The sequence below is a fragment of the Panicum virgatum genome, chromosome 1K (genome assembly GCF_016808335.1).
Source record: "Panicum virgatum strain AP13 chromosome 1K, P.virgatum_v5, whole genome shotgun sequence".
In the NCBI taxonomy this organism is placed as follows: domain Eukaryota; kingdom Viridiplantae; phylum Streptophyta; class Magnoliopsida; order Poales; family Poaceae; genus Panicum; species Panicum virgatum.
Window position 1 is genome coordinate 34,856,323 of NC_053136.1, and position 142,022 is coordinate 34,998,344.

Genomic DNA, 142,022 nt, shown 5'->3' on the forward strand with positions numbered 1-142,022 from the left:
GTACACCCTTGTGATGGAGAAGCGTGGCAGCAATTTGATAGAGACTTTCCAGACTTTGGTAATGACCGTAGAAACGTGTGGCTTGCTTTTGCAACCGATGGTTTTACACCATTCAATTTGGCTGCAGCTATTTACTCATGTTGGCCAGTGTTTGTCACTCCTTTGAATCTCCCGCCAGGCACACTTATGAAATCAGAATATATATTCCTTGCCCTTATGGTCCCAGGTCCTGAACATCCTAGAAAGAAATTGGGCATTTTAATGCATCCATTAGTTGATGAATTAATGTGTTTGTGGGGAGGGGTAGAAACTTTTGATGCATCACTGAAGAAAAACTTTAATATGAGAGCAGCTTATATGTGGTCAGTCCACGACTTTCCTGCTTATGGTAACTTTTTTGGATGGAGCACACATGGTAGGTTTGCATGTCCAGTTTGTTTGTGTGATAGTTTAGCATTTACACTTCATTATGGTCGCAAGGCTTGCTGGTTTGATTGCCATAGGCGGTTCTTACCTAGCGACCATGAATTCAGATTTCAAGCTAATGCATTTCGTAAGAACACAGTGGTTCTGGAGGAGGCTCCAAGACATTTAATAGGAGAGGAAATATTTGCTCAAATGAACAGATTTGTAGGTGACACAGAAAACTATGGAATATTGCACAATTGGACCCATATGTCTAGGCTTTGGCAACTTCCATACTATTGTAGACTGCTGCTACCACACAACATTGATATGATGCACAATGAGAAAAATTTAGCTGAAGCTATATGGAACACATGCTTTGATGTAACTGATAAGACTAAGGACAATGCCAAAGCAAGGAAAGATTTGGCTGAAATTTGCCATCGTCCATCACTGCATTTAAAGCTGAAGGCCAATGGCAAATGGGACAAGCCGCGGGCCCCATACTGCATAAACAAAAATGACAAGCCAAAAATTCTAAAATGGTTTCAAACACTTAAATTTCCTGATGGCTATGCAGCCAATATTAGGAGAGGGGTTAACTTATTACAAAAGAAGATCTTTGGTCTAAAGAGTCATGATTACCACATCTTCATGGAACGCTTGCTCCCTGTTGCATTTCATGGCTTCCTTCCAGAAAATGTATGGCTATGTTTGGTAGAGCTAAGCTTTTTCTATCGGCAATTGTGCGCTAAAGAGTTAAGCAAGGACACCATATATTCATTAGAGCAGCAAGTTGTTGTTCTTGTTTGCAAATTGGAGAAGATATTCCCTCCTGGTTTCTTCAATCCTATGATACATTTAATCATTCACCTTCCTCGTGAGGCTCGACTAGGAGGTCCTGTCCAATCCCGTTGGAACTATCCATTTGAGAGGTAAAAACTGAAATAATATAATTAGTTTTCTGCAACAATAATATTCTATTTTCTGAAATCTGTATTTAGTTTCCTGAAATAACTATATTGTTTTCTGAAATCTTTATTCTGTTCATATCTAGGGAAATCCAAAAGCTTAGAAGAAAAGTACGTAATAAGGCTCGTGTTGAGGGCTGCATTGTTGAGGCTGAATTAGTAGAGGAGGCTACGAATAACCTCTCTCTCTTTTTTAGACCTGAAGCTAGATCAGTTAGGAACAAGGTTCCTCGATATGATGATGCTGCCTCTACCTTCAAAAGTTCTTGCAACCTGGAAATCTTTCAATATTCTGGGCGTTGCATGAGCCCTCGTGGTGTTCAAGAGCTCTCAGCGGATAAGTATGAGGCGGCTTTTTTATATGTTTTGACAAACATGCCAGAGATGGATGATTTTTTCAAGTATGCACATATTCAATCTAGAGACCCTAATCTATTTTCCTTCCACTTTGCTGGCACTTGCTAACTCATCTTATCCCCTTAGAAAATTTGACAAGGAACATTGGAAGAGCCGAACTGTAGCAAGGCCTGACCAACTCCGTGATTTAAGGTTGAATGGGTGGAAGAATAGTCGTGGACAATATGGACCTAACTTCTTTGATTGGTTCAAAGAAGAAGTAATGCTACTAAGTACTCCTATTGTCAAATATAATTAGTGAAACAATCTGAATACTTGTAAACTGACATAGGGTTTTATTGTGAACTTGCAGGGTTTTATTGTGAACTTGCAGTGCTTGAAGGTTTCTAGCATTGATAATGCCTTACATCAAATTTCTTTTGGTTTTCGTAAAATGGTGACTAGTTATGGTGCTTATGATGTGAATGGGTATAGATATCGTTCAGAGGAGTATGAGAGAACTAGGTCCGAGTTAACCACAATAAATACTGATGTCTGTGTGTCTTGCATAGATGACGACAACAATGAGCTGGAGTATTATGGTCTTATTAAGGATATCATAAAAATAAAATGGGAAGGAAGATTGCAGCTGGAAATGGTTTTGTTTGATTGTTGCTGGTTTGATCCAACACCAAATGGAACTAGGCATACTGAAAATTTAGGGCTGGTGGAGATTAAGCATTCTGCTAGACTTTCTGTGTTTGAACCATTTGTCATGGCAAGTCAAGTTAAGCAGGTTTATTATTTGCCTTATGCATGCATGGACAAATCAGATCTACCAGATTGGTGGGTTGCATATCATGTCTCTCCCCGGAACTATATCCCTCCAAGTGACATCAACGATGATTCAGATACTCCTGTTGGGCCAGCAGAAATATCATTCTATCAAGAGGATGGGCTGCCGGGATCTTTTGTTATTGACTTAGGGATTGAGCTTGACAATATAAATTTGAATGGCTCTGATGAGATAACAGATCCAGATGATTTGGAATTTCTATCCAAACTGAATGCTGGAATTATAGATGAAGCAATGGATAATCTAGAGGGGGATGAAGAGTATGAAGAGGACCAAGATGATCTGCCTCAATATGCACCCAACGATCCAGATGATTATTAGATTTGTATTTTTTATGATTATTAGATTATGTTCTATTTATGGAATTCTCAGAACAATTGTAGATGGAATTTATATGTTTTCATCTCATTTATTGGAAATATGTGAGCTTATATGTGGAGTAGAATTCTTTGTTACAATATAGTTGAAAGTTCTTTGAAAAATGTGATATTTTCTGAAATGTATAGTGAGCTAACTATTTTTTGATAATGCAGAATATGCATGGTCTTCGACACAAAAGGCTTGCGGGGAGGACACGTGCAACCCCTGGTGGTAGCTCCCAAGAGACCAATGATGCTGCTGCCGACTCCCAGATGAGCATTAATGGTGGTGATGACTCCAATGCTGCTGTTGGTGGCAACATTCTCCGTGGAGAGGAGCCTCCCAAAAAAGGAAGAGGGAGAGGGAAGAGGAATAGGGCAGAAGAGGAATAGGGCACAAATGAGAGTGCCTCCACATGAGAGGAAGGTTATGTTGAGGCCAGTGGGAAACCGGTGAGTATGCAATTCAATATCTGCATAGTAGTAGTGTCTTACTTCTGCATGGCATCCATTTGTATTCTTTTTTGTAAATTTGTGAACTGATATGTCATATCCTTTGTTATAGACAATTCACCTATGTCAATTACAATCGTAAAGGCTACAAGTATGGCTCACAAGTTGGAGTAATTATCAAACGGCTTTATCCTGGTGAGATCAAAATCTGTGATGATGAAGGCAGGGTTGTTGAAACACGGGCGGCATTGTCATGGCATGATTACTTCTACAAAAAGGATGAACTTGGTTTGACATATGCCAGACGAGTAAAGCAGGAATTCTGGGTAATTGAACTAGCAGTATGTACATTATCACTTCTATTTGATAGGAAGCTCCTAACTTTGCCTTTCTTATATTTATGTTTGTAGAGTTTGTTCACAACCACTCGAGCTGATGTAAGAAGAGCCAGCCGTAATTTGGAGACATATCTTGCGAAAAGAGTATCTGATCTGATCTATCAAGCCCGTTTGGATGCTGTAAAGAAGCATGAGGGCTGTGATGATAATCAAGCACGCGATATAGAACTTACAGAAGAACAATACTTAAAGTGCAGACCTGATTGGGGCACCAGGGGAGGTTGGGCAGCCTTATGCAAGTACTGGATCAGTGAGAAGTACAAGGAAAAGAGGAGAGCAGCTCGAGCAGCACGCCTAAAATCTGCTGACGTTGCTTAGAATAGAGGTGGTTCAAGGCCATGGGCAGAAACACAACAATTGCTGGTATGATATTTTCGAGCTTTCGATTGTGTTGTGCTTCTGCCACTAAATGAGACATGATATGAATAATAATGCCATGATTTTACATAGAGTTAATTACCTTAAGTTTCAAACATCATGTAACATTAGTATGATGGTCTTGTAGGAGCATAAATTTGGTCCAGAGAAGGCTAGCACTTTAAACACATATGCAGTGATAAAATCTGGATTCAAAAATGTGGATAGCACTGGAAAAAGTGCTCCAATCCCCAGCCAAAAAGCACAAAAGCGCTTGGTATGTATGCCATGCTTAACATTTTGATATAAACTTTTTCTAGTCATGCTTAGCACACTGGTATTTCATTTTAGGATGAGTACAATGCAAGAGCAATGCTTGCTAAGAATTCAAAGGATTTAGATGCACACACTTTGTATCACATGGAAGGTGGTTTGCCCCATGGTCGTGTACCAATAGCTGATGGTGCAGTGGATAAGGAAGAGGTTAGAGTAGTTGCAAAATCCAATAATCTACGTCCAGTCAATACTGCTTCTTATCGAACTATGGTGGATGAAAATGATGAGCTGAAGGAGATGAATAAGGAGTTGAGGGAGATTAATCGAGATCTAAAGCAAAACAATGTTGAATTGACGGAGAAAAATGAGATACTCACCTAGGAAAATAGTGTCAACCGTGACATGATCATGGTAACATTTGCCCTTGTGTTTATAACAATGTATTGATATTATGCATGTATATTGATCAGCTACCTACCTTATCAATTGCAGAGGTTTTATGTAGATTTTGGCAAGGAGATACCTGATGATTTGGTAACCCGTCTAGCAAATATTGATGCCCGTCGTCAACAGGTAAACACATCAGATGATTGTTGCTGGATCAGATTTTTCCAATGGAAAAAGCTTAACAACATGTGTATGTGTTTTAGGTTACAGCATCATCACATGCCAGGACTAATATGGAAGATATGCAAAGCAACGGCAATGAAATGAATAGCGATGAAGATGAGGACTACATTATGGATCGTGAAGATGGCCGTGATGATGATGATGACTTGGATGACACAGATGAAGATGATGGTGGCAGCGAAGAGGTTGATGGCAGTTGATCGAATGGACAACAATGAAACTAGCGCTTGACTCCTAACTTTTATGCTCTTTTGGCTACGCAAGGTTTCTTTTGGTAACATGTGCCTTTGGCTAGTACTTTGGTTCATACCAAACCTTTTGCTGTTGTGGTATTGATGGCTAAACTATGGGAGCCTTTGCACTGATGCAGTGCCCTTTTGTATGATAGCTAGGCCCTAATGATAGCTAGAACTTGATGTATATGTATGACATTATTGCCTTATGAGGCTAGTTAAATGAGTGGGACTCATTCTTATGTATGTCCATTCATCATTGTTCAATTATCTCTTGATCATGATTATATATGAGCCTGCATCTGTTTGTTGAATATATGAGCTATATTCAGATTTGGAGGATGTGATTATTCAAATTTTCATGACGGTATCAAAGTATTTTCGTGACGGTTTCTCACTGTCACGAAAATAAGATGTTTCATGACGGTGTGACCACATTTTCGTGGCAGTGCTGGGCTCTCACGAAAGTTATATATTTCGTGGTGGTTCATTCATTTTCATGACGGGTTCGTGCTCCCACGAAATTAGATTTCGTGGCGGCTATACACTCTCATGAAAATATATATTCCTATGTGTTTTGGACCGCCACGAATTATTTTCGTGTCGTGTTTCTAAACCTGACGACACCCCATTTTCATGGCGGTGGTTCACCCCCACGAAAACGATACGTGACGGTTCACTCCCACGAAAACTCTATTTTCGTGGCGTTAGATTCGTGAGGGTTATTTCGTGACGGGCGCCCGTCACGAAACATTTTCGTGGCGGGATTCATAGTTTTCGTGACGGTTTCTCACTCTCACGAAATTTCTGTTTTCTGGTAGTGTACGTCCTATCTATCTGTCTCTCCAAACACAATATCTTCAGTACCTATGATGGTGACTACATCTGCTGGCATGTGATGTTTGGACATCGAATCAAGTCCTTGTGAATGGGCAAAGCCAGGTGCTCTTATTTTACAACGGTAGGGACGATTACTCCCATTACCGACAAGAGAGACACCAAATTCACTTTTAGGTGCTTCAACTGCGATATAGGAGAAGGAGCTGGTACGGAAAAACCATCCTCATCCCTCTTTTCAACAAACAACACACAGTGTCATCTGCATGCTGCAGATGACTTACTCCACCTCCATGCACTAGGTGTGGCTCAAGCTCATGAATCATCCCATTTGATTTAGCTGTTTCCAGTATGTAAGCTAAAGCATCCACTGACTGCACCTGTGCACCCGGATCACATCAATCACGTGATAGCGGTACATATTCATACTTGATTTTCTTTTTCTTATTTTTACACCTTCTTTTATTGCTTTACATTGTTACTTACACCGGTCATCCCTAATACCAATATGAGACTGGCACTGGTGCGTACCTTATGTAACAAGTACTGTTGTGAGTGGCTGCCCTAATAGCAATTCTTAAACTTAAATGTCTCACGTCCAGTTTCATTGTTTTACACTTGTGGACTGATGAAATATTTGGGCGTCAGGCCTCTCCTCTCCAGGACTCCAGCTCTAGTACGTTCATTTTTTTTTTGCGGGTATATGTTACGTTAAAATCCTTTTTCTCCCAGTGGTCCGATGGGCTGCAAAAGTAAAACCCTTTGAAGTTTTGATGCCTTGGCTACTTCTAGTGTACTGTAAAATAATAAATAGTAACGTTTCCTCTAAAGTTGCCATTCTAGGTAAATACAAGTTTGATACTATATCCTAAGTGTTACCCGCAAAAAAAAATACTATGTCTTAGTGTTATTTCTTACATATTTACTAGACGTCAATCGATTGAAATTTTGTTGTTGCGTCAATCGACGTTCTTAGTGAGTCCCTCTCTGCGAGTTTGTGTGCGGCATGCCGGTTTACCTATTACCGCAGGCTGTTGTCTCGTGGAAGGAGCAGGGTTAAAAAAACCGTCTGGAACCGGTCCAGTTCCGGTGAAATTTGAATTCCGAAGAATGGAAAAATTCCAAAAAATTTCTAAAAATACTTCAAGTTGCGACGAATCTAATGGTGTCAAATTTTTTCAAATATTCGTTCATTTGGTATACTTTGCGAGCATTTGAATTTAAACAAAAAAAAGCGTACATACAAAAGTATACAAATACAATGTAAACATGTTATACATTATATTAATATAAAAGTAATTCAAAAGAGAGTTGGAGGGTTCATTTAAGCTAAAAACATGTTATACAAAAATTCAAATTTTGAACTAAAGTCGGGTTTTTTATTCAACGGACCGGTTTCCACTCAAACCGGATTGGTTTACCGGTCAAACCGGTCGGCTAACCGGTGGAAACCGATTGAACTGGCGTCTATAGTTTGAAATTTGAATTTGACCGGTTTTTATCGGTTTCCGGTCAAACCAGTTCGGTTTACCGGAACCAGACCCCGGCGGTTTCAGGGGACCGGTCGGTAAAATAATCCCTGGGAAGGAGTCTGCACTCCTGGCAACGGCACGACACTCTGCAAGGATGGAGGGTTTTACATGTATACCATTACAAAAGATGGCCCCGACGTCCATACCACTAAAAAGTTTGGTGACACCTCTATATCATCGCGTTTTTTCGTTTTGACGTCTATACCATTCCATCCACCATCCGTTAGAAGTTAACAGATCTAGGGCTCTGACATGTGGGCCTAACCTAGTAAAATGATCATTTTACCCTTGCATCAAACCCTATCCTCCAAACTCTTCTCACGGGCACCACATCCACACATCCACACATCTCACGCGCACCACCTCCACATCCCAGGCCGCCGCCGCCCCCATCCCACGCCGCCGCCGCCGGCCCCGCCCCTCCCCTCCCCTCCGGATTCGCCTCGCCGCGGGGTGGGCCGCGCGTTGGGGGGCGCGTGCGCGGGGGCCTGCGTGGCCTCCGGATTCACGTCGTCGCGGGCCTGCGCGGCCTCTGCGGCCTCTGTGGGGGCCTGCGTGGGGGCGTTCCCTCGCCGCTCGCGCCTGCAGCTGGAGAGGGGCGTGGGGGCTTGCGCGGGGGCCTACGCGGGGGCTGCGCGGCCGTGGGTGCCCGCACGTGGGGGTCCGCGCGCTCGGGGCGCTGCCCCGCCTGCCCCGTGCGGGTCCGTGCGTGGGGGTACGCGCGCTGGGGGCGCCGCCCTCTGCTCGCTAACCAGGCCGGACGAGGAGACAGGGCACGCGTCCGGGCACTCACAGGCGAGAGGCAGAGGAGTACGCAGCGAGCAGCAGGTACATTACTGAATTTTTGCTCATGATTTTGCTACTAGAATTAGAGAGGAGAGATTTGCTTGTATTTGCTTGCATATGTGATGAGGCTGCATTGTTATTCATCTGTAGGATGGACGACAATAGTCATTTCAAGCTAGAAATTCGAATCGTTGCTCCCAACTGTCGTGGTAGATGGTACAGCTTGGAAAAAATTGTGGATGCTGACTTCACCAACTTCAGAGATTTGGTTGATGAAGTTGTTGACAAGTGTCCTCCCAGTTTCGGCGACGTAGTGAAACTGTTTTACTCATGCATGGATACAAAGGCCAATATCCAAGTCTGTTCTGACCAAGATTTGGTTAAAATATTTGCAAAATATGAAGCTTCAAAGTGATGTTATATGACTTTCTGTTATCATAGCCCTAGTAGTGAGCCTCCTGAGATTCCTGTATGGGATGTTACTACTATTAGCAAGTCAGTTGCAGCCCCATGCACTCCTTCAATGCCATGTCCTAGCATAACAGAACCAAGCTTTGGAACTCATACCCATGAAACTGAACAAATGCCCAACTCAAACCCACGTGATGAGTACCTAGGTGTGGATGGGGAAGGGTTGTATATTGATATTGGTCCCAAAAATCCAGAACCTGTCAATCCTCAAAGCCAACAAAGAGATCCTGAACCATCCCAATCAGACACATGCAATGATTCTGACAGTGATGATGAATCTTCCTCTGATGATGAGATTATCAAAGATAGTGAGCCTCCACAGAAGCCTGAAGCTAGCTATAACAAGATGGACCCTCCTATGGCTGTAGGCACTTTGTATTCACACATGGCTGCTTTTAAATTGGCTTTAGCTACATAGAGAGTAGCATTATTGTGGCCACTCCTGCATCAGGAATGGTCTGGCCACACAATGAGACATGGCCGCTTTTAAATTGGCTTTTAAATTCAGAAGAAAGCAGCTGCTTGTACCATAGAGAGTAACATTATTGTGGCCACTCCTGCATCAGGAATGGTCTGGCCACACAATGAGGCAGTGGCTAACGCTACACACAAGAAAGGGAAGAGAAAATCGTCTTCATCATCATCAGGTGCCAAGAAAAGGAAGAAGACAACAACCAGTACTTCAACAAGTACTGCTAGTAGGTATGGTCTTGTTCTGTTCTCACTTTTCAATACTTTGTGATTTATAGCCCACTGATAGACATTTCTTACTTTCACACAAGATCTGGAACTGGATCTAATGATCCTGTGCCTCTCCAAGTTCTGCCTCCTGTTCTGCCTGCCGCCTCAGCTCATACAGCGCTAACACCAATGAAGAAATGTGGTGTCACGAAGAAGCTAACACCAAAAAGGGCGCCAGTTCAGGTTGACAGCCCGGCCAGCCCAGCTGCAAATACTAGAAGCAAGAAGAAACTGAAGCTTGAATAAAATGTGATTGATGAGTGTTATTTTGTTCTGTAATATTATGCAATGGAGTTGTATTTAAGACACTTTAGTTTCGATGACCAGCCCTGTGGAGATGGAAACCAGTAACTTAGGTGCTTAAATGTTGGTGCAATGAACAAGTATTTTGTGATGTTATTTGTTACTGTGAATTGTTCCTATAAGTAGGCAAATATAATGTTGTGTTGCTGTCCACAAGAATGGTTTTGATGCTGTCCAAATGATGGACAAAAAATATATTTTTATTTGTGTTGTCCAAATATAATTTATTTGTGCAAGAATTAAAAAAATATATCGTATTGCAAACCATATTACATTTCTGCGTGGAGTGCCATGGAGTGGCATGGAAGACAAAAAATTTTTGGTCATGTACTCAAACGTTGGAAGCAAAATAGAATGGCATGGAGGGTAAATCATTTTTTGGGCACCCAAGGGCATCATGGACCTTTTGTAGCTCTGTTAGCATCCGTTACCCTCCAATCCATCCATAATGATACAGACGTCAAAACAAAAAAACGCGATGATATAGAGGTGTCACCAAACTTTTTAGTGGTATGGACATCGGGGCCATCTTTTGTAATGGTATACATGTAAAACCCTCGCAAGGATGGGCTGGACTCCCCGGCGGGTGAGCGCGCGCCCAGCACGAGGCTCCCTTCCTCTTGAGCTCACCCCTCTAGCTCAATGCCAGTGCTCCATTTCTTAGCTTATCTGCACTTGCAGCCACGAAGAAGGGAGAGCTGTGCTTCCATTTTCAGCCATCTATTATTTTATTATTCAGCCAACAAACAGAGCCTTCATGTTGACTTTTAAGGTCTAGAAATTTTCACGTTAATCGACGAAAAATAGAAAAATAAAATTACCCACCACTGCCATTACGATAAAAATTAGTCTAAAATACCCCTGTGTCTAATTAAAAATCACCCACCAATGCCATTATAAAAAATTAAATATAAAATACCATTTAGCTATGTATAAGTTACAAATATATACTATTAATAAAAACTAAAGCTAACAACAATCAATCAAAATAAAATGAATTAAGAATAATTATCTGCATAATATTATTAAAGCTCAAACAAATCAAATTGTTACTATAGATAGATCATAATTGAATTGTTTTAATCAACAATAAGACATAATTTACGATAATGAACAGAATGATGTATGGTAAAAAAAATAGTATAACCTTTAAGTAAGGATATAACGACATGCAAATTTTTGAATTTTCAATACTAGCCACACAAATGCGCGGGCTATACACCTAGTTCCAGTGAAGAGGAAAGCATTTATAGAGTTCGTTTTTTCTTTTCATTCCTCTTCTTTTTCTGATTTTGATGCTTGAGTCTGAATACAAATGTTTTATTTAGAATTACACCCTGTGTAGCAGTGTATTCTTTTTTGTTTTACTGTACTTGTTTGGGCGAGGTAATAGTACTGTAGCTGGTTAAAAAGTCGTCAATTTTTTGTTTGTCCAAAAATTTTACGTGTACTGTAGTTGGCAAAAAAACTTGTCAATTTTTGTTTGTCCAAAACTTTTACCTATACTGGAGTTGGCAAAAAAAAATCGTGTCAATTTTTTGCTTGTCATAAATTTTACCTGTAACTTTTTTTATTTATTGTTATTTTTGTTTGTCCAAAATTTTACCTATAACTTTTTCATTTATTGTTATTTTTGTTTGTACTGTAGTTGGCAAAAGAATTTGCATTTTTTTTGTCCAAAATTTTATCTGTAACTTATTTATTTATTGTTATTTTGTTTGTATTGTAGTTAGCAAAAAAATGTATTTATTTATTATTATTTTATTTGTACTGTATTTCTTTGTTTGTCCAATTTTCACTCTCGAACTATCGCAAAAGTCTGATTTTCAATTTTCAACTATAAAACCGGACAATATAGGCCATCCAACTGTCAAAACCGGACAAATTTGGCCCTTGGGCTGGATTTGAAGGTGGTTTTGTATTTTCTAAAAATATTAAATAAATCTAATTAGATCTAAAAAATTAAATTTAATTCACTTTAATTCAGAAAAATATGAAACTACTACCAAAATTTTTCTAAAAATGTAACCTATCTATTATTGCTCCATTTGATTCTTAGTTATTAAAAATAATAGACATAACTGCAAGCAATCAAATATTATGAATATAAAAAAATTAGATCTGAATAGCTCACAAGTCATGTGACAATAGATATGTTACATTTTTAGAAAACTTTTGATACCCATTTCATAATTTTTTGACTTAAAATGAATTATTTATAAATTTTCTAGTATAAAATTGAATATTTTAATTCTCACAAAATGGAAAACCACATTCAAAACCACTCGAGGGGCCAAATTTGTCCGGTTTTGACAGTTGGATGGCCTATGTTGTCCGGTTTCGTAGTTGAAGGTTGAAAAATCGGACTTTTGCGATAGTTGGAGGGTGTAAATCGGACTTTTCCCAAAACTTTATATGTAACTTTTTATTTGTTGTTATTCTTGGTCATACTGTAGTTGGGAAAAAATGTATATAAAATGATGTATTTCTGTACTGGTGCGTGTAAAATTGGATAGGCAATGAGCATGGGTTGTTATTTTTCAAATTTTGAAAATATGCACTAGTTAACAGACATTTTAGGATTGTTGAGCCCATCATTAGCCGGAAAAGATAACAATTAACTAGTCCGCAATTGATCTTGTATTACTGTCGCCCATGAATTAGCTAGGCAAGCTTTACTACAGAAGAACTCTCTTGTTTGGATTTTGGAGCCCCCTCTTCTATCCTTCATTTGCTTGTAAACGATGTACTGTATTCGTGAATCAGTAAAGTTTGCCTAAGTTTCCAAAAAAAAAGGGTCCGTGATACCACACTCTTAACGGGTCTTTGAACAAACTGTTGATCCGTTATTGTTGCTCAACTACTTATCGGGCGCGCAATAGGTGAAAAGTGGACCCGATAGAATGTTACAGGTGGCAAAATCTATAGCAAGCGGATCCGATGATATGTCCCGCATGCAGCAAACTCAACAGAAGCGGACCCGGCCATTAGATGGCGATCCAATGGTTCAAATAGACGATTGATGGATAACAAAATTTCAATCGATTGATTGATGAGGAGACAAATCCTATTTCTTAGGAGCTGCAAGTCAATTTGTTGCCATATGTATTTTCTTTTTTAGATTACATAATACAACTCAGACACTTATAACGCACACACACTTACCTCAAATTCTACCCTTATGAGCATTTTCGAAAGCTGAGCCGGCAAATTCTCGAGAATGATGAAGTCGCCATAGGCGTCTTGCTGTCGACGGGAACGTCACCTACCACTGAAAGCACAAAGCCATTAAATTTTAGAATATTCGCTCTTATGAGAAGTCAAACCCAGAACCTGAGATGCTACCGAAACTCGTGTAACCAATAGACCACACAATAGATTAAAAGAATTCACGAAATTTTCTAGCATCATCTAGATGCTCAAACTGTATTTTAATTGCTGCTTGTGTTGTAGCTAGGACAATAGATAGCCTAAGCTGACGACGGATCCAAAGCATTTATAATTTTCTAGTCTCGGATATCATGTCCAACTTAGTTACCGCTCCGAATCATCATGTAATTTTTGAATATCAACTATAAGAGAAGAGATCTAGAGAACTTAAACCTATGACAAGCTATATTAATTCTTCGATCCAAAGCATTTATACAGTTTTTCCTGACTGAGGGGTAACGCGGGGGGGGGGGGGGTGGGGTGGGGGGGGGGGGGGGTTATCAAACTCAAGGTGGTGTATGTAAACTCCCGGCCACGGGCGCGCTGCTGGACCTCCTAAGAGGCTGCCGGCGGCGTGTTTTGCACGCGGTGGGTGAACCCGCTGCAGAGACGAAACAACGAGACGGAACGGCGCGGGTGCCGGAGGATAACGGAGGCAGGGGCGGATTGCGAAACGCGCAGGGAACAGTGGGTGAGAGGCGGGCGTGAAAATGAAAAATTTCCTCACCTCTATCCGGTGCCCTCTGATCAAGATCCTGTGGCCTTCATTGCAGTTTCTATAGTTTTCACAGGGGAGGCGGACTCGTCCGCTCGCGTCTGCCCCCGCGCGGGCGACCGAGCGGCTCCCCGAACCCTAGCCGCCACCACCCTCTCCACGGCCTCCTCCCGTCACGCTGCCGCCAGAGCGGGCTGCCGGAAGCCCGCGCGGCCCGCAGGGAAGGCGGCAGCGGACCCTCCCTCTTTTCTCCGGCGGCTAGGGGCGGGCGCGGCCGTCCGGCTCCCTTGGAGCTCCTCTCGTCGGCGCGGGCGTGTTTGCGACGGTGAAGGATGGGCCCCCCTAGATGCGGCATCGCCCCGGCCGGATCTGGTGGCTGCGTGGCGGAGGCGCGCGATTCCGTGGTGGGGCGCCGTCTGGGGTCCGGTAGCGGTGGAGGGTCCTGGAAGACGGAGACGGCGGCGGCCTTGGCCGATGCGAGCGGCGCTGGTGGTGGGTGGCAGCTGTCGTGGCGGTCTGGCGGTGCCTGAGGCCGTAGCGGGACATGGACAACGGTCAGCGCAGGGGCCAGGGCGCACCGGTGCGGCCCTGCGCAGGGATGGCGGTGACGGCGACGGCGGAGCCCTGCGAGGTGCAGGGCGCGGCAGTTCAAGGCCGCGGGAGGCTCTGTGTGGGCGGCGCCTGAGTGGCTAGCTGCTCTTGGACGTGGTGGTCGGGAGGCGGTGCCGGCGAACAACTGTGTGCGGGCAATGGGGACGGAGGTGAGATGGCGGTGCTCCCTATCTCCTCTCCTCGACAGCTGTGCAGATTCGGCGTCACTTTGGTGGTGGAGCCGGGTGGCTTATGCTGGGTGCTCCCAACTCAGGTATGTTCTCGCGGTGCCGTGGCGGCATTGTTGGGATGTTCCGAGCCATCCCTCTAGCAAAGGAGTTGTGGAGGCGGCGGGGAGCTTGTTTGCTGCAGCTTGTCTGAGAGCGTGCGTAAGGTGCGGTGTTGATCCGGGCGAAAGCCTTCACCGGCACTCTTGTGGTGGTGGTGGTGGCGGCGCCCTTGGAGAGTCGTTCTTCCCGTTGGAGGCACCACTATGGGCCACCGTGTCCTGAATCATGGGGTCTAAGGGTGAAAGCCCGGTCCAGCTTGCTGGACGAGCGACGGCGGCGCCATCGGCGTCGTGCCCTCCCTGGAGGTGTCACTTTTGGAGACTCGTCTCGGCTTGTGGCAGTGTGGAAGGTGGCCTAGATGGCCCGTGTGCAACGGCAGTGGAGGTGCGCAAGGTCAATGTGTTGGCGGCAAGGTGCAGATGACTCATTGGGGCTGGGGCCTTGAGTTGGCGCGCATGGTGCAGTGGTGACCTTGGTGACAGCAGGGCGGAAGCGATGCTTTCAAAGCAGTTTCTGTTATCTGAGTCTTCGGTAGAGGAGTGTGAGGCAGTCGAAGAGGTGAGGCCCCCACGCAGAGTGGCCTAGATCAGTGATTTTCAATGGTGCCGCGATGGAAATTTCTGTTGACGCAATGCTGGAGCAGGGGGATCGACGATCGTGGGTGTACGGCTTGAGGGCACATGGTGGAGGAGTCCAGGTAGCTAATCGGGATTGTAGCGGGCTGCGGCTTTTGGCGTGGCACAGCGTTGGTGACAACGGCGCTGCTGGACGGCTTACTTTCAGCTCCTCTCCGGGTGGTGGTGGTGCAGTGATGCGTTGTGTGCGTTTGTTTGTGTGCTGTTGGTGTACGCTTCGACGCGTTATGTACAAATGCTTCCTTTTTTTTATATGATGCGGCAGTGCTCCTGTCTTTTATTTCAAAAAAAATTTCACAAGGAATTTAGTTTTTATAGGATACGGTGCTATGTTAACTCGAGATACTTGCTTATTTATGAATATTCCTTATTTATCCAACGGAAGGAATTAATCCCAGGCTTTTTTTTAGCATACTCCGTATTCTTTAGTCCGTGCGCGTATGGACAAGGAGCGTGACCCCAATTGCAGCCTACGACGTGCCCACAAAATGGGAAAACAAAATAATGGGTGACGGTGCTGAGACACTGTATATTCTACTTTATATATTACTAGTCCATCAACCTGTGCATTCGGACGAGTTAACAAAAATTAATATAAAAATGAAAATTATAGCTAATAGATATATTTATTTATGTCACATCTTTATCATCTATTAAATGTTCTAACATATACAGTAAACTACTCCTTTTGTTTCTAATTATAAGTCGTTTGATTTTTTTATCCCAAATTTAACTACTCGTCTTACTCAAAAAAATGTGCAAAAAGACATTTTTTATTGTGCCGTGCTTTTTTTTGAAAAAAAAACGTGGCTTACTTTATCAATACAAGTTTTTCAAAAATGACTTAAATTTTGCTATGTTTGCACAATCTTTTGAATAAGACGAGTGATCAAACTTAGGGTTAAAAAAATCAAACAACCTATAATTTGGAATGGAGGAAGTACATATTTATCATTATTTAGTTGCAATAGATTTCATTTTGCATCACACCTTCATTTATGTTTGATATATTTGATTGAATCATTTATTTGTGAATTGTATTCTTATCTCTTCCATCGTACATGATAATATGGTCACATATATTATGAGGATACTTTAGTTTATTTTTATAACAGTGTGTAATTTATTAGGAAAGATAACAGATTCAGTGACTATTATAATTAAAGTTGTTGGATTGATGGTCGGATGTTTCTAATTTCTATGAAAATTTCTAATTTTTTTTTTATTTTTTAAGTGTGCACCTAAAATCCTAGCTTTATGTGAAGGCTTGAAAAGAAGTCTCCAATTTTTTTCTTCTAGAGTATGTATCGTAGTAAGATATATATATATATATATATATAATAAAAAGCCTACTTGTAGGCTTAGAAATGTGGCGAGCAGGAAGGCAGGTTGGTAACCATCGCTCTAATGCTAATCCCGTGACGTCATCAGTTGCCGAAAACGACCCACCACATCATATTCCAGCAAAGCAGCAGCAAGGTTCGATGGATCCCATGATAATACAACCACCGTCAACCAACATGTAGGATTTTTTTATGATTATCATAGGAAAGAGAAGAAATACATATGCGCTAACTTCATTTCAAAATGATTTACATCCATTATTATAGGCACAGCACAACGTATAGCTTGGGCTTCAAATCTAGCACTAGAAAAGTGTAAATGCTTCGAATCTATTATTGTAAGCATACCAATTAAGAGACAACTTAGGCCAGATATATGACTGGAAAATGGACCCTATATCATGATTAAAAAAATATTTAAATGTTTTAGCTGTACACAGTATGCAATAAAGAGCCCCAATGATTGTTAGTTGGGCAAGCAGCTCCCTCTGATTAAAGGGCCCCATCTACCGCTTTCTTCGGCACTCATCTCTCTCATTCTGACAGTCGGGCCCGGCGCGAAAGCGCTGCCTACGTTTTCTTGCGTGCGTGCCGCACACACTCCCCCGGCGAGGCCAAATGCCCAAATGCTCCGCACCGAATCATCCCCGGCGCCCAACTTGCCGGCTCTCCTCTCGTTGTTTACTCCCAATTTGCAAGCGATCCTGGAAGCGTCTAGGCTCCAGCGTTTTTTAATCAGCTCAGCGTGTCAATTTTTAAGCGCCTGCCCCTTTCGCCTACCATGCCTCCAACATTAGCTTCTCCTCCCGCCCGACTGTATCTGTATCTCCTCTGCTGCCAGTTGCCACCAACCGAGCCGAGCGGAGGAGGAAGAAATGGGCAAAAGAAATCCCGGAAAGCTGCTGGCTCCTTGCTAGATGCGCCTGAGGCCCCCCTTTCGTTTCCGCCCAGGTTAGCTGCTGCGATTCCTCACCCGATTCGCTCTTCCTCCCCGGCCTCGAGCTTGCATTCTTTTCCACCGCGAGATTGCTGGGAAATCCTTCGCCGCCGCCTCGGTACGGTTCTTCCCCAATCCTAGCTCGTCGCCTCCTTCCTTGGTTTGGTCTCTAGGATTTCTTGTTCGAGGATAGGGATTTCTCGTGTGCCTAGGATTCCCCTTTCTTGCTTGCTTCGGTTCTTGCGTCGCCATAACTGCCGTGCCACATTATTGTAGCGGCAGCAGCCGTCCGCGCCGTGCAGACCCCAGCAGCCGCAAGCTTTGGCTATTTCCGCCTCCCCGCCCCACAAATCCCGCAGCAAGCTCTCCACCGCCCAAGAAAAGGCGGCGGCTTTTGGCCGGCTGGCAGCCATCTGCTCACGAGTTTGGTGAGGCTTTGGAGCCAGCTGAATATCCAAAGGGCAAAGGCCTTCTTGGTCTTTGGTTGGGATTGGGGTGCTCTGTGCTCAAGGCCGGAGGGCGCGGGCGTTCTCTCATCGGAGATGGAGGGGAATCTGCCGCCGCGAGCCCTGATCCCGGGCGGGGCCCCCTTCGATCTGGGGCAGCCGTTCCACTTCGCCGACCAGCCCCAGGTGGTTCAAGTTCACCAGGGCGCGTTCGCTGCCCCCGCCGCCAACCAGATGCAGGGGTTCGGGGGTGCGGTGAAGCCCTCGCTGAGTTCCGAGGAGGACGCCGACGACGGCCACCACCATGGCCGCGGCAAGGCGGCGGCCCCGGCCTCGCAGTGGCACCGGGTCAAGTGGACCAGCGAGATGGTCAAGCTGCTCGTGTCGGCCGTGGCCTACATCGACGAGGACATCGACGCGGACCACGGCAGCAGCAGCGGGAGGAAGAAGCACGCCATGCTCAAGAGGAAGGGCAAGTGGAGGCTCGTTTCCTCGGTCATGACCAAGAGGGACTTCTCCGTGTCACCGCAGCAGTGCGAGGATAAGTTCAACGACCTCAACAAGAGGTACAAGAGGCTCACCGAGATCCTTGGCCGGGGTACGGCCTGTCAGATTGTTGAGAAACCGGCGCTCCTTGAACAGGTGAGCCTATCTGCAAAGCTCAAGGAGGAGGCCAAGAAGCACCTGAGCTCAAAGCACCTGCACTACGAGGAGATGTGCTCCTACCACAACCATAACCGGCACTGCCTGCTTGATGATCCAGCCCTTCAGAGGTCACTGCGTATGGCGCTTAGGAGCCCAGGTGAACAGGGAAAGAAGTGCTCGTTTGGATACGATGATGAGGATGATCAGATGTTTCTTTCTGATGAAGATGACGAGGATGACGGGTTCAATGATGATCTGGAGTTCAGTGCTGAAGATCATCGTCATCACAGAGTTCGTGGCAGCAAGAAGCTGAAGCATGACCATGAGGGGGGACATTGTGGGTCTCATCTGTCAGAAGTTGCTGCCATTGACATGAATCAAATGTTTTCTGAGGGAACTGGTGGTTCTGCTGCAGAGAAGAGTCCTAGTGGTATGACTGCAGTTCAAATTGAGACACAACGCCTGAAGATAAAAGAGGAGATGCTGAAACTCAAGCAGAGCCGTTTGAAGTGGCTGAGGTCCTGCAAGGAGAAGGACAGGGAGCTGGAGAAGATGAAGCTGGAGAATGAAAGAATGGAGCTGGAAAATGAGAGGCTGGAGCTGGAGCTGAAGCTTAAGGAAATTGAGCTGGGCATCAAACCAAAGAGGATTTACTGATTACATGATGGAAATGGTAGAACTAGAAGATCTAGAGTTGCTGGTAATCCTTTTGTTTATCGCAGTAGCTTAGATATTAGGATGTATTACATAAATTTTCATCTTAGCTAACTGCATATCGGTTAAGTTAATGACTCTTCCAGTGTTAGTCTTACAGTAAGTACAGTTTGACATCTGAATGTGGTATTTAGTGTTATCGTTACTTATGTTATCCACCTCTCTGCAATTGGATGTGTTATGTGTTGATTGATCTGTGTATTTTCTGTTCTGTTTGCGGTGTCATTATTATGACATTTCTCCAATTATCCGATTATCTGTCCTGTTCATACTCCTGTGGGATATCCGTATATGATGTTGAGGAAATGAGGGCATTCTCTCAATACACGTTTTTAATGTCATTGTTATACTGATGTCAACCTAGAGTTTGTATCTTCCATGTTTTCCAGGTTGGTAAGGAAGCTCACTGTTAAGTTTCAGAAATCCTGTGGTTTTTCACTGATGTTTTTGCATAGCTCAGCTGGCCTGCTGCATTGTATGTTGTATTGACCATCTCAGGACTAGTAAAGTAATACTAGTGTATTAGCAGCTATTCATCTCTACAAGCTACCATTTAGATGCATGTTCTGCATTTGTTTGGGCAATTGGTGGGCTACAAGCCTACTGCTGTTGAACATTCAAAAGATTTTATACTCATTTTCTTACCTCTGTTTATATCCTGATGCTTCGTTGATGCATGTAGTGTCCACTTTGTATGTCGTTAGGTGACAGTAGTTCCTGATCAGAATGCCCAGTTTTGTTAGGTGACAGTAGTTCCTGATCAGAATGCCCAGTTTTGTCGAAAAGGGATGAAGAGTATATAATTGCTTCCTTTGAGGTCCGACTGCTGCTTTCGGGGCAATTGTATACAGTGGGTACCAGTTTGACGCCTGAATAGGATAATGCTATAGCATTACTTTGTTAACCACCTCAGTTGTGTATTTGTAGGATGCTATGTTGAGTTGTATATTAAGTGTATTTCTTCTTCCGTTTGCTACTGTTATTGTTCTTTGACATCTCTGCAACAGCAAGGTCTGTCCTGGCTAATACTTGTTACATTGATATCACTGGAGTGTTTGATATCATCACCGTGGTTTCCAGGTTGACTTGATCTAAGGTGCTGTTAACTGCACAGTTTGAGAAACCATTTTTCACAGATGTTTAAGGTGGTACCATGCTGATTGTATTACATCACAAGTCTTTCTGGATTAACATACAGGAGTAGCAGTACCAGCTCATTTCCATGAGCTCGTATAATTGAAAAACATGCAGGTTATGCATTTGATTTGGCAGTCGGTGGGCTAGAACTCCATCCATGCATTCTAAACTCCGAGCTATGTTCAATGCTGTGTGTTTGATTTTGTGAGTAATTTGTTGGTTGTGATGCTATTACCTTTTTGCGTGTAATAATCGGATCCTACTACTTCTTGATGTGGCAGACAAGAGGGCCTGGTTTTGCTGAAAAGGGTTAAGGCTCTGCACCTGATGCCTTTGAGGTCCAACTGCCTTTTCTATTCTTTGATAAACAAGGTCCGGCTGCTTTTGAGGCTTTGACCTGAGAAAACTTTTGTGGGGTGTGTTTGGAAGGGTGGCTGTGGCCAGTCCGGCCCGGCGACCAGGCCATTGCCAGCAGTCTGGTGGCAACGGGCCACCCATCCTTGTTTGGCGCAGTGGCCCAACCCGGCCTGGGCGTCCCCAGGTGTTGTTTGGGTAGCACATGAGAGTCGGGCTGCTAAACCCTGAACCCTAAGCAGCCCAACCACCACTAACTGCCAGTTCGGGGTGGTGTTTGGCGCCGAGCCAGACTGGGCAACCATCTTGTTCCTTCTACTGGTATTGGATTGATGGACCACTCATAAAAATTACACCAAGGTATTATTCCTTCACAGTCACAATTCACCATTCACCAGTTTCACAGTCACAATACCAAGGTTCACGGTCACAATACCAAGGTTCACAATCACAATACCAAGGTGAATTCACGGTCACAATACCAAGGTTCACGGTCACAATACCAAGGATCACAATCACAATAGCATGGTTCACAGTCACAATAATTTTTACACAATCACAATTCACAGTCACAATAGGTGCATGTGATTCAAAGAAAGCACCGATTGCAATTGTAATTCAATGATTATTTTTGCATCATAGGCCATTGAAATCCCTCTTGGTCCACCAAGACAATGACAACAATCAAACATGACCAAAATGACAGAAATGTAAACGTGACTAACAGAGGCTACAAATATTCTTACAATACCAAATTGTCCTCAAATACCCCAGCAGCATGCCAACAAAGAAAGGAAGAGGATTGGTGGTCGATTTCACCTTGGGGTGCTCGGAGGAGGCAAAGGAACCCGAAGAGCAGGAAGAAGAGGGAGCAGATCCGGTCCGCACCAAACCCTAGGTGACCACCGGCACCGAGGAAGAAGCGCGTCGCCCGGAGTCCCAGCGAGGAAGGAGGTGCGTCGCCGAGTACAAGCACGACCGCGGCGGGGGAACGGAGAGGAAGCCGCCGAGGGACGAAGCCCTGCTCGCCGCACACCACTGCCAAACCCTAGCTGGTGTCTCACAGTACTGGAGTGAGGGAGAGGGACGGGGGAAATCGCGCGGAGGAGGGATTGTGCGAGAAGTTTCACTGTTCCCGCCCGAGCTCGCGCGAGCCACCCGCCGCCGGCCGAAATTGCCCGCCTTGCGCCGCGCGGAGCCGAGCTCCCCAGCTACGCCGATTTCTCGCGTACGTGAGCAGCCAGGCGGAGGGTTCGGTTTTGGCCCCCGCAGGCCGGGCCGGGGAGACAAAAGTGGAGCCAAACACTGGACTGGGCTCCCGGGAGCGCAGCCGAGCCCACGGGCCACCCTATCAAACACGCCCGTGGTGTCTGTGAAACGGTATGCAGTGGAGATGGTGTGATTACATTGGTTTTCAGTCGTTGCTGTTGCCGGCGAAATGCCTCTGAAATCAGTGTTGCCTAGTGTCTGCTACCACATTGAGGTCGAAGCTATGCATTTTCATGAAAAGAACTTTTTTTTGTTTTCTGATGGAGACACATTACGGAACCACAATCATGGTGGGAAATGGTCGTCGCGCATCCGTCTCAGACGGACTGGATGTTTTCTGATCCAGAATTCCAGATACAGCAACTACCATTGCATCCGGAAATACTAGAACAGCAAGGGAATAGCCACCTGGGCGTGGTGCCGTGGTCATGCCGGAATAGTGCCCCTGGCGCACCGCGCACGAATGCAACGAGAACTGAAGGCACCGTCTTCTGCATATGGGATCCAAGAAATACAGGCAGTCACTTGTGTCTGAAAAATCCACAGAGTGCAAAGGCTGGTCCCAGGTGTGGTGTGGACTGTAGAGTCAGGAAATTCTGCGCGCTGTCGTCCTGAAGATGCCCAGCACGGGCCAGCAGCTGTACTACAGAGCATGCTGCCTGAGAGGGCATCAGAGTCTCCTGCCCCAGTAGCCCTTGTTTGGTTCGCACTAACATTGTAGCGCGTTAGAAATAGTAATAATTTTGACTACTAATTATGATGTCAAATAAAATCAATTTACAAAACTAACTTCAGAACCCCGTGCTAGTGACCCTGAAGAATCTAATGAGGTCTTTGACTGCGCGATTAGAGAATAGTTACTGTAGCATCACTATAGTTAATCATCAATTAATTATCGTCATTAGATTCGTCGCGAAAAGTTACACCCATTCCTAATAAGATTTTTCAAATAGACTTCATTTAGTACTTCATGCATGTGAGATTCTCTTCTCAGTGCGCGCTAATTTTGTTGCCAAACCAAACAAGTCCATTACAACAATCTGCAACATGGCAGTGCTAGAATTTCATATGTGCAATGGGGAAGCACGCTGTGTTGTGCTGTACAGCGATGGAAACGCGAGCTGCCCGGACGGGCGGGTCCTGCGCCCCAGGACGCTTGCCGGAGGGGCCCTGACCCTGCTGAAGTGCTGATGGGGCCTGAGCCTCGCACGCTTTCGCAGTTTCTCGGCGCTGATGATGCCGAGGCCGGCGGCAAGGCCACATCGCCCACTCGCAGCTCCAGCCTCGCTACAATCATATAGGCCGCCGCATTGCGGTTTCTCCTCCCAGTCTCCCTCTTCTGTCTTCTCCCTTGCCCTCCCGTCTCTCCTTGCCTGTTGGGACGAGCCTCCTCTCCGACTCCTCCGGGTTTTGGGCCATGGGAGCGTGCGCGACGAAGCCGGGAGACCTCAAGGTCAAGGGCGAGGCGCCGCTGGTGGCGGAGGACGCCGCGGCGGCGGCGGCGGTGGCGAGCGAGGAGAAGGCGAAGGGCGCCGACGGGGTGGCCCCGGCTGCCGCCGAGGCCGACACGGCTGACGCCAGCCGCCGGAGGTCCCTCAGCGACCTGCTCAAACAGGTGAGTGAGCACTGAGCAGCAGCTTCGTTTCCTTCACTACTACTGCTTCAGTGCCAGATAACTTACTAGAGTCCTACCAAGTTTCAGCTGTCTAGCTATATGCTTCTTGCCTTCTTTCAAATGACACCAAAAAAAAAACTTAGCAAATGATGCTGCAATGGATTAACATGAACGAGTAACCAATCGCTGCACTTGCTGCCTGATTCCTCAGGATGCAGAGACTACTGATAGAGAGGCTGATCAAGAGGCGGCGGAGAAGGTCGTGGCCGTGGAGCCAGCAACAGGTGCCGCCGGCGACGCCGGAGCAGCGATAGGTGATGGAGAGGCTGATCAAGAGGCGGCAGAGAAGGTCGTGGCCGTGGAGCCAGCAACAGGTGCCGCCGCAGGCGCCGCCGGAGCAGCAACGATGGGAGCGCAAGCACCAGTCCAGGCCTCAGCCGCCGCAGCCGAGCAGGACGGCGCGGGCGGCGAGCTGAAGGACGATCCGCATGGCGGCGACGTGCCGGCGGTGGCGGAAGAAGAGAAGCGTGTCGATCCTGACTCGGTCGTCCAAGTTGTTGCTCCAGCTGCTGCTGCTGCTGCTGCGCCGCCGAGTGCCGAGGAAGGCAAGGTTGCTGATGATGCATCTGCCTGAAAACATGGACACTGTCTTGCGATTCTCTCTCTTTTTCTATTGGTGAGGTGCGCTCTAATGGCGTGGTGAGATTGATAGCTTGCGCTGGCAAAGCTGATCTGGAGTGCTGGGACTTGGGAGGGCAGTTGTTGTGGACCAGGTTGTGCATCGCTGGATTATGTTACTGTTTAAACAGATTTTTCTAGGAGTATCAAGCTGTCCTTGCTACTGCAAATGATTCAAACAACTTGCATTGGCAATCAAAGCGAGTGTACACACAAATTGGAGAGCCCACGAATTTTATTTCAAGGATACGCAATAGAGATGCGTATCTTTTTTTCGAGCTATAAAATAGCGGGCTAAGACGTTTAGTGGAAGCCCTTCCAAAAAGCTAAGAGAGCTATAGCGAAAGCTATAGCGGAGCTATCCATTTAGCGGTTTGCAAAAAAAATATGCATAATATGGCCAATAACATCAGTAATGCAACCAATTTCAGCAAACTTTTCACAGTCATACGTCCATAATACATACAAAATTAGAAGCATCATTGGTCTAACATTCTAAAATAGACTCAACACGTCTCTTGACTGCCTAACTGTGCCCGTGATGCTTTGTCTATGGTCCACCCTAGTTATATTGATTCTTTATTTCTTTTGGCTATATCTTTAGCGGAAGTAGCGGACATTTATTATCACTAAATCCTATAAAAAAACCCCTATAGCGGATATAGCGGACAAATATTGTATAGCGTAACGGGAGATCTCTTAAAAAGCTAATAGCGGACAATAGCGGGCTATTAACGGGCTATTTTGTACCTTGCTTTTTTTTAGTTAAGAAGAAGAATGATAGAGTTCATACAGCACAAGCCGTTCAAACGGTTGTAGAGCCTGGTCTCTTCAGTCTTCACCAATGTCTTGGTTCTTGGACCAGCTGTGGAACGGTTGCAGAGCTCACAAAACAGCCTTCTTCCATCATGCCCCAGGACGTCCCTGACGACGTGCTCGCCTGGCTAGCCGGCCAGGTGAGCTCTTCCTGACTGAACCCAGGTACAGCTGCAGGCCGGTGAAGTCCATCCAGAACTGTGGAAGAACCATGGCTAGAGCTTCTTTCTCGGCCACAATTCGAGGGAACAACTTCTTCTCAAATGACGTTGGCTTCAACGGAATACAGTCAAGGACGGAGTGGAGGGCTCCAACAAGCAAATGCCTGCGTTAACGTTGTCACCCACAAACAAATGTCTTTGGCTTCTCCACAAAACGTTGAACCCTTCCTGTTACCTCCTCTGTAATCACAACACCATGCTTGACAGAAAAGTCAGTACCTAGGAAAATGGTTCCGCGACAATGGAGACAGCAAAGGCAGCTATTTACCTTCGTGGCCATAATTCACTCTGTTATGCTCTGCTGACTGTGGCTGGTGGCTGGTGCTGATTTGCTGTGAGAAAAATGTATTGTTGGCTGGCTAGTGGCTGGTGGTTGGTGGCTAGTACTGATTTGGTGGGAGAAAAGAACTGCTGCTATACTGTTGTGAAATCATAATAGCTAGGCAAAAGAGTATTCAAAATGATATTGCAGTTTAGGACGAAAGAAGGTTCAACAGATCCATCCACAAGCTTATCCCTGGCAAGAACAAGAGGGCCAGCATCCCTAGGGCTCTGTCTCTCGTGAGTATGTGATTTTCACGCCAAGATTCTCCACAGAATCCATCAGGAAGTTGTACATATCCTGAAAAAAAAAGAGGGGCAGGTGGTCCCGTTACAGCATGAAAACTGGAATGCAAATAACCAAATTGCCATACTAAAATTATTCAAAAAAAATTTGCCGTACTAATCCTTTATGCTGTTTACATGTGGACAGGACAGTAATTGATGGCTAGAACAATTTCTGTCACCCAACATGCTTCAAAGCTTCAATCTGCTCTACCATCAAAAGAAAAATTGATTCAAAGCATCTTTTTTCACATCGGTTCGAAGAATAAATTGTTTGGAGCACACAATGCATAATTGGATGTGCAAGTCATCTGTGCAATGATTCACATGGTTGGTACAGCTAGAGCATCAACATCATGAGGCTGAACATAAATTAGTAATAAAAAATTGGTTCTGATAGGAGCTTGAGAGGTGGAATAAATGACACGAAAGGATGATATGGAAAAACTTGTGGTTAGCATGGGAGAAGAGTCAACTTTCAATTATACAAGTTTACACAATATTGAGATGCTATGTGAATGGCATCACTGATGCCCTGCATATGAAGAAAATTCTATCTGATTTTACCAAAATGCAAATTTCAGCTCCGTAGTTTTGTCTGTGTGTTTTACATATTACCGATCTTTGATGTTAAGAAGACCGAAAGAAATAAGAAACAATGCCTACAAAATTCTGAACCTAATTACATACATAATCTACTAATATGAAATATGAGTTTATGACTCTCTTATATTGAATTAAAAGAAGCCCACATATCCACATACCTGATGGAAGATGATGTGTTTGTTAGTAGAATCTACTAGCAGCTTCGGGATACAGTATGTCAAAGGCAGAAGTCAGACTTCCATATCCTCCAACAAATATTACGGCCTTCATGTTGAACTATTTGCTTCCCTTTTTGATGATGTTGCAGCACAAATCAAAACCACAAGGACAACAGTGCTCTAATTAGAACATATGGTAAAATCCTAAAATGGCATTATGACAAGACTCACTGTAAGATCAAAAGTCAGAAACAAGCCAAAATCAGACATGAAGAAGTCAACGACAAGGACTTCTGAACATGTTATGGAAGCCAGGAAACCATTATCACATACATTAAAGCTGTTAGACATGAACCACAATAGCTTCAGCTAGACCTGATCGTGGGCTGGGTCGGGTCAAAGAAAAATCCGGTATTTTTTCCTTCTGCCCGAAGCCAGCCCGACCCAACCACCGGGCTGGATTTTAGGCCTAGGTCGGCTCAGGTTTTTCGGGTTTTGGGTAAAAAAATCAGCACGTGCCCGGCCCGATTTTTGTTGCGTGTCCAAAATTTTGTTTTGAGCCCAGCCCGCATATTGACCGGGCCGGGTTCGTCGGGTCACCCAACTCGTCATCAGGTATAGCTTCAGCACAAAGTGGGGATACAAATTCTTTGTGCAGTTGATTACTGCCAGGCCTTAGGGTAGTAATACATTTCCTTTTCTCCCTTTCTGCTGCCATCAGTCCATACTGCACGGCATACCTGTCTCAACTAATGCCATCTTGCTCAAACGCAGGAATGGAGTGAGACCGCAGACAAAATTGGCATGCGGCGTTTCCGTGGATTCCTACTAACACTACCTCTAGACAAGCAATAAGCAACAGCATTATATTGTTACTGAAAATGCCTGAAAGCTCACCCCACATCGTTAAAAGCAAAAGCATATCCAGTTAAAGAATAAAGGCTTCAACCTATAGCTAGAAGAACATCCAATCTGACGCCAAGCTCCGCGGGGCGTAGGCTACAGGATCGGACAGGCCCGACCGGGGCGACCGAACAAGGTTAACTGATCTGACCGACGGCGGCACATGTACTAGAAGCGATCAGAGGTGGACTATCTCGATCGCAACGAGCCACCTATGAATCACCGATACTTCAAAATGGATGCCGTACCCGTATCCGATACGGCCCGATACGGCGATACGGCGATACGCCCCGATACGGCCCGATACGGCCCGATACGCGTATCGGGAAGTATCGAAAAATTATGATTTAAAAATAAAAGATTTAATTCCCGATACTCCGTCCGATACTTCCCGATACTCCGTCCGATACTTTTGGGCCAATAACACCTCATTTGAAAGAGCATCGGGACCCATCAACGTAGGCCCATCCAGGTTGAACTAATCATTTAGCTATATTTGGTTGAACTTGAACATTTACTACGTATGTTGGCTCTTTGGAAATGTAATATTTATTATCTATTTCGTTCTTACGAATTATTTGGCAATTTACATTTTTAAAAAAATATATACTTGTCGTATCGGCGTATCCTTATTTTTTGAAAATCGCCGTATCGCCGTATCGCCGTACCCGTACCCGTATCGGCGTATCGCGTATCGGTGATACTTAGCGAGCCACACTCGGAGCCGAAAGAAGTAAATCTAGATGTTGGAGGCGATCCGTACCATCCGGGGCTGGCCGTATGGTGGAAAGCGGTGTTACCTGAGACGCGAGCTCAAGGTGTGATCCGTAGACCCGGGGGCGGGAGGCAGGGCTGGAAAAAAAACTCGTTAAGCTGGCTCAGTGACTCGTTTCAAAATTGCTCCGATTACGTTCATTTTTTTTTAAATAAAAATTAGTCGATTTGGAACAAAAGTCAATTTTGGCAGGCTCGGCTCGGCTCGGCTCGTTATGCTCGATTTGAAGTTGCATATTAAATAACGCGGGAGACTATAATAAATACGAATATATTAATTTCGAAGAAAGCTCGAAAAAAATCGAGGCTCGGCTCGATTCCACCCCTAGCGGGAGGGGCGTCGCGTTCCCGGCGATGGAGTAACAGGGGACATAGTCGGAGTTCGGAGAGCAGACGCTTCAGAGTTTTTTTTTTTCCCTTGCGAGTGGTGGTGGAGATTCGGGAGAAGGAGGCCGCCGGCACAGCGAACATGGGCCACGGGCCGCTTTGCGGGGGCTTTTTTTTGCCCTCTCGACGATTGTGTTGTCTGCCCCTGGGCTGGGCTGCAAAGGGAGGAAAAAGAACAGTACCCGGCCTTGGTGAGGTCCAATTAAGTTTTCTTTTTCTCCAGCTCCAGTTTAATCCGACGCATTCCATACTTGTTGTAATGATGGATCCGACTTTATATAACACAAACAGTACTTTAAACAACTCTAAAATGCCCAACAGCACTTCAAACACCCTAACCCCATGCCAATAGCATCATTAGTAGCTAATACGTTGCATCCGTTGAGCCATTGGTTCCTACTATTCCTAGGCACACTGCATCCCGTGAAACCCAGCAGTCGTGCCGGATAACTTGCGCCTTGACCTCACCGTGCCCCGGTCGTGAATATCCATCGCTCCAGGCGATGATTTTCCAACCCATCACCTGAAGGTACTGTGATTAATCTGCCAACCCACATGAAGAAATGGAATAACGGGCCATCGGCCCACCATGGTAATCGTTTGCATGTATATTTAATGAGAGAAATCTGCATGCATTCGGAAGAGGACAACCACCATGACATCACCCACATGCATATAGATACGAAATTATAAAAACTATAACTATTAAACCGAGCATCCAAATAAAATTTAAATTACACCATTATATTTCTTATGACAAAATCTTCAAAATAAGACCACACTTGTCTATATTTACACAATATTTTTTAAAATATTTTTTTAGTACTAAATAGTTAATTTCAGATTCTGGGAACAAATAATATAACCGCACGAACAAATAATTATATGTACAAATAAAAAAAATTAGTATAATGAACAAATAATAATGTACAACGAACAAAATATTAAACATAGCGAACATTTGATAGTTCAAAGTAAATACTAGAAAATGAATATTACAAATAAGAGAGTTAACATTGCCCAACAATTCAGTCTACAAACAGAACAAATAATTTAGTATTATAAACAAATTACACAAACTCACAGAACAAATATATATATATTCCCGGAGAAAATTATACAAACTCACGGAACAAAAGATTTTACTCATAGAACAAATTATATGAACTCATCAAACAAAAAATAATATCACTAGAACATATTATATGAACTGAAAGAATAAATATAAATACATTTGAAACAAACACATGACAAATAAATTATTATTAAAGATCGGTTATTAGAAATATGGATAAATTAATCTGATTGTGGAAGACAAATTACAAACAAATAAAATAACACGTCCAATAATAATCAAAAAGTAAAATAAAAGAGAAATAAAAATGGAACATAAAGAAATAGATTATATAGTGGGCGTACAAGATATGTGCACATGACAGACAAGTTAGTATATAAATTTAATAAATTAGTTTACAGCGCGCGCGATATATAGCAACCGCGCCGTGCCCCTGCCTTGATATACCCTCGTGTCAATTAATTGTTCCTCTTATTACCAGGTCCAGTACCCTTAATCCTCTGGCAAGCCCTGCTAGCCTGATCCATCCGTGGAGTCTCTCACGAGGGCTCAATACTGTAGCTGATTAATTTGGCGGTGCGCTCTGTGCACCGTACTTGTCACGAGTACTTAGTGAGGTCGCCGTCGTATAATCCCGGCCCTGCTCCCTCCCATTGACTGACGACACTGATCAGAAGATTTATGGGCCATGGAGTACAGTTACATTTGGTGATTGGTGGGCGATTACTGAGGGATCAAAACAAATTTACCATCCAAACACACGGCACCAAAGAAGATTTATTGCCTTTTGTTTCTTTGGATCACTGACGTGCCTTTTGTGCCACACTGTCACTGCATATACCGCGCAATGCTTTTCGCTTTGGTGCACGTCGGCGAGCAAACATAGAAAGGATGACAAGAAAGGGCGTGGCAGATAAAAAGGAAGACGAGCTTTGTTTACAGAGGAGAGGATTAGCTAGCCGCGCGCAGAAAGCAACAATGAGGCGAGAGAAAGAAGAGAAAGGAAGAAGCTTTATCTCTGCTACAGATACAGTGAGTGCTAGTAGTAGGACTACTTTTAAACCGCACGCATCTCCTACGGATCTACCAGCTTAAAGCCCAAAAGATGCCATCATGACCGTGAGCCCCAGCAGCAGCGGCGGCACCAAGCCGGCTCCAACCGAAGTGGCAGATCCCACTTCCTGCAACCAAGAACATCATCAGTTCATCACCAAGATTAGAACAAGTTGGATAGATGAAGAGAGGATAAAAAATGGAAAAGGAGGAAATGTGCATGAGTTTTTTTTAAAAAAAATACTGTTTGAAAAAAATAAGAGGTGCTCTAAAGCCACCAAAGTGCGCGTGGGGAATGATGGAGCCATGCATGGGCGGGCGTCGCCGTGGGAGCGGCGCTACCGCCGCTACGGCTACGTACCTGCCGCTTTTCGCCGGGCGCCGGCATGGGCAGGATGGTGGCGGTGTCCATGACGCCGCGCGGGACCGGCACAGCGGGGCTGCTCTTGATGGATGCGGAGCCGCCGCCGCTCCCCCGGGCGGCGGAGTCCGGCGCCGGCGCGGGCGCCCCGGGCCCGCCGGGAGCGGGGGCGCGCGTGGGGCCGGGGGCAGCCGACGGCGCGGGCGCCTGGTGGTGGGAGTAGGCGGAAGCCGCGGCCGCTGGGGGGTGCGCGGCGCTACTACGCCTGGCCTCCCCGCTGCCCCGGCGCGAGCGCTCCGTCGGCAGCCTGGGCCGCATGTCATCGCCGCCTCCGCCGAACGCCGGCGGCGGCGCGCGCGGGGCCGGGGAGAAGCCGGACAGCCGCGGCGAGGGGTCCGGGACGATGACGGCCAGCGGGACCTTCTCCGCCTCCACGTAGCCGCCGCCGCGCAGCTGATCATCCAACACATTGCAGAGACACGATAGTTAGCCGGGCGCTTATTCATCACTCCTCTCCTGCATCGCAGCAGCGTCGCTGCTGCTGCTGCGCGCCTGCGCCAACTTGGCTGAAGAGCAATGGTGGTCAGCCGTGTGGTGTGGTGACGTACGTACCTCGAAGGCCTGCGACGTGCGCAGGACCTGGAAGCAGAGCAGCAGGGCGAGGAACAACCGGCAGCAGGAGCGTCGCAGGACGCGGCACGGCGCCGCGGTCTCGGCGGCACCCATTCCCCTTCCGACCCGGCGGCTTAGCTCTTGTTGCAGTGCCGGCGCTGGTGCTAGCTCTTGGGTTGGTGGCCTGCGATGTGCAGCAGTGAGGCACTACTGAAGCGAGTGGGAAAGCCTGGCTTTGAGGGCGTCGTTGAAGAAGGAAGGAAAGGGTGGGTGGGTGGTGGGCAGGGCCACTGGCCAGGCACACGTACGTGGTGGTGGGGAGCAGCAAAGAGCGGCTAGCGCAGTGCACTGGCGATGGTGGCGAGTTGCTTGGTGCTGCGGCGTGCCAGAGGCTAAAAAAGCCAGCAACGCTCAGAGCCCAACGGGACACGCACGCAGAGGCACCGGCTGGTTTACCACCACCACCACCATGCGCTGCGCAAGAGGCCAACCGCTAGGCAGACGGAAAGCAAAGCCTGCCGCAGGAGGGTGACAAGAAAACAAAGCCGGGCGGCAGCACAGCAGAGGCCTTGGGGCGCTTTTCTTTTCGGGCACCATGATGATGGGGCAAATGGTTATGCTAATCGGCGGCCAGATCCTCATGTGGATTTGCAGCTAATCACCCGGGCCTTTTGGTTTGGGGGGCAGTTAATCACGCTCCCAGACGCGGACAAAGAGAAGGCGGTGGAGCTGAGCTGGGCAGACTGCGCGTGGGGTTCCAGTCGCGGCTTTGGTTTCGTTGTCTGAGCTTTCAAGGCCTTTTGCTCCGTGTTTCGGATCCGGGATGGGATTCCGGGCTGTGTTTAGTTCCAAAAAACTTCTCCCCAATTCCAAACTTTCCATCACATCGACATCACATCAAAATATTAAATATAGTAAATGACGCATGCATGGAACATTAAATATAGATAAATAAAAAAAACTAATTGCATAGTTTTGATGTACACGATAAGACGAATCTTTTGAGACTATTTAGGTCATAGTAGGACAACAATTACATAAATAAACGAAAAATTCTACATTATACTACAGTGTCCGATGTGATTTTTCACATCTTTTTCCTCCATCTAAACACAGCCCCGATGGGGATGCGGGAGCCGGGGAGAAGAGCGGTCAGAGCGCGCGTGGGTTCCGGGGGCGCCTTTTGGGGCCCGATAATTGCGACATCAATGACTAGCACGGGCGCTCACGCACTCGCGTCGGTTGGTTAACTTGGTTTGGTTGGTTCCCTTGCCATCGCCGCTCGCCCGCTCCCGCTCCCCTCCTCCCACGGCGGCGGGCCCCCACCGCCACCGACGAGCTTTTCATCAGCTGTTGTCGAGGGAAGGGGAAGGGAATCTCTCTCGGCGTCCGTCAGGGACGGATGCCGTGGCCCTGTTCGAGTTCACGTCGCGCCACACGTCCAAACGCACGCACACCAGCAAACCCAGCGCTCGGAAGGACTCGATCATGGTGTCATCATGCGGATGTTTACACGCTGATGAATGGCGATGCGACCGCTTATAACGGACGGATGATGAGCAATGCTGTACTACTTGGGTGTCGTAGCAGCAGCACAATACATGGCCATGGCGGCGGTCCGTCCCACAGCGTGTCTGGGCACAAGGTTTTAGACGCGCGCGCGCGCATGCTCTGTCGCTTTCTTCGTCGTCCTTCTCTGATTGCCCCTGCCGGAGTCGTCGTCACCGATCCGTCGCTATTTCGCCGATCGGCGCCACGGACTACGTGCCCTGGTGCAGTGCAGCAGCGCGGCGGCGGCAGGCGGCGGCGCCGCCGCCCGTGTTATCCATCCCCGCCGAGTGCCGAGCATGGATTTTTTCCCCGACCGGAACGGTCCGGACTGGTTCCGGTTCCGGCCGATTTCAAACCGACCCAAATTCAAATTTGAATTAAAAAAATAAAAATTCCCGGAAAATTTCTAAAAAAACTTCAAGTTGCGACGAATCTAATGGTGTCAATTTTTTTCAAATATTCGTTTATTTAGTTTACTTTGTGAGCATTTGAAGTTAAACAAAAAAGCGTGCATATAAAAATATACAAATATAATGTAAAACATGTTATACATTGTATTAATATAAAAGTAGTACAAAAGAGGGTTAGAGGGTTCATTTAGGCTAAAAAGAAAAAATTGCGGGCATTTGAATTTAAACCAAAAAAGAAAAAAAATTGAATTTGGCCGGTTACCACTCAAACCGGACCGGTTTAACCAGTCGGCTAACCGGTGAAAACCGGTTGAACTGCCATTTTTTGTTTGAAATTTGAATTTCACCGGTTTACCGACGGTTTCACCAAAACGGTCGGTAAAAAAAAACCTTGATGCCGAGAGGCTGCTGGAGTAATCCCGGGCTCCTCCTCGCTGCTGCAAACGAACATTGGGCCCCCGTTGCACGACCCGGCGAAGCAGGGCAGCCAGGCCACGCCCACTCTCTCTCCGCTACTCCGGCTGCCCGATGTATAGTTGGTCAAATGGATTTGGCCCAACGGGCGGCACTAGGTCCAGTATGAAAAAAAAACAATCCTAACTTCAATCTGAGTGGGAGTTTCATGCACACAGTTACTTAGACTGAGAACTAGATAACTGTATCAGATGGATTTTATGGTGATGAAACTCTCTTCACATCTCATTAAACTCCATCCTTCTCTCCTTGGCATTATCCAGCCTATTTAACAGCCCAACTTGTTCCCTCTTCTCCTCTCAGTCATACAATGATCGAATGAGTATGAAATATTTACTACAACTCAAGCTTATAATGATTAGCCCATCATAAATTTTTTTATCATAATTGGATCATGCAAACTATAGTTATGAATTATAGAAAAATATGTATCTAAAAGTATAACAATTTTTTTTACCAAATTATGTCATATCATATATTTACTGCATAGTCCTACTTAGATGGAGTCCAATAAAATTGAATTTTCTATTTTATAATCTTGATTTCTTTTAAAATTCAGCCAAAATGAGTATAAAAGAAAATGAAACAAACCACCAAAAGAAAACAACCATGGAGCTCATGTGTTCAGTATCTAGTGGCGGAGGCTGGATTGAGTTCAGGAGAGGCTCTCCTGCTCTTCCTCCTCCAACTTGCTGGATCCGCCCCTACTGGTATCGTGAGTTCAACTATTCAAGGAGTCCAGTTTGATAATTTATTATCCAGGAAGAAAATGTGGACTCGACGCAAAGTTCAAGAGGTAAAAATAAATTTTTTTCTTCCCAAAATGGACCTAGTTTTCGGGACGCTCCTCGGCGTAGCGCTCGTGACTGGGCGCAGTCACGTCGCAGAAGTCCCTCCCACTCGAGATTATGTGTTTTGGGCCTAAATCGATATAACAAATAGGTCCACATGTGTAATTTAGTCAAATTTGTCTCGGAATAATTTTTTTTATTCCAAAATAATTTTTATTTGTTGCACGAACAATAACAATTGTTCCACTATTCCAACAACAAAAAATAATTATTAAATATTTTTGTGATGATTTAACTGTCAGTCACACGTGCGACTCCAAACATTTGCGAGTTTTTTCCTCCCGCCGCACCCGCATGTCTGCCCACTATCTCTCCGCGACTCAGCCCGATGAAATCCGTTTTGTTCGACGCCTGCGGAAAAACGATGATCATTTTTTTCTTCCAGCAGTTTGACGAAAACAAAGTAAACGCGTCGTCGGATGATGATCGAATGTAGTGGAGAAACAGATCAAAAATCGATGAGGCACCAAACAAGCAGTAAGAACGATGCGTGTATTAGTGTGGTGGTATTCATATATTACACGAGCATTCGTCGGGAAAAAAAAATACTGTATCGTATTACACAAGCATGGATCGGAGCTAGCTGCTGCGAGGAGCAAGCTGACACGCACGCACAAGCACAATTATTTTACGGATACGCATGGTACATGTACGGATCGATGGAGCAAAAGGCGGGAGGAGAAGAACTACGGCGAAACAACAATAATCTCGCAATCACGAAGCACAAGAGCAGAGGCTCTCGGCCCCATCGTCATCAGTTGTCGCCAGCAGCGTGCTTCTTGGCGTCCTTCTTCTGGTGGTGCTCGTGGAACGCGAACCCGGCCGCGCCCAGCGCCGCCACCGCCGCCACCTCCTCCTTCACCTTGTGCCCGTGCGCGTTCTCGGGGTCCTTCTTCGCCTTGTGCTTCTCGTGCTGCACCGCCATATCATCGAGCGAGTCGCGTTTCAGTTAAAGTTTCAGCACGCGAACACAAACATATACAATAAGCAAGAAGAGCAGCCAGCAGTGACGAGAGATCGAGAGCTATACGTACAATGGCGTATGCGCCGGCGGCGATGGCGCCGAGCCCGCCGAGCTGCTCCAGGTGCTTGTGGTTCTTCTCCTTCTTCTCGTAGTCCACCTCGCCGGCGGCGGCGCCCCCCTCCTCCTCGCCGTCCTTGTGGCGGTGGAACAGGTGGTGGTGGTGCTTCTTCTCCTCAGCCATCGCCGCGGGTCTCCGGGCGTTGATGATCAGCTAGCTGCCTGTTTAATCTCTAGGGGGAAACTGGAAAGCCGCGGTCGATCAAGCTTCGTGTGGTGATGGATATGAACCGGGAAACTACCGGGTATTATTTATAGGACGAAACGAGACGGGAACAAGAACCAACGAATGAACCCTCCGTCAGCTCTTCCAATAGCATCACCACCGTCCAGTCAAATACCGCCATCTCTGCACTTGCGATTGTTAAATGTTCCACTGACCAGGGACAAACCAGGCGTCCTAATCGTGCTGCGCATCGCATCGATCTTTTCAGCGCGCGGTTGCCAGAGCTTTTAAAACTTCTGCAAACCAATATCTGCAGTATCAAAAGTTTGATGCTGAAATGGTCCGTGATTGCGACTTCTTCTTCTTCTTCTTCTTCTTCTTCTTCTTCTTCTTCTTCTTCATATATGTCGATTTAACCAGCAAAATTGATTTAATGTCATAGATATTGGCGTATTTTTTTAAATTTTGTCACAGCTAAATAAGGTTGATTTATAAAAAAATTGACTTCATTTTGATTTTTCTAAATAGTATATTTATGAATTGTAATCGGTGACTTAAACCTGTATAAAGAGCTCCGTAATCCACAGATTCGCGCAGTGTGAAACCCATATATATACATATATCCGTATCAGAAATACAAAAATTAAAATGTATAAATATTCGACATTCGCGTGATAGCCAAACGTGGAAGTACCTTAAGCTGGTGGCTATGAGAGGAGAAGAGGTCCAGAACATTGGCTGCCACTTTCCGTTGGGGGTTTGGAAAACGGGAACGCGTTATCATTTGAGGTCTTAATCCATCATTGTGAACCCACGAGGTGATCTGATGACCTAGTTATTGTCAGTTCAACGCACCACACCGGTTGCATCGGTCCGAATGGAGCCAAAGGGAAATGTCCATCTCGCCAGTTTTCTTCAGAGCTAAGGATGCAGATCACATTATCTGATCCCAATTGCTTTTTTTTTTGGGTGTTGTTAACATTTGTGCCAGAGAATTGGCAACATGAGGTCCCTCAGTTTCAATTCATACTACATAAGGTTCCAGTGGTCTGAACAGGGGAGCCTTGAACACATCGAGGGCTTGGTCTCTACAAAATACTTCCTCAGATCCAACAAGTGGAAATTCTTAAGGAACAAAAACTAGCCAGTGAAAATGTGGAACTGAATCAACTGATGCTGTACAGATACAGGACATTGTATAACCCGGCCTCTAGTGCAATTGGAAGGCACTAAACCAAACATAAATACAGACTATTTCCAAGAAGCAGCACTTTCTTTTTTGTCTTTTGTGTTTCTCGGTTGGAGGGTTGGAGTCTAAGTACTCATGTAAGCTACTTGTTGTATAACTGAATGTGTTTCTTTTATGGTCGTAAACATTCACCTGTGAATGTTCAAGACTGGGTCATTCCCTTAATCTAAAAAAGTAGCAGCACTAGTGGAACAAAATATCACCGATGTGTGCACAAGTTAGGATATGTGGCAGTTATCCTATATTGTCAACTAATAGAATGCTTTTGAAAAGAAGAGTTGCATATGCATATACAGCTCAGATTACACACCAGTATTTCTAATGGCAGTAAGTAGCTGTCTCTGTTGAAAGGAGTTCAGCTATACCATTCAGCTGACAATACGTTTTATGCATGTAGCTGGCTGCCCCTGTCAAAAGAAGTGGTACTCAGATTATTGTAGGTAGAATCCTTCACATTTATTGCCGCCCCTGTCGGCCCCTCGGCTTGGCACCACTATATGCCCTCCCCCGCTGCCCTAAACAGCCTATCACCTTTTTTCAACTGAAAATCCATAACTTTCAACTCACTAAGCTGACTAAATTAAGCTCCTCCTAAAAGGATCGGGGAATACCAGAATTGGCGGGACCTCAAGAAATCATCCATCATTGGTTAATGTGAATGCCAGGAGAACAAACAAGAGGGTAAAAACAATCATAGCTGCGGCGAAGGAGAAGATGATGCACTGTGAAAAGCCCTTCTTTTCTTGACCAGCCAACTCAACTTCACCTAGTAGGCTCCTTACTTCAAGGATGTCTGAATCCTTTGCAGCACGGAATAGTCTGTTCTGAACTTCATCAAGCTTGGCAATCCTTCTGGATCGATTGGTCTCCCTTGCAGACCAGAGGAATCCAGTCATCCTCCACAAGAGCATCCCAACGTAGATTGCTACAATGCAGTCAACGCTGTAATGATGGCGCTCCCGTATCTCCCTTTGAGCACTATGGACGACGAGGAACCATATCACAATAGAGCTCCATCCCCCATATGCTTCCTGTGATGCAACATAGGCGGATAAGGAATTAAGGTGTTAAAATGATATTTATATATAGGGTGGACAAGTCTATCACTTTTTTCCCCTATGCACATATCCCTAAACAGGATGATTCTGACCAGTTAAAAATTGATTTCAGTAGCAGCAGGAGAGGAGGAACCGAGAGGGTTAATTAAACACATGACATTAACAATCTGATCAATTGGGAAGATGAAAATCACATACCGTCCATGCCATAGCAGTTAGGACAGCAACAAGCATATGTCCACTATACAGAAGATCACTGCAACCACCACTTGATTTCTTCAGCAAATGATACCATGAAGGCCCCTCTCCAGTGTTTGGTCTCAAAATGTCTACTAAGAAGCTCATCAATCCCCAATCAGGTTTATACTCATCAGGGTAATCTTGAAGAGTAGCTATAATCAGGAAGGACGAAAAGAAAATGAGCTCATTAGTCTATCAAAGCAGCAATATACAACAGTTAACAGAAAGGGTAAGAATAAGCTGAATGTACTGACCATATGGCATGTCCTGTTTCATGACCCTCCAGATCATCATCCTATCAGAAGCATATGGAGCGTAATATTTCTGTGCCCAAGGATGGGGGTAGTCAGGTATTCGATATCGAGCTTCAGCACACCAAGGTCGTGCAGACGGAAGAATCGTAGCAAGAAATGTTATGGTCCGGAGCAAACGCCCAACCGCCATCGTGAACATATACCTTGAGCCTATACTGAGTCCTGGACCTTTGATGCAGTCAAACAATGCCGAAAAACCCAACATGATAAACAACATCAAGTAATGATGAAGAGTGATGATGCGAGCTCTCAGTAGATCAACCACAGTTTGAGGAAGCTTCTCATTCAAAGCTAGAAGGATCCACTGGCCAGTGTCAGGAAGAGGAGCAGTAGATCTGTTGATAACAGTGGGCCTGTATTAGTGTAGCTCTTTTGATAGTGAAGAGTTCTTATGTTTCAGGAGTACAGAATACTGATTGCACTGAAATAAACCTAACTGAAATATCTAAAGACAAACACTAAGGAAGCTGATAAAAAGACAAAAACTGGTCTGTAAAGGTCTCTACAATATTAGAGGATGTCTAATTCCGGGTTGGGGAGGAAGAATAAATAAAGACACTATTAGCCAAAATTTTAAAATAAAAGAAAATGTGTCTCAGAACAGCTTGCAGATTTAATATACCATTCATGCAAACTAAAGAAAACATTCAACTTTTAACCAAAATAAACAATCTATGCAGAATCACTAGATGATGGAAACACAATTTCTTTAGTTCCTATCTACAATTGGTTGATGTACAACAAAGTCCTGACCATGGACAGATGCATTCGTATACCCAAAAAGGCTTATGCAGTAATGCCACCATGGATGTAATTAACTAATAATCACACATTTATGCAAGAAAAATCCTAAATTGTTCAGTTAGTCGGTTTTGCAATGCCTCAATCACAAGAAGGAAGTAATCCGATGAGCATTGGTAGCAGCAGTGATGTTATGGCAACGGGCTGGGCCTGTATGGGCTGAGTAGAGCCCAAAAGGGAGGCCTGCGGTACTGTTCACGCGACTACAGTATGCGTGAACAGTACCCCATGGGCGATTAGGGTTTAGTCAGGGCGCCTAGTCTATAAAGGTGGCCTGAGTCCTAGGGTTAGAGTTATCGAAGAAGAATAGAACCAGCCTTAGGCGGCCTATTCTTCGACGATCTGGCCGGGTTTCCTGCCCGGCCAGGCGTTCCAGTCTTCCTGGTCTAGTTAATCCATAACAAATTGGTATCAGAGATCCAGCGCAAGGGCATCGCCATCCACCATGACCGGCCCTAGCATCGATCCTACGACCCTCTCCACCATATCCGCCAAGATCGACTACACCCTCACGCAACTCTCCATCATCAATGAGCAGCTGGATTCCCACGAGGAGCGCCTTGCACGCCTGGAGAAATTCCAGCAAGCAAAGAAAGTGGGGTCGCTGCTCAGGAGGACGACGGTGGCTGGCGGCTACATCATCGACGGCGCCCCATCTGCTGCACCGCTGTCCTCAACAACGTCGCCAGCAGCCGTAGCGGTGCCAACGCAGTTCCACACTGCTGCACAATTTGCTGCACCGGCGGACATCGGCGGCAGCGCGCTGTCTGTCGGCGTGACCGCTAGTACCTTGCTCGTGGCTACCCCTACGGTCATCTCTGCACTTGCGGCGGGGGGCGCAACAGGCCCGCCTCTGCTCGACGACTCTGATGATGCACAAATCAAAGCTGTGACTTCGGGCCTCACGGATCTTACTTGTGTCCAGTCGGGACAGATTGGCGTGCCATCAGCCCCCTGCTCAGAGTCGTCGCCGGCTGGACCGTGGCTCTTTCTAGGGCTGCCGCGCACACCCATTGGATGCGGGAGGCTGCAGTGCTATCAGCCAATGACTCGCCTCCTTGCGCCGCTGTGGAGCCTATCGTCAATCCGCGTCGCGGCGCCGCTATTTGACTTCGATTCGTCGGTGCCCTTCTCTGTCCTCTTCTCAGCCACCGATGGACGACAAGGACTGGGGGCCGTCCTTGCTCCGGACGTACAAGCTCGCGGCGGCGGTGGCTATCTCACGAGCTACCAAGAGGAGCAGGTTAGAGGAGTAGGCCTGTGGTGGGCTGCTTTGTGCGTGTTGGACATGCCTTATGGGCCGGTGGACTGGTTGCTCCCCACAACGCCAGCGCATAGGATGCCAGCAGCTGGGCGTTTTTTGCTGTATGGGCTGTTGCGCTGCTGCTGCTTCGTGACAACTTCAGCCCGTGTGCAGTCCATTGCAGAGCTGCTATTCCCGTGGGATCCAGGAAGCCTTGGATTTCTGTTCTTCGCATGGAGAGAGGAAGGATGCGATGATCACGTGGAAGCAGATTAGTATTTTTTTCCATCACAAATAAAATCAAGCCGAGATGTAAAAGGCTTGTTTCTAGGTGTTAGCTTCGTGTCGAGTCAAGTTAGCATACAGCTCGTGGGCGAGCTGTTTCGAAAGGAGGGGAGTAGTGTTATGGCGGCGGGCTAGGCCTGTATGGGCTGAGCAGAGCCCAAAAGGGAGCCCGCGGTACTGTTCACGTGGCTACAGTACGCGTGAACAGTACCCCATGGGCGATTAGGGTTTAGCCAGGGCGCCAGTCTATAAAGGTGGCCTGAGTCCTAGGGTTTATCGAAGAAGAATAGAACCAGCCTTAGGCGGCCTGTTCTTCGACGATCTGGCTGGGTTTCTTGCCCGGCCAGGTGTTCCAGTCTTCCTGATCTAGTCAATCCATAACAAGTGACTTCCCCGATGGCCCGATTCCGAAATGCCAGAGTAGAAGAAAGGAGCTGGCCACATGACCAAATCAGGCGTTTGTGTGAAAAATCACAACTTATCCAGGTATAACACAGTGAATTTCAATGTCATAACAATCAACATTCAAAATGCCCAATTTCCAATTTCCAATTGCTATTTCGGTATTTCCTAAGGCATGCTTCTTCTGGGGTACCCCTTCTTCTGAATTTTCAGTTTACCATAATTCAATATACAGGTGATTGCTACAGATTGCAGTTAAACGATAATCTAAACGGCACCGTGGATGTAATAATCACACATTTGTGCAGGAAAATCCTAAAGTTTTCAAAATTGGTCGGTTTTGCAATGCCTCAATCACAAGAATGAACTAACCGGTGCCATTGGAGGCCGAGCACGGTGTTGATGAAGCGCACGGAGATGGCCTCGCAGAGTAATGCCGCGAGCATGAACACCAAAGCGGCGAGGAACCGCGGGGCGGCGCGGAGCTCCGCGTCCCATCGGCGGTAGAACGGCGCGCGCGCGGTGGTGGCGAGCGCCAGCGCCGCCCAGAGCGCCGGCCGCAGCCGCCCATGCCATGCGGGGGACAGGTGCCGCAGGTAGTCCACGCCCACGTACGCCGCGGCGGCCAGCCCAAGGCCGCCGCCCACCGCGACGGGTCGCCAGCGAGCACCTGCCCACCGCCGCGGCAGCGGCGGCACGGGTCTCTTCGCCTTCCCCTTTGGCTTCGGCATGGCCGGGAATTTTGGGGGACAGTTTCTCCTGGGCTTGCCATGCTCATCGGAAAATTCAGAATCGTTCGCTGTAAATAGCCGTTGTCTAAATATAGCGATGACTATTGAACATACTAGTTGTGTAGGTAGGCTGAAAAGAATAATTGGGATGAGCCCATTTCTGTCAGTGCTTTTGTAGGCTCATGAGTGCAGCAGCCCGGCGAAGGTCTGACCGAAGAAAGTGTGTACACCAATTCACGTTTTGTTTTCTTCTTTGCGGATAGGAGCATCGAGTTTTTCTTTTTAATTCCTTAAGAGAATCCGTTCGTCAAACTTTTGAAATTTGACCTTTTATATCTTTACAACTAAAGATTGGTTGTATGGCCAATTTTGCTGTGAGAGTAATTTCATCAAAAGGTAATTGAGTATTATTTTTTTGTGAAACACATGTATACGCTCGCGAGCCCAAAACTCCAGCCCGGCCCACACACCCTCAGCCTGGGCGCCTGGCCCCTTCACGTACGTACTTGCCGCGGCGCCCCCATCTTCTCTGGCCAACCCACCGGACACCAAAACCTCGCCGCCGTCTCGAAACCCTCGGCAATCAAAGCATCACCAGCCAGCACGAGAATATCCAGCCCCCACGGCGGCGCCGCCGCCGTCGAAGATGAGCGACGACGTGGTGTGGCACTGCATCCGCCACGGCCACTGCAGCTTCATGGCCAAGTACGACGGCGATCGCCGTATCTTGTGTTCGTTTAGAAATTTGTTGTTCCACCCTTTTTCTGTTGATGAAGCGGCTGCGGCGGTTCTCGCAGGATCGAGACGGGCATCTTCTGCAGAAACCCTTACAACGTGACGGGCATCTGCAACCGGAGCTCCTGCCCCCTCGCCAACAGCCGCTACGCCACCATCCGCGATCACGATGGTGAGTCTGAATTTTGTTGCCTTGTCTCGCCTCCTACCGGTATGAAGAAGTTACATACCTGAATTCTTTGCGAGTCTGGTGATTCATCAATTGATTCTAGTATACTATTTTTCATCGTCATGCCTGATAGTGTGACGAGTGAAATTTTGTTCTTAGGATGTCATGATAATTTAACCGAGGTTACTTATGGTGCCCAGCCCAGGGGCACCTTGTTCAACAATTGACTCAGGGCTGCCACACACCAGAGTCTCCACTGTCTAGAGCCACTCAATTGAGAGCAACTCCTCTACTGTCCGGTGAGGGAAGGTGGCAGAGGCGAAAGCCCAGGTCTGCTTGCGGACCAATGACGGCGACGCCTTCGGGCGCCGTTTATTTTTTTTTTGAAGGCGTCATTCTTTGCCCCTCTTCCCTCCTCTCCGGCGAGCTTTCCGGGTGAAAACCTTGACCTTTTTGGTCGGACGACGGCGGCGCCGGTGGCGTCGCTCCCTTGTTGGAGGCGTCGTCTTGGAAGCTCTTCTGGTGGTGGTCGTCTGCTCTCTTCGGAAAGTTTCCGCTTCTGCGCCTGCCTTTGCTTGTTTCGACTGCATCGTCCGGGTTGTCTTGGTCGTCAGTTTATGTTCGCTGGCGGGTGCGTTGCCGCCGTTCTGCTCTGGCGGATGCTTTGCCGCCGTCGTCGTGCTGTTGATCGCTTTGGGTGGATGCTTTGCCGCCTTGTTGGGTCGGGTGGATGCTTTGCCACCTTTGTCATGTTGTCGACCTTTACGACCTTGGCTTTATAGTATCTTTTAGCAGGTTCAGTTGTGGTCGTGTCTAGGTTTGTGGGTCGTCTGTGTCTCCCCCGTTTTTTTTTGCTTTACTTGTTTGTTGTACGGGTTGCCCGCCTTAATAGCCTCTGCCTATTAAAATTTGTATTGGTCGTATTGCTTTCTTCTTAATGAAATATGTGCTCAGGCACGTTCGCGAAAAAAAAGTTACAACATACAGATTGTTAATGAACCAAGTTAGAATCCTATATATATACAACAAACGTTAATTCGATTCAGATGTTTTGGTTGCAGCCAATCCTAACACCCACTAAATGATCGACAACTAATGGACAAAAGTTGCTCCAACAGATTCATGCTTGAGTGTATTAGTATTTAGTAGCATCAATGTCTTCAAATTATAAAACTGAGCCTTGTCGGATAGCTATTCCTGACTATGAATCTAGTTTACCCATGTTCAGGGAATTAACATTTCGCAAAACACGTGCTAGTGTATATACTTCATTAACAACTGAGCTCTGAGCTGCTGTGTGTTGCTGTGTGTCTTAGTATATATACTTGGTGAAACACGAGGTGTTCTGGGCTAGGTCTCGTGTACTACTGGGCTCAAGCCCAATTTACCAACTCCAGTAACTAGTCAGCTAATGTGACCAGGAAACGATTTATTGATTAATCGAGTGCCTTGAAAAATACCGAGTAGCACCATGTAATGATAATTAGTATACTGTTTATGTTATTTATGAAAAAAATTGTATAACCTACAATATAAATGAACGATCACTGTTAACAAAAGATTAAAAGTTACCAAGCAGTTCTACTGATTTGTCTTTATACCATGTACGAATTGATTAGTTTGGTTCCGAGGATTACCTGAACAGTCCTGGTTGTACTTCTCTTATATTGATGATGTCGGCGATATTGAGGCTTATTTACCAGTCATAGGATAAAAGAGGATGGCAGAGTGTTGTATCATTTTTAGCCCTTTAACTGTAAGTTGTGTTTCTTTATGGGGTCAAATTGGCCGATGAGTATGAATTGACAATAAAAACTTTGGAGTTGAAGCATCTTTGTGTTTGTATTTTTATCCAAGGGTGTCCAGTGGAAAACTCGTCTATCAGTTCTAGTTACGGTCTTGATTTTTCCCCAATTGTAAGCTAGTTATTATCCGAATATTTTGGTGATATTGTTATTCTGTTCTCCTTTTACTGGCCATGCAGGAATCTTTTACTTGTACATGAAAACTGCTGAAAGATCTCATGTGCCAAATAAATTGTGGGAACGGGTTAAATTGCCAAAGAACTACAGAAAGCAATAGAAGTTATCAACAAGCATCTCGTGTGTATCTCTTTCTGTTGGTTACTTTGTAAAATTTCAAGTGTAAATTCTGAAGCCCTGACAGCATGCATTAAATATTCCTTCCTTTAGGAATTTTGGCCACAGTTACTTGTGCATAAAATCAAGCAACGCTTGACAAAAATGACTCAGTATCGAATAAGAATGAGGAAACTTCAACTGAAAGTGAGGTGAGCACTTCTGCTACAGATTTCCATACTATATCAGGGTCTATTTTCTTTTGTTTCTGAATGTGATATTATAATAGGCAAGGGGCTATGAATTATACAGCCGTACATTGTTGTAGAAAAACTTATTGGTTGGTTGTTTCATTCTCTGGCACATGGAAATACTGCTAACCGTATTCACCCACTCTTTTAGGGAGAAGTTAATGACGGTACTCAGATCGGTGACATCAAAGCGAGGAAAGCTGAACTGGCTGCAAAAATAGATAATGTCATTTTCCTTATATTCTTTATTGTCAGGTGTTGATTATCCAGTGATACATTCTAACGCATGCACCTGCTAGCATGCAGTGTATTCAAAGTGAATTACTCGAACGTCTGAATAAAGGATGTTACGATAATGGAATTATCAACTACCCCGTCAATGATTTCATTGACATTGTTAAACTTGACTCAGAAGACGATGTAAGTATTACGTGAGTTCAGATGCCTTTTTGTTTTCTCATTGTTCAGATGCCTTCTGATATACGTGAGTTCACTTCTCAACGCAGGGATATGATATCCAATATGTTGAACTTGATGAGAATGAAATGGAAAGGGATGACATGGAAGACTTTGAAGGCATTCCTAATGGTGAATGTGGTAATAAGAAGCTCCATCTTTCTACTGATTTAAAATTTAACCGGGAGGCTGGGAGCTGTCCCAAGCAAATATTCTTCTCCTATGTTCCTGGTCCCGTAGTTTCCTGAAGGAACTGCATGGCACTGGAATGCTTGATTCCAAAAATTGCGTAGGCCTGCTTAAATTTGTTGCTAGATGTGGGCTTACTTGGCACAGGAAGGCAAATATGCCACTTTAATATGATTTAAATGCTTTTGAAAATAATTGCAGGTTATACAAATGCAGATGATTTTTTAGATGAGCAAGTTGCAAAGAAACAAAAGAGATCAAAGATAGGGAAAAGGTCAAGGAAGGTTACGAGTGAGGTAAGAACATATAACGCCAATCTGAAAATTCTGACTCTTTGCCATGGCACTCTCAGTTTCCAAAATAATTACCTTCCATTTCTCGAAGACCGAAATGAAACCAAAAGCACACAACTATTTCGTTACACCTCCTTGTTACACCGCGTGCGCGCGCACACACAAAAAGTTACTTGAATGATTCCATTACTGAAGCTCGTGTAGAAGAATGCAGCAGTTCAGTACTAAGCTGCTGAGGAAATTCGCAAGTTGCGTTATACTATTTTCCATCATTCGCGGTTTGCTAACTCATTCTGTTTTCCTGTCTGGAACAGGTGGAAAAAGATGAAGACACGGATGGCAGACAAATGACGCTCGAGTGAATTCAACAACCACGATCTCTCGTCTGGATTATCTGCTTTGGTGCTGATCGGTAATACGTAGTCAGATGATCTGCTTACCTTTGCCTGACTGTGCTGAAAATTGACATGGAGCTCTTGCGGCGACTCTCGAATCAGCAGGATTTTTTTGCTTAGAAGTTGGAACACTTTACACAAAGCAGAGTCATGCCTTCTTAATAACTCTGCACTGTGCTGCAGTGAATTGGTGATCCTGTAATGTAATGTGTGGGAAGATCTCTTCAGTGCAGGCCAGCTAGAAAAAGGCGCTTTGTTCTACAATACGGGAGATCCTTTATAGTGGAATACGGGAGAGGTTGATGGCCTGTGCTGATCACACGTCAAGAACAGTTCTAAAAAATCCACACGAGAGGATAGCTTAATGGAAGGTGAAACGGACCACGTCGCCGCTTTGGGGCTACAACCCATTAGCCACTCCAATACACATCAGTGTGGCTATATCTAGAGCATGAAAAGTTGCATATATATACATGGTGTAGGGAGATACTGGTCGGTTCTCGATCTGTTTATTTACTGGTCGGTTAGGTTGTTTTATAGGCTTGGGAGGAATCAGCGATCACGTTAATGCTGCTTCGTAGCCTCTCACCAGTGCAGCAATGGAGGGCCGTGCCCGACGAGCGACACTACCGGAAAACCGTATTTTGCCGTGTGCCAGAATCTTCGCCGTGTGTATTATTTCGGGCACACGACGAAGACCTCCTTTGCCGTGGGTCGCCAGAAGAACACACGGCAAACAAAAAACACACGGGAAAACTTACTATTCGCCGTGTGCCAAGGGCCAGCACACGGCAAACCTTGATCTTCGCCGTGTGTCAGCCAGTAGGCACACGGCGAACATGGATCACGTGCGGGGCACACCCTTCTGCCGTTAGGGGGCCTCACGGCCGTTATTGTTTGCCGTGTGCCAGGGCTAGGCGCACGGCGAACTCCCATCTTCGCCGTGTGCCAGTCGGTTGACACACGGCGAACTACCCGGCTGCCGTGTGCCTTAGTTGAGCACACGGCGAACACGAAAAAAAATTCATGTTTTTGCTTCCAAATTTTTTCTACACTCTTCATAATTTGTTTGGTACTCTATGTTTGAATATGAGATTTTTATAGATATATTAGTTGTATTAAACTAATTTATATCAATTTATTGTTTTATTTTGTGTAAATCTAATTTAATTCCAAAGGGTATTAAATAATAGGAAATTTTTTTGAAAAAATGATATTCATAATATTGACTGTAGTGTTAGAGTTTATGTAGTAGTTGAAACAAAATTTCAAAGATTGTGGTAATGAAACATTACGACGATCGTGGTGGCAAATAGTTTTTGAATTATGTAAAATTTGAACGATGTCAGAAAATTATGATATTTGCCCGAACTTCATGCTATCATACGTCGAATGTATGGTAAAAATTTGAGCACGATACGAACATTTTGTCATGATGATGCTTACAAACTGAGAGTTTCCCGAAGAAGTTTCCGAGAGAAGAAGAAGAGAAGGTTAAGTTTGTACATGTTATGATAGAAAAATTTCAGTTTGACGTTCTAAATTTTTATATAGACAATATGCGATAATGATTTAGTCACGTTGAAATTTCAAATTTTTTCGGCTCCATTTGGTATTTTTAATATTTTAATTGCAAATAAACTAATATAATTGGCATAAGTAAAATGTGATTAATTATGACATGAAACAATAGAATGGAATTAGTTAAAAAACTCATCAAATTTATTGAGGCCATATAAAAAATTTGAGTGTTTAGATTTAGTTGTTTTTTGAAAAGTTCAATATCAAATTTTGAACATTAAATTATTCACTGCAAAAAAATTTCGCCGTGTGGCTAAACTGAAACACACGGCGAAGTAAGGCTTCGCCGTGTGTCCCGGATCTTGGCACACGGCGAAAACGGCGTTCAGGACTTAGCCGCGCCACCCCCGTCCGCGCGCCCCCAACCCGTCACACACACACTGCCGCCTAGCTAGGTCTTCTCACGCAGCCCCCGTCCGCCGCCCCCGTCCACCGCCGCCCGCGCCGCCCCCACCGCCGGCTTCCCGCTCCGCTGCGCTCCCTCCCCCTCGGCGCGCCACCCGCGGTCCACCGCCCCGTCCTCCTCCTTGGAGCGCCGAGGCCGGCCGGCGCCCCCGCCACGCCCGGCCTGGTCCGGGGCAACCACGCCCCGAGGCCGCTCCGACGCCGGCCCCGCCTGCCTCCAGATCAGCGCCGTCCTTCCCTCCCCTGACGTCGCCTCTCTCCGGATCCGCGCCGTCCTGCCCCCTGCCTCCGGAGCCGCGCCGTTGCCCCTGCAGTGCACCTGACGCCGGCTGGCTCTCCTGCCTCCCCTTTCGGCAGCTGTAACTCCGCGCTGGGGACTCGCTGCTCGTGCTCGGCGCGCTCTACTCCACCCATCCGAGTAAGGATGCCCACCCCCCTTAATGCCCTTGCTTTTACTGTACTTGACATAGACCAATCTAGTCTTATTTAACATACATGTAATTTACAAAGTATAAACGCCATAGTGATAGTTAATTCTCCTTATCCAAGTGTTCCTTCGCCCTTTTGGAATTTGCCTGTTCTGCATTGAGAAAAAAAAATGTCCTCGAAAAGTTACAGTGGAGGTAGATAGGAGAAGGGATCTCGGCATTTGTAAAATGAGACTGCAAGCGTGCATGTTTTGCTACTCGGCATTTGTAAAATCGAGTTGCAGGTTATTTATGTCTGAAGCCCGAAATCCCAAATCCCTGTTTGATTGTACCCTTGGAAGGAGCATTTTGGTTTATGCCAGATAAGGCTTAGCATTTCAGGTAGTAAATATTTTGTTCAGTAGCATTTTTCTCTCTCTTTTTCTCCTTTTGTTCTCTCAGTCCACCTTGAGCACTGCGATACATCATACATAGCATGGCTGTTTCAGTGTGTGCCAGATTAAGATTGGTATTGCATCATCTGTCTGCTCATTTCGGTGTTTATTTAAATATTAAGAAGTTAAATGTGGATTGTGTATATATGGCAGTCATCTCTCAAGGTTTCCCCCTCCATCTTTCAAGGTTTCTATCCATGGCACTTGATAACATATCTACATGTTGTAGCTCGTCAGTATTCATTCCTGAGATGAGTTTGCTTAATTAATGTCCCTTTAACCAGCATTCAGTATTCATTCTGTCCCGATCTTGAGCTACAGATATTTTTCTATTTAATTCTTGCCATGTAGAACAAGATGGCCTAGAGACAAGCATCACTTGATAACTATATTGATGACTTGAGAAAAGATGATAGCTTTAAAGACCTAAATAATCTTGTTGACCTCTTGATTAAGCTTGTAGAAAATTGTGTTGCCCGATGAAGATGATTATTTCTAATACATGTATGATCCGTACTAATTGATTTATTTTCTTTAATTATGTTACTTTTTAATTATGTCACATTTATTTCTAATACATGGTAAATACTATTTTTAATTGCAGGTGATTGAAGAAAGATGCCGGGCGGCGGACTTCAACGATCGGTCGCCTCACTGTACAGAAGAATGATGCCACACTCGGATGCTGGTGAGGGCTCCGATAGGGGTTCCGAGTTGGGGCGAGGCAAGGGTCGAGGGAAGGGTGGACCCAAGAGGGGGGGGGAGGGAAGGGTGGAGGCAGGAGGCGTCGAGAGCCTTCGCCTGTACCGCCGTCTGAGGAGGAGGAGGAGGAGGAGGAGGAGGAGGAGGAGCCTGCCCAGGAGCGGGAGGAGGAGTGGCAGGCGGACGCGCAGGAGGAGGAGGGGGAGTCGTCTGAGGAGGAGGACACGGCCGAGGATACCTCTACGCCGGTTGTCTGGTTGCGAGGTCCCTCGCGACTCCCAGATAGGCCGATACCTGTTGCCTTGCGCCCGCTGATTCAACCGTGCGGGGATATGTAAGTAATTTGACATGTTATTACTACCTTTTCATTTTCTAACTCGAAAATCACGGTACAAACTAATATTTTCTCTTAATCACTTTTGCAGGAGTTGGACTGTCCTCAGTGGCGGTGCTCACAAACGCAAGGTCAACGGCATCCTGGGTCTTTTGTGCAGGGAGCACTTCCCAGGCCTGGTCCACTATCAAGGACGGTACGAGCCGGCCTGGACGTGGGACCACTACATCGCCGCCAACAACGATCAGTTGGATCGGAGCGGCAGAGCCTTTGAGAACAAGGCGGAGCGGGTAAAGGGCGAGCTCTGGGTAAGTTTTTCCCGGCAAAAAATGGTGAATACATCACATTTATTGAACATTTGGTTAATGATGTCATGATCCATCGTCTTTATATGCAGGATTTTTACAGGTGTGATGAGGGATACGAGGAGCGGGCGGCGATTGTGGCTCACAATCGATGCGTTAAACTCGTGAAGGACATGCATTATGAGGCGCAAGTCCAGTGCGTCATCAACTATTGTGCACTTTTCCTAAAGCAGAAGATCGGGAAGTCTGAGGCGAGGGATTTGAAGCTGACTCGAGAGCAATATTTACAGGTAAGTTCAAATTTATTATAAGATGAAAAACATCATTAAATGTCTCTTTTCTTACATGTCATGCATTTGATCACGTGTAGGTTCCTGCGTGGTGGTGTCGTAATGACACCGTGTGCTGGGAGCGCATAGTGGACAAGTGGTTCGACCCCGAGTGGCAGGCTTTGCACGACGCTGGCCGGCAGCGGCGATTGCTGATGCCAGGTCCAGCGCACCATCAAGGCAGCCTCAACAACGACGAGTACAGAGCTAGATGGGTACACACTACACAGACTCATTTCTCTAATCTAACGTTCAATTCAGCATAATTTGTAATCAACTTCTTTCTTTTTCGCAGTCGTCCTCACATGAAGGCCAGGAGTGCCCCCCGTTCCTGGGATGGGCTCTGGCCCGCAAGGGCAAGGCGACATCCAACGTCACCTACAACCCTGACGACCCGCCCTCGGCGTACAGCAACCCGTCCGTCCACAGTCGTATCCAGGCGTACACAGAGATGGGAAGACAGGTCCATGGGGCAGACTGGGATCCGAGGACCCAGCCCCTTGATGGAGAAGTCATTATGAGGGTGGGAGGAGGCAAAAAACATGGGCGCTACTACATTGGCGACGGCCTTTTAGACACGGCCAGCACTCCCACCCTCTCCCAGATTCGAGCGAGGAGCACGGCCAATAGCCCGGCCATACGGCCACGGCTGTCCGCGTCGCAGCTCCAAGTGCAGGAACTTCAGGTTATTTCTTATTTATTCATAGTTCATTCGTTTTGTACGTATATTTGCTTTGCATTGTAACATTATCATGAACTATTGTAGCACCAAATGCAAGCGCAACAGGCGGCGTACGAGGCGGCACTGGCAGAAGAGAGGAGGATACGACAAGAGAACGAGCAGAAGCAGGCGGCCGAGATGGCCCAGATGTACAACTACATTCGAGGTCTTTCTGTCCAAATGGGTAATCCCATCCCAGCCATGCAATTCCCTATGGCTCCTCCTCCTACTACTCCTCCGGTGAGTATTTTGAAAACCCTTTAGTTTTTTTTGAAGTATTAGATACTTAGAGAACTTTAGACTTAGAGATTGTGACTTACATTACTCACTTAACGATTTAGGGGACCTACATATGATCCTTTAGTGCTCTATTATAATTTGAGAACTTAGTTTTTGTCTCACCTGCAATTTATTGTCTTACTTTTTTTGCAGAATCTATCGGCGGCATCGAATACGCCAGAATTGTCGCCGGGCATCTCACCGACGCTCCCACAGCAGTTGTTCCCGCCTGAGTTCGGCGGCGCCCCACCGTTCGACGACCCACCACAGCCATAAACTTGTTTATTTCAATATTTATGGACTTGTGAACTTCTAGATATGTATTTGTGAACTTCTGGACTTTGCATTGGACTTCTGGATGTGTTTGAAGTTATTTCCGGCTAGTTGTGATATATATGTGATATGTAATGCCTGTGATATATATATTGTGATATGGGGTCCTTTATACGTGAAAAAAAAGAATAGGATCTGTTTGGTCACTTTGCCGTGTGCCAGGGACTAGGCACACGGCAAAGTGACCATGTGGCTACCTGGAAACCTAGTTCGCCGTGTGCCAGGTCTAGGCACACGGCGAACTGACCATAATTCGCCGTGCGTCATAAGCTAGGCACACGGCGAACAGACGCCGACGCCGTCACCCAGCCCGGACGGCGTCTTCTCGCTTTTTTTCGCCGTGCGTCTATATATACACACGGCGAAAAAATTCGCCGTGTGCTCGACTTTTGACACACGGTAAACAAGGGCTTCGCCGTCCCTGTAGCTGCCGTCGGCGCTTTGCCGTCGGCCACCGTCGGCGAAGTCTTCGCCGTGTGCTAACGGTTCTTCGCCGTGTGCCTCGGGCACACGGCGAACTCGTGGTCTCCGGTAGTGCGACGCAATGTAGCTGGGGTGTCGCCTTGTGGGTTCACGCTCACCACTCACCAGCACTCGAGCTGCATTTACCAAAGGCTATACAACATCACCGCGAGGAACCGCTTGATCGCCGTCATGGCCGCAGCCCGCAGATCGAGCATGTGTTCAGCTTCAGACGACGCTGGCGACTTTGAGCTGGCGTACTGTCATTAATGTGATTTGGTTGCTCCGTCTCTCCAACTGATGACTACCCAATTATCCCGTGACTGTCACATGTTAAAATCATCGCGATTTTATAATTGTCTTTCTACGTAGCCGCAAATGATGTTTCCGTAATGTACCGCCCTCTCTGTGGATGGATGTCCTTCAATTCGAGAGATTCTAGTCTAGCTAGTAAACTTGCTCTTGTTTTGAAAAGAAAAATAACTAGAGTATTAAAATGGACACCACTACTTGATAGTACTGTGCCGAGAAATAAAAACCACCATCCACTTAAAACCAAGTGGAGGACAAAGGGTAGCTAGAGCCTTGAATAGCCTTGAGAGAAGTGGTCAGATACATGTGGCCAGAATGAGAGGATATATATGCCAATAATACTAGTACGTAGGATGAAGGTGCTATACATCTAGAGCATGACAAGCTGTTGGTACAGGGGGAACATGTTCATCTCCGTTTCTATAGGAGTGGGATGAATCCGGAATCTATGCCACCTCGCCCGGTTCCCAGTCCACCGCACCAGTCGTTGACCTTGTGCATCGCAACTAGATTAATTGTTGTTTTCTAGATGGGTGAGGGAATCACCCTCATTCTGGGTGCATCCATCTAGGGCTGCTCATGACGCTGCTCATCGCGCGATTGCTATTATGAGCCATGGCTGCTGACAGCCACACACACCATTGTTGTGTCATATGCTTAGATGATCCTACGGACCTGTGACCCAAAACATCTACTGCTACTACCGTGATTTGGCTGCGTTTGATGATCAAATTCTATTGGGCTTATTAACTACGTACTACCATCAATCATGTCTTGTGTTAGCCATGGATGTATGCTGCTAGACGTCACTGTGTCTGGTCCAGTGACAACGAGCTATCTAGAAAAAAACAACCAGGGATTTTGCAAATATGAAATTAAGGGTCACTCCTAGGAAAAGAAATAAATGACCAATTAAGTTTGATGAATAAGAGTTTCCCCCCACCGCTTTTGCATTGGTTTTAAATAAACGGTTCCATGTCACTATGTTAGCAGAAATCAGCACAACGTACAGTTCCATTTATTATTATTTGGCTTATCCAGTTTTACGCAACAATAGTTTTTTATAAATCTACTGATGAGCTGACATCAATGTATGTGAAACACGTAAACTGGGGCAACGGAGGTGGAAGTGACCAATTTTATTAGAAAGGACCACAAGAGCTTTAATTTGTTGTGGTATTACTATAAGAGAATTAACCTAGTTTACGAGGAAACCGGACCCGAAAATCATGACTAGGGAGTGGGCCACACTTCCCCCAAACAAATTGAAAGCGATCGGGTGCTCTAGCCTAAGAGGGGGAGAGGGTGAATTAGACACTCTTAAAAACTTAATATATGGCTCCAACTAGTTTACACAAAACTTAAACTAAATCAAGCTATCTAGATGTGCAACTACGATTCACCTTAGTGCGAAATCCTCATCCCAAAAGAGTTTTGCAACCTATAGCCAATCCTAGCAAGATACTACACTAAGAAAGTAAAGGCACATAAGTTGCAATATGAAATGTGGAAGCTTAAAGAGAGGGATGAGAGGAAGCGAACTCTCGATACGGGGATTTATCCCGTAGTTCGGATTGCCACAAAGACGCCCCTACATCCACGTTGTTGAAGCACTCACGAAGAGTATCACTTCCCGGCAATCAAGTCTCTTCCGTGAACACAATCATGGTCACCTTGATCCCGATATCCACTAAGGGAGATTGTCCACGAAGGAGGGGTCTCCGTCCCCCGCACAATGTTGTCGACGCCGCTCCACACCAAGCCGGAGGGTCGTTGACTTGCTGGCGAGCCACCAAAGCTCCAAGGATGGCCGGCGCACCAAGATACAAGTTTGGTTCACTCTAGAACTAGCCACAAGGATCTCAACCTTACTTGATCACTCACTCAAGAGCTAACCTAGCACCAATACTCACAAAGCTTGTGCTAAGGACTAAGAATTTGATCTCTATGCTCTTGGATGGCTTGGAGGTGTTCTTAGATGTGTGTGTCATGTCTGGAGTCCCAAGACATCACACATGCTGGAGTCCCAAGACATCACACACACATCCAAGAATACCTCCAAGCCATCCAAGAGCATAGAGATCATATCCTTAGGTTTTAGCACTAGTTTTGTAAGTGTAAGTGCTAAATTAGCTCTTGAGTGAGTAAACAAGCAAGGTTGAGATCCTTGTGGCTGGTTCTAGAGCGAACCAAACTTGTATTTTGGTGCGCCGGCCTCCTTGGAGCATTGGTGGCTCACCGGCAAGTCAACGACCCTCCGGCTTAGTGTGGAGCGGCGTCGACAACATTGTGCGGGGGACGGAGACCCCTCCTTCGTGGGCAATCTCCCTTAGTGGATATCGGGATCAAGGTGACCGTGATTGTGTTCACGGAAGAGACTTGATTGCCGGGAAGCGATACTCTTCGTGAGTGCTTTAACAACGTGGATGTAGGGGCGCCTTTGTGGCAATCCGAACCACGGGATGAATTCTCGCGTCAAGAGTTTACTTCCTCTCATCCCTCCTATTTAAGCTTCCGTATTTCATATTGTAACTTGTGTGCATTTACTTTCATAGAGTAGTATCTTGCTAGGATTAGTTATAGGTTGCAAAACTATTTTGGGATGAGGGTTTCACGCTAAGGTGAATCGTAGTTGCACATTTAGATAGTTTGATTTAGTTTAAATTTTATGTAAACTAGTTGGAGCCATATGTTAAGATTTTTTTAAATTATCTAATTCACTCCCTCCCCCTCTTGGACCAGAGCACCCGATCACTTTCAGCATCCTCTCTCCATATAGGAGTCATAGGCTCGCCCGAAGGATCAGAGCGACAATCTCATTTTAGCAATATTTTATTTGAATAACATTTTCATTTCAGGGGAGATCACAATTGAACACCACCGTACCAAACACTGAAGGAATATTGACAATTACAAGACCTCCATTGAGGCTGTATGAAAACAGCCAAAAGTGGGCGCCAGAGGCAGCCACCAGGCCGTTGGAGATTCGCAATAACACATGTTGCACACATTCAATAAGGACGTGATGTGAGTCGCCCACGTTGCCCGTCCAAAAAAATTGCTTATCTTATCCTGACTCTTAGTAAAAATATGACAGGGAACTCTTGTAAGAGTTTGCAATTAACACAAATTATTTGCTCGGAACAGGATCCGACCCAATTACAAGAACCATTTTTCCTTTCGAGACCATGACTTAATGACCAGCATTGTGCCTTATTGTTATTGATAAATATGCACTCTACTGCAGTGTGCAGTGATTTTATTGTAATGTGGACTCAAATGATGTTTCGGTAATGTACCGCCCTCTCTATAAAAATGGATGTCCTTCAATTCGAGAAATTCCAGTAAACTTTATATTGAAAAAAAACTAGAGTATTAAAATGGACATCACTACTAGATAGTATTGTACCGAGAAATAAAAATCACCATCCACTTAAAACCAAGTGGTACAAAGGGTAGCCATAGCCTTGAAGGAAGTGGTCAGGTACACGTGGCCAGAATGGGAGGATATATACCAGTAATACCATGTAAGCCAAAGGTGTTCTACATCTAGAGCATGACAAGCCGTTGGTGTGGGGGGGGGGGGGGGGGGGGGGACCGCCCATCTCTGTTTCTATAGGCTTGGAAGGAATCGTGAATCTGTGTATCACCTCGCAAGGTTGCGGATCCACCGAGCTGGGCATTGTCTTTGTGCATCGCAACTAGATTGTCGCACTCTAGTTGGGTAAGGGAATCGCCCTCATTCTGAGTGCATCCACCTATCGCAAAAGAAGCTGCTCATCATCATGCCATTGCCATCATGAACCATGGCTGCTGACAACCACACACAGATAGTTGTGCTATGCTTAGATGATCCTGCGGACCTATGACCCAATAATGATGTATACCTGCTACCGCCGTGATTTGGCTGCTACCAGTATTATCCTAAACGCTAAACGGTAAACTACCAGTGTTATCCTAAACACTAAACGGTAAACAGTGGGTCACCTGTTGTTTAGCTCATTGTTCGGGCAAAACAGGTGTTTAAATGGGAAAAATGTCTGTTTAAACGATCAAAACAACAGATTAAACAGAAACGGTGTACCACTGTGTAGTGTTTAAACGGTGTGTAAACAGACTAAACGATTGTTTTGGTGAATAGTGACTATTACGTACTACCATCGTCGTTCAGGTCGTCGTAGCTATGGATGTGTGCTGCTAGACGTCACTGCTATCTCTGATCTGGTGACAAAGAGTTAGCTACAAGCAAAAACAACCCGGGATTTTGCTGTATGATCGATGATAGTTAAGAATCCCCCCTTTTAGTTTTAAATATTCTATGCTAATTTTGTTTACTGGTGAATTGAACTCTCTCAATCACAAATGGTTCCGTGTCAGCAGAAAATCAGCACGGGTTCCATTTGTTATTTGCACATATTAAAGAAGGACGTGACGTGAGTTGCCCCCGCTGCCTGTCTAGAAAATTTGCTTATATCTTAGCCTGACTGTTACTTTAAATTGACATGGAGCTCTTGCTAACACTTTGGAATCGACACGAATTATTTGATCGGAATAGTATCTGATAATTACTGACTGTGCCTGAGTAGTGACCAGGGTCGTGCCTTCTTAGGGGGTGTTTAGTTCATTTTACAAAATTGTGTAAAGATGTAAAGAGGGCATTTGAAGTACTAAATGAAGTCTATTTGCAAAACTTTTTGCATAGATGGGTTGTAAATCGCGAGACGAATCTAATGATACTAATTAATCCATGTTTAATCAATAATTAGCGGATGGTTACTGTAGCATCACTGCTGCAAATCATGGATTAAGTAGGCTCATTAGAATCGTCTCGCGATTTACAGCCCATCCATGCAAAAAGTTTTGTAAATAGACTTCATTTAGTACTTCAAATCAGCAAGATTCCGTTTCACTTTAATGCGTTTACGGCTTTTTTGCAAAAATCTGTAAAGATCTAAACATGGCCTAACTAAATATGCACTCTACTGCAGTAAACCTTTTTTTAAAAAAAAAACCAACTGCAGTGACCTTAAGTCGAGTGGTGGCAGGAGGAGATGCTTTCTTGTGGGCATGATAAAAATTGATGGCCTGTACATGTCAGCATCAATTGCACTACACTACACTTTAAGACAGTCCTAAAAAATCCACAAGGACAGCTTAATGTAAAGTGAATTAAAACTCAGTTGAATAATTCATGTGGAAATTGTGCTTAGCCCATCCCCGCTGTGGTGGGTGCTCATGATAAATAGCCTGCAGCAGTACAACCCGGCCCATTAATTGGTCAGTCCAAAGATTGAATGAGGGTTACATATACTGATATACCATGTAGTAGTAAGGTGTAGTTACTAATGCATACATCTGTATAGCATGACAAGCTGTTGATGCATCATCCGTGCATGTAGGGAAAAATTGTTCATCTTTGTTTCCATAGGCTTGGGAGGAATCATGAATCTGTGCATCGCAGCACGAGTTCCTGGGACGACAGCTATGTGCATAGTCTCCGTGTATGTCGCTTCAGCATAGGTTGTCACGTCGTCCATGTGGTATGATATGATCAATTGATCACACTCATTCTCGATGTATCCACCAATAAAGGCTGCAGATGAAGCTAAGCTATGGATCGTATGATTGCTGCATCATTGTAAGGATCGTGGCTCAAGAAGAGGAGTTGAATTGGGACTTTTTCAAATTTCTCTCAAGTCCTTAACCTAGACTAGTATTGCCCAATCTATAAATTTGAAACCTAGTCACTAGAGTATGCTAGCACAAGGTCCTTAGGTAGATAAACACACTATCATGATCATGTTGCCTAAAAGATATCATACTAGCAAGATCAAAACCTAAGTAAAAGATCACACTACCATGCAAGTTGTCCTAGTCAAACTACAAGCAATCAAAGACAAGAGTAACAACAAAATGATTTAATTGCTTAAAATAAAAGTAAGAGACACGAGACAACCGGATTTTTTCCCATGGTATCGAGGAGTTGACGCTCCCCCTAATCCACGTTGGAGCACCCACACAAGGGTATAGCTCCCTTGCTTCACCAAGGAGCAAGTGATCACTAAGAATGCTCTTTCTCCATCTCCGGAACGGCGAGCTTCACACCGTATACAATCTTCTTGTCTTGGGGCACCCACAAACACCAAGAGCTCACCAAGAACCTCCCGATCACCAAGACCGGCTAGGTGCCGTCAAACACCAAGAGTAACAAGCTCCTAAGCCTTCACTTGACCTACACTCAGTTGGCCCTAGCTCAAGCACACTTGCTACACTTGCAAAGGATGGATTCTTCAAGGTTGAAGCACAAACGAATTTCTAGATCTTCTCTTGTTTGCTCAAAGCACTTTCTCTTCTTCTCAAGGGTGGCCTCAAGTATTCAGGGTGTCAAAGGCAACTGAAATGAGCCATGGGGTGCCCTTATATAGAGTGGAGAGAGTTACATAGCTGTTGGAAATCCACTGCAGAAAAACCGTGAGCACCGGAAGAACCGATGGGTGTCAGATTTGAGGCGTCGGTTCAACCGGTCTCTCTGTGTCCAAATTGTAGCCGTTGGGGTTCTGATACAGTATCCAGGCTTGCGTCAATGCACCGGTGCATGCTCCGTAGGGGCATCGGTTCAACCGGTGCTGAAGAGTTTCACTGACCAACACAAACAAGCTCTCTGGAACATAGGACGTCTAATGCACCGGTGCTTTGATTCTGAACCGTCGGTTCAACCGGTGCTGAAGAGAAGTTGAAGTCCACCAAAACATGCTCTCTGGAACAAGGCACATCTAATGCACCAGTGCTTTGTTTCTGAACCGTCGGTTCAACCGGTGCTATAGGGATTTCTGATTTGATATCTGCTGGCATCCAGAGAGATAGTCCGACAGGGCGTCAGAACTTCCGGCAAGCATCGGATGCTCCGATGCTAGGGGCACCGGTTTAACCGGTGCTGCTGTTTTTCTTTGTTTTCAGCTGAGTTGACTTGGATTCGACCGTGACTTTGATTGTTTCTTCTTCCAAGTGTTGTGTTGACTTCTATTGACCATCTTGGGCTGTTTTTGAGCGAGTGTGCATGATTTCTAAGGCCAACTTAATTTTGATCAAGCTACTAACTCATGAACCCCTCTTAATAGTACGGTCAAGAACTAAAAACTAAAAATCCTATCTAAATCAAGTGTCATTTATCTCCTTATAACACTTGAGACTAGAAAGGTCCTTAATCTTTAAAAAAGAGTCCTTGGCACGCATGGTTGTTCCGAATTGAGGGGTCTCTTTTCACATTCCATATGAGACTTAACTAATTATTAATATTTCCTTCAAAACATACGTTAGTCGCATACGGTTGTCATTAATCACCAAAACTTACCATTAGCATCTATCGGCCTAGATGCACTTCAATCATGACCCATGATAATATGAACAGGGATTGCCAATAACTTTATACACAGATCAACGATACTGCAGTCATGGTCTCATGGAGCCACAAATGACTTGGCTCCGCTCTCTCAGATTCCACTGGGCTTATTATGAACTACGCTACCATTGTTAATAAGGTCTTGTGCGAGCCATGGAGTCAATGGATGCTGCTACTAGGCACCGTTTTGTTCCCTCTCTTCTGTACTTGTTTCAAGTTTGACTGCTAAATAAAGCGCATCATCTGTTTTCATCCACTCAATCAAGACTTAGGATGAGCCGTGGAATCAATGGATGAGCCATGGGTTTCAAGACTTAGCATGCTCAACTGGCCCACAAAGTCCGGGTGTGCTTACTTGAAATTTTAGGAAGAGTTTTTTTTAAAATAATATGGACAACACCGTGTTAGTATGGACAACACCACTTTCATCTATCTATTATCTTAATACAATAGTGTTAAAAGAAGCTACCACATTCACCAAGAGAATCTAGAAATTCTCACATTAATCTAAAAAAGAGAAGAATTTGCACCGTTAGATTTTATGAAGATCTAACGGTCTATATTATTCTAAATAATCTATAACACATTAGAATCCATATTGAATAATAATTTTCTATTTCTTATTTGACTCGGACTGCATTTTCTTCACGGCATCAAAAGTCCACCGATACTGGAACTCCATTAAGAAAAGGTAACATGCTCCCATTTGTGGCCAAGATAAAAAAATAAACAAACTTTTTTTGAACAAAAAAAAAGAAAACATCACACGGACTGTATTATTTTTGTAACGTTAAGAGTCCAGTGTTATGAGGACTCATGTTCGTTTGTGGCTAGGATAAAAATATAAGGAAACATCACTCAGACTGCATTGTTTTTGCGACGTTAAAAGCCCACTGTTACTAGGACTCATGTTCGTTTATGACCTACTGTAACACATATGCTCACGCTTATAATATATAAATAGAGCACCAATACAATCGGTACAATCAACTTGTCTTGCACGGACACCTCTTGACCAGATCGGCGGAGATTCGTCATCTGAATTGCGATGCACAGATTTTTCTAGCCACTAGAATTAAAATAAAAAGAATTTGCATCATTGGATTTTACGAGATCTAACGGTCTAAATTAATTCAAGAAACGTTCATTGAGAAGTCTAGAAATTCCTATATTAATCAAAAGAAGAGAAGAATGTACACCGTTGGATTTCATAAAGATCTAATAGTTTAAATTAATTCGAGAAATGCAAGAGTGTTAAAAGAAGTCATGTTCACCTAGAGGATCTAGAAATTTTCATATTAGTTAATCTAAAAAAGAGAAGGATTTGCACCGTTGTATTTTATGAAGATCTAACGGTGTAAATTAAAAGAAGCTATCACGTTTGCCGAGATGATCTAGAAATTCCCACGTTAATCTAAAAGATTAAAAAAGAGAAGAATTTGGACCGTTGGATTTTATGAAGATCTAACATTTAATTTAATTCAAGAATCCATATTAAATAACATTAATAAATAGCTAATTTCGGAATTTAAAATTAAAGAAAAATAGAATATGACCAAAGAATCCATATCGAATACAATAGTAGATAACTAAATTAGAAATTAGAAAATTAGCAGTTGATCAAAGAATCCATATCAAACATGACTAATTTGGAAGAAAATAAAAAAGTCTATGTATGGCGCATGGGAAATTTTAACATTATTGGCGTCAGTATCAAATATTTAGCTTTCAAGCTACATAAGGCCCTGTTTAGTTCTTTACATGTAAACGCAAAAAAGCCGTAAACACATTAAAGTGAAAAAGAATCTTACTAATTTGAAGTACTAAATAAAGTCTATTTACAAAACTTTTTGCATGGTTGGGCTGTAAATTGCGAGACGAATCTAATGAGCCTACTTAATCCATGATTTGCAATAGTGATGCTACAGTAACCATCCGCTAATTATTGATTAAACATGGATTAATTAGCATCATTAGATTCGTCTCGCGATTTACAACCCATCTATGCAAAAAGTTTTACAAATAGACTTCATTTAGTACTTCAAATGACCAAGATTCCTTTGCAAATTTTTTTTTGCAAAATGAACTAAACATTGCATCGCATGCGAAGGGATCAGGAGAAGATAGTGGTAGCTAGCAGTTGGGCAAGCAAAGCGTATGTGGAGAGCTGGGCCCCGCCTGTCAGAGGTCGGTCGCACACAAGGTAAGGTCATCGACCGGCCAGCCGGCTGGCGTTGGAGATGGTCAGTCCGCTGTACGCGCCATCATCCATCACAACCGGAAAGCGGGAAGGAATCCTCGGCAAGATGGGCAGTTGTGCTGGTGCCTCAGCGTATAGCAATGACAGGTGTCGGCAGGGATTGAGCCTTGACGACACGTGGCTTGCTAGCTATCGTTGAATTTTGTATTTATCATCCTCTACATTTGGCTATACTACAGGGGACTCGGCAATTGACTCGAGAAGTTCACTACTACAAATATTCCATCGCAAACAACATATGTCACATTTAAGTTCAAACCGGCAGTGATAGATTTTACTGTCGGTTCCGCACCATATAGCCGTAATGAAAAATGAAATAAGGGATAAAAGAGACCATCATCTTCGTGTTACGAACCGGTGGGTGAAAGTTAAAATGGTCATAAGGAGATAGGGGACAAGTACAAAGGAGAAGGAGAAGGAGAAGGCTATACCTTACTAGCTGCAAAATGTGTAGATCAGTTCACCTTACGTATTGTAAAAAGTGCATGAATAAAATATTACAGGAGTATGCGTACATGAGGCTTTTAGAACATCTCCAGCGGTCTATTTTTTCAAAATAAACTAATAATATTGGGAAGAAGATATACTCCAGCATTTCCCCAAAATATTTCTCTTTACCAATAATTTTTAGGTTGTCCCAATATTTCACCATAACTTTCCATAAATAAAGTGAGAATTTTGGCAATCCCAAAATATTAGTTATATTGGGATACAATTATTGGGAAACTGTAAAAGCGTATCTCCCAATAATATTCGAAGGTGGTATTGGGACATCTCAATACTATCTTATTACAAGATGTTTATCGAGAAACTGCTAGAGATGCTCATAGCTATTGTAAATTAGAGAAAAAAGTAAAAGAAAGAAGATTATTTGTTTCCATTTTACACATTGTACTACTTATTTATGTCTTCTCTAAAAATATGAGGCTAATTTTGCATGCCACCAATGAAAACTCTTAAAGAAAAAAAATTGTTTCGCCAATCAAAGATTTAAAAAACTATATTCTTTTCAAAAAAAATATTCCATGTAATATAAATATAAAGAACTAGAAAAATAGAAAAAATATGTTTGTATATCTTGAATTCATGTTTCCATAATACTACACAGTGTTCCAAGATATACTCCCTCCGTCCCAAAAAAACAAGCCATTCTAGGATTCAAAAATTATTTACATCTATTTTTAAGTAAAAATAACATATAGAATGAAAAAGCTAGCTACCCGTGATATTTGCGTGGGCCAACTTGCTAGGAAATTCCCACGTTAATCTATAAAATAGAAGGCTACACATTGTTGTATTCTATAAATATCAAACGGTCTAGACTAACTCGAAGAGGCAATGCTAAATACGATTAATGAATAATTAAATTTAGAACTTAAACTAAATAAAAAGGAAATTGATAGCACTTGATTATCCAAAATATGCATGTTGAATATGATTAATAAGGAGCTAAATTCGGATTTTAAAATAAATAAACATAAAATTAGTAGTTGTGTTTGTGCTAAATACGGCAATGTGGCACGTTGCAACATCTTTGAGATGAGAGAGTAAGTCTAAGAGGTGAGAAAAAAAATAATCCCCCGCCATGCTTAAGAAAAGTCACGAATGCCATAGATTGAGCTATTTTCATTTGATATAATACTTATAGCAACCACATCTGTCTATTTCTGATTGGTTGCTTTAGGGACATGATAGGCAAAGCAACAAGCCAAAAATCATGCTTGAAGACAAGCGCAAGCATGCATCAACTGTGGGTGGGCAGTGATCCCATCAAGGGAGTAGAATGGATATGGATGCTGCATCGGACTTGGAGCGCGTATTATGACATAAATTTTAGATAGCAAGTAGATAAAAAGCAACATGCAGCACCATATGAAGAAGCGGAATTCAGCACGATCATCAGAAAATTGAAGAGAACAACACACAAGACAGCACAGAGCAAAGAAACAATTTTGATCTAGAAAGTAATATGAGAGTGCTCGATTTGGGAGTGCGACAATAACCAACGCACAGACATTAGGGGTATGTTAATGATTAATGAAAATTCGGTGGTGCAGCCATATTGAGCAAGAGTATCACCCTGATATAGCCTAGCAAGTCATTTGCCGATGAATCGAATCATGGTCATCATCACTAGCAACTAGAAGGACTAACTGGGCCATCTGATATGCATCGTCAATGACTAAAGTGTAGCAGGCGGAGCTTCTTGGGAGCAAAAGTAGAAAATAGAAGGAGCACAAGGGGCTATATCTTTGCTTGCGCACCAACAAATTCATTCAAACCAGTGTACAGGCTGCGGAAAAGATACAACCCCGTAAAACAAGGGGAGCACGTTGAGATCTGTTGTAGCTATTGGAGATATTGAATATGGTCAAAACTAAAAAGCATGCATCTCCTGCTCATTAAGATTTCGATTAATATTCAAAAACTAAATTCTAATGGTCTCAGGATACAGACAAAACTTATCCACTACCAGTCAAATACAAAAAAAACATATTCCTATTGAAAGAATCAATAATTACCAAAAATATGTTTCTGCATGAGGTATTCTAAAAATTTATATGCCACAAAATATTATGATGAAAAAACATGATGCTGCCTTGGTCTAGGATATTGGGACAAAATAATTACAATAACGTGACAAACAATACTAATTGCATTAATTTGTTTTAGAGTAGAATACAAGTGTTATTACATCCATTCAAATTATTAACCACTTTAGTTTTGTTTTAAGTCAAATATTTCTAACTTTGATAAAGATAAAACATATTTTAATTTTTACAATATCAAACAAATACACTACCAATACTAATTTGACGTCATAGTGTTGGTACTATTTTCTATAAATTTCATTTAAATATACAATTTCAAATTAAAACAAAGATAATATCTAAGAAGTTGAATAATAATTTAGAATAGAGGCAATAATATAAAAATATCTAGCCACCCGCGCTATTTGCGCGGGCCACCTTGCTAGTTATCTTATTATTTGGCCAACAAACGGAGCCTCCACGTTCGTTCTCAAGGCCTAGAAATTCTCACGTTAATTCGAGAAAAATAGAAAAATAAAAATTACCCACCACTATCATTACGATAAAAATTAGCCTAAAATACCCCTGTGCCTAATTAAAAATCACTCACCAATGCCATTATGAAAAATTAAATATAAAATATCATTTAGCTATGTATCAGTTACAAATATATACTATTAATAAAAACTAAAGCTAACAACAATCAATCAAAATAAAATAAAATAAGAATAATTATCTGCATAATATTATTAAAGCTCAACAAATTGAATTGTTATTATAGGTAGATCATAGTTGAATTGTTTTAATCAATAATAAGACATAATTTACGATAATGAACAGGATGATGTATGGTAAAAAAATAGTATAACCTTTAAATAAGGATACAATGACATGTAATTTTTTGAATTTTCAATACTAGCCGTGTAAATGCGCGGACTATATGTTAGTTGATGATGAAACAACAAGCAGCCTCCTAAAATCTCAAGATGCAGGCAGGCGCAGGTGGGCCTGCCAGCCCACTAGTCCCGCCCTGCGAAAACGTGTTAGCAGGCCTCTGCAGGCGACTGCATTTTCAAGGCGGGCTGAAGTGGGATGGGCCTGCGAACCCTGCTGGGCCAAAGCAGCAAGCCTGCGACCACCTGCAGGTATCCCGCGAGGCCCGCGAGAGCGCATCAAGAACCTTCCTCCGCTCCGCCTCCAGACGACGGCGCCTCGGCGCCGACCCTCTCCTCGCGGCCTCGCCTCGCACCTCCACACGACGGCGCCGCCCCTCCACTCCGCCTCGCGCCTCCACGCAACGGCGGCGCCCCTCCACTCCTCCTCGCGCCTCCACGCAACGACGCCGCCCCCTCCACTCCGCCTCGCGCCTCCACGCAACGGCGGCGCCCCTCCACTCCTCCTCGCGCCTCCACGCAACGACGCCGCCCCCTCCACTCCGCCTTTGCCTTCGCTGGATCCGGCGAGCCGCGTGTCCTCCGCCTCCACCTCTTCGCCGTCGTCGTCCACCATCGGGGTCGAGTTCGCCACTCGCAGCATCCACATCGAGGACAAGGTCGTCAAAGCCCAGATCTGGGACACCGCTGGCCAGGAAAGGTACGCGCCCCAGATCCGTCTAAGCTCTGCGAGGCTCATCGATCCCCTTCCTCCTATCTGATCTCCGATTGGTCCGTTCGTTAGCAATTGGTTGGTCTGCGTCGTATGGATCTCTGTAGCTTAACTTGGTCAGTGACCCCTAGTTGCCAATACGAGAGCCTCCTTTGATGGATTACACTAGTAATAGGGCTATAGTTCTTTAGCGCCAAACATCCAGAGAATATGAGTTTTATAGAAATTTATATATTAGCTAGGAATTCTGAAAGTTATCTTGCAGATGTTGCGTGTGTTTGTCTGTCAATGACTAGCAGAGCTCCTACAGTAATGCTAATGTTCTTCCTTGTCTCTTTCAACATCTGTTCCAAGTTCTATAAATGCTAATGTTCATGTCCCCGATAGTGATCTTTTTCATGTGCTGGCATCTTAGTAAAATCCAAGTGAGAACAAAGGGCAACCATATATAGTTTTGGATAAGAACTTAGGTCATATATAACTTTGAGCGCGTAGTAGTCCCGGGCTGATTTGGCCCAAAAGAATTTTAGCGGTTCTTTCTTTTTTACTAGATCGGAGGCCCAGCCCGTCCGCACACTCCAGCCTCGTGCCGCCGCCGCCGCCCGCATCTCCTCTCGCGAGTCTCGGTCTCGCGTCTCCCCATCTCCCGGCTCGGCGGCGCAGTTCCCGCGGTCGTCCCCGGCTGGCGGCACCACAGCAGCGTGGCCTGTGGCGGCTCACCGGCACACCATCGCCCACGCCCCTGCCCCCAGGCCCCAGCCCTAACAACTCGCGGTGCGCTGCGGCCTGGTCGGCAACCGGCGGCGGCTGCCGTCCAGCACGGGCACGCGGCGATTTGGCGCTGGGACCTCGAGGGCTCAGCCGCCTGAGATGCTGAGTCTCCCGACCGTCCGGACAGTCCTTCACCCCTTTTTTTGCGATTAGTCCTTCACCCTTGTGCTCACTACTCTACAGGTTAAGGGTCTCTCCAAGGAGTTGAATTTTTTCCCCATTTAAGAATTCATATCTGTGTAGAAATTGGGACTAGGATATGCTAGTAGTAGAGCAATTTATGGATTTATTCAGTTTGGATTTACAAGATTGCAATAATTTTAGCCTTAAATCCAGAGGTCGATATGTTCTTTTTGCTACTGTTAGGTGTTGTCGTTTGTCAGAAAAGTAGGAGAGGGTTAAATCAAGAGATGCTATGTCCAATTTAAGTTGTTATTTGGAGACTTTTTCATGTAGTAATGCACTTTTGGTTATTTTAGAATTGTTTGGAGACATTCCGAATTACCAAATTGATGGATTTTATTTTGTTTATACCGTATTGCATTTGAATTTTTTTGCTACGACTACCCAAGGTTCAAATCCTGGGTCCGCCACTGCTTAAAATCACAAAGGCTATTTTTTGTGAACTGTGGGAAGTTGATCACCTGTATGGTAGACAAGCACCAAAATCAGCAATAGAAGACGAGAACCGATTTTTAAATGTTTTTTTATACTGATTGTTTAGAAGTTGAAAACTGTTAAAAAAGGAGCAATATTCTGTTATACTAATTGTTTCGTGGGCCTGCCCATCGGCCAGCACAGTTCACACCACTGGCCCATCATTCATCCCATCCTCCTCGGTGGCCTTCGACTTGTCGACTTCTTTCCGTCCATCCCATCCTCGGCGCGGCGGCGGAGGAGGAGAGCAAGAGATGTCATCCTCGGAGACGGTCGCACAACATCTGCCGCGGACGGAGGCACGGTCATTGTCGGGGCACGAAGGGGCAGTGCTTGCGGTGCGCTTCAACCGCGACGGCAACTACTGCCTGAGCTGCGGCAAGGACCGCACCCTTCGCCTTTGGAACCCGCACACTGGCGCCAACGTCAAGACCTACAAATCCCACGCCCGCGAGGTCCGCGACGTCCACTCCTCCTCGTACGTACCCACGCACGCGTCCCTTGCTCACCTCTCGCTGCACCCCTTCGTTGCGTCGCATCTGATCTGGAGGCGCAGGAGGGGGAAACTTGCCGAGTGCTTCTTGCTGTCCCTTCGTTTCACGGTTGGTTTCTGGGCAGGGATAACGCGAAGCTGGTGTCCTGCGGCGCCGACAGGCAGATTTTCTACTGGGATGTTGCCTCGGGCCGCGTCATCCGCAAGTTCCGTGGTCACAACAGCGAGGTAACGGACCAGTTCAATGGTTGTTCTTTTTATCTTGTGATTATTAACGGATTATTGATCCCTTGTTGTGATGCCCACGACGGCATGTCTCGCAATTGCAGTTGTGTCATTTTACGTATGCTACTGCTATCTATAAACAATTTTCGTTTCTTTCTATGAATATCACTGAATGCCATTTGAATATTGAATAGCACATCAACAAGTAGTGATTGGGCAGCAAATACCCATCACTATGATACTAGATGCACCTAAAGCAGTGATCGGAATCATACTTCTGTAATATTGAATAGCACATCAACAAGTAGTGATTGGGCAGCAAATACCCATCACTATGATACTAGATGCACCTAAAGCAGTGATCGGAATCATACTTCTGTAATAGGAGAACTCTTGTAGTCTTATGTGATAGATCCAATACCTTTAACAGTTGGCACTGTAAACTGTACTTCAACAATGTGATTGTAGCCAGGCCTGTTGGTGATGCACAAAAGTCAAAACATATAGACAACTCTGTCTACAAGATGCGATTTCTTGATGATTTGTTATTCTGCTCAGCTATTTTTTTTCTGTTTTCTCTAGGTCAATTCAGTGAAGTTTAATGAGTACAATGCTGTTGTAGTCTCAGCTGGTTATGACCGTACAGTGCGTGCATTTGACTGCAGGTCACAAAGCAGTGATCCAATTCAGGTAGTTTTAAATTGTTAACTAACTTATAGATGCACCACTTCTTGTAATATTTCGTTTTTTCTCAAAGTCTCATACACTTCGGTTTCTTTTCTATCGCATTGTAGACTATTGATACTTTTCAAGATAGTGTAATGTCAGTTAACCTAACAAAGACAGAAATAATTGCGGGCAGTGTTGACGGTACTGTTCGTACATTTGACATTCGCATGGGTAGGTAAGTGTTGCCTTTTCAACTTTGAATTAATTCAGACGTGCGCATTAGATTACTGAATACACCTTGGTTGTTCCTCATTTATTCTACATGGCTTGTTGATTCATTTCCCTTTTGCCTATAACAGGGAGACTGTGGATAATCTGGGGCATCCTGTGAACTGTATATCATTATCAAATGACAACAATTGCCTTTTAGCTAACTGTCTAGATTCTACCGTGAGGCTTCTAGACAAGTAAGTGCACTTAAGTACTTAACAAGCTGCTCAATATTTTGTTTTTGGCCTGGGCAAATAATTGTAGGGAAGTCTCTTTTATTTAGCACATTGGAGCAATTAAACCCCATTTCTCCAATATGGAGTGAGTCTTATGAGGCTCTACTTTATAGTTGGATGCAGTCATACCCTTCCCACTTATAGCTTTGATTGGAAAGATGATATGACCATCAATGATGCAGATGTGGGCTGGAACAGAAGTTCCTCCATCAATTGATATAGTTGCCAATCTTATTTGCCACCTTGAATAGGGTTGATGGAAGCTACTTTTCTGAATTTCTCTTTAACTCTTCATCTCTTATCCATCATTGGCCTACTGACTTTATCATACCACCACTCATCGGAACTCTTGTGCTCCAAATATATCCCACTATTGGGTTCTACAGCTACACTACGCTGTTGTTGGTGCCCTACACTTGCACTCGCAGGCTCCTCCTCTCCATATATCTGAAGCAATAGATTTGGGAATTGTAGTACACGATTTTGGCTGGCTTGATGTTGGTTTTACATGCATTAGGAAGATTTAAGTTTACTGCTTTAAGTTTACTTGGCATTGACGCTTGCTGAAGTTTGAGGAGAAAAGGAATAGATGATATTTGGATAATAAGTGGTGGTTTTCTCCTTTCCTGTTTCCCTAGAAAATCTAGGAGTGCATCATTAACTATGAATGCCAAGCACATGTGCTACACTACATCGCCACATTGTGTTTTCATAATGATACTGAACATAAGTGTGGGATTGTTCCATTCTGTTGAGTAGGGTGATCTTGTTTGTCCAATGTACCATAGATAGAGGGGCATCATGCGCAAGATATTTAACCTTTCAACATCTGCTTTGTTCATTAGGTCATCAGGAGAACTGTTGCAGGAGTACAAGGGGCATGCGTGCAAGGTATCTCTTAATGATTTTTTTTTTCTCAAACACGCAGGAGAGCTGCACATCATTATATTAAGAAGAAGAAAAAGGGGAAAGAACCCTTACAACACCCACCCACACACACCCCACTAAGCCAACAAATTAAAAAACATCTATGTCACAAAAGCACATCTCTTTTAATGATCTTCATTGGTGATATTAGGGATTATTACTTATGGATTCGGACATTGATCATCATGCTTACTTTCAACTTAACCAGACAATAACTTACGGTGATATTGGTGATTATTATTTATGGATTCTGACATTGATCATCATGCTTAATTTCAACCTAACCTGACTTCTTCTGTTGAGCAGCGGGAGCCGTGATCCCTGGCTCCCGGCTCATCTGCTCACAACAGAACAAAATTTGTTTCAATTTAACTTGCAGTGTTCTCTCCATTTCTTGTTATGTGTTGCTATAGGGCTATAGAAACTCTGCATAATGCATTAAAGGAGAGCAGGCGGCAATTATGATCCACCGATGCAAGTTTTTGCCCCAGCAAAAACTGTAATTCTGTTCATCTGCATCGTTCAATTTCTGATATATCATATTTCCACAGTCCTTTAAGATGGATTGCTGCTTGACGAATGATGACGCATTTGTTGTTGGTGGATCTGAGGATGGCTATGTTTTCTTCTGGGAGTTAGTGGATGCACCTGTTGTTGCAAGATTCAGGGCACATAGTTCTGTGGTATTTTTCTTTCCAGAGTTGAAAACCTTATGTTTTCTTTGCTACAACTGCTGATCGTATATTGGGTGTCATTTGTTTTCAATTTTTGCAGCTTATTCTCATTGATGTACGTGACATTATTTCTTTGGCAGGTAACCAGCATCAGTTACCACCCAACAAAGGCGTGCATGTTGACATCTTCTGTGGACGGTTCAATACGTGTTTGGACCTAAGACTAGTCGTTGATGTGTCACATGTATTGTCCCTCCAAATCATCCAATTATCTAGCGGCGACGATAAAAAAGGTGGGTGCATGTTCTAACCTAATGGGAGTCCTGTACGCCATGTTGCTGTGCCAGTGTGCTGCTAAGAGAATGCCCGACTGCTCAACCTATTTGTGAAGCACAAAATGTTCGAAAGTGGTATTCTGACATGTACACGCTTGGATGATGGAAGGCACAGGTTGTGAGTTTCATGGACTAGATAACATTTTCTGCTTCTGAGAAGTCACTTGCCCCAAGTGTCATATTGTCTTCATTTTTAAGTACGGCTGCTTCCCACTTGTTAGGCAGGTGTATGGTGGTTGTACTTGAACTGGGGCATAAAACAAGGTAGGCCTAGCTATCAAGTGGAGGAAGAAAAAAAAATCTGCAAATCACAAAAATAGTCGCATTGGCGTACATGTGTGCTTAAATGAAAAGTTACTTTGTTGGCTGTGCTCACTCTGTCTCAGGCAGGGTTTGTAAAAATGCACAATTTGTAGTGAGCACCAACCGAAACATAGTAATTGCAGTTGGTGAGGGAGCCGTATTCGGCGTGAGGCGAGACGGGAGGTAACGTCTTCTATATAAAGCTAGAGAGCACCGTGACTGGCTCAGCTGTAGTTTCCACAATAATTTCACCTCGTCTGATGTTAGAGAGCCATAGAGTGTATGCGTGAGAAGTATAGGAAACGATTAGGCTCGAGAGGCATCAGGAATTCACGTCTTCTATATAAAGCTAGAGAGCGCCGTGACTGGCTCAGTTGTTTTCACAACTATTTCACCTTGTCTGATGTTAGAGCCATAGAGTGTATGTGTGAGAAGTATAGGAGACGATTAGGCTCGAGAGGCATCAGGAATTTAGTACATCAGTTGTGACAGTCGGCTCAGCGTGGTTGTGCTGCGCAACGATCTTGGGCAGCTAGCAAGTGAAAATGGACCAATTATACCTGGTATTTGGAACAAATTACAAGCAAACTTTGACTCATCAAGTGTGTGCTGAGCATCATCGTGGATAAATAAATCTATAACATCACAACCAGGAACCATTAGCTTGAAGATTTGGTCCACATAGTTACTCTGAACAATTTTCTTCACCGTCTGCATTATGATGGTCCCATCGTTCATTCAGTAATTCATCGTGTGCACTTGCTGCTGTTTAGAGGGAAAATTAATATATGACGGTCGCATTGTTTCTTCAGTGTCATAAGGTACTATTTGCCACATGAAAAGTCTGTAGATGATTGTCGAATTGGAATCAAGCATGGGAGAGAATACGCTTGAGAGGCACCAGGAATTCTCCCAAATTCCTGGTGTGAAATTCTCCTAATGCATTCGATCACTTTAGATCCTCTGAGGATATATTAGATCTTCGCTTACAGCCCTGTTTCCATTGTTGATCACCATGTCTCGAATCAGTGTGGTGTGAAGAATACTTCCTCCTTTGCCATGTACTCGTCTTTGTCTTGATATACTTCGTACATGGCACGACAGACTGTTTCTAGCATCAAATGGAGCCTCAGTGTTTGGCCAAAAGGCCTGAAGCACCAGCTGCCACCGAGCTGAAAAGGTCTGTACATAATGAAAATCCAACAACTTCTTCTTTCAAAACAAAAATCCAACAACTTGGGTTAAAAATCGGACAGCAACAAAAATACCATACAAAAAAAAATGCCAACAATCTGCTCGCTCTCTTTTCTCGCTTTTCTTAACCCAGCTATTCATGTGCTCTGTCTAAGATTTAAGAGCATTTGCTACGAGAGTGTGTGCACTGTGCAACGATCACTGCGGCCTTGAAAGCGCAGGAATTGAATGGACAGTGAAAACATATGTACCTTCACATCAAGGACAACTACAGGCTACAGCTATATATATGAGAGGGGACGCGGGGGGGGGGGGGGGGGGGGGGGGGGGGGGGGTTGTATCTGTCCCTTGAAGTGGAAACCCCAAAAAGTGAGGCAGGAACTCCGCATTCAGTTGTCTCTGTAGGATTGGGAATCATCAGGAGTTTGGAGAACAGCCCGATACGAAAAGATGGCATGTGGAGCCGAGTTTCTCCCCTCATTGTTCGTATCGTGTGAACAACAACTGTATCAGGATGGTCATCAGGGACTGAGGTGGTCCAAGTGCAGATAATTGCTTGGAAGCAATGTTTTCAAATCGTATTATCGAACCTAGTCGTAAGACCACTGATAAGACGATTAGTTGTCGATCAGTTCGATTAGTCGATTCTAGTCGGTACTAGTCATAGTCTAGTCGTCCTGCATATTCTAGGATCAATATTATATATATCGGACCCATATACAATATAGTATGTTGTTTAAAGCAAATATCAAGATAATGTTGATGGTCAGATACTCAAATAGTCACTAACTTTGTAATTTGTGAGTTTTAATTTGTGAATTAGACTAAAAGAGCACTAGACTAGAGCTAAAACAACATGAAGATAAAGGAGATACACTAACAGTTAGAAAAACATTGATGCAATATCGAAACTCCAAAGTATCCAAACACAAGAAATTCAAGTCGGCAAGTTGTTACTTGCAAGGGTGGCCTGCGGCTTGCTGTGCAACAGTTGGAAGCGTTGAGACTTATATACCTAAATTTAAAACTAATGGGCCACCAAATTATACCCAGGCCCAAAGTTGATGCACATTAAAACTAGTCGTCCCCTCACTAATCGGACTAATCGTGGTTAGTCGATGATTAGTCAGACGACTAGAGTTCTAGTCGAGGTAATCGAGTCGGTGGCCCTTATTGGTAGCAGGGAACCGATAAGGGTGATTAGTTGTGACTAATCGTGATTAGTTGGACAACTTAAAAACACTGCTTGGAGGTGCTTACGCCATGGTGTGTTGGTCAGGAGAGACAGGCAGAGATCATATCTAAACTTCATCATAGATGAGACCAATGGAGGTTTGAGGCTAGAGACAAACTGCAAGAGTGGAACACAAAGGGAGAGCCGAATTGTGCGGTCTATGAGTTTGCGCAACTGGCAAAAATAAATAGACATTCAACTATTTGGCGGTTAAATATGCCGGTTTGTGTAAAGCAAATTGTTGCCCAGGATCGTAACTCTATTTCTGGGCTCTCTTTACCTTGCAAAAAAAAAAGTTGTACGTCTGCACATATAACCTGCTAGGAACTCTACTCTGAGCACATACAATTTGCCAGGAACTCTGTATTTGAGTAGTATCCATATGTTACTCCTATGTGAGAACCTACCCATACAGCTGCAAGTCCCTTTTCTATTTGCATATAAATCCTATAGCATACCAATGAATTCCACTCCTAAATCACATGCGTAGGCCAATGTTATCTTGTATAAGCAGGAGCAAGACATAGTACTTGCAAAACGATAGCTCTTATGAAAGAATGAAGAACCTCCTCTGTAAAATTATCAGTCGAATCAACATGTATCAGGTTACAAGAAAAATGGTGGAAATTTTATACCCGCTATCGCTGCGCTTCACACCCGCATTCACGACTACTAGAAAGGCCCGCGGCTTTGCCGCTTGGCGCCTGTATTTTGTGTTGTAGGTTTGTAGTTCACGGGGAATTTAGTTTATGCATATAATTATTATGGTATATTTTGAATTTTTTATTATCATGACGCTATCATTTTGGTAGCATATTATTATGGGTATTGTGATATTTCTTTTGCTATATATATTGTGCTGAAAGAAGGGGTAATATTATTTATTAGGGAGGTGGAGCACAATTGGCCAGAAGTTTAGTGTATTTGTGAAATGAGGAGATTTGGACTTTTAATCATGTGACAATTGATAGATGTTATGGTATTTTTTGAGAAAGTAGTGATTATATTAAAATATGCCACATTGTTTTGGAGGTAGCATGAGAAGGCATAGAAAAACGGTGGTACGATATTACATTTTTAGCAAAATAAGATCTTATGTTGAACGAATTATGAAAACACTTTAAATTTAAATTTTGTTGGGTAGCAAAGCTTTAGATTTTGAAATTCAGAGCAAGTTTGTATTGAACATTTTTTAAAATTTGAAGATGTTTTGGTGTCAAGGTATAACTAATCGCATGTAAGCATTTGTGCAAACTAATTGCGAAAGCATTTTGAATTTTAAAAATTGTTCTATAATAAAATTGTACTTTTCTTGTTCCTGAAAATACATGGTAACTTGGTAAGCTTTTGTTGCAATAACCAATAAGTAGTACTGAAATTGAAGCTATGGAAATTGCATAGCACCACATATAGTAATCATAGATTTTGTTTTGACATCAGGAATTTCATTCATTTATCAGGAGCAATCGTTACAATCAGACTTGAGGTAGCACTGCACACAGGAGTAATCATAGTTGTGGGATCGAATCCAAGGCAAGTATATTAACCCATGTTCTTTTTGTCTCTGTTTTGATGATCAGCCTGTCAGAACATTGAGCAAAACTCCATAACTAAGTACTAGTACTCTTAGGCTATAATCGAGAGAAATTTCCCTTTGATGTGCAATTGTACAAACCAGGTTTATATATGTAAGTAATGTGAAACTGAAATGAGAATGCAGCTAAATGCATCAATGATAAGGCATATTATTTGGTCTTCCAATATGATTAATAATTGCGTGCTGCGGAGATTAACAATGCTAGCTAATTGACTCGTCAAGGAGAGGAGAGAGCAGCTGCGAGTTCTTGCAGGGCCATCACATTCTCTTTCTGTTACCTTCCTCATTACTCGTCCACTCTAAAACGTTAGCATCTAATGTTTTATGGTTGTCTCGAGGAGAGGAGAGAGCAGCTGAGGACTCTGCACTCGTAGACTGTGTTGCCCAAATTTGTCTCAGATTGGTCGGTGGGAGGGGTATTGAGCATTGATGCTTTGTTTGACAGCAAGCTAGTTGATACAGGATATATTTTGGAAGTGCAGGGTTGTGCATCAAAGTGACATGGTTGCAGGTGCAGAGATGCGCCGGAGCATCACAGGCTGCTCGGTGGGAGGAGCAGAGCGCCATGTCTGGCGAGCAGCGGGGATTAGGCAGGGAGTAGATGACGCGGCGACCCAGTCGGACACCCTTTTGAGGGGGTGGCGGCGCGTGCCTGATGGCGCGGCTAGGCATGCGTGCGGTCGGACCAAGCGTGTCGGCCGGCGGAGCCAGCCCAGTACTCTGCGACTGCCTGAATTGGCCGAGCGGATGGAGTTCCCCGGCGCAGGCGGCCGTCGGAGCAGCCAGGCGGAACGGCGTGGCATCGTCGGCGGGCGGAGCGTCCAGTGGCATACTGGCTGCCCCTTCGGATAACCGCTCCGATCGCGAGTTTGCAACAGCGGCGAGGACGGGAAGAAGCAGCACGATAATAAAGCCCTGTCTTGTGGCTGGAATATCCCGGAAACTTCACCAAGACTTCAAAAGTGCACGTATATAGGAGCCACGTTGATGTGTTTGATGACGTTCGTTTTTCATCCAACGCTAAAGAGAAAAGTAGATGACGTGGCTCTATGAGAGGCTCCGGTTTGGTGCAAGAATCGTGTTTAGAGATATCCAACTCCAAGGCTATATGAACATTCGATACGGGAAATCGAATAAACAACGCATAAGTACAAAGAGAGTGGTTGTACAATATGTTTTTGCTTTGGCAAAATTCGCACCAAGACACAGTACTCTGCTAGCATATCCCACTCTATCCTCTTTTTATGATGTCCATATTATGGATGCCAAACTTGAATTGCACCTAGCACTGTTAATTAGGAGATGATAGAGAGAATATGTGGAAACTACGATTCTAGTATTTGAAAAAAAAAATTTACCTGAAGTGCAATCTTGGAAATTAGACCATAGACGGAGCCACCTAAATTACTTGCAGTTTATTTGTTAATCTTTCTGAAAACCTTTTTCTAATTGCAGTCTTTGGAGTTGGAAACCATCTTAGGACATAGACACAGTCTGAACTGGTTTTGAGAGTCGAGCTAGGGAGATATTTATTGTTATTTGTTACTTTATAGAAGAAATTAAATTGAGAGACGAACTGGGAATAATTTTTCCCCTTATGAAAAATAATATCACGTGCTTGCAGCCACACTGAAACAAAAAAGGAACTCGGAAAAAAAACTACAATTACTACACCGAGGAAAGGTAGCTACGAGATGCTAAGCCAATCCAACAGCGAGATGCCCACAGTGATTTCCATGAACCATGAGCGTCTTCTATTAGAATATCCCGCTGCTCCCTGTTCCACGGCTCTCAGAAAGCAGAGCAGCGACGACGGGAGGAGTCGAACACGTAGGCATGGGCGGCAGGGACGAAGTTCCGATGCTCCAAGGACCCAAGAACCGGCCATTGTCCCTCCGTGGCACCATGTCCGGCCACGGCGAGCGGTCCAAGGTGCGATCCCAGCCGTACCCGGGCCGCCGAGAGCCCACGGGGGCCGGCGGGTGCCGGAGCGACGACGCGTCCTCCGGGAAATTGAGCTTGGCCCGGCTCCCGCGGAGGCGCAGCGCCGCGGCGTCGTAGGCGAGCGCCGCGTCCTCGGGGGTCGCGAAGGTGCCGAGCCAGACGCGCGCCGCCTTCTTGGGGTTCCGGATCTCCGCCGCCCACTTGCCCCACGGCCGCCGCCTCACCCCGCGGTAGCTACGCGGCGGGCACGCCGACGCCATTGGAGGTAGCTCTGGCGCAGCCGACGCCATCAGGCCCTGCTCGCGCGCAGAGCGATCACGCGCTGGAAACCCAAACACAGAGCACAACCAGAACGACGGCGTGAGCGTCCGTTAGGCGACCTGACCGGCGGGGAGCGAATAGAGGTACCCGATACAATGTGCGCCGACGGCGGCGACGGCTCCCCGCGGCACGCCGCCTGCCCGTGGCATCCCGTCGCCGTCAACGGACACGGTGGCACGGCGAGCGACGGCGCGACACGGCCGTGGGCAATGACGTGCGTCAGGGCGGCCACGATGACCGCTTCCTCGGCGGCCTCCGCCAGCGACGCCGGCGCGGGTGAAGACAGCGGCGGCCGCATAGGAGGACACTAGCGTTCTCCGCGCTCGCGTTCGTGTACGCATGAAGCGGTTGAGAAGGCAGAGTTGAGAGTTCAAGCTGCTATTTATAGTTCACTTCGTCAGTGGCAGCTCCGGCTAATTTTGGCGGCAAGCGGCATGTTCCGCCAGCAAGGCGACAGCATAGCTGCTTGCGAAAATTTCCGCAGACGCGGCCGGGAAGGATCCCAACTTCCATGATGGGGGAAGAAGGATAACAATTGTCTAGAAACTGCCAGACTTTTCCATATACTGGTGGCTCTGAACTATACGAGTATACAGCCCGTTCGGACGGTGGGAACCGGCTGGACTGGCTCGGGCTGGGCTGCTCGGTCCAGCTCCAGCCGAAATGGCTGGAGCTCGAGCTGGCTTCAGCCCAGCCAGTTAAGCCCAGCCAAACATATGTCCTATTTGACTGGACTGGAACAGGCAGCCAGCTAGCTCCCTCCGTTCCCAAGCCGGCTGGTTGCAGCCCAGCTCGCCCAACCGAATAGGGTATCTGTTGTTTTTCACTTCAATGTTAGAACATTTGTGTTGTGATACAGTTTAAAGTTTTATCGGTTCAAAAAGTAAGAACATTATTTTTATATCATAAATTTACCCTTTTTGCCCTTAATTAAAAAATAACTAAAAAAGAATTATCATGAATTTGTAATCCTTTTAACTTTGGAGGCGTTGAGAGACGTTATGGCACATATGGTCTCATTGACCATAGACATATCTAATGCCTTCCGACGCTTCCTCATTGACGTCTCTCAACACTTTCTCAACACATGAAACGCCTCCCAATGTCTTTCCCACGCATTGTAAAATTTCTCGATTTTATCACTAACACACTCGCTTGGCAATTGTGGTGAGTGGTTATCCAAATCTATACATATTATAAAAGCAAGTAAGGTTTCCACTAAAATTTTTGTTTTGGTACGTTGGTTTGGTCTTTTATGTTATTGACAGGTAGGTCTTAGTCTATCCCGTATGCGAGTCGGACCAAACTCTTCCGTTCACGACTCGATCACATAGATCACTATAAATTAACACACGGGCACCAATACGTATCTGATACTATACCAACTTTGTTCATAGTAACGCACGAGTATAATTGCTTAATATACTAAAAATAGTCGAGGCTTGATTTGTTAGCAATGCAAATGCTTGTTTCGCTACCATCTCGAAGAGATGCATCAGATTTGCAAACAGATTGTGGAGTCGAGATATTTTTTTTTAGGAATGGAGTCGAGATATTGCCAAGGTGGATAGAGGTAAGACCTGCGGAGTGCGGAGCGTACGCGCCGCCACACGGCCGAAGCTTCTGGATGCCGAAATATCGCCCGGGACCTGCACCCTGCTACTAGAACGTTCGGCTTGTGCCATTCTGACTCCGGAACCACCTGGTCCTCCACTCCGTTCCTCGGAACTCGCTCGCCAGCCGTCGACGCCACCAGCCACCGCCGCCGTCAGGCGCCGTGGCGCACAGGGGAGCCGTGTGGCGCCGCCCGGCGCTGCCATTCGCTCGCCATTTCAACTCCGTTACACACAGGTTGGCTTTATAATTTTTGCTCTAAGTGTAATTTGAGATTTTCTTGTTGATTTTGTGTATCTATATTTGTTCGATTTTTGAGTTATATTGTGCCTTGATTTGTTGTTTTTTCTGTAGGTTTCTATCTGATTTATTACAGTGTAAATATAGTGATGTTCGGGTTAATTTTTTTTGGCAAAATTTATCAGAGAAATTTAGGATGGCTGGAAAAAATTAGGACCGTCCATCGAGGAAAATCCAACTATCTAAAATTAGGAGGTACTTAGAAAATGGTACTTGAAAGTACAAAATACAGTAGGTGGGGTTAGTACCAAAAATAGTAGGATCGGTACCTATATTAATTTATTTTTTAATTTGATAAAAGGGTATAGGGGTAATTTTTCTTGATGTAGAATGGTTTGATCCAAGCTTTGCCCAGGCGGTTGGACTTGGATTTCGTTGCCCATATAGGCTAGGCAAAGAATCGCTCGTACTCGTAGGATCGCGCGCTCGCATGGGGTGATATACAGGCGCTAAATCGTGCTCCATTACTGGTTAAAACTAGCCTATCAATCCGTACTCCCGCACGGACTAATTAGAATTAATATAAAAGTAAGATTTATAGCTAATAATTATAATTGTCTATTTCATATTTTTTTCATCTATTAAATATTCTAAGACATACTCTTAAAAACATATTTATCATTATCTAGTAGTAATAGATTTTATCTTGCACACACATTCATGTGTGTTTGATATATATTTAATTAAACCATTTGTTTGTGAATAGGTATTATTGTCCCTTCCATCATACATGAATACATGGTGACACATATTGTGGGTATTATCTTTATATAAATAATAACATAAATAACATATTAATAATGATAGAAATAGTAATTTAAAATTTTATATTAGTGTGTTTAATATTTTGTTACAATTATATAATTTAGATTCAGATTTAGGGGTTACTTTAACTTTTAATAATGATATAATTGGATAATTTCAAATTTAGGGGGGTTATTTGTATTATTTTATAATGACAGATGTGAGTAATTTACACAAAGATTAAATGGCTACTTTAATTTTTTTATAATGGCAGAGGTGGGTAATTTAGATACATATTTAGGGAGTTAATTGAGTCTATTTTCATAATAGCAAAGGTGTGTAATTTATTAGAAAAGATAACAGATCCAATAACTATTATGATTAGAGTTTGTCGGATTGATGGCCGGATGTTTCTGATTTTTGTGAGAATTTTTATAATTTCTCTATTTTTTAGGTGTCTATCTAGGATCTTAGGTGGCTTTCCGTGAAGCTTCAAAAAGAGCCTTCAATTAAATTAGTAATAGTAAGATTTAGCTTCCGTGCTAGCGTGTGATGAGGCCAGCTTCGCTTGCTCGACCGCTGGCGTGCTCGCGTGCAGTGGGTGCCCTGCCGGTGACAACTCGTGCTCCCTGTATGGAATCAAGCTCCACCACCAAGTGTACTATATATGACGGTCCGTCACTGTATGACGCCAAACGGTGTTGAATCGTGTTCGTGCAGCGTGTACAACTCCTCCACCATCAAAGCGAGGCCATGTGTGTTTCTCTTGTGGCTCCAAACCTAGGAGTAGATGATATGGTGGCAGAGAGCCAGGAAACATTGAATCCACGTCAACTTTGGTATGGTTAACAAGATGTGGCTGGCGCCTGCCAGTGCTTATTCAGTAATGCCGACCTTGTTGCTTGTGTTGTGGCAGTAACTCAGTATCCTGGTGACCTGGTCTTGTAGCCACGATACTGCTTTCCACCTATAACAATCATATGTTATTGTAGAATTGTCCGGAGAACATTCTCAAGGGCAAAGCTACTGCATTCTCGGCTATGCATGAGCGCGCGGAGTGGATACAAAATCGGCCATTGTGAAGCGCACGCATTGATACCATAAAATGGTGTTATGACAAGAGATGAGATGTAGGGTCTGTTTGGTTGGGCTTTCAAAGGCCGTGGCTATGACAGTGTCTGTGGGAAAAAGTCAAATAAACCAACCAAACAGATTCGAGAGATTTTGCCCAAAGCTGCTTCTCACTAATGCAGTTCTCACAGCAGGCCCCGAGTTGCTTTTGCCGGTTGTGGAATTGATGTTTTCATAAAAATTACCCACATCTCAACCAAACACACCCATAGAGAAGTGCAGCACCCTCGTTAAAGCCTAGCAAACCTTCATTTCCTTTTCGCTTTTTGAAGGCAGAACAACCCATAAAGGCATGAATTTTATTCAAATGCGTCACAAAGTTTATAAACGATAAGGCAAGACCCTTGGTGAGAAATGTCTGCACAATATTTAATAACAAGTCTTGAGAGAAGTTGGATGAGGATGCGGTTGAAAAAAAGATGATTGAATTTTGTTCTTAGAGGAGAAGTGCTATTTTCCAACAGTTTTTGTACGAGTAGTTTCAATGACATCAGCATTTCTTCTTGCGTGGCTAATAACTTTTCTAGTACAATTTGTATCATTCTCAATGCTTTTATGACTAACACCCTTACTGCGCACAATTGTGGTGAGTAGTTATCCATATATACTACTAAAAATTACTTACATTTGCAAACAACCTTTAGGGGAAAAGTTAGCAATCTTCTTTGCATGAGTGCGAGTATCCACATTCAAACATTTGGCCTGTACGTGTGTTGACCAAATCGGAGAGGCTAAGTTGTTAACAAAGCAAATCCTTTATTCGTTACCATATCGAAGGGATGCATCAGATTTGCAAACAGAGAGAGAGAGAGAGAGGGTTTTCTCATTTGTTTTTTTGAATGGTCACCTGGGGAGAGTATTGTGTGGCAAACGGCAAACCACATCCTATTTGCTCAGTTAATTTGGAAAAATTGGGCTAAAACCTCGACAACAACCTAGCTAAATTAGGTCTAAACCAACACCAACTCTAAGCACAAGGACAATTTTGTGGCATAACCACGAATAGAAAACACCACACCCCTGCTTAGGGGTGGAAATGTGGCACAACCACAGATAGCAACAACACCTGTGTTAGGAAGCTATGGTAGTTGCTTGAGCCGTCTTCCGATGATGTACTGCACCGGAAAAGCCCAGCAAAGCTGAGCCGCCCGCTTCAATCCGCTGCAAGCCTAGTCATCACACAATGCCAGTGCTGCAAGCGCCGTCCTTCGATGTAGCCCCATGCACATTTGCCAAGCAATGGCAGCCGCCGTGGTTCACTACAAGCAGCCATTCCGATAAAGCCGAGACAACCACTAACCACCATCCAATTGCCACTGGTGGCTGAGCTGGGTCTCAAGAGACGACGCCTACAAGGAGGGGACAACACTAGTGGCGCCGCCGTCGCTCGTCCAGGCATGGACAATGTTTTCACCTAGAGATCCCCGTGTAGTAGGGATTGAGATCTAAGATGACGCCTCCAACGCGGGAATGACTCCCTAGGACGCCGGCGCCATCTGCATCGGTAAGATTGCTGGCAGAGGCTTTCGCCAAGAGCATCCCAATGCACGTACTCAGCCGGCCAACACACAGTGACGACCCATGCGTGCTGTCCACATCCTCCTGCTGCACGATGATCTTGGAGTAGCCAAGCTGCGAGCGGAGGCAGGCGGTTTCACCAGTGGCCCAGCGCTGCTACAGCACCCTCGCCACGACACCTTGGTGGTGGTGACTCAAAGCGCATCGGATCCTTGACGCCCACCGCCATGAGCCTGCCATGGGGGTAGCCGCCGCCGGGGGCGTCGGATCCGATCCCCAAGACACCGGATCCGCTGCCCCAGGCCGCCGCCGCCGCTTTCATGCCCGGCACCTGCGCCCCATGGCACGGCACCTAGTTGGTGGTGATGTCGAAGCGCATCGGGTCCTTGATGTCCACTGCCATGAGCCTGCCATGGGGTAGCCGCCGCCACGTCGCGTGGATCAAACCCCGGGGGCACTGGATCCGGCCCCCAGGATGCCGGATCCGTAGCCCCGGGCCGCCGCCATGCCCACGAGGGCAGCAATAAGCTCCGACGGCACATCGAGTCCGCCTGCACAGGAGAGGCCCCACTGCCGCCTTCCCCGCAGGTGCACCGGCTTCCGGCGCCCTGCTCCGACGGTGGCGAGGTGGATGGGAGGACGGGAGGGGGAGTGCGCGGCGGCGGGGGTGGGTGCCGCCCAAGTCGCCTCTGAAGGAGACGACGAGGGTATAGATGACGCGCTTTCAGACTGTCAGCTACATGTGACCCCGATTTTCACATTTGTTGGGACTTCGAATCGTCCAGGATACTTCTTCCATGCCCTCGGTATAAGGATGGTGCCTCCTGACCTCAATCGGGGACACCCGACGCCAAGGCGAAGCTACAATGAGTTTCCCTGGTGCACACGCACCATGGTGAAAAACAAATTCCTAGTAGTTGACTCAATATTATTTAGAACTGAGCAGTGGAGAGTGCACCAGGCTTACGTGCACTGATGTCTCCCTTCACTCGACAAGGGGGCCTTATGCGATCTGTCCCCTTCTCGTTGGCGTACTTGAGCCTTCTCACTAAACTTCCCTATTACATCAAAAGAATTTTTTTCCATTTAAAATTATTAAATAAAATTTGTTTGCAAAACTTTTTGTATAGATGTGCTCTAATTCGCGAGATGAATCTAATAAGGATAATTAACCCAAGTAACCATCCATAATTATCCTCTTCAAATTCATCTTGCTAATTAGCACCTGTCTGTGCAATTAGTTTTGTAATTAGACTTTATTCAATATTTCTAAATAGTAGGAATATCTTTGATGTAATAGTGACTACTCCCATAGCATGGGCGGGCGCCCCATTTCCTCAACCAAATGCCGCTCACGCGTGGAGCCACATAGGAATTCCGACGCATCCATCGTCTACTGAGCCATCCGGTGATCTTAAGATGGATGCAGTTTAGATCTGAATGTAGTTGTAGATTTATTTATACATGTGTGGTGTGAGTGAAGCATGCGTGTGTAGAGTGGTGGTGTGCGTGTATGTATGAATAGATGTTGCAGCTGCACCCAGGTGAGAGGCTTGCCCTGTTTAGTTTTCAAAAAAAATTTCTACAGTACCCGTCACATCGAATTTTTAGACACATGCATGAAACATTAAATGCAGTTGAAAAAAACTAATTTGAATCTTTTAAGTCTAATTAGTCTATGATTGGATATTATTTGTCAAGTAACAACGAAATGTGCTACAGTACCAAAACCCAAACTTTTTTGCGAACTAAACACACCCTAAAATTAAAACTAAAGGCTGAAGACAGTACCATGTATGTGAAGTATATGTTCATACTAGAATATAATCTCTCTATTCCAAAATATAGGTCATTTTGACTTTTCTAGATTCATAGTGTTTGTTAAGCATCTAAATATAACATATGTTTAGGTACATAACAAAATATATGAATCTAGAAAAGTCAAAACGACCTACATTTTGAAACGGAGGGAGTATATGATGATATATGTTGGGTATGTGACCATACATAGAGTATATGGACATACTTATTTTATATACTAATACTAAGGTATAATTATAGTATATTTAAAAAATAAGACTGCTTTTGAAATTTTTCATGTATATAACTTTGAAGTATCTTAGAAATAAGTATATGAACATACTCGAAGTGATAAATAAGTATGCAGACATACACACGATGATATACTGATGATAAGAGTAGCTATATGTGAGTGTAGAAAAAACTCGTCCTATATATAATGTTTCTCGCTTACACAAGTTACTTAACAGCTGATCAGAAGAATTACAGTGGCACAAAAAACTTTAAGCTTCTCAGTTTTGAGAATAAAAGGTGCGCATAGGTGCCGTGAAAAATAATGTATCTGTCCGTGAGTCTGACGTTAGCGCCAAGATGGACAGAGGCTCGCGAAGGCGGCGCACCACGCGCCGCCGTGCGGGCGAACCTTCCGGAACGCCGACATAAACCTTCCGGAACGCAGTGCTACTAGAACATTCGGTTCGTGCCCTTCTTTCACTTCTTGTCCCGAGCGTGCGCCCAGAGGCGCGATCGTGGTCCTCCACTCCGTTCCTCGGAACTCGCTCGCCAGCCGTCGACGCGAGCACTCAGCGGCTGATCAGGATTGTAGCAAAGGCTATGTTGCGATAATTTTTTTTATATATAATTCGGTATAATCCGTATTGAGATCAGGGTTTACCTTCCTGACCGGTCCGGCCAAACTGGAGGAGTCCGGTTCCGGTATACCGGTCCGGTTTGGCCGGAAACCGGTCGGAACCGGCCAAATTCAAATTTCAATTCAAAAGCCGCCGTGCAATCGGTTCGGACTGGTTTACCGGCCGGTTTGACTGGTAACCAGCCAAATTTAAGTTTTTTTTGGTTTAAATTCAAATGCCCGCAAAGTATACTAAATGAATGTTTGTATAATATGTTTTAGTCTAAATGAACCCTCCAATCCTTTTTTTACTACTTTTACTGTTTTACATTGTATTTGTATACTTTTGTATGCACGCTTTTTTTGTTTAACTTCAAATCCCCGCAAACTATACTAAATGAATGAATTTTTGAGAAAATTTGACACCATTAGATTCGTCGCACCTTGAAATATTTTTAGGAATTTTTTGAGAATTTTTCATTTTTTTAAATTTAAATTTGAATTTTGAATTTGGGCCGTTTGGTACCGGTCCAAACCAGAACCGAGCCAGACCGGTAACCGGTCAAACCGGTCCAACAAACCGGACCGATTCCCACAGGTTTAGTGAACCCTGATTGAGACAGCCTGATCTATATACTCCCTCCGTTCTATATACTCCCTCCATCTCAAGAAGGATGTGAATCTCAAATTTCGAGGTTAGATTAGCAGACGTGTGAAATTATGCATGTACCCTTGCCCTCTACCTGAGAACCAAGACAGCAATCATTTCATCTAGACAGTTCTTCTGTGCATCTTGACAATTCTTGATGACAGAGTATACACGGTGCCCTATTCACATTAGTTACGTGGGCCAACAACAGCCACACAATATACACGCGTGGATGGATCAGGGTGATCTGCCAATTTTTTTATAGCTCACAAAAAGCTGATTTTGTGCGGAGCAACTCAGATTTCCATTCATTTTGAGACAAGATTTAAACCGTAGAATCACATCTTTTTGAGACTGAGGGAGTATAATTTGGTATCAAAATCTGTAAAGTCGTAGTGTTGTGTAGTCAGTGTTAGCCTGAATGGTAAATGCTAAACAATTGATCTCCTATCGTTTAGCTACATATTTGAATTAAACAAACATTTAAACACATTAAAAGGTCATTAAATCTATCCATAAAAAAATAAAATAATTGATACGTTTTCTCACAAAGATTAGACCCACCGTATCCCAACGGAGGCCCCATGTTCAGAAGTTTGACAAAGGAGTGGAGTCCCATTTTTTGATACAAGTAAATATTTCTACCAAAATTTTAATTTTTTACATTAAGCATTCATCTACCCATCTCTTGTACCCATATATTACTTTTCCTTGGTACACACTTTTCTTTTCTTTACACATACATTCACTCATAATTCGTGTCATTATTTGTTTTAAATGTAAAACATTATTATTTTATAAAAATAAAAGAAATACGTGTATTATTTTTGGAAGATAAATAAATAATATCATTGTTTGATGGAAGAAAAATTAAATAAACACGTACATCTCCACTAGTAAGGTAAATAACTGATTAAACAGACATGGTTATTGTGTAGTGTTTACACTACGTGTACACAAGCTAAACGGCCGTGTATGCCCGTGTACGCAAACAAGGCAATATAGTAAATGCGACGAATTGATGACAACATATTAGATAAGCTCATAAGCACAAGGACAACATGGTATGTTCTTCGTAATGAAAAAATATATACAAAATCCTTCCAGAAACACATTGCAACTAGTAGGAATAGTATTATAAGCAGCATCCACATCTATAGAAACAGAAAAGGAGTTCAAAAACAATCTATGGAAAAAGAGCAAGTAAAGGAAGGAGTAGATCTGTAATGGCTGTGGAAAGTCCCCACGCATCTCTCATATTGGGTCAACCTGCCCAGCTGGATCTCAACCCAAAATAACAGTGGGGGTTCAGAAGAGAGCTGCCCAAAAACTACCACCGTGGGGCAGTATAGTCACCCTAAATTGGCACCAAAGTCTAGAAGGCCATCAGGTTCATTATTGTTGTGTGGTAACTTTCTAAATCCAATTTGATTGAATAAACATCAATAATACATGCAAACAAAATACAAATAACTAGATCACTGCAGGTTCGGAAATAGATAGATCAAGTAAAGCAAGCAAATGCATCCTGCAGGTCAAGCAAATAACCAAACTTTCCAGCTGTCACAATTTTGGCAAGTGCATCCTGCAGGTCAAGTCTACTCTTTTGAACAAAACCAACACACTTCGATTCAGGTTATAGTTAGAAAGTGAAATAATAGAAGGGGATACAATGAAAGGAAAGGACAAAATGAAACAACAATAATTATCTTAAACAATATTTCCCAGTTTCCTAAGACGCACTCCTGCAAAACCTGAACTCTAGAAGAGCAGCAGTATCTTCAACTGCTTGTTGGGAAGCCAAATGTCAAGGAAAGGAATCAAAGGATAAGAAGACACATCAACCAATGAGGCAGATATACAGGAAATAGAACCTTTGTGTTTGTGTAAACTTTTCATACAATGTAGAAGATCATTTTTTTTTGTCTAGATCACTCACCTGGTGCTGTTGTGGAGTCCCTGCCGCTTAACCCATCTGATGCAAGGCCGAGCTCTCAAGAGGCAGTGCCGTTCTCCCTGACATAGCAGAAAATTAAAGGAGGCTGGCAGGAAGTAGAGCCGAGAGAAGAGCAGAGGCGGCATCATGAAGGGGGCGACGATACGAGGGGCAGGGAGATAGCGAGAAGGTTCGAGGCCGACAAGATATTTTTTGGTTTTTTTTCTACAGGACACTCTCAAAACGTGATTTTGTGCGCTGCACATTCCACTCCCTAAATTAGTCCGTAGAACACCTTGAGTGGAAAATTTTGTGTGTGGCACATGGTCTCCATTAAACAACTCATTTTCAATCTGAGTGGTGAGAGAACATGACCTGAAAAGACTAAAATGCCCCTGGTTGTATTTCCTCCACTGGGTCCTTATCCCTTCGCCTCCACTAGGTCCTTATCCCTTCGCTTCCTTATCCATTCACGGCGGAGGAGGGAGACCTGGGGTCGGGTTGGGGCTGGGACGGCCGCCGCCTCCTGCAGGCCTGCCTGCCTGCCTTCACGCCGATTCCCCCGCCCCCACCCCGCCCACCCAGCGCGCGCGCCGGCGCGTGGCTGGGATAGTCGCCGCCGCCGCCTGCAGGTCTGCCTGCCTTGGCGCTAGTCGCGACGGCACTGCGACAGCGCCAGCCTTGCCGCGGAGCCCGCGCGCCTTGGCACGGAGCCCCGCGAGCGTCTGCGGGGCCACCGGCCGCACGTCTGCCCGTGACTGCGCCGTCCGCGACACCGCGACCGAGCCGCCCTCCGCGACACAGCGACCAAGCCGCCCTCCGCAACACTGTGCGCGCATCTGCGTGGCCGTCGTCCGCCCGTCCGCCCGCTACAGCACCATTCCGCTTGGGCGCGCCAAGCTTCCGTTCGTTCGCCCGCGAGGAGCGCCTGATCTGATGTCATCGCATCAATCCCCAATTTCCCGACGTGGTGTGGGGCGGCTACACAGCACCGGATCTCCAACGAAAGCACTAGATTTGTCATGGGTTCCAGATGGGTAAGTTAAGGTCACTCTTGTTGTCATTGAGGTTGTAGCGTTCATGATTGCTGTTGGGGTCATCCTTGTCTGTTCTTTTTTTGTTTTGTAGGATGGACCGCAACACGGCTTGTAGATTTGCCATCCGCATCCCTAGCTATCAGGAGCATGGTACACATGTGATTCATGCCACCTGCAATAAGAACTGGGTTCGTGATAAGGATACAATTTCATGGATGGATTTCTATGCTAACTTAGATGCTGAGATAAAGCGAAGCAGTGCCCAAACTTTATCGGTGAGCTTTTAGGACAAGGTTGCATGTGAGTACAGCGACATTGATTCTGATTCCTCATTGCTTGCTGCAATTGACATGTATTGGGACATTAGAAGGCTTCATGTGGTAGTTTCAGTCATTAACCAGCCCAATTATAATAGCAATTTATATAGTGAAGTTGATGTTGTTGATATGAAATCAAATCAGCTTTTAATATGCAGCACTGAAATCAAATCAGATCTAGTTGACAGTGCACCTGATCTTGTTACTAATGAGACTAATGATCCTGATTCTCATACCAATGATCCTTGGGGTGAAAATGATGAAATAGAGTACGTTGGAGTAGATGATGAGCCTGTTGAGCGTGCTGAACCTGCTTCTAAGATTAGCTTTGATTACATTCCTGACACTGATGAAGAAGATAATGATGACTGTGCTATTGATGATGAGGAAAGTTGTGATGTGGTTGAGCATATAACTGACTTAGAAAACCCCAAGATTGATGTTAGGGTGACATTTGAAGATAGAGACACTTTCATGAGAGCTATTAGACAGTATGCTATTCTGAATGAGGTTGAAATTGTAGCTCGTTATAATGAAGCAAGGAGGTATAGAGGATATTGTAAAGCCAAGAAGTGCAAGTGGAGAATACATGTATCACAACTGCAGGATGAAAGGACACGACAGATTAAGAAGATGCCTAACAAGCATTATTGTAAGAGCACAAGTAAAGTTGTCATACTGGATTGTCTACAATGGCAGGGGGTTAGCACTTGATGAGATCTTGGGCAAATGTGAGGATAGTTTTGACTATGCTTTTACATTCAAGGCAGAGATAGAGAGAAAGGCCCCTGACAGCATAGTAGAGATAGATTGTGAAAAGGTTAGGTCCAAGATGAGATTTAGTAAGATGTTTGTTGCTTTGAAGCCATGTATTGATGGATTCAAAAATGGGTGCAGACCATATTTGGTCATTGACTCCACTGCTCTTACTGGAAGGTGGAAGGGGCAGCTAGCTGCAACTATAGGCATTGATGGACATAACTGGATGTTTCCCGTGGCATATGGTGTATTTGGATCAGAGACACAAGATAATTGGGGCTGGTTCATGAACAAGCTTGCAATGGCAATTGGATCCCCACCTTGGACTTGTCATTTCAACTGATGCTGGGAAAGATATTGACATAGCAGTGACAAAAGTCTTCACCAATGGTGTAGAGCATAGGGAATGCATGAGGCATCTTTACAAAAATTTTAAGAAGCGATATCGTGGAAAGATCTTTGAAAAGAACCTCTGGCCAGCTGCAAGAGCTTACAGGAAGGACATATTTGACAATCACTATAACATTATGAAGGCATCATCCACAAAAGCAATGAAATAGATTGAGGATAATCACAAGCACTTATGGGCAAGATGTTATTTCTCTACAGCTAGCAAGTGTGACTATGTGACCAATAATATTGCTGAAGCCTTCAATAACTGGATAAAACATGACAAGTCACTGCCTATGATAGAACTGATGGATACAATTAGACAAAAAATCATGGAGAAATTGTATCAAAGAAGAACTCTAGCCATGAAGTTGACTAGTAAAGTGCTGCCACACAGAATAAAGTCTCTCAATGCAAAGAGTAGAGGGCTGGTTGGATATTCAATCCACAAAGGTCTTGGTCACATGGCAGAGATCAGTGGTGTTTATAGGGATTTGATACCTTGGAGACATACTGTTAATCTGGAACAAAGAACTTGCACATGTAAGAGATGGCAGCTCACTGGAGTCCCATGTAATCATGCAATCAATTTGATATGCTCTTATAGGGGTGTAGAGTTGGAGGATTATGTCGACAGCTTTGACTTTGTGCCAAAGTTCAAATCAGCATATGAAGGTTGGATGGAACCAATACCAGACAAGAGTATGTGGCCTCAAGTACAACTAGAATTCAAGCTGTGGCCTCCAGTACTCAAGAGGGCAGTAGGTAGACCAAGGAGTAGGAGAATAAAATCAGTTGCTGAGGGTGGCAGCAGGAAAAGAAAGAGATGCAAGAGATGTGGTCAGTTAGGACATATGCAAAAAACTTGCAATGAGACGGTGTATGACTCAGATGATCCACCTGCTGCACAACCAAAACCAAAGAGTAACAAAACCAAGAAGGAGAAAGTACCAGCCAGCACAAGTACACCTAAAAATAAGAGGACCAAAAAGGAGAAAGTAGCAGCTTACACAAGCACACCTAAAAATAAGAGGACCAAGAAGCAAGTGATCACAAAAGTAGGAGCTAGCCCAAGTACACCATTGAGGCTGCTACATGCACCATCAACACCAACTAGCCCATTTGATCTAAACTGTAGTCCTGGGGCACTAACTAGGAGGTAATCATCCAGACTTTATTCTCCTACTCCTCCACTGCAATGCACCATCTATACTTTTTTTTCTAATATCAACATCTAGACTTATGTTTTTTTCCCTAATCTTTGTTTTCTTTCACAGTCGAGCTAGGAGAATTGCAGTGGAGGTGGCTGAGGTGCATGGAACAGTGGCACTGGACCATCTAATGAACGTCTGATGCATGTGGTTGTTTGTTTGTAATTTTTAATGGCAATTAGATCCCTAATTGGACTTGTAATGGCACTGGAACTTGCATCATGAACGTCTTTTGACATGCTAAATTGATGTAATTTGTGACATGTTAACAATTATGATATGCTAGTCAATTATCATACATATATTGTCTCCTCAAATATGTTGACTGGATATTGTGGCTGCAAGACGGAGTAATGGCTTCAGAATGCTCTTTTAGACAGTCAGGGGCATTTTAGTCTTTTTAGGGCATGTTCTCTCCCCTTCCAGATTGCAAATGAGTAATTTAATAGGACCAATGTGCAGCACACAAAATTTACAACACACGGTGGGCTACAGACTATTTCAACAAGTAGAGTGTGCAGCGCACAAAATAGTGTTTTCGCAGTGTCCTGTAGACAAAAAACCCATATTTTTTTTCACTGGGTAAGTATTTTCGCCAACGGACTAGCACCTGAACATGTTCATGCTAGGGAGACCGCTAATTAAAGATATTAAATAAGAGTAAATTATAAAATTAATTTCAGAATTCCTACGCTAGAAACACTGAAGAATCTAATAAGACTGTCAACCGCGTAATTAGAGGATGGTTACTGTAGCATCACTGTAGCAAATATTCGATCAACTACCATCATTAGATTCGTCGTGAAAAGTTACACTCATCCCTGAAAAAGTTTTGCAAATAGATTTCATTTAGTACTCCATGCATGCGAGATTCTTTTTTTAAGAAATGTGCATGCTAGAATTCTAGCATGATCCGAATACGACAATCTTCCATCGGACGATCCAACCAATATCCAAACACAACATCTGCAATATAAGAAATCAAGATATGCAACATAAAAAATCAACATTTGCACACCAAAATATGTTGAAGAATTTTATTATCCATCCATTAGTGAAGAGGAAAAACCCGCCACAATATTTATTTCATGTCGTATGAAATATTCTAAATCTCTTAATAAAAATACAACATCCGAATAGACAACATCCATGTGAAATGCATGCAACATCGCAACATTCAGATCTATTTTTGCAACATCTAGAACAATTTTTGCAATATTCGGATGAAACACTTGCAACATTTCAAAATGTCTACTAAACATCATAAGATAACTATTGCAACATAATCACCCGGTGCTCACCACAATCTTCGCTCCTCTTCAACCTCAAGAGCTGCCTGCCATGGCCGCCGCCCGAAGCTCCTACGGCGGTTGGCGCAGCTTTCCCCCGGCACTGGAGCATCGACCAGGGCGGGGGAAGGCGCGCGGGGGAGGGGGGGGGGGAGGGCGGGCGGGCGGCCCCCCCACCACATGCAGCCCACCTAGCAACAGCTCGGAGCTGCCCCCATGGCCCGGAGTTTGGGGTACCCGCGGGGAGCTTGTCGTCATCCCGGAACACGCGATCGCTCGCACAGGGCTCACCACCATCCTCATGTGCCACTGCCCCATGCTGGGCTTGCCGCCGGCTTGGAGCTCGCGACTACTTGTGCGCCGCCGTCCCCCAGAGTTCCCACGGCCTTCGCATGCCACCGCCGGTAGGGGCTCGCCGCTGATCTCGGGCGCTGCTCGCTGCTGGCCTGATCGAGAAGCATGGAGGGGGATGGAATGATGGAGGCGAGTCTGGAATCAAATGGTGGGGAAGGGCATCTGATCAATCAAACGCCTGATCCCTAGCATTACCATTTCACCAATGTTAGGTGTTACACGTGTGATTGGTAGTGAAATTGTCACACGAAGCGGAACAATTTTGTCACACAAAGCGGAACAATTCTGTCACACAAAACATTCAAATCGTCACATAATCACCATTTGACAGGTTGTTTTTCAATTGTGATTGTGTAATGTTGCAGTTGTCATTTCATGATGTTGCAACTGTCACTATGTAGAAAAAGTCCTATAATAACGGGCGTCATCTCCCTATGGTGACGGGCATCGCGCCCGTCACTCCTACATTGTCACTGACAGATATCAGTAGACAACTGTCATCTTTCTTGGTAAACAGGCCCCGCGTGTGAGGTCTTCGACCGTCACATTTGTCTACTCCAGGTGACGGGTCTTTAACAAAATCCGTCACTTATCATCATGTAGAAGGTGATGGGCTTCAGTTTAGTACCATCACCTTTTTCGGTAATCAGGCCCTTCGTATGAGGTCTACGACCGTCACTTTTGTCCAACACATGTGACGATTAGCTTACGACACACATCACCTACGATTCTAGATAAGTGACGGGTTGTGCTTTACTGCGCCGTCACCTGGTGAGTATACAGAAGTGACGAATTTGGTTGTTGCCCATCACCTTAGAACCTGACCCCTGCAAACTCATATTTGTTTTCTGGCTGCATTCTAGAGCACAGCTAGGATTTGGCAGTCTTCTTGTTGATCCGGCAAACACACAGAATAGAACTCAATTGATATCTCACAAAGCTTACATAAGAAACAACCACCAACTGTACATGACAAACTATATATTGTATCTCTGCACTACAAATTAACAGTACACATATACAATAATCACATGAATCGAGAATACGTCCATGAAAGAATCAGTTCAGCTGCGACAGTGGAAGTCACCTTTGTCGCTTATGACATCTACATGCAAGAAGGAGACAAGCCTTTCTCTAATAGCCTAGAGCTGCTTGTTGTTCAATTGCTTGTCCGGATGACCCCGCACGTCCTAGCAAAAAGTGACAGTCAAATGATGAGTGCTTGTACGACAAATATATATATGTTGATGCAGCAAGCGGTCAGAGATATATTTGACAAAGGCTTACTTTTGTTCCTTTAAGGTTTTTGAAACTTGAAGCAAGACGGATCATGTGGTATGCAACATAGAACCCGCATTCATTTCCAGTTCCTTGCTGCATGCACTACTCAAGATGATATATACTGTTAGAACAAATATATTGTTTAGTGAAATTATGAAAACTTAGTATGCAGGCGGTCAGAGATATACCGGAAAATCGGTCACGTGCGTTAACTTGGTTTTTGGAAGACAATGCTAGGCTCGAAAGGTGGAGAAAGCACTGCATTAGGCGCTATGGATGTCATTACCTGCAAATTAAATAGGTGACAGGCTCCAAATGAGAAGATTGGAAATGTGGTAACTCAAAGATATACCAATCAATAATCGCCTTGATGCTGGTGTAGTCTCGTTGTCACAGATAACGACTAGGAGATAGTGGGTGCCTGTGTGGTGCGCGGCAAGCACACAACCTGGTGAAGAGCCCAAGACCTTTGTGTTGGCAGACTCTACATGCGCCGGATCCGAATTGATCACGCTAGCAGAGAACTGCTGGGGGTCAATTAACTCAACACCAAGCTGATGTTCCTTTGATTCTCTAGCCAATTGCCTACATACAAATACATTAGTTTTCAGTAAGCTGACAGTGAACAATCTTTTGTGCTATATATACTCACAGTGTCAAGCAACGGAGAAGGGAGATGTCCAAGGCATCGAGGTTGAAGACGTTGTATAGATCAGACCAAGCAACGTAAAAAAAACCAGGCCCACTGTGCAAGTCCTCAGCCTTGAATTCACCCACGATTGGCGTATTATCATTGTCCATGGCATAGGTGATGTAGTGCTTGTGGAGTCCCTTGGTATTCACCCCTGCAGTGGCTAGAACCAGCTCTGACAACATTGGCTTGCCCATCTCAAACTTGGAGTGAGCAGAAGTCCATACATTCCGTAGCTTTCTGTGCTGGTTCCTTGGGTTCTGGCTTATCCCTTCCCTTTTTCTTTGGGGTGGCTAGTCTCTTTTTCTTTGGTGGAGGGAGGGTCATCGCATGCCGCGACATCTTTCTTCACATATTCAGGATCAGGTGTTGGGGGTGCGTGGCCACTTTTGAGCACCACTAGTTGACGACCGACCAATGGACGGGATGAGAATACCACTTTTCTTCCATTAGATCCGCATGGTATGGGCATCCCCCAAAGTAAAAATGTTGGCTTCTGGTAGCGGGATGGGCAGAGCAACATCCTTGGCGTTTTCATGGACAAAATCAAGCTTGACCACGACATACCCATCCTGCACTAGCACCGTGTGGCATTCCTTGTCCCTGGGTTGCACAATCCTCTATGATAGCTCAATCAACAAAGTTGAGTAATTTCCAGTTATAATGCTGTAGGGGGTTGGAACATTATTGAGCTTGTCAATTGTGTCCGGCTCATCAAGTATAACACCTATGCATTTCTCATGGTCCGGCATGCTACGACGACTGGGGGAGGGGGGTCCTGGGTTCGGCATGCTGCACTGATTGGGGGAGGGGGGTTAGGAAAGGCTGCTGCTGCTTCTTCTTCTGGTACTCGCTGTTCCACCTCCTTTGAGGCGCAACTGCTCTTGCCACGGGCCGCAGCTAATAGTGCTGCATCAACATTTATCCCCACTGTCCTGAGTGTAGCAAATATGTCATGCTTTATCTCCTGTTTCAGTCAGTCGGGATCCACAGCAGATGGCCATTTCTTTTTCTTCCACAAGCCTTCATGTTCTTTGCCGAAGGCTTCCTTCCAAACCCTTGAACTGGAGACTCCACGCACGCCACCGGCATGCTCTGGCGTATCAATGGCAGTGGAGAGGATGGCATGTTCTCTTACACCGCGCTCATGATACTTCAGCTCGATCACCCAGTCGGCCAGCCTCTTGGTACCGTCGCTACTCCAGGTGATTTCCCCGCTAGATGGTGTTGGACCAGCCCTGGCCCTTAAATATGGCGTTGATCGCCCAGGATACTGTTTCCAAGGGTTCTCTGACCCTGCCTCCTCCATTGCCTTGTCCTCTTTGCCCCACCTCCCCTTATCATTCCTAGCATAGCCCTCTAGACTGAGGCGATGGTTGTCTGTGATCCTAGCACGAAGGTTCTTGAAGTGCTCACTCTTCTCTTTGAACTGCTCTGAGGTGGCAGTCTCTACGAACATCTCCCAGTTTTGACGATCCAAGTGTTTGTGCAGCTCGAATGGCTCTGTACCTTCATTGACAAAATTTCATACCAGACTGGACTTGAAGCTCCTATGGAGCTTGGCAATTGACTTGCATGCCGCCTCTCTCATATGATTCATCTCTGCCTTGGATGTGCTCTCAGAAAACTGCAAGTATTGCTTCATGATATCGAACAAGCCCTGCCACGCGGGCTCATCCAAATTCTCAAAGTACACATTGATTCCAATCCTTTGACGTGCGATTAATCCACAGATCAGTTGCCAGCATTTCATTCCATCATCATTTGTTGGAAACCCATCACTGTCGAAGCCTGCGACTTTGATGATGTTATTAGGCCACTTGGTTTGTACTCTTGGCTTCCTACGTTGAGAGGTACTACATGCACCTGTTTGTGCAGACACTTCTTGTTGAAGATTCAATACTTGGTCACGTTGTGCATTTGAATCGGAGGATCCAGTTTCCGACATGGCTGATTCCACTGATCCTGAAAAATAGGCAGCAAATTAAACCATGATGATCCAATTAAATAGACAGCTAATCTACCACATCATCATTTGCAGAAAGATTCAATAAAACAAAAATGATCGAATAATACATAAAAAACGACCTTAGACATAAAAGATCAGCAGCACTTGCATGTCAACTATCAAAAATATGACATAGAAAGGCATCAGAAGTGGGAGAGATATATTTGGATTAACTAACTATCAATTTGCCAATCCGATATCACTCTCAAAAATCCATGAAGACCTCAGCCTCGAAAGACAGAAGCACATACCATAGTACTCCAGCAAGTGTACATTCCATATGCTTCATGTCTTTCGAGGTTGATCTGTTCATGGCAAGTACTCAATATCTCAATTTTATTTGGCAGAGGTGGCAATGACTGATTCACTCTCCAAAATCCATGTAGACCTCAGCCTCAAAGGGCAGAAACAGATGTCACACACCAGTGAGTGTACATGACATCTGTTTCATGCCGCTTGAGGCTGACCTGTTCATGGCAAGTATGAATCTCTCAATCTCTCAATTTTGTATGGCAAAGATAGCAATAAGATATTCACTATTCCCATATCATCATTTGCCTCTAATTGCAAAAATAGACAGCAAATCCAAGAAATTCAGACTGATGTTTTGGACAGCAAAAATAGATAGCAATTCCATGTAAATATATGACAGCAAGAACAATATTGCCTGAAGACGACGACGGGCGCGACGGCGTGCCCAGCTCTGGATCTTGCCTGCGGTCGGCTCCCCGGCGAGAGCGGGCGGGCGTCGGGGGCCGCGATGAGGAGGCGTGATGGCAAAGAGGGCGGCGTGAGGACCAGAGGAGGTGAGGAGGTGGGCCTGCGCGACAGTGTAGCGGGCGGCGCGAGGACCAGAGGAGGCGAGGAGGTGGGCCTGCGCGACGGCGAAGAGGGCGGCGCTACCGGAGGAGGCGAGAAGGTGGACGCAGCCTAGGGTTTGCAATGGGAGACATAAAAAAACTACGGCTAAGGGGGATGGTTTTGAGTCCAGTTCGAACTTGACCCAGGTGACGGGCGAGGAATGTAACCCGTCATCTTTCTATTAGCTTTACAGTGCAGCACCTGAAGATTGTTTCCAGTGTGGCCCGTCACCTACGTCTTAGGTGACGGGCTATGTTTTGGACCCGTCACCTTTCATGCATGGGTGACGGGCCACACAGATGTTGCCCGTCACCTATGACTGATAGGTAACGGGTAATGCAGTTACACTTGCACTTACACAAAGCAATTCAGACTGATGTACATTGCAGTTGCACTCATACTTCCAGAAAACAAATTCAGACTGCTGTACATTACAATTGCACTTACACTTCCAGAAAGCAAATTCAGACTGCTGTACATTGCAGTTGCACTTACACTTCCAGAAAGCAATTCAGTTATATTACATCAAAATTCAGACAACAAGTAGTGTACATTACACTATAATTATTTGGGACATCAAAATTCAGAATTTCACCATGTAACACTTGGTTTCTTTACGTCCGCATCCACGTCCATGGCCTGAATTTGACCTCACACGGATTTTTTCGTTATGGTCAGTCTGCAGGTATGGGGTCTTGTCATTGGCATTTAGGCAGGGGAGCTCACAAGTTGCAAAAGGAGGGATTTCATCAAATTGATTAAACTCCTCCTTATCCACCGCATTATGCACTCCAACGATCCTTCTCTTGCCAGAAAGGACAATATGCTGCTCGTCCTAACTGTATTAGGCACATAAAACATATTTCCGTTTGGCGAGAACTGTACTGACATCCTTAACCTGCCTGTACACATCCTTACCTGACAAATGTGGTGGAGGATTTCGTGTCTCCCTTATACCATCAAACTGTCCGTCCATGCTTCGGTACAGGTGATTCTTCGGAAGCCATCGTCTGTGGCCCATATATGCAAATTTGTTCAAGTTCTTCAGCCATAAGGAACATATCTCTGACAAGCAGTGGGAGCAACCTTGACCCTTCATTTTGCTCTGTCCGGACAAATTACGATGAGCCGGATTGTCACTGATGGTGGTCGTCAGCATAGCATGCAAAATGAAGTGCTTATTGACGAAGGAGTTGAAGATCTTCGACGAGGGGCTGGAGGAATACATCAATTCTATCACTGGGTTGTTTCGGTCCGGAGACCAATGTTGACAGCATGATATACTTGCATTTATTGCAAAGCCATGGGGGTGATTCATGATTGACAATAGAACTGGCCACGGGCTATGTGATATACTCATGTTTCCATATGGATTCATTCCATCTATGCTTAGAGTAAACCTGATATTCCTAGGATCATCACCAAACCAGTCATATGTGTTATCAAAATATCGCCATTGAGCACAATCTGCAGGGTTACGTAGCATTCCGTCTTTATTACGTCCCTCCTCATGCCAATGCAACAACTTTGCTTCCTTCTTGTTTTACAAACATCCGCTGCAGTCTGGAAACTAGAGGAAAGTACCATGCAACCTTCCTAGGAGTCCCCTTATTACTCTCATCCATGTTGTCCTCTCCATCATCACTATCATCCTTTTGACGCTTGTACCTCGATATTCCACATTCAGGGCAATTGTTCAGATCTTCATTCTCTCCACAAAACGAGACACAATTATTCCAGCATGCATGAATTTTTTCAATTTTCAATCCCATGGGACACACAATCTGCTAGGCCTCGTACACAGTATCCGGTAGCACGTTCCCCTCTGGCAGCATATCCTTTAGCAGAAGAAGCAATGCTTTGAAACTCTTATTTGTCCAACCATGAGCAGCCTTTAGTTGCAGAAGCTTCAGATCCCTGGTTACCCTCGAGTACTTCTCACAATGGGGATAAAGAGGTTTTTTGGAATCTTCAACAAATTGCTTATATTTACGCAGCTCAGCTTCAGTCATCTCATCTTCTCCCCTGACATCATGGATCATCTCCTCAACATTGTCGACCAAGGCATCAAACTGGTCGTCACTGAACTCCATAATGCACTCCTCATTGATGTCATCCCTGCACTCTTCTTGATCACAGTTGTCTTGCCCATCTTGATCATCATCCTTGCACCCTTCTTGAGTATCGGCGACCCATTCCCCCTTTCGTTAGGCCCTTCATCTCCGTGCTTATTCCAACAAGTGTAATTTGGTACAAATCCACAAACGATCAAATGCGCATAGACCACTTCAAAATCACAGTATTTCTTATCATTTCTGCAATCGAGGCACGGACAATACATTGTTGTTTTAGACCTCGCTTCCATGTCGGCCCTCGTAATCTATATGAAAGACTTCAACCCCCTCAAGTACTGCGGACAACAGTGGCTAGAAAGGCTCATCCAACTTCTATCCTCCATCTACATCCGCAAAACACAAGATTTTTTAACAGTTAATTGAACATCGAGGAGGAGGTGATCGAGGAGGAGGGAATAGGGAGATCAATCGGGATAATTTGAAGCATTAACCTTGCACGACCCCCAAATCGCCCAAATGCGTCGCCGCCAAAAATCGCCGCCTCCCGCCACCTCTGCGCCGCAACGAGCGGCGGCTCGCTGCCTGAGCGGCGGCTAATCGAGGGGAAATACTAGGTTAAGATCAACTGTGGCGGGCAACATTTACAAGTGACGGACGTCGTTGTAGACCGTCACTTATGATTAAGAGCTCATGTCACCTTAAAATGGTTACAGGTGACGGGCAACGTTCGTAGGTGACGGACGTCATAGTGGTCCATCACTTATGATAAAGAGCTCACGTCACCTTAAAATGGTTATAGGTGATGGGCTCCACATACTGCCCGTCACCTATCTTTCTCTCTCGGGAATCGCAACTGCCGCCCGTTGCCCTCTCTGCAACCGCGCGCCCTTTCGAATTCCGCCGGCCGTTTCGCATTTCGGCCTCACGCTATAAATACTGCCACCCTGCCTCTTCTTCTTCTCCACTCGCCACGGTTGCCATCGCCTCACATCACACAACTGCTCTCGCACAGCCACTGCCGCACGTCGCGATGTCGGGTTCGGGCTCTCCCTCCCGCCGCTCCCGCGGCCGCCGCCGCCGCCGTCGCCGTCTTCCTCCCCCTCCTCCCCTCATCGCCGTTGCCTTCGTCCTCCATCACCTCCTGCGCCGGCCCCTGCTCCGGCCCCTGCTCCGGATCCGGATCCGGCGCCAGCGGTGGAGGACGTCTTCAATCCCAACCCCTTCGGCCCAGGCGACACCTGGGCAATCAGCGTCCTGAGTGACTCGTTCAACAGACCCTCCGCCGCCTTGGGAGACCTCTGGTGAACGCGCCACTCGTGACGAGCGTCGCCGGATACATCTACGCCATCTTCATGGTGGCAGAAGTTATGAGGGGGTTGCCATAACTATGTATATCGTAGTTTGTATGTAGCTTCATTTATATATAAATGTGTATATGTATATTATGAACTTCTGCCTTTTGTTATCTCGCAACAATCTCGCAATTTCCACACTTTTGTTATCTCGCGCTATTCTCAGCATTGTTACCTCTCCATTTTCATCTTTTTGTTAGAACTGCGGCGACGTTTTAGTTGTTCGACAAAAAATGGCTAATAAGTTCGTGGGCACTTGAAGAGATAAGGCATACACATAGGTGACGAACTATACGCGTAATGCGTCAGCTTTTAAGTACCATAGGTCAAGCGCATTACAAGACTCGGTGACGTGCAAAGTAAAGGCCCGTCACCTTCGCTGCTTCAGCCTTGACCCGTCACCTTTGAAAGTACTTTAGGTGACGGGCTAGGAATGTAGCCCGTCACTTCAACTCTAGGTGACGGGCCACGTTTCTGGCGAGGCCTCAAACTAGTCGGAAGTGACGCGCGAATATAAAGCCCGTCACCTCTACTTGTGGGGTGACGGGCAACAACTGCAGGTCACCTTTATGCGCGTCACTATATGCTGTTTCTTACATAGTGTGTGCTCTTAGAACCAACATGTTGCAAACATGATTTTTTTCATGTTGCTGTTGTGATTTTGTGATGTTGCAAGTGACAAGATTGAACGTTGCATGCAACATGACGCCGATGTTGCAGTGGATTTTTTCATCATCAACGGATGGCTAAGAAGTTTTTCATATTTTTCAATGTTGCAAATATTGATTTTTTTACATTACATGCATTATTCTTTGATGTTGCATATGTTATTTTTAAATGTTGCAAAAAAAAATCACATGTTGCAGCACATTTACACATGTTGCGGCGGGAATTTTCACTGCAATCTACCATCCGATGCTAGGCCGGGACTTTCGGGCGATAGCAGTGCTGAAAAATCAAATACGAGTACAAAACATGTGCCCCATGGGCGGCAGAACGATTGCACTCGAACCCTCTCACAAAGATCCTGATGAGGAAGTTTTCATAACACATATATCAGCTGGGCTGGGTTCGGCTGCAGGGTATGCCTTGGCCCAATCGGCATTATCCTGTGGGTCCGCCCTACGAGCAGCATCTGCCACGTTCGCTAGGAATCTATTTATCGCATGCGCAAGTAGGGTCGCCTGTGTCCTAGAGGAATGCCGTTGTTCATCTTCGTCATTGAGCCGACAACGGTCAGAGTTCGGGCCCTTCGGGATTGGGGTTGCCGGGGTCTAGCGGCTAGCGACGACCTTAGAAGAGGGGGTACGGTGGGGGTGGTAGGGAAGACCGGCGGTGGTGGCAGGTTGCAGGGCAGCGGCGAACGGTGGTGCGGACGCCACCGGCCAGGGGGGAGGGGGATTTGACAACTGGTGGGCTAGGGACTGGGTGGGGGCGCAACATTCACTCAGGCGAGGACCAGCACGCGAGGAATCCTTCAGCGTGATGGATCAGCTTGCATTTGCTTGCGCGAGGAATATACGCCCCCGATTTTGGGTGCCATCCTACTCTATGAACTTGAGTAGGGGCTCTGCTAGAGTGAGTTTTTCTACCCTTGGTCCCTATTTTATGAGTACAGGTCTTGCTGGAGTTGCTCTTAAATCCCTAGCTCAAATTTTACGATAGAGCGTCTGGTGGGAGATTTCACATCTGACTTCTGGATACTAGTATTTCCGTTAATTTTAAGGGGGCATAGATAAAATAATGCAAAATTAACATTACTAAACTATGTCACAAGTATTAATTTGAGGAGATGGAGGGCCAAATTGCGAAGTTAACGTTGCTAAGCCCTTCGTCGTACTCCTCCAATCCCTAGTTCTGCATTTCCCATTGACTCAGCTAGTTGGTACTTGGATGGCAACAGGTACAAATTACCCGTGTGCCCACGTGTACAAACCCGCTAGGGAGAGGATCCAGGTTTGTGTTTGTGCCCATGGATACGGGTGCGGGTTTGTACTTATATTCGACGGGTAAAATTCCGTAGGTTTGAAAATGGTGTATCCGTGCCTCTCTACCTGTAAACCCGCAACAACAACTAATATGTGGACCCATATACAAGTATATAAGCACTTCAAGTGTGTTGTAGCCATGAACATGTTCTTTCATATTCTGTTAATATTAGTGTTGCTTGCATGATCATGACTGGTATGCGGATGTACCTGCGGGTATACGGCACTAGGGTGTGACAAGTGTGGGTATAGTTTTGCACCCGTCGCGGGTTGCGGGTATGGGTATGGGTTTGAGAAATGCCTTACGGGTACGGGTTTGTACACCAGTTTGGTTGATATATTTATCTACCAGTTATCGATTCCTAACATCTATCTAAAGTTGTATCGTTCAACCTCTTATCAGATATAATAGAATCACAGTTATTTTGGCCTTGTTTAGATCTATCAGCTTGTATCTCTTGAATTCGTCGCATTGCTATTAGGAGAAGATTGATTTTATTAGTTAAAGCATCTGATTTTAGCTGATTGTCTCTTGTTTTTGCTTTATTTAAGCTTTTATGCACTTATATCTTGTCACAACCTAATTCATTTTATCACCCTGCTGCCAACGTTGTCTCGGTTATACTCGATCCGATGTGTGATGATGGTAGATTGATTATTAACGGCTTGGTGGTTCTTTTTGTGATACAATACATGTTCAGTAATCGCTCCATCCTTATTAGACTGCTACCTATGGTTTTTATTGGGGAACTAGCAAATTAGTTATTTTTACATCGGATTCCCAGACGATATACGATTTAAGTATCGAGCCTAGATTTAATATTCTGTATCAATATTTGCTGATTCGTTCATATCTTTTTTATCTACCAGAACTAAATCATACAAATAGCTAATTGTTTAAAATCCTATCGAGATCGGCTGATATGCCACATTGGCTCTTTGATGATCAGATTATTTATCTTGTCATTTGCAGGATCAAACTAACTGGCACTCTGCGAATCTCAAAATTCAGGACCTGTCCTGGAGTTAAGCAGAATTCCCAGGCAGTGTGTTGCGCGCGAGGAATCATCATCATGCTGATATTTTGCGGTAACAATATTATTGACATTAATTTGCGCCAACACACTCGAATGCGCTAGAACGCGCAGCAAGATCGTCAAAACAATCAACACCAGCAGCCTCCCTGCGCCGACCGGTTAGACCGGTATAGCGGACCAGTCAGACCGGTACTCCAGGAAGACGGCGAAGACCTAGAACCAAGAGCTCGGGAGGGACCCCGTCGGAGCGCGTGGAGCTAGGGTTGCTCTGAGGTCGGCAGGCCACTCAGAACGCCATCGAACGCCGTGGAGACGAGCGAAGAACAGCAGATGGGATTGGAAAAGTTAGGGTTTAGAGGTAAAAGGTAAATGATAAATGTGTGAATCGATTAGGATTACCCTCAATCGGCCGTGGCTCTTCATATATATAGGATGGGGAGGTCTGTACCCGTTAGGAGTCGGAACCCTATCAAATCCCGTGTCAAAATACAACTCCTAACTCGGACTGGGCGTTTCGGACCGGTCTGACCGGTCTCTGGACCGGTCTGACCGCTCTGGACCGGTCTGACTGGGGTGCAGGTCTTCTGGGAGGCATAACTCCCTCATTCCGGACTCCGAATTAGACATTCTATATATGCATTTCGATCGTCTCGACGAGATCTACGCAATGGTGCAGTCCAATTTGCAATTTGACAAACTTGTCTAGACCGGTCTGACCGGTTCAAGGGAGAGGTCTGACCGGTCCTGCCCAGATTGTCCAGAAAACCTTCATCGTGCCAATTTTGAGTGTCAATAAATATCTTTTATGGTTATTGAGGGAGTTGCTTTTACAATTCCCCGGTAATCTCACCCCAAGCCAACTACCGTTTTGGGAGAGCTTCAACTCTATTTGACGAGAGTTTGGCTGAATTATTGATTTGTCCAAAAAAATAAAAAGATTTGCTGGAGGACTTTTTTTCATAAGTTCTCTTAATTTTGTAGTTAGATTGGGTAATGAAAAACTGCTGGAGATGCTCTTATAGCTTATTTGTATAAGTAAAACAAGGATGGCTAATAAAAAAACTGTTCCAAGAAATCAGAATTAGAAGACCAGGAAGTTTGACTTTTAATTTTGTGTTTGTGTTCATGCAAAAATTAAGTGTAAACTCTCGTCCAGAACCTAGAATTACAATGCCTCTCCTAGGGAAAAATAAAAGACAACGACGAGATGTGTTAGGCCGATGGCCCGATCCCAGAGAGGGATGTAGAGAGTGATTCCTATGAGTGCCTCGCGCTGCTGCGTTTGTCCATACCATTTCCCGCGTCTTCCGTTTTAGTGCTCCCTGTTCCATGGCTCCCACAAAGCAGAGCAGACGGCGACGAGGTTCCGATGTTCCAAGAACCCAAAAACCGGCCATTGTCACCGCCGCCGGTGAACCCATCCGTCGTGTCCCTCCGGCGCACCATCTCCGGGCACGGCGAGCGGTCAATGGTGCGATTCCACCCGGAGCCGGGCTGCCGAGAGCCCGCAGGGGTCAGCGGCGGGTGCCGGAGCGACGCGGCGTCCTCTGGGAAATTGAGCTTGGCGCGGCTCCCGCGGAGGCGTAGCGCCGCGGCGTCGTAGGCGCGCGCCGCGTCCTCGGGGGTGAGGAACGTGCCTAGCCAGACGCGCGCCGCCTTCTTGGGGTCCCGGATCTCCGCCGCCCACTTGCCCCACGGCCGACGCCTCACCCCGCGGTAGCCACGCGCGGCGGCGCCGCCATCCCCTGCTCTGCTCCTTGCGGCCGACGCCATTGGAGCCCGTGCTGGCGACGGCAGCAAGCACTGCGCAGGTGCAGAGCGATCTTGCGGCACTGCAGAGTCCGAACGCAACAAGCAACCACATGAGCATCCATTCGGCGACGCGACCGGTGCAGGGGAGGGAACAGACGTACCCGAAACAATGTGCGCCGGCGCCGACCATTGACACGTCGCCGGACTGACGTCCCCAAGATGGCTGCCCACCGTCGGCGGCCACGGCGGTACGACAGGCGACGGCGCGGGGGGTGCCGTCGGTCGTGGCGTCGTCAGCGTCGCGCCACGGCCACCGGCAATGACCTGAGCCAGGGCGGCCACGATGGCCGCCGCCTCCGTGGCCTCGCGTAACGGCGGCGGGGTCGGAACCGTGGAAGAAGGAGGTGGCCGCATCAGCTGTTTGGTGTCACTGCCGGCGGTGATCGTCTCGTATGAAAAGGCTGTGGAGAAGTGGGAGTACTTATAGTTCACTGATCCGGCTAAGGCTAACTTCGGCGCAAGTGGCATGTTGCAGTGACGCAAAGAAAGTGGGAAATGTCTGCGCACACGGTGCCCAAGACTGGGAAAATTTTGATCCAGAGATTCTAGAACCTGGGAAACATTTTTCCACACGGATAACGCTGTTAGATTTCAAAGCACGTTGTTTTGCATAATGTTGATGATGATAGCAATAGAGAATGTTTGTAAACTATTTTTGAAAGGATCTTAAGATGCCTAGAGTGGGTGAATAGGCAATCTGTAATTTAAAACACTTAATAAAAATGTCAGATGCAGACTATCCCGGATACTCCGGGTATATGCCCGGATACTCCGGGTTTGGTGGTCCGGAGTATCCGGAGCTATATCCGGAGTCTCCGGGTTTGAACGACCTGAAACGAAACTGCAAGAAACTCAGTAAGAAAAGTAGATCGAGTTAGAGAATGAGTACTAGGGGTTTCTTAAGATTGATATCCAACAAATAAAGTTCACTAGAAACTCGTGAGTGAGTAGATCGAGCTCAAACCCTAGAAATGAAGTCTCACAAGCAAAGGGCAATGAAATCAAGTAAACTAACACGAAGGAGACAAGGATTTGTTTCCCGAAGTTCACACCCGAAGGTGCTACGTCTCCGTTGAGTTAGGATTCGAGAGACGGTGCTCAAGAACCCCTATGCTCCTCTTCCAAGGGCGAGATCACCTCTCAAGCCCAAGGTTACTTACTATGGATTTCTCGGCGAGGAATGAAGATTACAAACTTCTTGTGCAGCTCACAATCTTGGTTGAGCAATCACAAGCACGCCTAGCCGTCTAGGAGCACAAGGCTCCAAGAGTAACAAACTTGAATACCGCGGGTTTGACCAAAACCAAGTGCTCAAGAGATGGAAATGAGGCTCACTAGCACTAATCCTTACTCTTGCTTGCTTCTCACTCAAATCTCTCAAGGGAATCACTCAAGAATGGAGAAAGGAAAGTGAGAGAGCTCTTTTTGGCTTAGGTTTGAGTTCAGCTCGTCAAGTGGCAAGAGAGGAGGCTGAAAGGGTATGGAGGGGGTATATATACTCTTCAGCCTCAAAAGAGCCGTTGGGCGAAGGGGTACCCGGACACTCCGGGTATATGCCCGGAGACTCCAGGCAACCCTAGGTTTTCAGACTTTGAACAGAGCCCGGACACTCCGGGCAACGGGGTCCGGAGTATCCGGCCCTATACCCGGAGTATCCTGGGTATGGCAGGGGAAAAACTCCGGTTTTTGCTCCTTTGAGTTGTTTTGTGGCTCACAAGTGTTTGTCTAGGTTCTCTTGAGCACTAGTTTCAAATCAAAGCCCTTGAATCAAGTCCCTCTTGATAGTACGACGTTCCTATACTCAAAATTCAAATATAAAATCTAATTACATGAGTATCCTTTGAACTCCGCTTTTTCATTTCCTTTTTGAGGGGTTGTACATCCTCACTTGATTCACCTATACAAACTCACCACCTGCACACACGCTCAATTACACAATTAAATGCACATGTGTTTTATCATTAACACCAAAACCCACTTAGGGGCCTAGACCACTTTCAATCTCCCCCTTTTTGGTGATTGATGACAACCCACATGTAACTCATTTGATAATCATAAAGCGATAAATAACTAGCATATAAGAGCTCCCCCTTAATGTATGCCATGAACTTTGAATTTCAAATTTGACTTGTCATGTCAACAATCTTGGCATATATATCAAGAGAATTACAAAAGCTCTTATATGTCAACAATTTGAAGATAGAGGACTAATTTTAACAATAAAATCCAATCCTCAACCTCGGAACGACCATGATTTGATAATAGGATGTATCAACACAGTAGACAAACTGCTGACATTCTTCACTCCCCTTATACTGCTTGAAAGAATCAGACATCATGGCAAGCTCGTACAAATCGGCTCTTTTAAACAACTACTTCATCTTTGGAGCCGATTGATGTATACCACAAATATCTTCATGAACGTTCCTCATGGCAACTTTGGCCTGATCTGAGCTCAAACATTTAAGAAATAAATATTCGGCTATTCAATGATAGAGCTTATCGTTGACTAAAACATTTTTAAGCGTTATCCGCCAAATATCCTTTTCTTCACCACGACCAAGATTTTAGATAGGAGATTATAGGAACCCTCTAGTCCTGATCTTCGGCTTTAGTGATGAATCACCTTTCATAGCCGAATTGGCGTCTCCAGCAGTCTGGACGGTCAGACCGGTCTCATGACCGGTCAGACCGGTCTAGGCGGTCAGACTGGTTGCATCGACCGGTCGGACCGGTTCGTCCATATCCAGCAACTTGGCTTTTGCTTGCATCGGCTTTCGAATATGAAAATATTTTTTCATAATTTATTAGCCAGATGCTTGCTTAGCTATAGCAATAGCCTGCCCATTCTCTTCCCTTGGTATATATCTCAAATACTTGCTGCACCATCAGAAGTGAATCACCAAAGGCTTCAACACTTTTCACGCCCATAAATTGCAAAAATTCCAAGCCAAATAAGAGGGCTTCATACTCAACTTGATTATTTATGCAATCCTCCTTTGATCGGTTTGAGAACTCAGAATACCACCACTTGGAGAAATCAAGACAGCACCAATTCTTTGATCATCATCACAAACCGATCTATCGAAATATAATTCCGTGGCGTGCAAGTAACATAGCCGATTTCCAAAGCATGCTTATCATTAATCCGATGCTCAACAATGAAATCCATTATGATTTGGCCTCTCATAGATTCCAAGGATTCACAAGCCAAATCATATTCAACTAAAGCATAAGCTCACTCGCCGATTCTATCACTTAAAATCGGCTTTTGTAACATGCGCTTGAGCACATCGGTTTGACATACTACTATGCAAGTACTAGATAGTAGATAATGCTTCAATTTGGTACAAGCATAATAGAGAGCCAAACATAACTTCTCAGTAAGAGTATACCTTGTCTCCGCATCAATAAGTCATCGGCTTATATAAGTGATGACATACTCCTTGTCTTCGGTTCTTGAGTCAAAACAGTCCCAATGACATTATCTTCAACAGCCACATAAAGCCTGAAAGGAACCCCTCTCCTAGGCGCCTTGAGCACAGGTGTTGAAGACAAATAAACCTTGATCTTTTCTAAAGCCACTTGCTGTTCTGCCCCCCAAGTAAATTCGGTTTCATTCTTTAACCGAAGAATAGAAGTAAGAGCATCAATATGCCTTATTACAAATAGTTTGCCAATTTTCTAGCTCGAATTGTAAAACTTCTAATTCGGCTTTTATCCGCTGATGTTGCAATTTTCAACCAGCTCAAGACCTCAAATACTTGATCAAAGTCTTGAGAGCCCCTTGCAAACTGATCTGTTGCATAGAAACTTCATGAGGTAACTTATCATTTGCCAATATTTTGCCCCCCGAGCACTTAAATGTCGTCGAGCTCCATATTGCTGCTCTTTTGGTGTAGCCTCATGATCCACTAGCTCCTCATTGCCTTGTACCGAGAATGCTAGTGGTGTTTCTCCATCGCAAGGAACCGAAACGGGCATTGCCAATTCGGCTTTCTGTTCTGCTGAAACCTCAATCGGCCTGACCGGTTGCTCTGGGCGGTTAGACCGATCGCTTGTACCGGTCAGACCGGTCTCCTGAGGCGGTTTGACCGGTCATGCTGGCTGGTCAACTGCTTTGACCCTCCATACCTTGCCTTGAGGGACCATTGGTTTGTAGTGGTTGGATTGTTTGTCCCTCAGCCTCTTGAACTCTTTTTCCTTCTTCTCCTGAGCACGTAGACGTTGCAGCTTCCTTCTTTGAGTACGAGTCAACCCTGAAGGACACCATCTTGGTTGAAAGTACTTTGGTATCGAGTTACTGCTGCTGGCCTCATAATCATTGGCCATGATCGGCCTTTGGATAGAAGGATTGACTGATTTACCAAAAACCATCGGCCTTGCACCCGCATCATTGACAACCACTTTGATATTGCCGATTTGCACAACATCATCAGCTTTAGCTTTCTCTGGATCAATAGTGGGTTGTACCTCTTCTTTCTTCTCCTTGACACGGTAAACCTGTCTCGGAGAATGAGCTTTGCCCGGCCTCTGATGAGACCAGTCTGACCGGTCAGCGGCGACCGGTCTGACCGGTGCAGGCTGTCGTCTCTGACTTGATTGGTTGGATCTCAATCGGTCATGCACTGGTCGTGTAACCTTGCCGAACACAGGCCTTCTGTGATCCTCCTCCCTGTGGTGAGATGGTGGGTATAGCATCGGATAACAATACATCCAAATTCCTTCATGTCCCCATGTAGGACAAGAAAAACCCGATGCCGGTGACGCCCATGACGTAGCAGCATACACCTTCTGAGGAGGCAACACTGTAGTGCTATCATCCCTACGCTTGCTGGATTCTCCCCTAGGAGAAGAACGCTTTCCTTGACGCGGAGGTGAACTTGGTTCTTTTTTAGTAGCCGATCTTTTGGAACGGCCTTTGTGTACTTGTTCAGTAGTTGAGCGAAGGTGAGCTTCTGCTTTGTAAAACTCCCCTGCACCTTTGACTCATTAACCTTCTGAGTACCTCCTTCCGGCCGCTTAGGCTTGAAAGTTCTGGGCCGGCCTTTTGTCTGACCGGTTGAGGCGACCGGTCTGACCGGTCGTGCCTGAATATCAGGCCGACTCGTCTTTTGAGACGAACTTTCTTGCCCCCCGGGCCTTGAAACTTTGACAGTGATCTTCAGTGACTCCTTTCCATCAAGAGTCTTCTCCATCGTCACTTCCCTAGCCAGAATCTTGTCATTGACATTTTTCAGCCTTGGCTCGCCAATGATAACATTTTTTCCTTTTGCTCCTTCGGCTTGTTCCGGCCGAATGAGTACCTTGGCTTTATCCAAATCAATCGTATGGACAGGGAATAATGCCTTGTCATCTTTTACCTCATGCATTGCCAATCGTCCTTCATTAACGGCCGATTGGATTTTTCGACGAAAGATATTACAATCATTAGATTCATGAGAAAAAGTATTATACCACTTGCAATATGCATGCTGCTTTACCTCCTCAAGTGGCGGTATGACATGGGACAACTTGATGTTTCCGCTTCTAAGCAATTCATCAAATATGCGATCACACTTAAAAACATCAAAAGTGAAACGAGCTTGTTCTTGCCGATTCTTTGGAATCGGCTTAAGCGATGAACAAGAACATGGCTTTGCTTCTGATGGCCATATGAACTCAGCAACTTCCTTTTTCTCATCGTCCGAATCAGATTTACAATCAATATGTATGGACCGATGAGCATCTTTGGCGTTCTGGAGTCTAAATTCTAAACCCAAGACTTTCATGTGCAAATAATTAACAGTATGGTACTCAAAGCCTTCGAGTTCTTTTTTCAAATAAGAACGCAAACCATCAAAAGCCAAATCAGCCAATTCCTTTTAGAAACTATTAAATTGAAACATCGGTTTTTTATATCTTTAAATCTTCGGAAGTAATCCGAAGCAGGACTCATCTTGGCCTTGCCTAACCGATGCCAAATCCGACAGTTTAGCTTCATTGTGCCCATTATAAAAACGATCATGAAACTTACATTCCAATTGATTCCAAGATTGAATAGAATTCGGGGCCAATGAAGAAAAACCAAGAAAAAAGCGGTTCCAGTCAAAGATAATGAAAATAAGCGAATGCGCAAAGCCTCATGGAAACCAGCTTTTCCCAGTTGTAAGATATATTGATCAATGTGCTCCCAAGGTACTCTATTATCATCACCACTAAATTTCACAAAATTAGGAACACACCAACCAGCAGGAAAAGAAACTAAATCAAATTCAGCAGGATATGGCTTTTGGTATAATGTAGAATTACCTATATCCACACCGAATTTAGTTTTCATCGCACTAGCCGGATGCTCTTTTAACCTAGCGGGATCGGCTTTGCATCTACCACTCGTGGATGCTTGTGCTACAGAAGTAAGACGATGTTCTATAGGATTATCTTGTACCATCATCTGAACCGAACTTATCGGTGCATGCCCCGCAGAATTTTCATGTACATTAACAAAAATCGGTTCATGTGGATAACCAGATTCTTGTGAAGGAGAAGGCTGCACACAATTTGTCATCTCATTGGTTCGGCTAAGGATTGCCGAGCAAAGAGTAGACGTGTTCGGTGTAGATGTTACTGGGCTGACCACCATCGCACCGGTCTGACTGGTATGTTGGACCGGTCTGACCGGTCCAGCCGCATTCGGCTGTACCAGCTGCAATGGTGATGTTTGCCCTGCAAAATAGTTCGTCGGCATGCCATATAGTGGTTCTTGAACAGATCCTGGCGTAGCCGATGAATTAACAGTTTGGAAAGCACAATTATCATCTACGGATTTGCCTTTTTTCATGATATCTATTTGATCTTTTAAATCATTCATGGGCTTATATATATCAGCCATTTTCTTATCCATAATAGATGATAATTGGCTAAACAAGTCGGAAGATGAAGTGCTTACATTGCTTATTACCTCGACTTGCTTATTCTTGAGCGTGAAGGAGGGCATCACAAAGTCTTGAACCCTCGTGACCTGGCCTTTTTTTGTCTTTCTTGAATCCCTTCAAGAATTGTGCCTTGAGGTGCTCCCTGACCACCAAGTACTCTTGGCGCTCCTCCTCGCTGAGTTCCTCGATAGATGTGGAGATGTTGCCTTCGTCGAGGTCGGTGATGACGCCCATCTTCTTTGAGAACTAGATTAGATCAGTTTATAAACCAGATTAATGTGTCCCCAGCGGAGTCGCCAAAAAGTGTGTTGACATTAATTTGCGCCAACACACTCGAATGCGCTAGAACGCGCAGCAAGATCGTCAAAATGATCAACACCAGCAGCCTCCCTGCGCCGACCGGTTAGACCGATATAGCGGACCGGTCAGACCGGTACTCCAGGAAGACGGCGAAGACCTAGAACCAAGAGCTCGGGAGGGACCCCGTCGGAGCTCGTGGAGCTAGGGTTGCTCTGAGGTCGGCAGGCCACTCAGAACGCCATCGAACGCCGTGGAGACGAGCGAAGAACAGCAGATGGGATTGGAAAAATTAGGGTTTAGAGGTAAAAGGTAAAGGATAAATGTGTGAATCGATTGGGATTACCCTCAATCGGCCGTGGCCCTTTCATATATATAGGATGGGGAGGTCTGTACCCGTTAGGAGTCGGAATCCTATCAAATCCCGTGTCAAAATACAACTCCTAACTCGGACTGGGCGTTTCGGACCGGTCTGACCGCTCTGGACTGGTCGGACCGGTCTGACTGGGGTGCAGGTCTTCTGGGAGGCATAACTCCCTCATCCGGACTCCGAATTAGACATTCTATATATGCATTTCGATCGTCTCGACGAGATCTACGCAATGGTGCAGTCCAATTTGCAATTTGACAAACTTGTCTAGACCGGTCTGACCGGTTCAAGGGAGAGGTCTGACCGGTCCTGCCCAGATTGTCCAGAAAACCTTCATCGTGCCAATTTTGAGTGTCAACAAATATCTTTTATGGTTATTGAGGGAGTTGCTTTTACAATTCCCCGATAATCTCACCCCAAGCCAACTACCGTTTTGGGAGAGCTTCAACTCTATTTGACGAGAGTTTGGCTGAATTATTGATTTGTCCAAAAAAATAAAAAGATTTGCTGGAGGACTTTTTTTCATAAGTTCTCTTAATTTTGTAGTTAGATTGGGTAATGAAAAACTGCTGAAGATGCTCTTATAGCTTATTTGTATAAGTAAAACAAGGATGGCTAATAAAAAAAACTGTTCCAAGAAATCAGAATTAGAAGACCAGGAAGTTTGACTTTTAATTTTGTGTTTGTGTGTTCATGCAAAAATTAAGTGTAAACTCTCGTCCAGAACCTAGAATTACAATGCCTCTCCTAGGGAAAAATAAAAGACAACGACGAGATGTGTTAGGCCGATGGCCCGATCCCAGAGAGGGATGTAGAGAGTGATTCCTATGAGTGCCTCGCGCTGCTGCGTTTGTCCATACCATTTCCCGCGTCTTCCGTTTTAGTGCTCCCTGTTCCATAGCTCCCACAAAGCAGAGCAGACGGCGACGAGGTTCCGATGTTCCAAGAACCCAAAAACCGGCCATTGTCACCGCCGCCGGTGAACCCATCCGTCGTGTCCCTCCGGCGCACCATCTCCGGGCACGGCGAGCGGTCAATGGTGCGATTCCACCCGGAGCCGGGCTGCCGAGAGCCCTCAGGGGCCAGCGGCGGGTGCCGGAGCGACGCGGCGTCCTCTGGGAAATTGAGCTTGGCGCGGCTCCCGCGGAGGCGTAGCTTCGCGGCGTCGTAGGCGCGCGCCGCGTCCTCGGGGGTGAGGAACGTGCCTAGCCAGACGCGCGCCGCCTTCTTGGGGTCCCGGATCTCCGCCGCCCACTTGCCCCACGGCCGACGCCTCACCCCGCGGTAGCCACGCGCGGCGGCGCCGCCATCCCCTGCTCTGCTCCTTGCGGCCGACGCCATTGGAGCCCGTGCTGGCGACGGCAGCAAGCACTGCGCAGGTGCAGAGCGATCTTGCGGCACTGCAGAGTCCGAACGCAACAAGCAACCACATGAGCATCCATTCGGCGACGCGACCGGTGCAGGGGAGGGAACAGCCGTACCCGAAACAATGTGCGCCGGCGCCGACCATTGACACGTCGCCGGACTGACGTCCCCACGATGGCTGCCCACTGCCGTCGGCGGCCACGGCGGTACGACAGGCGACGGTGCGGGGGGTGCCGTCGGTCGTGGCGTCGTCAGCGTCGCGCCACGGCCACCGGCAATGACCTGAGCCAGGGCGGCCACGATGGCCGCCGCCTCCGTGGCCTCGCGTAACGGCGGCGGGGTCGGAACCGTGGAAGAAGGAGGTGGCCGCATCAGCTGTTTGGTGTCACTGCCGGCGGTGATCGTCTCGTATGAAAAGGCTGTGGAGAAGTGGGAGTACTTATAGTTCACTGATCCGGCTAAGGCTAACTTCGGCGCAAGTGGCATGTTGCAGTGACGCAAAGAAAGTGAGAAATGTCTGCGCACACGGTGCCCAAGACTGGGAAAAATTTGATCCAGAGATTCTAGAACCTGGGAAACATTTTTCCACACGGATAACGCTGCTAGATTTCAAAGCACGTTGTTTTGCATAATGATGATGATGATAGCAATAGAGAATGTTTGTAAACTATTTTTCACTACAAATCAAATTAAACGGTTTAATGTTACAGGACAATTGTTGAGTGGCAGCGGAATCCTACCCGCCCGGCCCGTTATATCACGAGCCAATGCCCTACCAGGTCTAAGATCTAACGGAGTTCAACCAACCAAGATCTCAGACCTATCTTAACTTAAAAGACTACTCTGATGGATGGAGGCTACCCCATCTTATACGTTGTGCTCTCTCACCATCAATTTTCGATGGGGACTAAACAACAATAGATTTAGAAGTCATTGTTGGTCCAAGCTTAGTCAGTCAAGACCAACAGTGACAAGTAAAACTACAATAAACAAATCTCTAATACCTGTTCTAGGAACACTGGTACATGTATAACCACTCAAATCATGCGACAAAAAATATTTTTCAAGCAAGGATCTATGCAAGACTTTCCTCCTACGGTTCTATACACAAACCGTGCGGTATAACTTATTATTATCTCATATGATCCCAAATAAGAACATTGATTGATAACCTATTTGATCCCACACGGATCCAAATTAAATTAATATAATAGTCAGTTTCAAAAACGAACAAGAGGGATAATACTTTAAAGATTAACTGTGTTTTATCAAATTTTTAATGTGGTACTTTTATTTTTAAAAAACTACAACTAAACCTTAGTATGGTTATTGTTTGAAATAAAAATACTATGTAGCCTCATCATAATGACCTGTTGTAACAATATCTATAACACGAAAGTTGGGTCCATTCCCTGGCACCAGAATGTGCCACGTCACCCAAAAAAAGAGCAACCGTCCAATTGGGCCATCGAACGGCCACCATGCGCCGGCCGCCGCCGCGGCGACACGCTCCGCCCTCGCCCGCGCCGGCCGCCGCCGCGCGCCCCGCTGCCGGGCCGCCGCCGCCGCCTGCTGCTCGCCGCCGGCCTCGCGCGCCGTCGGCCGTCCTCAGCTCCTCCAGGGAGTGGGCACCGCCCCCACGAGCCGGCCGCCGCCGTGCGCCACGCGGGCGGGCCGCCGCCGGCCGCGCGCCGCGAGGCCTCGCCCGCCGCCGGCCCGAGCTCCGGCCGCTTGGTCCCGGCTCGTTGGCGCCGGATCCGATCGGCGCAGGAGGGAGAGAGAGAGAGAGAGTGGGGAGGAACGGAGCGAGGGGAGGGCCGCAGGGCAGCACGGCGCCATGCGCAGCCCTCGCTTGCGCCGGCCGCCGCCACGCGCCCCGCGAGGCTGACGCCGCCGTGCGCCCCGCCGCCGCCCCACGCGCCGGCTGGCCTACGCGCGCGGCGAGGCCCGGTCGTCGCGCAGGAGTCCCGCCGCCGCCTGCTGCTCGCCGTCGCGCCCCTCCATTGCCGGCCTCGCGCGCCGCTGGCCATCCTCGGCTGCGCCAACGGGAGGGCGCAGGGGAGTGGGGGGACGCCGGGAGGGAGCAGGGAGAAAGCATTTTGCCCGCTAACGACGTGGGGCGCCGGCGATAGATCCCGGCGTCTCTTCCGCGAGGGGCGCGGCGCGGAGGGGACGGATCCCGGCGCTCTCCTGTGGAGGGCGAGGCGGCGGCGACGGTGGGTGAGAGATGCCGATGGGAGAGAGAGAGAGAGCTAGAGAGATAAGAATGAGGGTCGGGAGCGGCGGGCAGAGGATCATTGAGGGAGGGTGCTCACGGACGCGAGGCAGCTGAATTTGATTGCAAAAAAATTTCGGGTCCGGACTTGGGTTGCTACGGTGACGGGGCTCAACAATTCGAGTCACCAGGCGTTTGCTAAGCCAGTTTCAATTTAATGTAGACCGTTGTGCCTTCGCGAGGCCAATTGCAGTGGCAGAGTATCTGGCTTGAGCCAAATGTGGTGTAACTTCTTAAATAAACAGTAGCATCACAACCCGTTCTATCCGTTACTTCTACAACAGCAATATTATACTTAAGATTTAAATATCAAAACACATTGAAATCAAAAAATTAATCAAAATAGAATTTGATCAAAATTTCAAAAACTACAACTTTATTATAGAGCCATAAGAAGGTATGACAAAACACACACCCTGCCGAATTGCGCACACGTGTTCGGGTCCCCGCGTGACTCCGATAGCCAAAAGAGTGATTAGCCTGCCACACACACTTAAAAATCCCATGCACGGATAACATAAAAATACATCATTACATGCTAATACTACGCAGTTGTTCCACTATACATGTTACTCTAACTGCTACCAGTGAGTGCATTACTAACCTGCGAACAAAAAAAAGGAGGTATCGAATTGACCAATTCGTCTCGCATACGTCGCAAGCTTAAAATTTTTTTGTACCAACCAAATTACGTTCTTCTTCCATGTATCAAATAAAGTTTCATATAATACAATTAGAATGTAAAAATCAGGTCTCGCGCAGCAAGGCTGCGCGGCCTTTCTAGTACAACAGAAAGCTGATATATAATGTGGTTAAATAAGATCCAACTAACTATAGTAACATAATACAATGATCTCATTAAAAAAACATAATACAATGATGGATAGGAAGTAATTAAGTAGTGTTAATTTCAAATATAGAGTAACAGTGTATATAGTAAAATGATGATGATATATGACCTGATTAAGTAAATGTGAACTCTATGCACATGTAGATAAAAAAAATCAAATATAATAGTAGAATTTACATGATGAAATAATAATACTATATGCAGTTGATCCATGATGAAATAGCAAAAAAAAAGAGTGTTTATCTTTGAGTTTGTAGTGAGGTATAAAAAGGATTCCTTAAACAATCATACTCGTTTGAAGAATTTTTTATATGAAGGTTGTAGCTACATCTAGTCGATGTTTACAACTTTAAATTGACAATATTTTTAATAAAAGTCATTTGGATGCCTATAAGTGGTCATTCCAAGTCTCGTCCGACGAAAGAATAATAATATCCTATTGCTATAGAAAAGACATCATTATAGCTCGGCGGTTGGCATCCAATGTCTTTAATCCTGAAGAACATGTTATCTCTGTAGTACAATTTTTCGCGGCTAGGAATCCATCTGATGGCTATTTACCAGCCATGCATTTGTGCTGAGGCTCTGCGTAGGAGTGGTAAGCTGTGACTGCCAAATCAATTTTACACTTCTGCTAAATTTGCCTTGAAAAACAAAATTTAAACGGCAGGATCACATTCTTTTTGAGATGGAGGGAGTACTTGAAGCTATAGTTTGGATGGGGATAGAAATGCAAATAAGTACACGAAAGAAACCAACGTGTAGGCTCGGACGTGCTCTAGAGACTGAGTCAGCAAGTCTACCTAGATTCTAGAGTGGCAAGGCGGACACCGGCTGTGCACAAAATGACGGCGTTCGTCCTGCTGCAGCAGCGCCGAATGTTGTAGAAAGCCATGATATTCAAAGATCCTTACAACCTTCTGAAGCATCTACCAGAAGGTCAATTTCTTCGAGAAATTTTCGTCTTGGTTCATCTTCCCGTGGGGAATGGAAAACATGCCGAGGGACGTAGAGTACACGTTATCCTCGCGCCGTTCCTTGGAAATATTTGCGCATCGTACGCCGACACGTGCAGTCATCATTGGCCACTAGTAGTCAAGTAGCTGCCGCAAAGGTAGGCTCACCATTTTGTTATGGCTACACACGATTTGATAGATTGAGGTTTCTTAGACTAGGACTCCGCCATTACTATATAAATTTCAAAAAAGAAAATGCAATTGTAAGTACTCTATCGAGTCTGTCTATCTCAACTTTAATTAAATGAATAAAAATTAATATGATACTAAATAATTATAATTAGATTTACCATGAAATATATTTTGATAATATATGTATTTGGAGTCATAAAGTTAACAATATTTTTGTTAACTTAGTCAAACTTAGAAAGTTTGATTAGAATTGCATTCTTTTTTGAACAAATGTAATATTTAAACAAGCATTGTTTGATAAACTTGTACAAAATAATCAAAAGTTCTTATTATTCTGAAACGAGAGGTTAGTAGTTCCCATCCTTTTCCATTTATTGAGAATTTTTGGCACGACAAGAACAAGACTATCATTTTATTTCACTGTAAAAAATGTGAGAGGATACACTGAAATCACCACATGGCACGTTGTCTACTACTACTTCTATTTTTATTTACATATCGTATTAGGTTTATTCTTCTAAATCAATTTTGGCCAACTTTGATCAAATTTTTAGAAAAAAATAACATGTATAGTACTAAATTTGTTTCGTTGAATCCACCATTAAATATATGTTGATAGTGCATAATATGGGCATTATAATTGTTGCTATATTTTTCTATGGACTTGATCAAAGTTAGCAGAAGAGAGTACTCATTCCATATACACATTAATTAGACACGCAAGACATTAAACTGTTTTAATTATTTAGAAGCCAAGTTACCGCCATATGTGCTGTAATGTGGTTATTTTATTGATAATCTTAAATATTTTTGTTGTTTACACTATACATGTAAATAGTGAAATAAATAAGTAGTGTTGGTCAAAAGCTATGCAATTGGTACTTTAATTCATCAACGAATTTGAATTGAAAGGAACGGGTATTCGATGTCCTAACAACTGGAGTTATAGCAGTGTTTCAAATTACAGGTTACAGTAGTGCTATACTCCCTCTATTTTTATTTACATATTAGGTTTGTCCTAAATCAAATTTGGCAAGCTTTGACCAAACTTATTATAGAAAGCAATAATAACATTTACAATATTAAATTTGTTTGAATCCACCATGAAGTATATGTTGATAGTGCATATGTTAGATAGTATATTTGTTGCTAAATTTTTTTTATAGACTTGGTTAAAGTTAGTCAAATTTGACTTGAATAAATCTAATACGACATGTAAATTAAAACTAAGGGAGTCGTGGCTAATGACAGCTGCCACCACGATTGTCTTACTAAATGGAAGGCTATATCAGCTGACCAAAGCTTTGACCAACTCTAATATAAAATTATTATTTAGATGTACAATTATAGTTTAGTTATTGTGGTTGCGACTGCCTTTCTGGACTGCCGGCGTCCTCCTGCTTAACCTCTCTGAGTACAGAGACGCGACGCAAGAGAACCCGTCGAGAAAAGCTGCGCGAGGAAGACCGAGCTTAGCTCGGGTGGCTGCTGGCGAGGGGTTCGCTCAACCCGCCTGTGTTCGATTCCTGGGATCGGATCAGGTGCTTCACCGGGGATTTTTCTCAGTGTAAGTGTTGCCTCTCACGTGTGAAGCTATAATGGGATCGTCACGTGTCCGTTACATATGGAGGATTCCGGTAATTTTGAGAAGAACACGGTCTAAAAATCTGAGTGTAGTTGTAGATTTATTTGTACATGCATGGTGTGAGTGAGGTGTGTATGTGTAGAGTGAGGGTGAGTGCATATATAAACAGATACTACAGCTGTTCTGTAGCTGATGAGAGACTTAAAAAAAACTGCGCGAGCGACGTAGTCACCCGCCGACCGACCACGAGTCCACGTGCTCGCCGCACGCGATCCAGGCAAAAAAGAAAGAACAGAAGAAGTCGTCACCCGCCGCCTTCCTTCTAGTATGCCTGACCACGAGTCCACACGATCGCCGCGCGCGATCCAGGCAAAAAACGATCGCCGCACACGATCGCCGCCTTCCTTCTAGTATGCCGGCCAAGCTGGCCTTTCGTTGGACCTGGTCATTATTTGTTTTTGTACTATAGCATATTTTATTGTTATTTAATAATTAATATTTAATTATAAATTAATTAGGCTTAAAAGATTCATCACATATAAATCAGTTAGACTGTGTAATTAGTTATTTTTTTTAATTGTATTTAATATTTCATACATGTATCCAAAATTTCGATGTAACGGATACTGTAAGAAATTTTTTGACAACTAAACAGGGCCTATATTCCTCAAGCATGCGACGCCAGTCCAGTCCAACTCCAGTCCAGGTGCTCCTGGTGGGCCACGCCTACCTGAGCCCGAGACTGGGCCGATCTCTTTCTTTTGCGTGCAACAAACATGTCCGCCCATGTGAAAAAAATGGTAGGATTTCTATCCATCCTTCCTCAAAATTTTAGCTTTCTATAAAGAGAATATATTAGATGCAAACCAATCTCTCCATGCAAATTATGGAAACTCCAATCTAAATCATCATATCAACATCCAAGGAGAGGGGCGCAGGGGGTGGGAGGGGGATTTGCAAAAGTGTGATTACCCAATCCAAAGGCGGGTCCAGATTGTAAAATTACCCAATCCCCCATACCCCTTAGATGTTGATCCGATGATACAAATTGAAGTTTCCATAGTTTGCACAGAGATGTTGGTTTGCACCTAATACGTTCCCTTCTATAAAACTCTACTCGGGTATGATGGCTCCCGTCATTTTTCATTAGGAGGAAGCGAGGCCAGTGAGGAGATTTTTTAATCTCAGTCTGAAATTAACTCCCACCAATAGTCAAATGCTACTGGAGCCATCTGACCAAATCAGTTAGACGCCCTTTCACAAGATTTTAGCTTTCACAACTTCAGTATTTGAGATTTGTGCTATAGTAGATGAATGTTTGTGATAAAATTGAGGGAGCAATTCTATCTTAGATTTTCAAATCAACCAACAGGGCTAGAATCCTGTTTCAAGTACTCTAGCTCCAATGCAATTTGATGTGCTGGCACATTGCATCCACAGGTTGTGAGGGTTCCACTTTGAGGGTCTCATGAAATTCTCCAGTTCTCCCCTCTTAATGAAAAACGTGCTAAAAATATTCGCAAAATTCAGTCCTCTCCATTCGCATGCAACTTTTGACATCTTTGTTCTAGCAAGTGTGCCATATTTCAGCTGCTTAGCCAACCAGGAAATCAGACAGCCAACATTCTTATTAAGGGCTTGTTCGGTTGCACAAGAATTCATTCCATACCGAAAATGATAGAAATAATAAGAGACATAACAAGAGAGCAGGATTTATTCCGGTTGGAAACTACTTGCAACAAAATAAACTCATAATAGATAAAACAAAAGACCGGGATTAATTCCACACCTCTAGACTCGTGGATTGATTTCTGGTCTCCCTAATGTAGCTATATATCATGAGTCTATTTTATTAAAATTAGTTTTCGATTTGGAATAAATCCCGGTCTCTTGTTATATCTCTTATTGTTTCTATCATTTTTGGTCCGGAATGAAACTATGTACAACCGAACAATCCCTGAGACGGCTCAATGAAGTTTGGGAGGACCATAAGGGACCACTAGCTGTTGATTCACGAAGTCGATCACACACCACGGCGCGCTCAAATTAATTAGCATTCCGTGCAAACATACCACCGCCTACCTGGCAGACAGAAGTGCAGAGCAGCCAACAAGGCGGATCAGAAGCGGCAGACATAGTCCAAGAAATGCCGCAAAAAGATGGTGACGTGGACGGCTAGCGACTGCCATTGCTAAAGCTCCCAAGCTGTTCTGCATTGCCATACCCCAGGATAAGGATAACCACCCTTGCTTAGGCTGTAAGCTTGAGCTTTCCGAGACGCTAGAATTGAAACGGAAGCACAGACACCGGCATGCAAAGGCAGCTTCTTGTTGTGCTTGGGGCCAAATTAAATGCACTAATTAAGCTGTATTCGGCGCTAGCTCATGAGGAGAACGGCGTCGCCTTTGCTTGTGGCCTGGTGTGACCAGCGGCCAGGTGTTTGCTGGGATAGCCAAGGGTGACGACGAGACACCACACCACTGCATGAAATGTAACTTGCTCACTGTAAAGGGATAACTGAATTTGTATTTGCACAAGCAACATCATCACTTTGCTTCTGTGGAATGGGCTACTTTTTTTCCCCTTCTTTTCTTAATCTTTTTCTGTAGTGATCTGAAGAATGAGGACACAGTTTTCCTTGGATTCATCCAACGATTTTTGGCAGTCAGTTTCTAAAGTTTAAGGTGTACGTATATTTTTCTTTCCTATGGATACATGGTATGTTGGTACCTGATGAAAATGCTGGCACGCCAACGCGCGCGAATGTTTTATTGATCACTCGAAAGGAGAACTACATAGCAACTTCACGAAAAAAAAAATGTTTGAAACTACATATACATCGAAAAAATTAGCCGAATCATCGCATTATCATTCTGAGATGAGAGATAGTATGAAGGTCATAGCTAGAAAATTGCTGGCATGTGTCTCGCCGCTAGGCCAAACTTTGAAGTACTGAGTAGAGTAAATTATATTAGGTGTGAAAGGAAGTAGTAATAAAAAATAGAGCCTAGCATTGTGAGGCAGCAATAATTGCTGATTTATCTAGTATACTGAGTGAGCATTTGGAGTTGAGTTCGTCATGCATGCAGAAAACACTCCTTAATTTGGCACCATATTTTTCTTGCTGTGCAAATCAAATGAGCAGGCCATTGCATGTGACACAGTGAAATGCTAAAATTTCTCCATCATCAATTACCGTGAAACAGCTAATCGGCCCGGAGTCCGGAGACGTTACACGCCATTTGCACTGTAATTTGTCTGTTCTGGAGGCATCTCTGACAAGTGAAAGTGAATTATAAAAAAAAACAGAAAACACCATGTCATGTGGTAAGTTTCCCATCCTTACAGATACAGGCACACTCCTGTGTTCCGCCTCTCACAAAATCACATTTCGCCTGCCCTACTCCCCTCCTCATCCAAATTAATCCTCCAACCCTGAATCAAAAAAAAAACCCTCCAACCCTTGCCATGGTTCAAGACGGTCCCCATGACCACCAGGACACCGGCTCCGACGAGCGCAGCTTCGTGCCACCGACGACCTTGACCTTCCTGCAGGGTCCTGCTGCTGAGAACGTCGATGACAACAACCGCGGATCCAGCAGGATAGGCAGCCCGGTGGGCAGTGGCGGATGCAGGATTGGAGGCAAGGGGGGGCTGAAATAATAGAGATGTTGATTTGTGTGAAGATTTAATGGTAATTTGGAGGTCTTGCTACAGTGTTTTACATGTAATTAGGAGAGCTTAGGGGGGGCTTGAGCCCCCCTAGCCCCCCTCCTGTATCCGCCCCTGCCGGTGGGCATGAATGCCGGCGAGGGGAAGGATGTCGTAGTCCCGAATGCCATCCAGCAAGGTGGAGATGATGGCGCCAAGGCCGACTCCAGCACATCCGAAGGTAAGAAGCACTTGGCAACAGGCGCGGCTGCCGCCGACGCTGCTGGAGACGGCTCCACCTCCAACAAGGGTAAGAGCGCCTTGGCTGCTGACGACGACGGCGAGCTCAAGGTGCACATCATCATGGAGCGGGAGCGCCGGAGGCGGATGAAGCAGATGTTCAACACCCTCCATGAGCTGATGCCCCACGTCTCCAATAAGGTGAGGCCAGCGATCCTGTGCGTTTGCTATAGGGCTTGGAGCTTGCTAGCCTGAGATCGGAGGAGATCAGCTCGCGCTGACGCACGTCGTGATCTGTTGTACGTTCTGTCAGGTTGACAAGGCGACCCTGGTCGGAGAGACGATCAACTTCATCAAGATCCTAGAGGAGACCAAGGCCCAGCTGGAGAAGAAGAAGATTGAGCAAGCGCTGTTGGGATTAGTCCCACATTGGTTGTGGAGGGAGAGTTGAATCAACTTAAAAGTGGTGGAGTCATTCACCTCTTAGGCTAGCTTTTGGGGTGTAGCAGGACTTTCCCCGAGTATGCGCCCGGTTGGGCTAACTCTCCTGGTTTTGGACCGACAATTGGTATCAGAGCTGTGTCCGCAATCTCCTGTGCTCGTGCACACTCGGGTGGTGTACGCCCGAAGCCCAGTGAACCCGTGGGTGTGAGGCCCGTGTGTGCTCGTGTGTCGAGCCGGTCAGTGGTGGACCTGCGGGTGTGAGGCCCGTGTGTCGGACTGGTCACTGGTGGACTGTGTGGGTGTGGGACCCCGGTCAATGCTGAGGGTGGCATCAATGTGTGACGGGGGAGATTGTTGTGATTAGTCCCACATTGGTTGTGGGGGGAGAGTTGAATCAACTTAAAAGTGGGGGAGTCACTCACCTCTTGGGCTAGCTTTTGGGGTGTAGCAGGACTTTCCCCGGGTATGCGCCCGGGGGAGATTGTTGTGATTAGTCCCACATTGGTTGTGGGGGGGGAGAGTTGAATCAACTTAAAAGTGGGGGAGTCACTCACCTCTTGGGCTAGCTTTTGGGGTGTAGCAGGACTTTCCCCGGGTATGCGCCCGGTTGGGCCAACTCTCCTGGTTTTGGACCGACAGCTCGCGCGGCAGGCAGCCGCCGAAGCCGCCGCCGCGGGGGGGGGGGGGGCCTTATCGATGCTGCGCGGGATGGCGGCCCTGTCGGATGGCGGGGACCCGTGCCTCCGCAGCAACCTGCTGCACCTGCGGCGGCGGCGGCGACGGGACCGGTCGCCGGGTTCCAAACCTGGTCCACACAGAACGTCGTGCTGAGTGTGCTGAACGAGGAGGCGATCATCAACGTGTGCGCTCAACGGCAGCGCGGCCTGCTGACAATGGTGGTGTCCGTGCTGAGCAAGCACGGGATCGACGTCATCTCGGTTCAGGTTGGGGCCGACGACGCCCAGAGCTTCTTCAACATCTATGCCCGTGTAAGTACAAGTACCCTGCCTGCTACTGCTAGCTATCTTGATGTTCGGGCAGATGTACTTGCAGTTGCAGCTCGCACGTTCTGAATTCTGATGATAACCATGACCGTACCAGTGGGGAATCGGTCGGTCGGTATCCATTGAGGAGAATCTCTTCTTCGCGTGATGTTATAGCAAATAAATCAGCTATTTCTGTGTGTGGGCTTATTAGGAAAGGCAGGAACTCACCCCCCATCAGGCCATCACACTCGAGTGACCGCTAAAATCACTTGTTTTCCATCCTGATATGAAGGGATTGGATCTAGTCCTCAACTATATATATGAACAAACCCAATAGGATATTTATTTCACTTGAATTGGTGGTTGGGATGCTAGTGTGACTTATTTTTTTTATATAAAAAAAGACCACCTATTTTTCAAACATTTGAACTTGAAAATGACCTTTTTACCGTTGAATCAGAGGCCGAGGCGGGCATATGAATCCGACAAAAAGGGGATCTAGATTAGAAGTAATAACTGAACTGAATCTAGCTAAACTAGTTGGCATGTGTTGATGAACGTTTTCAATAGATGTTCGCATGTTGAGGCTACGTAGTTCTAGTAAGCGTACTGAAATAGTACGTTATAGCTCTACTTTGTCGCACTCTAATAGAAAAGGGTGATCCAAATACGGATAACAATAAATCTAGATAAACTAATAGAGAGATACCATTACTCTACCTTATTTTATCTTAACCTATTTGCTAAAGAGGTTGGTTAACAAACGGTTTGCAACGAGTTGAGGTCGCATGCTGTACGTTTTTGGTAACGATAATATAGTACGTTAAAGGTCTACTCTGTTGCATTTTAATGGGGAAGATTATCCTCATACCGATCAAAATGAATCTAGCGAGCTAAACAAATCAACAGATACCATGACTCTGGCTTGTTATCTCATCTTTTTGACCAAAGATGTTAGTTCGCCAACAGTTGGCATAGATTGAGGTTGCATGGTTTTGTAACAGTAAGAAAATACTCCAACACTAGACGTCTATTTTTGTCGCAATTTGTATTTTTATGGGAAACTAATTAACTTCTAGAGCTGATCTATTGGGTAGTACTAGGGGTGGTAACGGATCATGGCCCTTGTGATCTCTTTACAATCCAATTATTTGTCCCTTATATATTTTTAACTAAAAATTGTAGAAGATTAGAGCTCGGCCATTTTAGGGTCCAGCCCTTAGATTATCCAAGTCAAATTTTAAGGTCCTTTACCGCCCCTATGCTAATTAGAAATAAGTGTCGTGCACTGCCTAGAATTGAAGCACCAAATATTTATTTACTTACATATATTTGTAGAACAATGGCAGCAAGTCACCTTGCCGAAGTGCTTTATTGATATATAACAATTTTTGTAGCACCGATCTTGTTTGCGGCGGGAAATTTTTAAGCTAACCCACTAACATTTGTGCTTCTTAAAAATATAGGTGAATGGAGCTCGTGGCAAAAACCCATCGGCGGAGGACATATGCAAGCTGGCAGTGTCGGAGATCATGGTTAGGCTCTCTAACTAGACCGGCATCACCATCGGGGCCTCAATAGTGTCTCATCAGGCTACATCACTTCCCATCAATCTGCTCAACTTTGCTGCCCCTCTAGGCTGGAGTTGTTGGAGTAACGCAGCTTGTTTAATTAATTTGCATTATCCATTTGAAGGTTTGAGGATTGTGCATGCTTTATATGCATGTCTCTTGTCAAGTTGGGTTGATCTGAGAACCGATGCTTGCTTGTGTGTGTGTGTGTCGAAGTTTGTTGACATTATTGGTCGTGTCATGTATTAAGTATTGTGTATTATCTTGAGTTGCTGAACGATTTAAATTTTTGGATCATTGTTTTTTTAATATTGCACTTCTGTGAATGAGCATCACTCCCAACCCATCAGACCGTCAGAACCAATTTCACATATTGGTTTTGTTGATGCATCACTTTTGGTTATCCAGATCCAAGGAAATAAGATCCTTGAGAAACCTTAATAGGGTACATCCCCAATAGGTTAGAGGCTATTAGTAAAGGATCGAACTGGGTTCAATGGTGTCCTCAATGCCTAGTATCATATCACGCCTTTCAAAGAGTATCATATTCTTATATGCTCACCTGTACTTTCTGTAGCCATATAGTTCTTCTGTGCTTCTACACAGAAGAACTATATACCCGTGTAAGTATCCTGCCTGCTAGCTCTTGATGTTGGGTTTCATTGTTGGGGCTTGTTGCCAGATGTAGGGTTGCTGACGTACTTGCATTGCTGCTCGCACGTTCTGGTAGTGGGGAATCGGTAGGTATCCATACAGGAGAATCTCTTCTTCGCGTGATGTTGTAGCAAATCAACCATTTCTGTTTGTGGGCTTATTTCGATAGGTAGAAACTCGCCCCCATCACACTCGAGTGACCACTAAAATCACTTTTGTTTTCCATCCTGATATGAAGGGCCGTTGGATCTAATCCTCAACTATCTGAAAAACCCCAATAGGATATATTTCATTTGGTGGTAGAGCTGCTAGTGTAACCTAGCAGAAAAAAGAGCACCTATTTTTTCCAATATTTGAACTTGAAAAAGACCTCTTTGCCGTTTATTTAGAGGTCGAGGCAGGAATATTAATCCGACAAAAAGGGGATCTAGATAGGAGCAATAACTGAACTGAATCTAGCTAAACTAGCTAGTTGACACGTGTTGATGAACGGATGTTGGTTTTCAATAGATGTTCACATGTTGAGGCTACATAGTTATAGTAACCGTAATGAAATAGTACGTTAGTAGAGCTCTAATTTGTCGCACTCAAATAGAAAAAGGTGATCCAAATAAGGATAGCAATAAATCTAGATAAAGTAATAGAGAGAGATACGAATACTCCGCCTTATTTTATCTTAACTTTTTTGCTAAAGAGGTTGGTTAACAAACGGCTTGCACGAGTTAAGGTCGTTGCTATTTTTGGTAGCGGTAAGAAAGAAGCACGTTAAAGATCTATTTTGTCGGATTTTAATGGGGAAGGTGATCCTCATACCAATCAAAATAAATCAACCTAAACTAATCAACCGATACCATTACTCTGCCTTGTTGTCTCATCCTTTTGGCCAAAGATGTTAGTTCGCCAATGGTCGGCATATGGAGGTTGCATGGTTGTAACAGTAAGAAAGTACTCCGACGTTAGAGGTCTATTTTTGTCGCAGTTTGTATTTTTATGTCAAACTAACTTCTAGAGCTGATTGTTGGGTAGTAGTTGATGTGTCACAAACTATGCTAATCACAAATAAATGACACCCTAGACATCGTGCACGTTCTAGAATTGAAGCACCAAATATTTACTTATATATATTTGTAGAACAATGATAGCAAGTTACCATGCAGAAGTCCTTTCTTGATAATTTATTCTTTTGTAACAATTTTTGTAGCACCAATCTTGTTTGCATCAGGAAATTTTAAGCTAGCCCACTAACATTTTTGCATTCTTAAAAATAAAACTGAATGGAGCTGGTGGCGAGAACCCGTCAGTGGAGAACATATACAAGCTGGCGGTGTCGGAGATCATGGTGTGGCTCTCTAACTAGACCAGCGTGACCATCGGGGTCTCAACAGTGTCCCAAGCTGCGTCACTTCCCATAAATCTACTCAGCTTTGGTGCCCCTCTACACCACAGCTGTTGGAGTAACACAGCATGCTTAATTAATATGCATTTGCTATTTGAGGGTTTGAGGATTGTGCATGCTCTATATGCATGTCTCTTGTCGGGTTGATCTGAGAACCGGTACTTGCTTGTGTGTGTATGTCGAAGTTTCTTGACATCATTCATCGTGTCACTTCATAAGTACTATGGTATCATCTTGAGTTGTTGAACCATTTAAATTTCTAGATATAGGGTCATTTTGATCCATGCCACTACAATTTCTTGAAGTTGGATTTCATGTTGAAATCCATGCCATTGAGTGGCATGATTTTGAACGTGACACCCAATTTCACGGAGTTGTGGTGGCACGAATCGAATTTTCCCTTTTTATATTGCCCTTCTATGAAATGAGCACCATTCCCAACCCATCAGGCCATTAGAACCAAGTTCACAAACCAGTTGTGTTGATGCATTATTTTTGGTTATCTGGATCCATGGAAATAAGGTCCTAGAGAAACCTTAGGGTACATCCCCAACAGGTTAGAGGCTTCAACCAACATTAAAGACCCAATCATTACAACTAGTTGTTCCAATCCAACTAGTTTTGGTGGTGTCTAGTGTCATATCATGCCTTCCAAAGAGTATCATATTCTTATATGTTCAGCTATACTTTAGGAGTTTATATACATAATTTGAGAATAGGACACCAAAAGTCTGAGGAGTCTTATATATCCTATATCTATTAGCTGCCTTTGAACTTTTTTATTTCCTAAGCTACTCTATTTCTTCATTTTTCGGACATCAAAAGTCTGATGCCTTCTGGTTTTGGTCTAACCTCCTTACTGGCGAAGTTGTCGACCAGCTGGCGTGTTTAAAGGTTTCAGCTTGGGGGGGGGGGGGGGGTATTCAGTTGGCTGGTGCAGGCTGTCTGGTTTTGTAGATACAGGTTCAAAATCAGACGATCGTGATAGTTCAGGTTGGATAATGGATTTTATCCTTAATTAAATATGGTGGCTAAAATGACACATCTGTAATGTCTAGATGTGACGGTTTATCTCCCTAATTAATAGGGGGCACGATGAGTGTGTAATTCAATGTTTTAAGAGGCAAACAAATATTGATCAAGATCATCCTTCGGTTTTCGTTGGCCAAAAGAATCCCAGCAGTTATCACCTACTGCTGCTCGCACATTAAGAATGTAGGAGTTTATGAATCCAACATCTCCCTCACAAGTGCTGAAGAGTTTTTTTTCCATAACATGGCCAAGGAACTAACCATAAGGGTTGGGCGCCACATGCTTCGTGATAGAGGCAGGGTAGGGGTGTCCATACATATAAGAAAAGACAGAGGGGGGGGGGTAGGGGTAGTGAGCATCTAATAACCTACCCAAAGCAAGCAAGCGAATTGTAGACAATGGCTGAGACCGTGCAGTTTCATAGTATGCTTCCCCATGAGGAGCATAATATAAAAATTTATACAACCATCTCATCTATATAAACTAATAGCCGTGACATATAGTGATTCATAATTCAAGAAAAACTCCGGGAAAGAATTAGGGTGCAGATGGCTACCCGAGCACTCCATCCTAGAATTTGTAGAGAACCAGAGTATGACTCATAGTTAATACAATTTGCATAAAATAGTTATTAGGACTTGCACCACAAAATGACTTCGTGGATGTCCAACCAAAGTTTCGTTACATTGCATTGTTATCGCTTCGTCGAGGACCCAAAGAGCCTTCTTCTCAATTCCTCTGGGATTGACACTGTATTCTCATGAATACATGTGTATTTTGGTCATGTTTCATGGAGGAGGAGATCTAGCTGGTGATACCTGTTCTCCATGTCTTGAACCTGATTCGACCCGCGCCACCAAAGACGATGAAGACACTATCTATCCATTAATTAACAAAGGCAGAAGCACCTTGATGAACCCTACAAAATGTCACTAAGATCTACCAAATGCCCCCAAAAAATGTCTGACTTTGCAATATACTCAAATAACAAAAGCTCACATCCCACTTAACCAAAATGTTCCATCCCTCATGAGAAATATTCTAAGAAGGCAATGCAAATGATTATAGAGGTTTCCACATATGATAGTGATGCTTACAAGTGTTTTGATGATGATGATGATGATGATGATGATGATGATGATGATGATGATGATGATGATGATGATGATGATGATGATGATGATGATGATGATGAAATAGAATAGCATTAGGAAATAGCGAAGTTGAAAGGCAGCGAATAAATATGGCATATAGATAAGACTCATCAGACTTTTGGTGTCCTATTCTATCTATACATAAACTCCTTTCTTTTTTAGAAGCGCAAAAGAACTATGTGGCTACAGAAGTATAGCATAAACTCCTTTCTTTTTGTAGAAGCACAAAAGAACTATATGGCTACAGAAAGTATAGATAAGCATATAAGAATATAGTTCCAAAAAAAGAGCATATAGGAATATGATACTCTTTGGAAGGCGTGATATGACACTAGGTATTCAGGACACCACCGAACCCAGTTGGATCGGAACAACTAGTTGTAATGATTGGGCCTTTACTAATAGTGGAAGCCTCTGACCTATTGGGGATGTACCCTAAGGTTTCTCTAGGATCTTATTTCCTTGGATATGGATAACCAAAAGTAATGCATCAACAGAACCAGTCTGTGAAATTGGCTCTGACGCCCTGATGGGTTGGGAGTGATGCACATTCACATAAGTGCAATATTAAAAGAACAATGATCCAAAAATTTAAATGGTTCAGCAACTCAAGATAATACACAATACTTAATACATGACACGACCAATGATGTCAACAAACTTCAACATACACACACACAAGCAAGCATCGGTTCTCAGATCAACCCGACCTGACAAGAGACATGCATATAGAGCATGCACAATCCTCAAATCTTCAAATAGAGAATGCAAATTAATTAAACAAGCTGCGTTACTCGAACAACTCCAGTCTAGAGGGCAGCAAAGCTAAGCAGATTGAGGGGAAGTGATGCAGCCTGATGAGAGACTGTTGAGGCCCCGATGGTGATGCCGGTCTAGTTAGAGAGCCTCACCATGATCTCCGACACTGCCAACTTGTATGTATCCTCCACCAATGGGTTTTCGCCACCAGCTCCATTCACCTATAGTTTTAAGAAGCACAAGTGGATTAGCTTAAAAATTTCCTGATACAAACAAGATTGGTGCTACAAAAATTGTTATAAAAGAATCAATATCAAGAAAGCACTTCTGCATGGTGACTTGCTGCCATTGTTCTACAAATATATGTAAGTAAATAAATATTTGGTGCTTCAATTCTAGGCGGTGCACAATAGTGGCACTTATTTCTAATTAGTATTGGGGCGGTAAAGGACCTTAAAATTTGACTTGGATAATCTAAGGGTTGGGCCCTAAAATAGCCAGACTCTAATTTTATACAATTTTGAGTTAAAAATATATAAGGGATAAATAATTGGATTGTAAAGAGATCACAAGGGCCATGATCCGTTACCACCCCTGGTACTACCTAACATATCAGCTCTAGAAGTTAATTAATTTCCCATAAAAATACAAATTGCGACAAAAAAAAGACATCTAGTGTTGGAGTATTTTCTTACTATTACAAAACCATGCAACCTCAATCTATGCCAACCATTGGTGAACTAACATCTTTGGTCAAAAGGATGAGACAACACGCCAGAGTCATGGTATCTGTTAATTTGTTTAGCTCACTAGATTCATTTTGATTGGTATGAGAGGATCATCTTCCCCATTAAAATGCGACAGAGTAGACCTTTAACGTACTTTCTTACCGTTACCAAAAACGTAGAGCATGCGACCTCAACCCGTGCAAACCGTTTGTTAACCAACCTCTTTAGCAAAAAGGTTAAGATAAAATAAGGTAGAGTAATAATGGTATCTCTCTATTAGTTTATCTAGATTTATTGTTATCCGTATTTGGATCACCCTTTTCTATTAGAGTGCGACAAAGTAGAGCTATAACGTACTATTTCATTATGCTTACTAGAACTACGTGGCCTCAACATGCGAACATCTATTGAAAACTGACATCCGTTCATCAACACGTGCCGACTAGTTTAGCTAGATTCAGTTTAGTTACTTCCAATCTTGATCCCCTTTTTGTCGGATTCATATTCCCGCCTTGGCCTCTGATTCAACGGTAAATAAAATGTCATTTTCAAGTTCAAATGTTTGAAAAACAGGTGGTCTTCTTTTTTTAAAAAAAGTCACACTAGCAGCCCTACCACCAATTCAAGTGAAATAAATATCCTATTGGGTTTGTTCATATATATAGTTGATCAAGGACTAGATCCAATCCCTTCGTATCAGGATGGAAAACAAGTGATTTTAGTGGTCACTCGAGTGTGATGGCCTTATGAGGGGTGAGTTCCTGCCTTTCCTAATAAGCCCACACACAGAAATAGCTGATTTATTTGCTATAACATCACGCGAAGAAGAGATTCTCCTCAATGGATACCGACCGACCGATTCCCCACTGGTACGGTCATGGTTATCATCAGAATTCAGAACGTGCGAGCTGCAACTGCAAGTACGTCTGCCCGAACATCAAGATAGCTAGCAGTAGCAGGCAGGGTACTTGTACTTACACGGGTATAGATGTTGAAGAAGCTCTGGGCGTCGTCGGCCCCAACCTGAACCGAGATGACGTCGATCCCGTGCTTGCTCAGCACGGACACCACCATTGTCAGCAGGCCGCGCTGCCGTGGAGCGCACACGTTGATGATCGCCTCCTCGTTCAGCACACTCAGCACGACGTTCTGTGTGGACCAGGTTTGGAACCCGGCGACCGGCCCCGTCGCCGCCGCCGCAGGCGCAGCAGGTTGCTGCGGAGGCACGGGGTCCCAGCCGTCCGACAGGGCCGCCATCCCGTGCGCGGTGCGCAGCACCGATAAGGAGGACGCCCCCACGGCGGCGGCCTCGGTGGCTGCCTGCTGCGCGAGCGCTTGCTCCACCTTCTTCTCCAGCTGGGCTTTGGTCTCCTCCAGGGTCTTGATGAAGTTGATCGTCTCTCCGACCAGGGTCGCCTTGTCAACCTGACAGAACAACGTCACACAACAGATCACGACGTCACACGACCCGCGTCAGCGCCAGCTGATCTCCTCCGATCCCAGGCTAGCTAGGTCCAAGCCCTATAGCAAACGCACGGATCACTGGCCTCACCTTATTGGAGACGTGGGGCATCAGCTCATGGAGGGTGTTGAACATCTGCTTCATCCGCCTCCGGCGCTCCCGCTCCATGATGATGTGCACCTTGAGCTCGCCGTCGTCGTCAGCAGACAAGGCGGCGCTCTTACCCTTGTTGGAGGCGGAGTCGTCTCCAGCAGCGCCGGCGGCAGCTGCGGCGCCTGTTGCCAAGTGTTGCTTACCTTCGGATGTGCCGGAGTCGGCCTTGCCGCCGCTGGCTGAGCCATCATCTCCACCTTGCTGGATGGCCTTCGGGACGGCGCCCTTCCCCTCGTCGGCATTCATGCCCACCGGGCTGCCGATCCTGCTGGATCCGCGGTTGTTGTCGTCGACGTTCTCAGCAGCAGTACCCAGGAAGGTCCTGGTCGTCGGTGGCACGAAGCCGCGCTCGTTGGAGCCGGTGTCCTGGTGGTCATGGGGACCGTCTTGATGAGCCATAGCAAGGGTTGGAGGATTTTTTTTTTTTTGATTCAGGGTTGGAGGATTTTGGATGAGGAGGGGACTAGGGGAGGCAAAATGTGATTTTGGGAGAGGCCGAATACAGGAGTGTGCCTTTATTTGTAAGGATGGGAAACTTACCACATGACATGGTGTTTTCTTTTTTATATAATTCACTTTCACTGGTCGGAGATGCTTCCAGAACAGACAAATTACAGTGCAAAAGAATGTGTAACGTCTCCGGACTGCCGATTAGCTGTTTCATGGTAATTTGACAAATTTCAGTATTTCACTGTCACATGCAATGGCCTGCTCATTTGAGCAAGAAAAATATGGGGCCTAATTACAGTGCAAATGGCGTGTAACGTCTCCGGGCTCCGGGCCGATTAGCTGTAAGTTAATTTGCTACTCTAGAAAAATTGATTTACGCAGCAAGAAAAATATGGGGCCAAAGGAGTGTTTTCTGCATGAAGACCTACACTCCAAACGCTCTCTCAGTACTTACTAGATGAATCAGCAATGATTGCTACCCTACAATGCTAGGCTATGTTTTTAAGTACTACCACTACCAGAAAACGGAAGACTCCTGACGGCCAAAAACCGTCAGGAAGACTTCCTTTCGCAACTAATATAATTTACTCTACTCAGTTATTACTTGCCAAAGTTTGGCCTAGCGGCAACACATTATATTATTCCTCAGCCATTTTCTATGAACTTCCTATCATCTCAGTTTGAGAATGTGACGATTCGGGTAGATGTATATAGCTTCCAACAAATTTCTTTTTCGTGAAGTTGCTATGTAGTTCTCCTTTCGAGTGATCAATAAAACATTTGCATTTTCATCAGGTACACCTTAAACTTTAGAAACTGACTGCCAAAAAATCGGTGCATGAATCCAAGGAAAATCGTGTCCTCATTCTTCAGATCACTACAGAAAGATTAAAAAAAGTAGAAAAAAAAAGTAGCCCACGCGTATTCCACAGAAGCAAAGTGATGATGTTGCTTGTGCAAATACAAATTCAGTTATCCCTTTACAGTGAGCAAGTAACAATTCACGCAGTGGTGTCTCGTCGCACCCTTGGCTATCCCAGCAAACACCTGGCAGCTGGTCACAACAGGCCACAAGCAAAGGCGACGCCGTTCTCGGTTCTCCTCATGAGCTAGCGCCGGATACAGCTTGTGCATTTGGCCCCAAGCACAACAAGAAGCTGCCTTTGCATGCCGGTGTCTGTGCTTCCGTTTCGATTCTAGCGTCTCGGAAAGCTCAAGCTTACAGCCTAAGCAAGGGTGGTTATCCTTATCCTGGGGTAAGGCAATGCAAAACAGCTTGGGAGCTTTAGCAATGGCAGTCGCTAGCCGTCCACGTAACAATTCTTTTGCAGCATTTCTTGGCCTGTTTGTGTCTGCCGCTTCTGATCCGCCTTCTTGGCTGCTCTGCACTTCTGTCTGCCATGATGTGTTGAGGAGGCGGTGCTATGTTTGCACGGAATGCAGAATGCTAATCTAAGCGCCACGGTGGTGATCGACTTCGTGAATCAACAGTTCTTATGGTCGTCGCAAACTTCATTCAGCCGTCTTAATAAGAATGTTATCTGTCCGATTTCCTGGTTGGCTAAGCCCCTGAGCCATGGCACACTTGCTACAAGAAAGATGTCAAAAGCTATGTGGAGGACTAAATTTCACGAAACTTTTAGCGACCGTGCATGAGCACGTTTTTCTTTAAGAGGGGGAATTGGAAACTTTCGTGAGACCTCAAACTGGAACCCTCACAACCTCTGGATGCAATTTGCTGGCACATCAAATTGAATTGGAGCTAGAGTACTTCAAAACAGGATGCTAGCCCTTTGATTTGGAAATCAAAGATAGAATTGCCCCCTCAATTTTATCACAATCATTCATCTACTATAGCGCGAATCTCAAATACTGAAGTTGTGAAAGCTAAAATCTTGAGGGAGGATGGACAGAAATCCTGCCATTCCTCTCACATAGGCAGAGAGCGACGCATTATGGCCAGTCCCGTAGATTTGATGGGGTGTGGGCAGACGGTGTGGGCATCGGTTAGAGGAGGTCATGATGGCCTGGCTGACCAGGGGCGCATGTGCCGGACCCCCAGTCCGTAGGCAATGTCGTCCCTGTCCTGGTTGTCAAGCCGGGTGCGTGGATGGGTCGGCGCATCATGTTGCCCTAGGCACATTTAATGCACCTTACCGGTCCATCCAACCTGTGCTCTCCCGAGTCGGAAGGTTGGATCCGGCCATTGGTGGAAACGGCATCAGCTCTCCCTATCCCCCTATCGAGGAGGTTGGGAGATCGTCGCGTGCCTCTGCTTAATCATTGTTGAGGAGGTTGGGTTGTCGTTTGCTGCGCGGGACCCAGCCACCACTGTGCTCTATTGTTGAGCATTGTTGTGTTGGGCTGCTCATCTTGTATGGCTCGGCCCAGAAAGAGTGAGGTACCCTTGGTGTGGTACATACCCCGTCACAAAGCCTCTTCTAATGTCCTCCATATGGGTCCACATCACTTATTGACATCTTCTTCTTGCCCGACCGTGAAGCCCATCTATCTTATTTCATTAATTGAAGCCTTCTTCGTTGGGTCGACGAAGCTCACTTAGGTCCACCTACGAATACTTTTCTGCTTAATTGGCGAAGCCCACCGTACCAAGCTCGATCGATGAAGCCATCCTTACTGGCTCCATATCAGATGACCATGCAAACTTTAGCATCACTTGGCCTTCTCCTTCTTCACCCTACAAAACAAATACATCAACCCCCCCCCCCCCTGCGCGCACGTGCTGGGGAAGAGGGTTAAGTGTAGATTTATTCCTCCCAACACAGCCAAAAGAGGAAACAAGAACTTCACCAAGAAAGAGGGCCAGTGGGGAAGTGAATGGTAAAGAGAAATGGGAAACTTTGGAGTCGACTTAGTAAGAACAAGCTAGTTGCTCTCCAAGGTTAGATGCGTCAAACGAGACATTTAATGTTCTTCTATATGATGATGTCATGTTGTCTGTGTTCTCCTTCCTATACTAAAACTTTCCTATTCCTTTATCTTCATGCACTTTTACTTACCACTTATGATCCTTTAACACCACCACTGTGCAATTTGATTTGCTCATCGATCACTAATAATGTTGTACGAAGCTAGCATCTAGGGTTTTCTACAAGGTTCACATCATGCGTCGGCCTCGTACCTAGGCACCACTGAAATACTAGTCAGCCTAAACCATATTGTCAATCACCCTAGTATGTTTTGTTAATAATTCCTATGTAGGTGTACTTTGGCTAGTATTCACCACCACTAAAAGATTATGTGCCATTTGTATTATCCTTTTCTATTCGCCAGTTGGAACCAAATTTTACCACAAAACACTATAACGAAGGTGAAGTGAAATCCGTGTCAACCACTTTCGTATCACTAAAACACTAGTCATCTTAAATCATATTGCCAACTCAACCTAGTGTAATTTGCCAATAACTCCGGTATAAGTTGTACTCCACCTAATGCGTACCACCACTAAAAGACTCTGTGCCATTTGTATTATCCTTATATTTTTATTCACCATTTGGCACTACAGATTTTACCACAAAATACTATATGGATGGGTGATTTTTTTTATATTGGTATCTGCACCAACCACCTTGGCATTAATGAAATACTAGTTAGCCTAAATCGTATTGCCAACTCGGCTAGTGTGATTTGCTAATAACTTCTATGTAAGTTGTACTTCGGTTAGTCTTTACCACCACTAAAACATTATATGCCATTTGTATTATCCCTCTCTTTTTATTCACCAGT

The 142,022-nt window shown here is 45.0% G+C and overlaps 12 protein-coding genes, 2 long non-coding RNA genes and 1 pseudogene across 17 annotated transcripts; 6 read left to right on the plus strand and 9 right to left on the minus strand.

Annotated features, from left to right (window-relative positions):
• Window positions 1–17,334: 17,334 nt before the first annotated feature.
• LOC120704108 lies at window positions 17,335–19,665 on the plus strand. The gene has a single exon (XM_039988361.1). It carries the CDS (start codon window positions 18,208–18,210, stop codon window positions 19,411–19,413), a length of 1,206 nt encoding a protein of 401 aa, XP_039844295.1. The 5' UTR covers window positions 17,335–18,207; the 3' UTR covers window positions 19,414–19,665.
• A 3,688-nt stretch (window positions 19,666–23,353) lies between these two features.
• On the plus strand, window positions 23,354–24,723 carry LOC120704115 (tol-Pal system protein TolA-like). The gene is made up of 2 exons (XM_039988376.1): window positions 23,354–23,845; window positions 24,057–24,723. Exons 1-2 carry the CDS (start codon window positions 23,648–23,650, stop codon window positions 24,477–24,479), a joined length of 621 nt encoding a protein of 206 aa, XP_039844310.1. The 5' UTR covers window positions 23,354–23,647; the 3' UTR covers window positions 24,480–24,723.
• Window positions 24,724–25,275: 552 nt separating this feature from the next.
• LOC120704117 lies at window positions 25,276–28,680 on the minus strand. Of its 2 annotated transcripts, XR_005687458.1 has the most exons (4): window positions 28,634–28,680; window positions 26,931–27,060; window positions 25,829–26,182; window positions 25,276–25,740 (listed from the first exon to the last, which is right to left on the minus strand). It is a non-coding gene; the product is annotated as an uncharacterized LOC120704117 (long non-coding RNA). The 2 variants fall into 2 exon arrangements; XR_005687457.1 differs by having other exon boundaries at window positions 25,276–26,182.
• Window positions 28,681–30,961: 2,281 nt separating this feature from the next.
• LOC120704122 (translation initiation factor IF-2-like) lies at window positions 30,962–32,518 on the minus strand. The gene is made up of 3 exons (XM_039988396.1): window positions 32,096–32,518; window positions 31,484–31,936; window positions 30,962–31,250 (listed from the first exon to the last, which is right to left on the minus strand). Exons 1-3 carry the CDS (start codon window positions 32,207–32,209, stop codon window positions 31,161–31,163), a joined length of 657 nt encoding a protein of 218 aa, XP_039844330.1. The 5' UTR covers window positions 32,210–32,518; the 3' UTR covers window positions 30,962–31,160.
• Window positions 32,519–35,854: 3,336 nt separating this feature from the next.
• LOC120704131 (abscisic stress-ripening protein 1-like) lies at window positions 35,855–36,785 on the minus strand. Its single transcript, XM_039988409.1, has 2 exons — window positions 36,416–36,785; window positions 35,855–36,294 (listed from the first exon to the last, which is right to left on the minus strand). The coding sequence occupies exons 1-2, from the start codon at window positions 36,584–36,586 to the stop codon at window positions 36,136–36,138; spliced, it is 330 nt and encodes a 109-aa protein (XP_039844343.1). The 5' UTR covers window positions 36,587–36,785; the 3' UTR covers window positions 35,855–36,135.
• Window positions 36,786–38,137: 1,352 nt separating this feature from the next.
• LOC120656807 lies at window positions 38,138–42,975 on the minus strand. Its single transcript, XM_039934993.1, has 4 exons — window positions 42,593–42,975; window positions 39,430–39,824; window positions 39,134–39,327; window positions 38,138–38,908 (listed from the first exon to the last, which is right to left on the minus strand). Exons 1-4 carry the CDS (start codon window positions 42,949–42,951, stop codon window positions 38,513–38,515), a joined length of 1,344 nt encoding a protein of 447 aa, XP_039790927.1. The 5' UTR covers window positions 42,952–42,975; the 3' UTR covers window positions 38,138–38,512.
• A 622-nt stretch (window positions 42,976–43,597) lies between these two features.
• On the plus strand, window positions 43,598–47,484 carry LOC120654750 (annotated as a pseudogene).
• A 20,044-nt stretch (window positions 47,485–67,528) lies between these two features.
• Window positions 67,529–73,569, plus strand: LOC120704145 (WD repeat domain-containing protein 83-like). 3 transcript variants are annotated; one of them, XM_039988435.1, is made up of 10 exons: window positions 67,564–67,925; window positions 68,489–68,891; window positions 69,510–69,843; window positions 69,984–70,086; window positions 70,666–70,773; window positions 70,878–70,987; window positions 71,112–71,219; window positions 72,104–72,149; window positions 72,737–72,868; window positions 73,000–73,527. In XM_039988435.1, the coding sequence occupies exons 3-10, from the start codon at window positions 69,620–69,622 to the stop codon at window positions 73,078–73,080; spliced, it is 912 nt and encodes a 303-aa protein (XP_039844369.1). In that variant the 5' UTR covers window positions 67,564–67,925; window positions 68,489–68,891; window positions 69,510–69,619; the 3' UTR covers window positions 73,081–73,527. The 3 variants fall into 3 exon arrangements, with proteins under 3 accessions (XP_039844378.1, XP_039844360.1, XP_039844369.1); XM_039988444.1 differs by lacking the exon at window positions 68,489–68,891 and having other exon boundaries at window positions 67,529–67,925; window positions 69,505–69,843; XM_039988426.1 differs by lacking the exon at window positions 68,489–68,891 and having other exon boundaries at window positions 67,542–67,925; window positions 73,000–73,569.
• Window positions 73,570–79,125: 5,556 nt separating this feature from the next.
• LOC120656813 (ethylene-responsive transcription factor RAP2-3-like) lies at window positions 79,126–80,071 on the minus strand. Its single transcript, XM_039935000.1, has one exon. It carries the CDS (start codon window positions 79,754–79,756, stop codon window positions 79,280–79,282), a length of 477 nt encoding a protein of 158 aa, XP_039790934.1. The 5' UTR covers window positions 79,757–80,071; the 3' UTR covers window positions 79,126–79,279.
• Window positions 80,072–89,411: 9,340 nt separating this feature from the next.
• On the minus strand, window positions 89,412–90,606 carry LOC120704160. The gene is made up of 2 exons (XR_005687474.1): window positions 90,333–90,606; window positions 89,412–90,178 (listed from the first exon to the last, which is right to left on the minus strand). It is a non-coding gene; the product is annotated as an uncharacterized LOC120704160 (long non-coding RNA).
• Window positions 90,607–91,206: 600 nt separating this feature from the next.
• Window positions 91,207–92,754, plus strand: LOC120656823. The gene is made up of 2 exons (XM_039935009.1): window positions 91,207–91,366; window positions 91,458–92,754. The coding sequence occupies exon 2, from the start codon at window positions 91,717–91,719 to the stop codon at window positions 92,395–92,397; it is 681 nt and encodes a 226-aa protein (XP_039790943.1). The 5' UTR covers window positions 91,207–91,366; window positions 91,458–91,716; the 3' UTR covers window positions 92,398–92,754.
• A 38-nt stretch (window positions 92,755–92,792) lies between these two features.
• On the plus strand, window positions 92,793–94,341 carry LOC120656832. Its single transcript, XM_039935018.1, has 2 exons — window positions 92,793–93,991; window positions 94,110–94,341. Exons 1-2 carry the CDS (start codon window positions 93,129–93,131, stop codon window positions 94,183–94,185), a joined length of 939 nt encoding a protein of 312 aa, XP_039790952.1. The 5' UTR covers window positions 92,793–93,128; the 3' UTR covers window positions 94,186–94,341.
• Window positions 94,342–108,236: 13,895 nt separating this feature from the next.
• On the minus strand, window positions 108,237–108,774 carry LOC120654757 (ethylene-responsive transcription factor ABR1-like). The gene has a single exon (XM_039932396.1). The coding sequence runs from the start codon at window positions 108,750–108,752 to the stop codon at window positions 108,237–108,239; it is 516 nt and encodes a 171-aa protein (XP_039788330.1). The 5' UTR covers window positions 108,753–108,774.
• An 8,323-nt stretch (window positions 108,775–117,097) lies between these two features.
• LOC120656839 (ethylene-responsive transcription factor ERF095-like) lies at window positions 117,098–117,763 on the minus strand. Its single transcript, XM_039935031.1, has one exon. It carries the CDS (start codon window positions 117,711–117,713, stop codon window positions 117,198–117,200), a length of 516 nt encoding a protein of 171 aa, XP_039790965.1. The 5' UTR covers window positions 117,714–117,763; the 3' UTR covers window positions 117,098–117,197.
• A 17,568-nt stretch (window positions 117,764–135,331) lies between these two features.
• On the minus strand, window positions 135,332–138,224 carry LOC120654767 (transcription factor bHLH95-like). The gene is made up of 3 exons (XM_039932407.1): window positions 137,763–138,224; window positions 137,189–137,635; window positions 135,332–135,703 (listed from the first exon to the last, which is right to left on the minus strand). The coding sequence occupies exons 1-3, from the start codon at window positions 138,222–138,224 to the stop codon at window positions 135,617–135,619; spliced, it is 996 nt and encodes a 331-aa protein (XP_039788341.1). The 3' UTR covers window positions 135,332–135,616.
• Between the last annotated feature and the right edge of the window lie 3,798 nt (window positions 138,225–142,022).

Bases quoted from the DNA above. Each gene is read 5' to 3' on its own strand.
- LOC120704108 (XM_039988361.1), top strand. From the start codon at position 18,208: ATGGAGGGGAATCTGCCGCCGCGAGCCCTGATCCCGGGCGGGGCCCCC.
- LOC120704115 (XM_039988376.1), top strand. From the start codon at position 23,648: ATGGGAGCGTGCGCGACGAAGCCGGGAGACCTCAAGGTCAAGGGCGAG. The intron at 23,846-24,056 runs GTGAGTGAGCAC...CTGATTCCTCAG, and splicing joins TCAGCGACCTGCTCAAACAG to GATGCAGAGACTACTGATAG.
- LOC120704122 (XM_039988396.1), bottom strand. From the start codon at position 32,209: ATGGGTGCCGCCGAGACCGCGGCGCCGTGCCGCGTCCTGCGACGCTCC. The intron at 31,937-32,095 runs GTACGTACGTCA...TTGGATGATCAG, and splicing joins GCACGTCGCAGGCCTTCGAG to CTGCGCGGCGGCGGCTACGT. The intron at 31,251-31,483 runs GTACGTAGCCGT...TCTTGGTTGCAG, and splicing joins CGCCCGGCGAAAAGCGGCAG to GAAGTGGGATCTGCCACTTC.
- LOC120704131 (XM_039988409.1), bottom strand. From the start codon at position 36,586: ATGGCTGAGGAGAAGAAGCACCACCACCACCTGTTCCACCGCCACAAG. The intron at 36,295-36,415 runs GTACGTATAGCT...ATGGCGGTGCAG, and splicing joins CCGCCGGCGCATACGCCATT to CACGAGAAGCACAAGGCGAA.
- LOC120656807 (XM_039934993.1), bottom strand. From the start codon at position 42,951: ATGCCGAAGCCAAAGGGGAAGGCGAAGAGACCCGTGCCGCCGCTGCCG. The intron at 39,825-42,592 runs GTTAGTTCATTC...TGTTATCAACAG, and splicing joins CTCGGCCTCCAATGGCACCG to ATCTACTGCTCCTCTTCCTG. The intron at 38,909-39,133 runs GTATGTGATTTT...GTTGCATCACAG, and splicing joins TAACTGCTATGGCATGGACG to GAAGCATATGGGGGATGGAG.
- LOC120704145 (XM_039988444.1), top strand. From the start codon at position 69,620: ATGTCATCCTCGGAGACGGTCGCACAACATCTGCCGCGGACGGAGGCA. The intron at 71,220-72,103 runs GTAAGTGCACTT...TTTGTTCATTAG, and splicing joins ACCGTGAGGCTTCTAGACAA to GTCATCAGGAGAACTGTTGC. The intron at 72,150-72,736 runs GTATCTCTTAAT...ATATTTCCACAG, and splicing joins ACAAGGGGCATGCGTGCAAG to TCCTTTAAGATGGATTGCTG.
- LOC120656813 (XM_039935000.1), bottom strand. From the start codon at position 79,756: ATGGCGTCGGCTGCGCCAGAGCTACCTCCAATGGCGTCGGCGTGCCCG.
- LOC120656823 (XM_039935009.1), top strand. From the start codon at position 91,717: ATGTATTGGGACATTAGAAGGCTTCATGTGGTAGTTTCAGTCATTAAC.
- LOC120656832 (XM_039935018.1), top strand. From the start codon at position 93,129: ATGATAGAACTGATGGATACAATTAGACAAAAAATCATGGAGAAATTG. The intron at 93,992-94,109 runs GTAATCATCCAG...TTTCTTTCACAG, and splicing joins CCTGGGGCACTAACTAGGAG to TCGAGCTAGGAGAATTGCAG.
- LOC120654757 (XM_039932396.1), bottom strand. From the start codon at position 108,752: ATGGCGTCGGCCGCAAGGAGCAGAGCAGGGGATGGCGGCGCCGCCGCG.
- LOC120656839 (XM_039935031.1), bottom strand. From the start codon at position 117,713: ATGGCGTCGGCCGCAAGGAGCAGAGCAGGGGATGGCGGCGCCGCCGCG.
- LOC120654767 (XM_039932407.1), bottom strand. From the start codon at position 138,224: ATGGCTCATCAAGACGGTCCCCATGACCACCAGGACACCGGCTCCAAC. The intron at 137,636-137,762 runs GTGAGGCCAGTG...TTGTTCTGTCAG, and splicing joins TGCCCCACGTCTCCAATAAG to GTTGACAAGGCGACCCTGGT. The intron at 135,704-137,188 runs GTAAGTACAAGT...TTAAAACTATAG, and splicing joins TCTTCAACATCTATACCCGT to GTGAATGGAGCTGGTGGCGA.